Source organism: Pinus tabuliformis, chromosome 5_1, assembly GCF_031772625.1.
Source record: "Pinus tabuliformis cultivar Carrire ecotype Pingquan chromosome 5_1, CPIR1, whole genome shotgun sequence".
NCBI classification, from domain to species: domain Eukaryota; kingdom Viridiplantae; phylum Streptophyta; class Pinopsida; order Pinales; family Pinaceae; genus Pinus; species Pinus tabuliformis.
Window position 1 is genome coordinate 190,252,856 of NC_142305.1, and position 144,179 is coordinate 190,397,034.

A 144,179-nucleotide genomic window follows, 5' to 3' on the forward strand; every position below is an offset into this window, starting at 1 on the left:
CCAGTACCTTGAGGCTTGCATGCATCAATGGTAGGTTTTTCGCTTCTGGCGATAGGTTAACACTAATGGCCTTCGACCGAAAGACTTTGTATGGTGTTCAACATCAAATCATCCATTCACACCATGCAAAATGTACAATAGTACCTTGAGGATCATTATCATTATCAGTGATTTCTCTCACATCTGTTAACAGCTTACATCATTTGCGAGTAATCAGATGGTGTCTTCCCATGTTCGACTTCGGATCACATATTCACATGGTTAGACTTGTACTTGAGCAAATGATTGAATGAGATAGAAGACCCCCAATCTTGTTTCATCCATACGAGCTATGGTTTCAGGAGTACTAAATCATATGTACAATGGCTTTACATTGATAGTCATTCCAATCATGGGTCTATATCTATAGAAAAATGTTTATGTACATGTAATGAAGGTTTATAAGTAGAGCATGGGTATGCCTTCCCTCAGCGATTCATGTAAAAAATAAAAAATCATGATATATGTATTATAATTGATGCAAGTCACCTTCCACTTTGATACCTCTTCATCACATCGTAAAGCATTTCAGTCAACAATGGAATTTTTCCGACTTCAAGCTTTAGGGGGTAGTTGTTACAGACCCATTTGGGAACATTAATCCCATCATCCAAATCAGTGTTTTTAGGGCTCATCAAACCCTAATTTCAGTTGCTACATTCCCTGAACAAGTCACCCCTTTTAATGCCTCCTTCCCAGACAATTTCATGACTTGAAGACATCCAGGAATGGCCTCTAGAGGGACCAACGTAGGCAGGCCCATGTAAGGGTGCGCTGCAAAGCAGTTAAGTCCAAGCCAGGGTGCTCTGCAGAGCACTTAGGCTTCCTTTCACTTGCGCTGGGTGAATTTGAGTGAAATTCAAATAGGATTTGGGGAATATTCTTATCTTTTGGAGTCATCTGGAAGGTTCCCTCACTTGTCAACTCCCATGAGCTCGAAAATGGATGAGGAATGAGTTAAGATGTGTCCTATCCTCTCATCTCTTTCTCCATGGAACTAATTTTAAGTATTGAAGGCCATTCAATGCCACCATTTATGACAAAACCTCATTCATCTCCCTATAAATGGACCACTCATCTAAGTGATCAGGGGCTGGATTATGTTGAATTGTAAGGAGATCATGTTGTTATGAGATTTGGCTTTGAAGCAAGTATTATAATGCTACAAGTTTGTCATGCTTTTGATGCGATGTGGATGGGATCCAAGCTGGAGGAATGACTTTGAATCAGACACAATGGTTGTAATTCCTTCTTCTATTCAATAAAGTGTTTGAACCTTTCTCCCATATGTTTGTATTATTTTATAATGCTTATATGTGTGAAATGTATATGATTCCATTCACTTATATTCAATAGATCTTTTCCTTTGATTGATTCTTTGTTTGCTGTTGTGTTTACAAGTACTTCTCAAGTATATTAAGTACGGGAAGGAGCATCAGGATCGATACAAGGGAGATGAGAGGAAAGTGGAACTACAAGTAGGTCTTCTCGTCCTCTCATCTTATCTATTGCTTATAGGGAAAGAATAAAATACTTTAAACTGTTGTTCTAGATATGGCTACTTATCTAGGGAATTAATTTTTATTCGTAGATACCATATTCTCCAAAACACTCATGTAGCTCAAAATGATGGTCGTTGTGATGCCCTGGACCCACAAGGCTTGTAGCACTGCTCCTTGGAAAACTACAGAGGCCTAATCCAATCCTTGATGCAGCAGAATGAATTAATCAGGAAAAGCATAATGAGATGATGGCAACATTGGAACGCATGCATTACTTCTAGTGCTAGGTCAGGGAACGAGTGGTGGTAGTCTAGCAGGGACAAAACCATCTTGCAGAGAAAGTGGAACAACTGGAGAATTGGATGGCACACTTTGAATGGCATGTTCAGTGCAACTTCCGCCCTCTGCCTCCTCTAGGAACTACTCCAGACAGCCCTGTTTTAGTCATCTTAGACGATTAGTATGTCCTCTGGTTTTCTTTATGTTTTGTTTGTCTATTGGATCCTATGGCCCTCTCGATTGTGGACACCGTTACTAGCATCTTTTTTATTTTTATTTTTGCTACCTTCTACAGACTATGGTCAACAAACCCAGTCACGGTGAGACCACATGCTTTTTGAGTATCAGATGTATATCTTTTTTTCTGAATGAATGGAATGTTGACTTACAAAAAAGATAAAAAAAAATTAAGATGAGAATTATAAACTCTATCTCTGTTAATGTAATAAATTATATTTGTAAATAATTATGTAATTAGAATTTATAAATAATAAATAAATAAAATAAAATAAAGATAAATGACAAAGTATTCATGAACACCTATTTCAAACAATTTGACATATTTGTATAAATGTTAACCATACAATTACATTTTTTTTAAAAGGATATATATAAATTTAATAAAAATAGTTTATATTAGTATTTATTTATTTTTTTACATTACACTAGAAAAATGATATGGAAGACTTTTAATTTTAATTCAATTGCAATAGTATAAAGAAAAAATGTATTCATGCAAATTCATTTTATATTATTTAATGAAAAATAAATTCAGATGTGTGTGGAAAATTCTTGACAGCATCCACAACCAAACACAGATATTATGTTTTATTCGCTGATGAATTTTCTCTAAAATGATGGATATTTTTCATGTAGGAAAAGGATAAAACCTCCACAAAGTTTTGTGAGTTTAAATAATTGGTGGAGAAAGAGTCGAGAAAGAAGGTTAAAGCTCTATGGAGTGATAATGGTGGTGAGTATGTCTTAAATGAGTTTAAGAACTTCTATGTAGTAGAATGGATTACATGGGAGTTGATGGCACCCTATAACCCTCAACAAAATGGGGTGGATGAGAGGAAGAACATAATCATATTAGGGGCAGTAAGGGAAATGTTGCATGATCAGGGCGTAGCACTACACTTGTGGGTTGAGGCATGCAACACAATATTTTTATGTTCAAAACCATAGCGCACATTGGATACTTGAGATGAAGACACCAGAGGAGGCTTATTTTGGTAAGAGGCTAGATGTTAGTCACTTCAGGATTTTTGGGTCATCGGTATATTGCCATGTGACCAAAGATACACAGAAGAAGCTTGATCTAACAACAGAGTTGGGGATATTTGTGGGATACATTGATACACCTCACAATTATCGGGTGTACTTTTCAACCAGCAGGATGACAATGTTCTGCAGGGATGTCAAATTTGATGCGGAGAAAGCCATGTGAGTTTCCCTTAAGAGGGAGCTTGAGCTACATGCATATGAGGAGAATTTAGCTCCTAACATTGAGGAGCCTCATATTAATGTGGAGAAACCACATGTAGAGGATCCAGGAGTGGAGACATCCACTCAGGAAGAGTCTTTTAGAGAGGGAAGAAAGTGCACCAAAGAGGCTAACAAATTTTTGGATGATGCATGAGAGAATGTGGAATCACCTACTTCTCAGTACAGGAAGAGGAGGTCACCTTAGAGGTACACTGGATACATCGCTCTTATGGGAAAATGTGTTGTGACAAAGCTATCTTCCTTTAAGGAAGTAGTGCAACAGCCGATTTGGGTTGATCCCATGGTGGAGGAGTATGACTCCATAGTTCATAACAGTGTTTGGGATGTGGTCCCAAGACCGGAGGACAAGTCAGTGGTGAGCTCCCATTGGCTTTATAAGGTAAATAAAGCTGCAGATGGTAGTGTGGAGAACAATAAGGCTAAATTTGTGGGTTGCAGCTATTCATAGGTAGAGGGGATTGACTATGATGAGACCTTTGCTCATGTTGTAAGGTACTCATCAATCATATCTATATTGGCAGTATAAGCACAAATTGGTTGGAAGATACAATAGATGGATGTAAAACCAACCTTCCTTAACGGCATGATTGAGGAATAGGTGTACATAGAGAAGCCTGAAGGTTTTGAGACCTTTGACCGTAAGTCACATGTGTGTTGGCTCAAGAGAGCATTGTATGGCTTGAAGGCAGCACCCCATGCTTGGTACACTAGGATAGATAACTACTTCACTAGGTTGGGCTTCACGAAGAGTGAAGTGGATGTGAACTTATACCACATAGTGGTGGAAGGTAAATTGTTGATCATTGTACTTTATGTTGATGATCTCATACTGACATATGGTGATCAGTTGATCAAATTTTGCAAGGAGGACCTTGAAAAAGAGTTTGAGATGAAGGACATGGGGCTCATGCATTACTTTCTTGGAATGGAGGTATGACAGGGAGATGGGGATTTGTTTGTATCTCAAGGCAAGTATGCCAATGATATACTCAGGATATTTTGCATGGAGAGTAGAAAACCCATGGAGACTCTTCTAGCAAGTAACTGGAGGAATGTGGATGCTACTTCAAGGGAAGTAGTGGAATCTATTATTTACAGGCATCTTATGGGTTCACCAATGTACTTGGTGAAAACATGACCAGATATGTGATGTGGAGTTAACCAGCTTAGTCAAGTGATGGTTAGGCCTACCAAGTTGTATTAGAAGGCGACAAAGCATGTGTTGAGATACCTCAAGGGAACTTCTCAGTATGGATTATGCTATAGAAAGACAAATGGAGTGAATCTTCAAGGCTTCATTGATGTAGATTGGGCAGGGAGTCCATGCGACAGGAAGAGCACATCAGGAGGGATCTTCAGTATTGGGTCAACGGTAGTTTCTTGGTACATTAGGAAACAGGGATCGGTTGCACCCAATTCAGCAGAAGCAGAGTACATGGTTGCGAGTTAGGAAACATGTGAGGCCATATGGATGAGGAAGATCATGGTTGGTTTATTTGGTCAATAGATGGATCAAACTCTAGTTTACTGCGATAATCAGAGTTGTATCAAACTCTCTGAAAACCCAGTTTTTCAGGATCGGTCCAAGAATATTGATATTCGATATAGTCATCTCAGAGATTGTGTATTGAGGTGGATTTTGTTGTTAGAGTACATTCCCACGGAGGAGAAATATGCTGAAATTTTGACAAAGGCATTGTCAATATGTAAATTTGAGTTTCATAGAGACAGGATCAAGGTAGTAGATAATCGCTTTCTTGTTGAGAAGGAGTGTTGAAAAACGACAACAAGAAATTCTAGTTTAATTTGTCCTTGAATTAAACTGAGAATTAAAATCAAAGTATATTCCCATTGCAGCTTGTAAATAGTTAGTTAAGTTTAATTAACTTAATTATCTTAGGAATTTCGAGTTGGAAGTCTTTCTAAAGTCATGTATATGTTCTCTCTAAGTTTTAGGGGTCCAGTATGAGTTTAAAATGAGTTGGAAATTAGATCACTCAATTTACTGAGTTAAGTTCATTTAAATTAGTTCCAAACTGTTTGTGGAACTAATAGAGAGTTAACAGTCAGTTGGTGCACTAGTGCATCCACAAGTGTCACTCTAGTTAACTAAATATTCCCTCATTAGAAACTCATGCATGTCGATTCTGAGAAAGACCCAGTTGTGACTAGAGTGCACGGACAATGTACTATCAGTTGTATTATTTACTGGGGTGTAAATATCATGCATACATCAGATATTGATCCTATGTTTGGATTTGCGTAGTTTTGGAAGCATGAATTCCCTTTAAATAGATGTTATTCATCCTAGGAATTACGCAAGAGATTAGGGGTTTTTGCACTAAAAATTGTCACCTTGACATCCTGCTATCTGTGTGAGTTCATTACCACTCATACTTGCCTCCTCTATAAGTCTAAAGCCTCAGTTCCTCATATCAAGCCTTGAAAACAAGAGAAAGCCCTCAAAAGTCTTTAAAACTCTGGTTTTTCACTTTCTCTTTGTCTTACCTGCAGTCCCGCACCTAATGGTCAAGTCTCCTGCGCACCTGACCGCACTGTCTCTGTGTTATGGGTGCGGACCCCTGTAAAAGTTAAAAAGGCGCGAGTACATTCTAAAAAACTCACTTTCAAACATTTCCAGAAGCTTATGGAAGGAATATTGAGGTGGCAAGTTCACTCTTTTAAGGTTCATGCACTCCATACCTTAAGGAGCTAACCCCTTGATGTGAGGAGCTTATCCCTTTGAAGGAGGATTCTATCCCTTCATAGGTGGACCTGTAACCTCCTCCCCTGCACTATAAAATGAAGCATTGGGCTGGTTAGTTGGGAGGTTAGAAGCTGAATATTTTTGAGGTGAAATGTTGCTGGAACTTAGTCTTCTTTAGTTGGGTTTTTATGAGGAGAGATTACATACCTCTAAGATCTCATTTAGAAGAGTGCAAGGCTTGTCAAAGTAAAGGAAATTCCTGTTTCAGACCCCAAGAAGAGCTTGTTCAACATTAAGGCTGAAAAGGTTGTAAGGTTCTTCTACTTCAAATTTAATACAAATAAGTTTGTTTTTCTCAATAAGTTGTTGATTCATGGTTTATTTTATGGATTCCTTGATCACCATAATAGGCATGATTTATAATATTTGCTATGCAGGTGCTATTTAGTGTTTTCTTGTTTGTGATTGCAAGTCTTTAAAGATAACTCTTTCAAACGACTTGAGGGTAACTCTTTCGAACGATTGAAGGATGACTACAAAGAACAAGCGTTGGATCTAAGGTAGGATCTTAACACCTTTGTAGTATTTATTTGTAAACCGCATATGTCTAGAGGAATATAGGTTTGTTTGTCTGTTTGTTGCTAGGATATCTTTTGATACTAGGGAGATCAGTCTTGTCTGCAAGATCAATTTATCCAGCCAACAAATTAAAACTTAGAAAGTGTTGAAAAACCTATCTTTCTCTAGACATATGCGATTTACAGATAAATACTATAAAGCTGTTAAGATCCTACCTTAGATCTGACGCTTGTTCGTTGTAGTCATCCTTCAATTGTTCAAAATAGTTATCTTTAAAGACCTGCAATGACAAACAAGAAAACACTAAATAACACGTGCATAGAAAATATTATAAATCATGCCTATTATGGCGATCAAGGAATCCATAAAATAAACCATGAATCAACAGCTTATTGAGAAAAACAAACTTATTTGTATTAACTTTGAAGTAGAAGAACCTTACAACCTTTTCAGCCTTGATGTTGAACAAGCTCTTCTTGGGGTCCGAAACAAGAATTTCCTTTACTTTGACAAGCCTTGCACTCTTTGAAAAGCCTTGCCTATCATGGTGATCTAAGGTTTCTCAAGCTTCTGATCTTTGAGTCACTACAAAGACAAAGTGAAAACCACTCTAAGCATGAAAACTTCTAGAAAATCATCTAAAACAAAAATACTATTGGAACTCACTCACAAGAGGTTTTTGATAGGAAAAATACAGATCTGGGTAGACACTAAAACTTCTAAATCATACCTAAACCTAACTAGAAGAAGGTATTTTAGGTTTTTAAAAAATTTTACAGGGTCCACAGGCTCCAGAAGCAACGGGTGTGGGTCCGCCCTGTTTACTAAAGGAAAAGTGCAGAGATGCCCACACTGTCTGTAAAGAGAAAGTGCGGTCCCTTGAAAACTTCGAAAATAACAAAAGATACTCCCAAATTTAAAAACTACCCAAGATAGTATACATCAATCAAAAACCATAAACGAAAACAATTTTCTCAAGTCAAAACAAAGGAAAACCAAAAACAAAATTCACTCCCCAGCAGAGTCGCCAAGCCTTGCAACACTTCAACACTTTGAAGGAGGATTCTATCCCTTCAGGTTACTAGGGAGGTTAGAAGCTAAATATTTTTGAGGTGAAATGCTGCTGGAACTTAGTCTTCGTTAGTTGAGTTTTTATCATCCTTCAATCATTCGAAAGAGTTACCCTCAAATCGTTCGAAATAGTTATCTTTAAATACCTGCAATCACAAACAAGCAAACATTAAATAACACCTGCATAGCAAATATTATAAATCATGCCTATTATGGTGATCAAGGAATCCATAAAATAAACCATGAATCAACAGCTTATTGAGAAAAACAAAATTATTTGTATTAACTTTGAAGTAGAAGAACCTTACAACCTTTTCAACCTTGATGTTGAACAAGCTCTTCGTAGGGTTCAAAATAGGAGTTTCCTTTACTTTGACAAGCCTTGCACTCTTTGACAAGCCTTTCCTATCAGGGTGATCTAAAGTTTCTCAAGCTTCTGATCTTTGAGTCACTACAGAGACAAAGTGAAAACCACTCCAAGCATGCAAACTTCTAGAAAATCATCTAAAACAAAAATACTATCGGAACTCACTCACAAGAGGTTTTTGACAGGAAAAATACAGATCTGGGTAGACACTAAAACTTATAAATCAAACCTAAACCTAACTGGAAGAAGGTATTTTAGGTTTTTCAAAAATTTTACAGGGTCCATAGGCTCCAGAAGTAACAGGTGCGGGTCTATCCTGTTTACTAAAGGAAAATTGTGGAGATGCCCACACTGTCTTTAAAGAGAAAGTGTGGTCCCCTGAAAACTTCGAAAAAAACAAAAAATACTCCCAGATTTAAAAACTACCCAAGCCAGTATACATCAATCAAAAACCAAAAATGAAAACAATTTTCTCAAGTCAAAACAAAGGAAAACCAAAAACCGAATTCATTTGCAGCGGAGTCGCCAAGCCTTGCAACACTTCAACACTTTGAAGGAGGATTCTATTCCTTCTGATTGGTTATTAAGTGTTATAGAAATTTTTGGGCACTGCAACCCAAATCATAAATGTCCATAAACCAAGGGCTCTTAAGTCCCTAAAAGTGTTGTTCCAACCCCTAAAAGAACAAGGGCTACTGATTACATCATCTCCCAGAAGTTCTCCATGAAAAACTACTCAGAGTTGGTCAAAATTGGACCATCTCACCTGCTCCATGGTCAAAGTGCACTGCATCCCACCTAAATGCACACGGTAGGTGCGATGCATACTGAAAATCCCTTCTATTGGGTGCGATGGGCAAGAGTGGACAAATGGTAGGGTCAATCTGTGAGGTGGAGGATCATGGAATATTCCACGAACTTCTCCTGTGACACTTGCCTCTCTGCATTCGCCCAGGGATGAGTAAGAGATCATCAATCTCCAAGTGGAATCAAGAACTATCAGAGAGAGAACACTAATCAAATCTCAAAAGCTGACTCACACCCCTTGCAAACATCTATATATGGATCCCTCATCCCAGAGATCCAGAGGCTGGAATTTTGTATCTTATAAGGAAGTGTTGCTGGTTTCTTGGTGTAACGTCATAGTGTTGGGTGATCTAAGATTTTCATGAGGTGAAGAACGGATTTCTTGCTGAGAGGATGACGTTGGGTCAGAACAATTGGTTGTAATCCTCTTTGCTATTCTTGATTATTAATAAAGCTATTCAAGTATTCCTCCACATTCTTGTATGATTGATGATATATGCATTTGTGTGGTCAATATATATCTGGTCCTATATTGTTTATGATAGTAGATCTCTATTCTTGGATAGTGTTATGCTGATTTGATTCCACAGGTGCTCTTTGAAGCTGGGTAGGCGAGGAAGCGAGTGGCAAAGATCTATCAGAAGGGAGAGGAATCAAGCAAGGAACCAAGCGCAAGACAGAGGTTGGTCTCCTTTATTCCCCTCTTATCTACTTCCTATAAAGGAAAACAAAAGTGGTTTTAGTTTGTTTGTTCCTAAGGTAGCTACCAACCTTAGTGGGACTAGCAGCTCTGCATAGACACTAGATTTCCTGATAACATTAAGGTTATTGGAAGATGTTGGACAACTAGGTGAAAGTTTGTGTGAGTTTGTGGAATAGACTCACTAGCATGTTATTTTTTGAGTCACATTTTAAGCAAGTATAGGGTATTTTTTAGTGGTCTTTGTAAACTGTGTACCTGGTAACTCCAAAGTTAGAGTGTGAAATGTAAGCCTTGTAAGGCATGTGTATCCCCAGTACGGCCGCCAATTTGTTGGCCGGATAAATTGATCTTGCAGACAAGACCGATCTCCCTAGTATCAGAAGATAGTCTAGCAACAAAAGGACAAACAAACCTATATTTATCTAGAGATATGCGATTTACAAATAAATAATATAAAGGTGTTAAGATCCTACCTTAGATCCAACACTTGTTCGTTGTAGTCATCCTTCAATCGTTCGAAAGAGTTACGTCTTCTTTTGGATTAAAAAGTTCTTCAATAGAAATGAGGCCAGAAGGAAGATTTTGAGTAATAATATTGCTTACCCTAGGTGAACCAGGACCACTAGAAGTTGGAGAAGCAAATCCTGAAGTTGGAGTAATAGCAGGTTCAATGTCAGGCTTAGAAATTTCAGGTTCTTCAGCTAATTCACTGGAAGGAGAGATACTACCAGTAACTTCAGAAAATGAAATTGGCTCTTGAATATACTCTGTTGTTTGTACTTGATAATCAGGATGAACAAATAAAGATGATTCTCCGACTTCTGGTGATCCAATTCTACTATCACTAGGTGATACAAGAGCTCATAGCCCTTCAAGTTGGCTTGGTGTATACTCAGGAGGTTTCCCCTGAAGTCTATGAGATTGTCTTGGTAATTCAGCCACGATTAAATTAATTAATCACACGCAAACAAAGAAAATTTCAATAAAAACACCAAAAGTCTATAAAGAAACAAACAATTGAATCACACGCCTAAAAAATCTAAGAGTTCAAACCACACACAAACAGTAAATTCCCGTACTAAAAACACCAGTTGGTGATGAAATCCAACTTAGTAGAAGTTTAGTATGGAAAGGGAGGTTGGAACAGTTACCCCGACAACCTTCTTAATGAAACAGATTGGCACAAGTTTCTTCACAAAACCATCTTGAGTGAAGAGAACCCCCCAGAGAGTCCAAGTGAGCCTATTCGACATCTGCTCCAGGTACAGTGAGATCCTCCCTTCACCGTCACCTTAGGAAATAATCTTAAGTTTATGGACACTGAGGTTACCAACAACAACAAATACAACTGGGGGAACAGTCTACGATCCAATCTACGTGCAAGGGCGGAGTAACAAAGATCAATCCCCTTGAAGGCTCCTCAACATGGTCAATCCGAAGTTTACCAAAAAGTGACCCCAGGCTCCCCGACAATGGTTAATCTGAGGTTGACCATTTATAATATGCGTAAATATTCTATCGTTCCCAATGAAACATAATTGATTGTGTCAAAGGTTCGGACATGATCTCGTGATTGACTCCTTTAAGAGAAGCTTCCCAGAATGTATCAATTACAATTGGATTTATTTCCTACCGCAAGATGTATCTACTTGTTCGTTTTAACTATCTTGGAGAGTTAATTACTCCCTACTCCAAGGTACTAGCCTAAGCTATACTGGCGACTCCGCTGGGGAATGACTTTTATTTTTTGGTTTTCCTTTGTTTTGACTTGAGAAAATTGTTTTTGTTTCTAGCTTTTGATTGATGTATATTGGCTTGGGTAGTTTTTAAATCTAGGAGTATATTTTGTTTTTTTTGGAAGTTTACAGGGACCGCACTTTCTCTTTATAGACAGTGCAGGCATCTCCGCACTTTCCCTTTAGTAAATAGAGTGGACCCGCACCTGTTGCTTCTGGAGCCTGCAGACCCTGTAAATTTTTTGAAAAACCTAAAATACCTTCTTCCAGTTAGGTTTAGGTTTGATTTAGAAGTTTTAGTTTACCCAGATCTGTATTTTTCCTGTCAAAAACCTCTTGTGAGTGAGTTCCAATAGTATTTTTGTTTTAGATGATTTTCTAGAAGCTTGCATGCTTCAAGTGGTTTTCACTTTGTCTCTGTCGTGACTCAAAGATCAGAAGCTTGAGAAACCTTAGATCACCCTGGTGTCTTTTCTTTTTGATGAGTCTGACTTGGTTGTGAAATCTATCCTTTGTGAGAAATAGATTTAGTTTTCTCCTTGCAAATTTTTGAACAAACTTTGTTATAAGTTCTGAATTTCATTTTTACAAAGGAAAACATATATGGATGTTTTTTTATTGGTTTGTTATTCTGAACAAATGAATCCTTATTACAACTAAGTAAGACGTCCTCAAAAATAATTGAAGCTTTTATTTAATTAGATTTTTAAAGTTTTTAGATCTCAAAATTAGTTTTTGTAGTTTTGAGTGCTTTTCTAGAACTTATGAATCTCTTTTGAAGCAAATTGTTTTTTGTCGTTTTGAGTTTTGAAAAGGAAAAGGGATTTATTGTGAGCATTAATTATTAGTCTCGTTATGGGTTTTTATTGAAAAAGACGAAAATATTTTCGTTTCATTTCCATGTTGAAAGAAAGAATTGTTTCTTAAAGAATTGCATTCTCGAACTCTTTCTTTTAGCTAGAATTTCATTGAAAGAAAAACGAATTTCTTATCGTTTTAGGTGCATTTTTTAGTGTTTGGAGTCGAGTCTTCACACCATCAAAGTTTCATTTCCATACCTATTGACTTAAAGAACAACCCATAAAAGAAATGCTTAATTAAAATTGATCTAGTAATCTTATTTATTTCTAGGGCTCTTATCAACAATATAGCTTAGGTTAGTATCTTGGAGTAGGGAGTAATTAACTCTCCAAGATAGTTAAAACAAACAAGTAGATACATCTTTTGGTAGGAAATAAATCCAATTGTAATTGATACATTATGAGAAGCTTCTCTTAAAGGATTCAATCACGAGATCATGTCCAAACCTTTGAGACAATCAATTCTGTTTCATTGGGAACGATAGAAGATTTGCGTGTGTTATAAACAGTAAATCTCAGATTAACCATTGTCGAGGACCCTGGGGTCACTTGTTGGTAAACCTCTGATTGACCATGTTGAGTAGCCTTCAAGGGGATTCAGCTTTGTTACTCTACCCTTGTGCATAGATCGGATCGTAGACTGTTCCCCCAGTTGTATTTGTTGTTGTTGGTAACCTTAGTGTCCATAAACTTAAGATTATTTCCTAAGGTGATGGTGAAGGAAGGATCTCACTGTACCTGGAGCAGACGTCGACTAGACTCACTTGGACTCTCTAGGGGATTCTCTTCACTTGAGATGGTTTTGTGAAGAAACTTGTGCCAGTCTGTTTCATTGAGCAAGTTTTCGGGGTAACTGTTCCGACTGCCCTTTCTGTATTAAACTTCTACTAAGTTAGATTTCATCACCAACAAGTGTTTTTAGTACGGGAAGTTACTGTTTGTGTGTGGTTTGAACTCTTAGATTTTTTAGTGTTTGGAGTCGAGTATTCACACCATCAAAGTTTCATTTCCATACCTATTGACTTAAAGAACAACCGATAAAAGCAATGCTTAATTAAAATTGATCTAGTAATATTTTTTATTTCTAGGGCTCTTATCACCAATATAGCTTAGGCTAGTATCTTGGAGTAGGGAGTAATTAACTCTCAAAGATAGTTAAAACAAACAAGTAGATACATCCTGCAGTAGGAAATAAATCCAATTGTAATTGATACATTCTGGGAAGCTTCTCTTAAAGGAGTCAATCACGAGATCATGTCCGAACCTTTGAGACAATCAATTCTGTTTCATTGGGAAAGATAGAAGATTTGCGCGTATTATAAACGGTAAACCTCGGATTAACCATTGTCGAGGAGCCTGGGGTCACTTGTTGGTAAACCTTGGATTGACCATGTCGAGGAGCCTTCAAGGGGATTGAGCTTTGTTACTCTTCCCTTGCGCGTAGATCGGATCGTAGACTGTTCCCCCAGTTGTATTTGTTGTTGTTGGTAACCTTAGTGTCCATAAACTTAAGATTATTTCCTAAGGTGACGGTGAAGGAAGGATCTCACTGTACCTGGAGTAGACGTCGACTAGACTCACTTGGACTCTCTGGGGGGTTCTCTTCACTCGAGATGGTTTTGTGAAGAAACTTGTGCCAGTCTGTTTCATTAAGCAGGTTGTCGGGGTAACTGTTCCAACCACCCTTTCTGTATTAAACTTCTACTAAGTTGGATTTCATCACCAACTAGTGTTTTTAGTATGGGAAGTTACTGTTTGTGTGTGGTTTGAACTCTTATATTTTTTAGTGTTTGGAGTAGAGTCTTCACACCATCAAAGTTTCATTTCCATACCTATTGACTTAAAGAACAACCCATAAAAGTAATTGTTTGTGTGTGGTTTGAACTCTTATATTTTTTAGTGTTTGTATTAGAGTCTTCACACCATCAAAGTTTCATTTCCATACCTATTGACTTAAAGAACAACCCATAAAAGCAACACTTAATTAAAATTGATCTAGTAATGTTTTTTTATTTCTAGGGCTCCTATCACCAATATAGCTTAGGCTAGTATCTTGGAGTAGAGAGTAATTAACTCTCTAAGATATTTAAAACAAACAAGTAGATACATCTTGCAGTAGGAAGTAAATCCGGGAATTCATGAAAGAAAAATCAATCTTACGGACAAGACCAATCTCCCTAGTATCAGAAGATAGTCTAGCAACAAACAGACAAACAAACCTATCTTTCTCTAGACATATGTGATTGAAAAATAAATACTACAAAGGTGTTAAGATCCTACCTTAGATCAAACGCTTGTTCATTGTAGTCATCCTTCAATCGTTCAAAAGAGTTATCTTTAAAGGCCTGCAATCGCAAACAAGAAAACATTAAATAGCACCTACATAGCAAATATTATAAATCATGCTTATTATGGTGTTCAAGGAATCCATAAAATAAACCATGAATCAATAGCTTATTGAGAAAAACAAACTTATTTGTATTAACTTTGAAGTAGAAGAACCTTACAACCTTTTTAGCCTTGATGTTGAACAAGATCTTCCTGGGGTCTGAAACAGGAATTTCCTTTACTTTGACAAGCCTTGCACTCTTCCAAATGAGATATTAGAGGTATGTAATTTCTCCTCATAAAAACTCAACTAATGATACTAAGCTCTAGCAGCATTTCACCTCAAAAATATTCAGCTTCTAACCTCCCCAGTAACCAGCCCAATGCTTCATTTTATAGTGCAGAAGAGGAGGTTACAGGTCCACCTATGAAGGTATAGAATCCTCCTTCAAAGGGATAAGCTCCTCACATCAAGTGGTTAGCTTCTTAAGGTATGGGATGCATGAACCTTAAGAGAACGAACTTGCCACCTCAAGATTCCTTCCAAAAGCTTCTAGAAATGACTAAAGGTGAGTTTTTTAGAATGTACTCGCGCCTTTTTAAATTTTATATGGGTCCACACCCATAACACAGAGACAGTGTGGTCAGGTGTGTAGGAGACTTGACCATTAGGTGCGAGACCACAGGTAAGACAAAGAGAAGGTGCGGAACCAGAGTTTTAAATACTTTGAGGGCTTTTCTCTTGTTTTCAAGGCTTGATATGAGGAATTGATGCTTTAGACTTGCAGAGGAGGCAAGGTGAGTAGTAATGAACTCACACAGATGGCAGAATGTCAAGGTGACAATTTTTAGTGCAACAGATTGCCCCTAAAGTGCGAAGTCTGTAATAGATGAATATAGAGTCTGTCATTTATGAAGAGTGAAGTACTTTATCATTTCAAGGATCATCCTGTGGACACCCCAGTCAGAACTTGTAAAAACATTCAATGCAAAATATATATATGTAGACATATCATCATTGAGGTAGGCATTCCGATACTCAGATCAAAACTGACTAGAAAACTGACTAAACTGTTCTAATACAGGAATGATTTTGTAATACATCAAGGGTATAGACATTTGTAGACATAGTATGGATGTAGCCATCTGTTTATGAATAGTCCAATGTATAATGAATAACAAAATTCCTCGCAGCCTGGATGGCAGAAACTAGGTCCAGGGTCTTGATTTCCGCTTCCCGAACTAGTACGATTCTATACATGTGAATGAATGTGTCTAAGTCGAACATGGTAGAAACCACTTGATTACTAGTCAATGATATGAACTGTTAACAAGTGGGAGAGAAACCACTAGTATTGTGAATGGCTCTCAAAGTACTCAATATAATCCATGAAATGTGAATAAATGAGCTGAAGTCGAACATGTCATAGAATCATTCGATCGAAGGTCAATGATGCAACCTATCGTCGAAGGAGAGAAAATTGCCATTAGGGCTTGTAGTTTTCAAGGTACTGACGATTTCTAGATCAAATTCCTAGATAATGAGCTGAAGTCGATAGAAATGATCTGTGTAGGCAAGCCCACAACACGAAATCATAGATCAAGTTTTGAAGAAATATATTGGTGAGGATTGACTCAGGGATGGTCAAATGGATGACAAATATTTTATAGATAAATGGTTTGTTTGAACTGTTCTCTTGAACACATAACGACATTGCAGATGGCTTGGTGATAATTGACCCAAATCTAATACCCAGAAACCGGCTGAAGACTTTCAATGTGGTTTGGTCAACTGTTAGGCAAAGGATTTTCCCAACCTAGGTGAACAAAAAGTGTCATGTTCAAGAGTGGTTGACGGTGTTTTACAAAACAAAGTATAACAAACAGGTTCATTTTTCTCTCTTTTCCCCCACCATTTCTAGCAAGTACCTCTTTATTTTTTACCATTGAGTGCAAATTGATTTTGTTTGATCATTGAGTGCTTACATGAATTGGCATTCTGGTCATCATTCTAAAAATCTTGCTTGAATTAGTGATTAGACTTTACATCTTAGTTTTCTTCATTTTCAAAAATTAAGTGAATTGAAAAGAAAAATCTTTGCATTGGCATTTAGGGTTTTGTGTGTGCATCAAAATTGGAACAGTTGCATTGAAAGGGAAATTGCATTTTGCACATTGTTTGTTGCATATTGTTGTTGAGAAATGACAACAAAAAAAAATTCCAGTTTAATTTTTCCTTGAATTAAACTAAGAATAATCATAGCAACTTGTAAATAGTTAATTAATTTTAATTAACTTAATTAGCTTAGGAATTTCGAGTTGGTATTCTTTATGAAGTCATGTATATGTTCTCCCTAAGTTTTAGGGGTCCAATATGAGTTTAAAATGAGTTGGAAATTATATCACTGAGCTTACTAAGTTAAGTTCAGTTAAATTAGTTCCAAACTATTTGTGGAGCTAATAGAGAGTTAACAGTCAGTTGGTGCACTAGTGCATCCACAAGTTTCACTCTAGTTAAATGAAGATTCCGTCATCAGAAACTCATGCATGTCAATTTTGAGAAAGACCCAGTTGAGACTAGAGTGCAGGGACATTTTACTATCAGTTGTATTATTTACTGGAGTGTAAATATCATGCATGCATCATAGATTGATCCTATGTTGTGATTGTGTAGTTTTGGAAGCATGAATTCCCTTTAAATATGGGTTATTCATCCTAGGAATTATGCAAGAGATTAGGGGCTTGGAGAGCTACAGAATTATGAGCTGAGAGACTTGAGCATACTTGTGTGGAATTGTTCTAGTGAGAACAAGCTTTGTATCTTCACTCATATATATGATATATGTAATACAGATAGATGGGTTCTGAGCAATGGATTTCCCTAGAGACATCTTCTGTTATGTGCCATTGATTTATCTTCTTCTTGTTCATATTGTTTTCATTGATATATTGCTTCTGCTGGTTGAAAGTAGAAGTAGATTATTGTCCTGTGATTTAGTACATTGCATGAGCTTATGAATCTACATGATTTTCTACATGGTATCAGAGCTAATAAAAATATACTAAAGGAGATTTCGAAGTATTGAGTTTTGGGTTACAGGTGAAATTTGAATTTGCAATACATACTTCAAGGTCGGTAGATGGCATTCTATGGTTTGCAGCTCGAGTATGCCTTGGAAGTCAACTTGAATTTTATAGCCTGGAGGGATAGAATGGAGGCTATGTTAGAGGATAATGGCTTGAAGGAATTCATTGATCAAGAAATTCCTAAGCCAATAGCATAGGATGCACAAAATTTGGCCAAATGGAAGAAGTGTGTGGCGAAGGTGAGGCAGATAATGCTTGAGGGAGTTCGAGAGCACATTGTCTCGAGCCTCCGTGGCAAGGAAAATCAGTATGCTATGCGGAAAACATTGATAGACTTGTATCAGAACAACAGTGACCAAAGGAAATTAGCATTGAATGACAAACTTCAAAAAATCAAAATGGATAAAGGCGAGATGATTGTAGGAATTTACAGGGTAAGTTCCTCAGAAAGAATACCAAAAGGACACCGCTCACAACCAGATCACAGATCAATACACCAGTATTTTTGACGTGGTTAAAACCCTCAAAGAGGGAAACAGTCCACGGCCTGTCCCAATGTGGGTACTACAGGCAATTTATTAATCAAAGAATGAAAATTTACATAAGCTTCTCTCATGCACAGATTACCCGAACAATGACCCTCCATGCGCTTTAAATAGAACTCATGGACCAATCAGGTGTCAAGCCACAGATCAAGTGTCGGTAATACCGAGGAGAGAATGAACCGTCGGATCACTACATATCGTGACCGTCGGATTTTAAGTTACAAAATGTACAACGGTAAAGAAACACACTTTACCTAACTCTATACTAGACCAAGTTGAACTTAACTATTTCCTATGTGTCGGAATATCCTAACATCCCCCCTTAAGAAAAACTTGGGATAGGATTGAAGGATTTACAAATATGACACAATAGGAGAAGGAAGGAGGCACTAGAGCCTATCCCCCCTTAGCGACAACTTCCTGAACTCCAAGCATATATCGAAGTTTAGTGAACTTCGCCTCTGTGAGAGCCTTTGTGAAGATGTCTGCAACCTGATCATCTGTTGAACAATATTGCACTTCAAGAACATGGTCATGAATGAGCTTTCTGATGAAGTGCATGTGTAGTTCAATGTGTTTGTTGCGCTGATGCTGGACTGGATCTTTGCATAGCTGAATGGCACTTTGATTATCACACCAAAGTGTGGTTGGATGCTGTTGTTCAAAGCCAAACTTTGATAGGATCTGACGAAGCCACAAGGCTTCCTTACTAGCTTCCACGGCACCACGATACTCTGCTTCTGCTGACGAAAGAGAAATGGCAGCCTGTTTCTTACAAGCCCATGTAATAGGTCCTGAACCGAGAGTGAAGACATAACCGACAGTAGACTTCCGATCATCAGGGTCACCAGCCCAATCAGAATCAGTGAAACCAACTAACAGAGGAGCTGCTTTGGCACTGTAATGAATCCCAAATTGTACTGTACCTCGAACATAATGAAGTATTCTTTTAGCTGCTTTCCAATGACTTTCACGGGGGTTTTGCATAAAACGGGCAACAAGGCCAACAGCAAAGGAAAGATCAGGACGAGAATGGGTTAAATACAAGAGTTTTCCTACAAGTTGACGGTATAAGGTAGCATCAACTTCAGGAGAAGTACAAGAGACTGAAAGTTTGACTCCAGACTGAAAGGGAGAAGGGGCTGGCTTACAGTCTTCCATGTGAAAATGACGAAGAATATCACAAGCATACTTGGACTGGGAAAGGAAAATACCCTCCTTGGATTGCAAGACTTGAAGACCGAGAAAATAGTGTAAGTGTCCTAAGTCTGTCATTTCAAATTTCTTTTTAAGGCTGGACTTCACATGGTTTACAAGGTTGGGATCACTACCAGTAAGAATAAGATCATCAACATAAAGAACAAGGATGATAAGAGAGTTGCCCACTTTCTTGGTGTAGACAGTATTGTCAGAATGACACCTAGAAAAGCCAGATTCTAAAAGAAAGCTATCCATTTTGGCATACCAAGCCCGAGGAGCTTGCTTGAGGCCATAAAGGGATTTCTTAAGTCGACAAAAAAGGCTGGAGTCTGTTTGTATGAAGCCAATGGGTTGTTCCATATAGATTTCTTCCTGCAAGTCCCCATGCAAGAAGGCAGATTTGACATCCATCTGATGGATTTCCCATTTTAAAGAGGCAGCAAGGGAAAGAACAAGGCGGATAGAGTTCATTTTGGCAACAGGGGAGAAGGTTTCAGTGTAGTCAATGCCTTCAACCTGTGAAAAGCCCTTAGCAACGAGACGAGCTTTATGTTTATCAACTTTCCCATCTGGTCCATACTTGGTTCTGTAAACCCATTTACATCTAACAAGTTTGCGTCCCTTTGGTAGAGGAACAAGATCCCATGTATCATTTGTCATCAATGAATGATATTCTTCATTCATAGCTGCTTCCCAATGTGGATGGCCTGAAGCTTCTGCAAAAGTGTCAGGATCATGATTTACTGGAGCTTGAGCCAATAAAGAAGAGGCTCTTTCAAACTGAGAACGTGTACGTCGCTGATCTGTAGGATCACCGGCAAGATCACCTGTTGCATCCCGAGTAGCACAGGCCCATCTTGGAAGTTGAGGATCCTGAGAAGGTGGGGGAGGATTATCATCCTTGCTTTCATCATCTGAAGAAGAAATGTTTTCAAAAGTAGAAGAGATAGGAAGAGGTGGCACATCCGCCGGACTAGGCTCGCAGGCCGATTTATTTTCATCAAATTTTACATCTCTTCTAATGATAACATTTTTGGACTTAAATGGAATAAGTCTATAACCTTTTACATCTTCAGAATATCCAACAAAAGTACATTTCTCACTCTTAGGTTCTAAAGCTTTATGCTTTTCATCTGGAATATGGGCCCATGCTTCACTTCCAAACACACGAAAGTGACTTACATCTGGTTTAATGGAACTCCAAGCTTCTTCTGGAGTGATATTCTCTAGAACCTTAGTAGGAGTGCGATTGATTATATAATTTGCACAATTAATTACTTCGGCCAAAAAACTAAGACTGAGTCCTTTAGATTGCAGCATACAATTATCCATTTCCTTTAAGGTGCGATTTTTCCTTTCAGCTACACCATTTTGTTGTGGGGTGTATGGAACAGTATGTTGCATTTGAATTCCATTTTCGGTGCAAAAGTTGATGAATGTGTTTTTAACATATTCTCCACCATTATCAGTTCTTAGCTTAAGAATTTGATGTCCAGATTGTTTTTCAACAAAGGCTTTGAAGGCCAAAAATGTGTTAAATACTTCGCTCTTGAGTTTTAAGAAGTATACCCAAGTGCGTCTGGAGAAATCATCAATGAAAGTTAAGAAGTACTTGCAGCCAGAGAATGGAGCAACAGGAAGAGGACCACATAAATCACCGTGCACAAGCTGTAAAGGGGCTGAGGCGTGCCAAGAGGCACGTTTGTCAAAACTATCCCGATGATGTTTTCCGAGTACACATCCGGAACAAACACCATCTCTGCAAGATACCATAGGAAGACCTGTCACCATATTTTCTTTACAAAGATGCTGAAGGGAGCGATAGTTTAAGTGACCAAATCGCTCATGCCAAAGTTTGCTCACTTCATCATTATGAGCAACAAATACTGAGGGAAGATTTGATGACCCAAAGTTGTGAAACTTATACAACCTTGTGGAATCATCAGCAAGACCAGTAGCTAGAATCTGTTTAGGATCTTTTAGATCCTTGATTACAACATCATGAGGTGAAAATTCAACAATTTTACCTTCACCTGAATGAGTTATCTGATAGACAGATAGAAGGTTGCAGGATAAGGTTGGAACACATAATACATCATTAAACTGACCATTGTCTAGATGAACAGTTCCAGTCCCTACAACATTAAGAGATCTATCATCACCAACATATATATTTTTGGTGTTACAATCATTTAAAGAAGAAAACATGGCTTGGATTTTGGCCATGTGATAAGAGGCTCCAGAATCAATGAGCCACTCATGAGAATGAGAAGAAGAAGAAGATACATTTAATGCATAACCAGACTGATATGATTGACAACGACATGCAGAAAGTGCCATTCCGAAAGTTGAAGTTGAAGTAGGCTCCACATGGATGTTATGTTTCTTCATTGCGGCTTCCAAGGCTTCCATCTTCTTAAAGCATTTAGATTCTAAGTGGCCATCTCGATTACAAAAGTTACAATGTCTATCAGTCTTCTTCCATTTGTTTTTATTGGTCTTATCATTTTGCTGAAATGATCTTTCATTTTGAGGCTGAGTTGGTTTAGGACCATTCTTTTGAGGATATGACTTCTTAGGATTCTTTGAATTTGGCTGCTGCTGGGCGGCTAACGCTTTCGTGGAAGAGTTTCCAAGATTAAGAAGACCAAGGTGTAAGAGTTTTTCTTGTTCTCTTATTAAGGAATCACAAAAGGAGTCAAAGGAAGGGGCCTTGTAGTCTTTTCCTTGACAAATGAAAGCTTCCCTTGTAGAATGGAAAGTGGAAACAAATACAGAGTAGGCTGGTCCCAACTTAGTAAGGATGGAATAAATAAGGTTATCATCTTATTTCTTAACTTTAACACCTTCCAAGAGATATCTAAGGGTCTTGAATTTGGACAAGAAATCTTCAATGCAAGAAAAATTATTAGGATCCAAAGTAAGCAACTCATTTTCAAGTTGATGGGCTCTAATTTCACTTTTAATCCCAAAAACTTTAACGAGTTTTTCTAATGCTTCATGAGGAGTCTCAAGTTCTGCAATGTGGAATCTAAGATCAGGAGAAATAGACATCCCTATCAAACCACGTGCTTGATCTTGTCTATTTTCCCATTTTGCAGCCTTGTCTTCATCTTTTGGTTTCTTCTCTTGGTCTGTGGCTATTCTGAAGAGACCTTTACTTCTAAGTAAATCTTCCATGTAGGCTACCCATTGGAAGTAGTTAGTGCTGTCAAGAATGACTTGGCATGGACTTTCCATTTTTTTAAAAACTGAAGCTGAAGATGCTGAAAGTAAGTGTTCCAATGGATAGATCTCGAAAAAATAGGCGGTTTTAAAAAAAATGGCTCTGAAAAAGGATTCCGGATGAAGAAGTTATGGCTTTTTGAAAAAAAATTGTTGACGTTGCCGGCAAAGTGCGCGAATGCGCGGGAATGAAAAAATCCGCCCCCACAAAATGGAGACTTTAACCCTAAGACCTCTACTCTCTTAAAATAGCTTTGAACCAATTGATCTATACAAAAAATTTGAGAGAGAGAGAGAGAGAGAGGGGGGGGGGGGGCCTTGGTTTGCGTGCTTGCCTTGAGAAAGCTCTTTTTCCCTACAAAACACAAAACACAAAACCCAACACGAATATGCAAAGAAAAATGAACCTTGCGGCTCGAAGTTAGCTTTAGCCAAAAAACTAGAAATTTTAAAAAAAAATCTCAAAGTTAGCTTTAGCCGAAAAACTAAATATTTTTCTCAATGTTTCTGATTTTCCAAGATCACACTAAGGTGCAGGGAAAAGAGCATACGCATGAGAAAAATCCTTCCTTTCTGTTTCTGATTTGCCCAGATTGCACAGAGTCGCAGGGCAAAGAGCATACGCAGAAATGAAAGGTATAGATCTGGTTAAAAAAAAAGGCTAAATAAACCGAAACCGAAATAACTAGAGAGAAAATAACAGTAAACTGCAAAAAACACTGTATACCTCCCGATCTGAAAAATGACGCAGCTAGGGCTACCGGAAACCTTTTCGCGTGAAACGAAAGGGGTTCCTCACTGGAACAGATGCTCCGAATGCAACAGAGCAGTCCTCTCGGCTCGAAAGCAGTCAGAAACAACAGATCTAGGAAACGACAGCCGCATGCAGTTCTACCGGTTTCAGATTTGGATCACCAACGGACGCGGCCCTCAAATAGCTCTGATACCATGTAGGAATTTACAGGGTAAGTTCCTCAGAAAGAATACCAAAAGGACACCGCTCACAACCAGATCACAGATCAATACACCAGTATTTTTGACATGGTTAAAACCCTCAAAGAGGGAAACAGTCCACGGCCTGTCCCAACGTGGGTACTATAGGCAATTTATTAATCAAAGAATGAAAATTTACATAAGCTTCTCTCATGCACGGATTACCCGAACAATGACCCTCCATGCGCTTTAAATAGAACTCATGGACCAATCGAGTGTCAAGCCATGGATCAAGTGTCGGTAATACAGAGGAGAGAATGAACCGTCGGATCACTACATATCGTGACCGTCGGATTGTAAGTTACAAAATGTACGACGGTAAAGAAACACACTTTACCTAACTCTATACCTAACTCTATACTAGACCAAGTTGAACTTAACTATTTCCTATGTGTCGGAATATCCTAACAATGATTCAGAAATACTTGACCAAATTCACTCAGTGTCATGATGAACTTGGAAGTGTTGGAATCACGGTTGTCGAGGATGATATGGAGAGTCTTGCTCTTCTAGGACTCCCAAAGAGTTGGCATAGTTATCAAGAATTTGTCAATGGTCAGGGGAAGCTACCAGATTGAGAACGACTGTGGTCAGATTTGATGCAGGAGGAGATCAGGAGGAACACCAGGGATGGCTCTTCATCCAAGATTGATGATGAAGAGAACTGTGCCTTAGTGATTAAGGAAAAGAAAGGGAAAGGGAAATATTCCCATTCCAAATCGAATTATTATCATGGAGGTAAGAAGAAAGACATGACGAAAGTTAAGTGCTTTCATTGTCATGAGCTGGGCCATTTCGCTACAAATTTTCCACTCAAGAAGTCCAAGAAGAAGTCCTCAGGAGGAGCGGCGGGTGAGCCTTTGGCCTCTCAATTCAAATTGGACTTTTCCCTCATTGCATGCATTTTGTCATCAATGATGGGAAGTTTATGGTACTTAGATAATGGAGCTTCATTCCACATGACTGGCGACAAAGAGTTATTCAATGACTTGGAGGAGAAATATCTCCATATGCATATCGAGATGGGTGACGACGGGAAGTATAGTGTTACTAGATTGGGCCTGATTACTTTTTAGAGGGATCGTGGGGCTCAAATCACCTTGAAGAATGTTATGTATGTGTTTGGGCTGAAGAAGAACTTAGTATCTGTTGATATGATTGAGGATAGCTATGATTTGATCATCTCAAAAGGAAAGGAATTCCTTCGACACATCGCCACAGGTCAAGTAAAGAAGGTAGGGATTCGGGTGAAGAAACTCTATAAGTTGGAGCTAGAGGAGTGTGTTTCTTTGAGCATGAAAGCATAAAGGGTGCAAAGCTGAGACATTGGCGAGTTGTGGCATAGGCGATTGAGCCACTTGCATTATGGGGCTTTGAATATATTGCAGTAGATCTCTACCAGTCTTCCCAAAGGTATGCTTGAGCAAGTTGATACATGCAAGGGGTGTAATCTGGGAAAAATACACCAAGTCTTCCTTTCATGAAAGAGATAGTCAAGAAGAGGCTATTCTAGAGCGAGTCCATTCAAATGTGTGTGGAAAATTATTAACAGCATCCACAACCAAACACAGGTATTATGTTTTATTTGCTGATGAATTTTCTCTAAAATGATGGATATTTTTCATGTAGGAAAAGGATAAAACCTCCACACAGTTTTGTGAGTTTAAAGCATTGGTGGAGAAAGAGTCGAGAAAGAAGGTTAAAGCTCTATGGAGTGATAATGGTGGTGAGTATGTCTTAAATGAGTTTAAGAACTTCTATGTAGTAGAATGGATTACATGGGAGTTGATGGCACCCCATAACCCTAAAAAAAATGGGGTGGATGAGAGGAAGAACATAATCATATTAGGGACAGTAAGGGCGCTGTTGCATGATCAGGGCCTACCACTACACTTGTGGGTTGAGGCATGCAACACAATATTTTTATGTTCAAAACCATAGCACACATTGGATACTTGAGATGAAGACACCAGAGGAGGCTTATTTTGGTAAGAGGCTAGATGTTAGTCACTTCAGGATTTTTAGGTCATCGGTATATTGCCATGTGACCAAAGATGCACAGAAGAAGCTTGATCTAACAACAGAGTTGGGGATATTTTTGGGATACATTGATACACCTCACAACTATCGGGTGTACTTTTCAACCAGCAGGATGACAATGTTCTGTAGGGATGTCAAATTTGATGAGGAGAAGGCCATGTGAGTTTCCCTTAAGAGGGAGCTTGAGCTACATGTAGATGAGGAGCTTTTAGCTCCTAACATTGAGGAGCCTCATATTAATGTGGAGAAACCACATGTAGAGGATTCAGGAGTGGAGACATCCACTCAGGAAGAGTCTTCCAGAGAGGGAAGAAAGTGCACCAAAGAGGCTAACAAATTTTTGGATGATGCATGAGAGAATGTGGAAGCACCCACTTCTCAGCACAGGAAGAGGAGGTCACCTTAGAGGTACACTGGATACATCGCTCTTATGGGAAAATGTGTTGTGACAGAGCCATCTTCCTTTAAGGAAGTAGTGCAACAGCCGATTTGGGTTGATCCCATGGTGGAGGAGTATGACTCCATAGTTCATAACAATGTTTGGGATGTGGTCCCAAGACCGAAGGACAAGTCAGTGGTGAGCTCCCATTGGCTTTATAAGGTAAATAAAGCTGCAGATGGTAGTGTGGAGAACCATAAGGCTAAATTTGTGGGTTGCAACTATTCATAGGTAGAGGGGATTGACTATGATGAGACCTTTGCTCATGTTGTAAGGTACTCATCAATCATATCTATATTGGCACTATAAGCACAAATGGGTTGGAAGATACAATAGATGGATGTAAAACCAACCTTCCTTAATGGCATGATTGAGGAAGAGGTGTACATAGAGAAGCCTGAAGGTTTTGAGACCTTTGACCGTAAGTCACATGTGTGTTGGCTCAAGAGAGCATTGTATGGCTTGAAGGCAGCACCCCATGCTTGGTACACCAGGATAGATAACTACTTCACTGGGTTGGGCTTCACGAAGAGTGAAGTGGATGCGAACCTATACCACATAGTGGTGGAAGGTAAATTGTTGATCATTGTACTTTATGTTGATGATCTCATACTAACAGGTGATGATCAGTTGATCAAGTTTTGCAAGGAGGACCTTGCAAGAGAGTTTGAGATGAAGGACATGGGGCTCATGCATTACTTTCTTGGAATGGAGGTATGACAGGGAGATGGGAATTGTTTTGTATCTTAAGGCAAGTATGCCAATGATATACTCAGGATATTCTGCATGGAGAGTAGAAAAACCATGGAGAGTATAATAACTAGAGGAATGAGGATGCTACTTCAAGGGAAGTAGTGGAATCTATTGTTTACAGGAATCTTATGGGTTCACCAATGTACTTGGTGAAAACATGACCAGATATGTGATGTGGAGTTAACCAGCTTAGTCAAGTGATGGTTAGGCCTACCAAGTTGAATTAGAAGGCGACAAAGGATGTGTTGAGATACCTCAAGGGCATTTCTCAGTATGGATTATGCTATAGACAGACAGAGGGAGTGAAGATTCAAGGCTTCACTGATGCAGATTGGGCAGGGAGTCCATGCGATAGGAAGAGCACATCAGGAGGGATCTTCAGTATTGGGTCAGCGGTAGTTTCTTGGTACAGTAAGAAACAAAGATCGGTTGCACCCTATTCAACAAAAGCAGAGTACATGGTTGCAAGTTAGGCAACATGTGAGGCCATATGGATGAGGAAGATCATGGTTGGTTTTTTTGGTCAATAGATGGATCAAACTGTAGTTTACTGCGATAATCAGAGTTGTATCAAACTCTTTGAAAATCCAATTTTTCAGGATCGGTCCAAGAATATTGATATTCGATATAATCATCTCAGAGATTGTGTATTGAGGTGGATTATGTTGTTAGAGTACATTCCCACGGAGGAGCAAGATGCTGACATTTTGACAAAGGCATTGTCAAGATGTAAATTTGAGTTTCACAGAGACAGGATCAAGGTAGCAGATAATTGCTTTCTTGTTGAGAAGGAGTGTTGAGAAATGGAAACAAGAAATTATAGTTTAATTTTTCCTTGAATTAAACTGAGAATTAAAATCAAAGTATATTCCCATAGCAGCTTGTAAATAGTTAGTTAAGTTTAATTAACTTAATTATCTTAGGAATTTTGAGTTGGAAGTTTTTATAAAGTCGTGTATATGTTCTCTCTAAGTTTTAGGGGTCCAGTATGAGTTTAAAATGAGTTGGAAATTAGATCACTCAGTTTACTGAGTTAAGTTCATTTAAATTAGTTCCAAAATATTTGTGGAACTAATAGAGAGTTAACAGTCAGTTGGTGCACTAGTGCATCCACAAGTGTCACTCTAGTTAACTGAATATTCCCTCATTAGAAACTCATGCATGTCGATTCTGAGAAAGACCCAGTTGTGACTGGAGTGCACATACAATGTACTATCAGTTGTATTATTTATTGGGGCGTAAATATCATGCATACATTAGATATTGATCCTATGTTTGGATTGCGTAGTTTTGGAAGCATGAATTCCCTTTAAATAGATGTTATTCATCCTAGGAATTACGCAAGAGATTAGTGGTTGTTGCACTAAAAATTGTCACCTTGACATCCTGCTATCTGTGTGAGTTCATTACCATTCATACTTGCCTCCTCTATAATTCTAAAGCCTCAGTTCCTCATATCAAGCCTTGAAAACAAGATAAAGCCCTCAAAAGTCTTTAAAACTCTGGTTCTGCACTTTCTCTTTGTCTTACCTGCAGTCCCGCACCTAATGGTCAAGTCTCCTATGCACCTGACCGCACTGTCTCTGTGTTATGGGTGCGGACCCCTGTAAAAGTCAAAAAGGCACAAGTACATTCTAAAAAACACACTTTGAGTCATTTCTAGAAGCTTCTGGAAGGAATCTTGAGGTGGCAAGTTCACTCTTTTAAGGTTCATGCACTCCATGCCTTAAGGAGCTAACCCCTTGATGTGAGGAGCTTATCCCTTTGAAGGAGGATTCTATCCCTTCATAGGTGGAACTGTAACCTCCTCCCCTGCACTATAAAATGAAGCATTAGGCTGGTTAGTTGGGAGGTTAGAAGCTGAATATTTTTGAGGTGAAATGTTGTTGGAACTTAGTCTCCTTTTGTTGAGTTTTTATGAGGAGAGATTACATACCTCTAAGATCTCATTTGGAAGAGTTCAAGGCTCGTCAAGGTAAAGGAAATTCATGTTTCGGACCCCAGGAAGAGCTTGTTCAACATCAAGGCTGAAAAGGTTGTAAGGTTCTTCTACTTCAAAGTTAATACAAATAAGTTTGTTTTTCTCAATAAGTTGTTGATTCATGGTTTATTTTATGGATTCCTTGATCACCATAATAGGCATGATTTATAATATTTGCTATGCAGGTGTTTGTGATTGCAGGTCTTTAAAGATAACTCTTTTGAACGATTTGAGGTTAACTCTTTTGAACGATTGAAGGATGACTACAAAGAACAAGCATTGGATCTACGGTAGGATCTTAACACCTTTGTAGTATTTATTTGTAAATCGCATATGTCTAGAGAAAGATAGGTTTGTTTGTCTGTTTGTTACTAGGCTATCTTCTGATACTAGGGAGATCAGTCTTGTCTAAAAAATTGATTTATCCAGCCAACAAATTAAAACTTAGAAAGTGTTGAAAAACCTATCGTTCTCTAGACATATGCGATTTACAGATAAATAATATAAAGGTGTTAAGATCCTACCTTAGATCCAACGCTTGTTCATTGTAGTCATCCTTCAATCGTTCAAAAGAGTTATCTTTAAAGACCTGCAATCACAAACAAGCAAACATTAAATAACACCTGCATAGCAAATATTATAAATCATGCCTATTATGGTGATCAAGGAATCCATAAAATAAACCATGAATCAACAGCTTATTGAGAAAAGCAAACTTATTTGTGTTGGGTGTGGAGCCTGATTATCTTCTATAGTATCGGCATATTGGACCCCAGTTCAAACCGTAAAATAATCGCTGTCGTGGGGGGTCCAGGGTAAAATTGCCTTGTAAAAGTATAGTAATTTCTAGTCAAATCTGGGCCGTTCAGTAGGCGGATGATCTGACGGTAGAACTTATGTTTAGTTTAGGGTTTTTTTCCCTAGAAGGCAACCCCTCTCTTTATATGAGGGCATTGTATTTGAGGCTGTGAGATAGATGTGTATTTGGTGAGCGAGAAACATAGAGGTGAGACTGTGAGAGAAAACAGAGGATATTACAGCGGTTTTGCTGTAGGTTGTATCTCTTCATTTTGCTGGATAATAGAAAGGAAGGACTGGCTATTCGGGGTGGACGTAGCCCAAACTGGGTGAACCACGTATATCTGTGTCTCTCTTGTTTTGTGCGTTTTCTGTGTTTATATTTCTGCAATATTTTATGTGTTCCATTGCTCCGTAATATATAATTTTCTAACAACTGGTATCAGAGCCGAAGGTCTATTTGGCTGATAAACTCGCAGGAAAGAAGGGTTCCTGGTTCGAGTGGGAACAATGGCGGAAGATGGTAAGTTTAGGGTCGAGAATTTTAACGGCCAAAACTTCTCGCTGTGGAAGATGCAGATGGAAGATTATCTGTATCAGAAATATCTATACCTACCATTGGGCGGAAAAACAAAGATGCCGACGGGTATGAAAGACGAAGAATGGAACCTTCTCGATAGAAAGGCACTCGGAACAATACGGCTGTTGATGAGCCCCAATTTTTGGTACAATTTGGGCTCATATTGGCCTACTTACCTTGTTCAACCATTCATCTTTTACCACTTATGCATTCATTTCTTAGTATATTCGTGTTGTTTGTAGGAAGAAGGGCAGGCATTATATCTATGTGACTAATACATGGTGATTTCAGGTTCTTGGCATTAAAGAGAGCAAAAGACCACGCAAAAGGATACAATGAGACAACAAAGGTGGCATTGCATGTTTATAGGGAGGTTTTCTACGCCTTAAATGACTTCCCTCGTGATTGTCACCTTAACTCCGAGCTCCAACAGCTCTCCCCACCGAGCTTAAAGGCAGCCAACACGTTCTACAGGATCAGCAGTTTTACAGCAGTTTGACTTTCAGTTGGACAGCCAAGCTCCACGAATGGAGGAAGCCAGCTTGATCCTCATTTTGTATAAATATGAAGGCCGTAGCCTTTGTTAGAAGCTTTTTGACTTTTGGAATTACTATTGTAATCTCTGAGCACGAGTTACAGCTCGGTGTTTTGTTTGTTTTGTAAGCCAGTTTTGGCATGACATTAGACTTTTGATTATGAATAAAGGCAAGCAGATTTGGATCTAATTCTGAGCTTTTAAGGGAGCTATAGCTCTCAGGTTAGGGCCCAACCTGAGAGCAATAGATCTCCTCTTCTTGTAGTGTTATTTGCCTTTCGTTGCAGCACTTTATTCCCTCTGTTTAACATTCATGTAGAATTTACAGTTTGCTGATTTGATTTCGTTGATGAGAATTGAGTAGGATTAGTTTATGATTAAAACGCTTTTAGTAGCTGAGATTAGAGTAGGAGGTTTGCAATCCACTGGAGCTCCAAGAAAAAGGTTGTTAGTGCCTTCACTGCCATCTCTGTTTGGGGATTGGGGTTCAGTCCATATCAACCACCAAAAAGAACGCAGTCTTTTACTTCCATGCAAGCTGCAACATAGTCATTTTCATTGAAGATCCATCCATGCACTTTTGATCTTGAACCATACTGCTTCATTTTCACTCCATGCACGACTTCTTTTCTGGGTTTACATTTCTGTTCATAGGTTTAATAGCACAGGTAGCATAAGTTAATGGATTCTCGTTTTTGGTGCAAGACATAAGTAATTTGTTTTATTTACACTGCTCCATATCCTTCTACTTTCTTCTTCTTCTTCTTAACCTCTCCTCAAGCCACCTACTGGACCTCTGTTCAGCTCGTTCACCTTCCAACTCTTCCATTGCCCACGTAGCTTCATCTTTTTGACCTTTCGTTGATCCCATCCTTCTATCCACCAACCACTTCGTGCACTCTTTCTCCATCTTATTTCTCTGTCCTTGAGCCATCACAGCTCCATATCCACCTTACCTATCCACCCATACCACTCCATCACTTCACCATCAACTAAAACTCCCATGGTAGAGTATCCTGTAGAAGTTAGCAGACTTCCTGTAGAATTCCTGAGTTTCCTGTAGTCTCCCCTGCAGACATCATGTAGGAGCCTGCAAACTTGGTTGCCGAGCATCTGAACGTTGTAGACTTCTGTAGACTGATGCTAAGGATCCCCTGGGACCTCTCCTAGCCCCCCTGACCTTTCCCAATCTTTCCTTCCTTTCGCACCACCTCTGCACAACCAAACCCTAATAAGAAACAAAATCATAAGCACTCCAACCACTTAAGAAAAAACACAAAAACATGTTCTTTTCAATAGAAGCAGTCTAAGTTCATGCATTTCACATCATTAGAAGTAATGGCATCATTTCCAGACACTTGCACTCCACCCATTGCATCATAGAGGTTAAGCTAGTCAGATTAGGGTTTACTAGGGTTTCCATGTTTTGGTTGGCTTTCAGTTCATTTTTGCAAAGTAGATTAATTTCCTCTGAGATAGCCTTCGTCCATCATTTAGCAAGCTTCTTCTGAGAGCATATAGAAGTTGGCTTGAGCCCTAGCGGACTTGTGCCAGCTGACCAAGTGACAGTTGCGACAAGAGCTAGTACTTGTGCATACAGCACCGTCGCTTCCAAGTTTGTACGAACTACCGGGTTGATAAAATTAGAGATAGGGAGCCCCAGGAGTTGTAGCATTATTTCTACAATACTGGAGCCCACCATTTTTTTGGCGCCGTTTCCGGGGAGTCGTCAGAGTATTAGTAATTGTTGCTTTTCTTCTATTTTCTTACTCTTACCTTCTGCTAAGTAGTTTATTTCATTTCCATTCTGCAAAAGTAGCATAGACATTTCCTGCTTTCATAGATTATCATTTCCTGCTTTCATAGATTAGCATTTCCTGCTTTCATAGATTAGCATTTCCTGCTTTCATAGATTAGCATTTCCTTTCTGCAAGCGTAGACTAGCATTTCCATTCTTGCAATTTCATTTGAGCAAAGTAGATTAGTTCTTTCCTGCTTTCAGTTTAATTCTGCATCTTTTATAGTTAGTTGTAGATCAATCTGTTTCAGTTTTGCAGGTACCAAAGAAAAAAGCAAAAACAATCAAAAGAAAAAGAAAGCCTTTTCCATTTCATGCCTCGTAGGAACCGAGATAGATCAGGCAAATTCCTACCAAACACCCCCACCACATCACTGAATCACCCTTCTCTCTTCTTTGGTGACAGTGACCCAGAAGAACCTATAGGTGAACATCCTGAGATAGACAAAGATCCTATAGAAGAAGAAGAGTTAGAGACCACTCCATCTGAAGCTATGGCTGACAATAGAAGAGAAGATGAGAGAATAGAAGGTGCCTTCCCCATCCGAGAGACCAATGGAGAGATGAAAATGAAGAACATTAGCCCCTCTGCCTTACCTCACTTCCATGGACTGACTACTGAAGATCCTGATACCTTCCTGTTTGAGTTTGTTGTCCTTTGTAGAACCTATGACTATACTGAAGATGAGCAAAAGCTGAAACTCTTCCCTTCAACTCTTAAGGATGCAACATTGCGCTGGTTCATGGGATTACATGGGAATAGTATCACCACTTGGGCTCAGATCCAGCAAGCTTTCAATACCAAGTATAGGGATTACTGTAGGTCCAAGGAAACCAAGGGAGAAATCTTTCAGATGACCATGGGAAATGATGAGTCCCTAGAGGATTATGAGGAGAGGTTCCAACTTAGCTATAAGCGGGCCAGGTGCACACTTGACCCTGAATCCCTCAAGTTGGTCCTGCTCCGAGGAGTCCCTGAAGACCTCTTAGATACCCTTCACATGTTAGCTGGGGGGGACATTTACCAACTGCCTTATGAGGACATCAAACCTGTGTTTAGAAACCACTCCAGGGCAGCTCGGAAACGAGGTAGAGGAAACCTCCTCTCAACTAGTGTCCCTTTCTCCAAACATGAGATTGCAAATCAATTAGAAGATCTCAAGAGTGAGGTGAGACAGACCATTGCCATGCAGCTGGACACATTCAGGATCTAGCAAAAGAAAGAGGAAGCTGAGAGAGCCTTGGCTGTCTTCTGCCCTAGGTGCACAAGGAGACACCCTAAGAACGAATGCCCATTGCATTCGGTTGCAGTGTGTTTCGTTTGTGAGGAGGACCATCCCACAAATCAGTGTCCAACCTTACCGGGATTTAAAGCCATGTACCAAGGGACAGAAGCTCCCACTGAACCTCTCTATTACCTCAACCAAAGGAGGCCACAAGGATCTAGACCTTATCAGCAGGGAATGCAAGGGGCACCTCAAGCTTATTATAGCCCCAACCAATCGACTCCTATGCCTTCCTGGGGTCCCCCTGCTCATCCTTCCTGGTCCATGCCTCCGCCATGGTCTTATCCACCTCAGTACCCTACTCAACCTACTTCTCAGTCATATCATTCACATGCCCAGCCGCAGCCTCAATGGAATGCACCTCAGTTGGGGTGGAGGCCCCAATACAACACTCCTCCTGCCATTTTGCCTCCACCACCAGTTCAACCTCAGACATTACCTCCTGCTCCTCCAAGGCAACCTCAAATGCCTGCTCAACCGAACCCGAACCCCAACAATAGACAGGCCCAGCAGGTATACACTGGGGAAACCTCATGCCCTACCTATGCTGTGGAGATCTAGGAGATCAATCTTCGATCTGGAAAGACTCTACCAGATCGCCAACCTCCTCCCCCAGAGGATGAGGAAGATAAATAGCAAAGTGAGCCAAAGGCTATTCCACCCTTTCCTGAGAGACTAACAGCCACCACACAACCCAACCCAGAGGAGGATGAGCTTCTGGGCGAGCTCAAGCAGTTGTGTGTGAAAATACCACTTCTCCAAGCCATCAAGGATGTGACAATATACAATAAACTGGTTAAGGAAAGGTGCTTCAAACACCCAGGCAGGCGGAAGAAAGATGCTTCAACCATTAATGTCATAGGACAACTGTCTGACCTTATGCTAGGACAAGTCATCTGCCCAAAGTACCTAGATCCTGGAAGTCCTGTAGTAGATGTCCACATCAATGGCACCATCATACCTCACACCTTGATTGATCTGGGGGCTGCCATCAATGTGATGACCAGGGATACCATGCTCAAACTCAATCTTCAGGGTTCCTTGAGGAAGACCTCGACAATACTGCAACTAGCAGATCGCTCCACTGTGACTCCCGAAGGGATTGTGGAGGATGTCTTGGTCTCTATTGACTCTTGGGAATACCCTGCAGACTTCCTGGTTCTGCAACCAAAGGCAAAGCTTACTGGATATCCTCTCATTTTGGGAAGGCCTTGGTTAGCTACTGCAGATGCTTACATAAGTTGTCATGCAAAAAACATGACCATCAAAAATGGTCCCATGTCCAAGCAGCTAGTCCTATACCCTCCTGCCCAACCCTCCTTAGAGCATGACTTACCACTCTGGTTGGAGGAAGGAGAGGAAGACGAGGTGTACTCAGCACCTCTGTGCACCTTAGATACCACTAGAAGAGACCCCCCTACCGAGGATGACTTGATCGAGACCTTGATCCAGAATCCACCTTCCAGTGCACTACCCTTAGAAAAATTGGTGGAGGATGCCCAAGCTAGCACCTTAGTGGATCTTTGTACAACCAACCCTGTTACTCCCAGAGTCAAGAATGTGGAGTTCGGCCCTGAGAGAGCATTGAAGATCAGCTCCTCCCTATCTCCTTCCCAGGAAAAGGAGCTGTGTAGCCTATTGGCCAGCCACCTAGATGCTTTTGCTTGGAGCTATAAGGAGATGAAAGGAGTCCATCCTTCGGTCTGTACCCATCATATATACATCAAAGAGGATTGTAAACCGGTTAGGCAACCCCAAAGGAGAATGAATCCAGCTCTTAAGGACATTGTCAAGGAAGAATTGCAAAAACTGTTGGATGCAGGATTCATCTACCCCATCTCAGATAGTGAATGGGTGTCCCCTCTGGTGTTGGTTCCCAAGAAAAATGGGAAATGGAGAATCTGTGTGGACTACCGAGAACTGAACAAAGCTACCAAGAAAGACCATTTCCCTCTACCTTTCATAGATCAAGTGTTGGATGGACTGGCAGGAAAGAAGTTCTTCTCTTTCCTGGATGGGTTTAGCGGGTACAACCAAATCCAAATCAGCCCGGAAGACCAAGATAAGACCACCTTCACTTGTCCTTGGGGTACCTTTGCCTACCGAGTTCTTCCCTTTGGGCTATGCAATGCTCCTGCTACTTTCCAGAGAGCTGTCTTAAGCATCTTCTCGGAGCTGGTCCATGTGCAGTGGAAATCTATATGGATGACTTTACCCCTTATGGGGCCAACTTCCAGGAAGCATTGTCCAATCTGGGAAAAGTCCTAACCAAATGCATTGAGATGAACTTGTCCCTTAGTCCTGAAAAATGTGAATTCCTAATGACTGAAGGGACCGTGCTAGGCCATACCATTTCTTGCCAAGGGTTACAGGTGGATCCTAACAAAATTGCTCTCATCAAGAAGGTTCCACCTCCTCAAAAGGTAAGGGATGTCCGGAGTTTCTTGGGATTAGCAGGATATTACCGGAGATTCATTAAAGACTTCAGCAAGCTAGCCTCGCCATTGTTTGGCCTGTTGGCAAAAGATGTGGAGTTTAAATGGACTGACGATTGTTAGAGGGCTTTAAATGAATTGAAGGACAAGTTGGTGTCAGCCCCAATACTGAGAGGTCCAAACTGGGCCCTACCTTTCCACATGCACACTGATTTCTCTAACAAAGCCATAGGTGCAGCTTTAGGACAAGTTGAGAAAAAACTTCCATATGCCATCTACTTTGTTAGCAAAAACTTGTCCAAAGCTGAGCTAAATTACACTGTAACCGAGAAAGAATTCTTGGCTGTGGTCCATGCACTGAACAAGTTCCGACATTATATTACTGGTTACCAAACCTTTGTACATACAGACCATGCTGCAATTAGATATTTAATGAATAAACCAGATGTGAATGCTCGTATTATTAGATGGTTACTTTTATTGCAGCAGTTTGATTTGACCATTGTTGACAAACCAGGTAGAGAAAATGTTGTTGCTGACTTTTTATCTAGATTGGATTTGTCTGCAGATGAGGATGGAACGGTGGATGACCAGATGCCCGATGAACCTCTGTTTTCTATTTCAGTACTCTCTCCATGGTTTGCTGATATAGCAAACTACCTTGTGTCAGCACAGTTCCCTCCGCACCTATCTTCAAGAGAGAAGAGCATAATCATCAGAAAACGTGCCTCATTTACTTGGATCGGGGGCAATCTGTTCAAGCTTAGCCCCGATCAGATCTTAAGGCGTTGTGTAAGGGAGGAGGAAGTCTATGATATCCTCCTCACCTATCATGATGGGCCTTGTGGAGGACATTTTGCAGCAAAGAGAACTGCCTTCAAAATCCTGCAGGCAGGCTACTATTGGCCCACACTTCATCAAGACGTCAGAAGATATGTCAGTCAGTGTGACCAATGCCAAAGAATGGGGAAACCGACCCAAAGGGATGAGATGCCTCTCCAACCTCAAGTGACTCTTGAGCCATTTGAGAAGTGGGGCATGGACTTTGTGGGCCCAATCAACCCTCCTTCGAGGCAACGGTCTTACATCATTGTGTGTACTAACTACTTGACAAAGTGGGCAGAGACTAAAGCAATCAAAGCAGCAACAGAAGAAAAGGTGGCCGAGTTCCTAAGAGAAAACATCTTCTATAAGTTTGGCTATCCAAGAGAGCTGGTCACCGATCAAGGGAGCCAGTTCACATCCAACTTGGTTGAAGATCTACTAGCCCATCACAAGATCAAGCATAGGACTTCCACCCCCTATCACCCTCAAGAAAATGGGCAGGTGGAAGTCACCAATAGAGCATTAGAAGGGATCTTGACAAAGGTGGTGAGCAGCAGCAGAAAGGACTGGGCAGATTGCCTGGTTGAAGCCACATGGGCTTACAACACCACTTGGAAGACCACCACCGACTTCACACCTTATGATCTGGTCTATGGGAAGAAAGCTTTGTTGTCCATTGAGTTTGAATACAACACTTTGAGGATGGCAGCTCAGCTGGACCTAGATCTCAGCCATGCACAACAAGAGAGGTTATTGCAGCGGAATGGACTGGATGAGCACCGAATGCAGGCCCTCCTTCACTCGGAAGTGTTTCAACTTCAGAGAAAGGTGTGGCATGACCAACATCTCCATGACAAGCAATTTCAGCCGGGAGATTGGGCTTTGTTGTATGACTCCATATACAAAGATTTCAAGGGGAAGCTGAGAACCAGATGGCTAGGGCCATATTCAGTGGAAAAATGTCATGACAATGGATCTGTTCTTATTCAGACCATTGATGAGGAAGCCATCCCCATGCTTGTCAATGGGCATCGATTGAATATCTACAGGAAGCCTCTCTCAAGACAAGAGTTCATCAAAACTATGGAAAAGGCAGTGTTAGTCATAGAGAAGGGTTATGCCTCTGTTTTGGGCATACCCTGAAGAATCTAAAAAAAATAAAAATAAATAAATAATAAAGATCCTTGGGTGAAAACCTTTCTGAGGCGCCCAAGGCAGGTGGCAGGGGTGAAAACCTCATTGAGGCGCTCCTATTGTCTTTCAAAAAAAAAAAAGATAAAGATTTGAAAAGATCCTTGAGTGAAAACCTCTCCGAGGCGCTCAGGGCAGATGGAAAGGGTGAAAACCTCATTGAGGCGCCCCTGTTGTCTTTCAAAAAAAAAAGAGAGAGAAAAAAAAAGAAAAAGAAAAAAAAAGAAGAAAAAAAACAAGGAAAAAAAAACAAGGTCAGCAGATTCATTATGTAAAATTGCATGCAGGTGTTCCATGGAGGAGAGGAAGCCTCTCAATTCAAAGCCAAATGTCCTCATCATGTTGTCAAGACACCTCACCAGCCCCTCCTCCAGGAATACTCATTTTCTCCAAGGTATGTGCAATTTTATTACAGCTTGAGTCTTCTACAGGAAGACACAGATTTTCTACAGGAAGATGCAGAGTTTCTACAGGAAGATGCAGATTTTCTACAGGAAGCTCTGTATTTCTACAGGAAACTTCCTGTAGAAGCCCAGAACGGCCCAGAATTCATTTCATGAAGAGATCTAACGGCTAAGGATCGGTTTGGACGCATGCATGCCACTATTTTCAACCATGCACATTGTTGTTATCTTGATCCACCATCCTTGTCGACATGCAACAAAGTTACCTGCACCAGCAAAGCAGATCGATGAGTCTCGAGAAAAAGCAAATTGTAAATGGAAAAAGCGCTAGAGATCTCACACCATATTCATCACAGTCAACCAGAAGCTCCGAGAGCATGATCGTGAGGCCATCCATCGTCGTGCAGCATGCACCCAAGGAGGAAGAACTGTTCCAAGACATCCCACGGGAGTCCTGTAACAGTTAAGCCTGCTAAAGTGGATACCATTCACAGCACAGGCCATATTCAAGGAAACGTGGGTGCATGCAACTGAAGCATCCCATCCATCGACGGCAGCTCGTGAACATGGACCTCCGGGCCTGTGTAAGTTCGCCAGTAGCAGGTAAATCGACTCATCAGTGTCCAAAGAGCCGAAACATCGTGTGCAGCCGCGCAGGTAAGTGTCTCGACCCTTCCTTCCATCAGATTGCATGAATGTTACTTTGATTGATTGCTAAGTGTAAAGGTGAATGGGTTGAGCGGCTGTGTGGCCATTTGGACAGCCATGTCGGCCAGTTAATGGTCTAGTTGGATGTGTGGGTGGCGGCCATGACAAAAAGAATGAGCAGCATGCACGTGAGAGTGATCCCGTCGAGAGAACGAGTTTAATCAAAGAGGCGGCGGCAGATCTGCGGGAATTGGTGCGGTAGCAAGTGAACGCGCAGTTGAATGATGGGGTGACGTCACCCAATGGTCCGACGGGGACAGCTCACCCCCCCGCGCCACGAATTCCGCCGAATTCAAAATCTAATCGGCTAGATTGCACTCATGCATTTATCAACCACCATTTTGAACTCGAGCGGCGATCCTGATCCTTCTGCAGTGTGATACGCCGAGCCTTTGGCCATTAGAACGATTGAGAAGCACACCCAAGGCGCAGACCGACTGCAGCCTCTCCCGAAAATCGCGCGTTGCATTCTACAGGAACGCTATCATTCTACAGGAACGCTGTCATCCTACAGGAACGCTGTTTTCTACAGGAAAGCGGGTGCCTCACGTAAAAAGGTGGCCAATTAAAGAGGTAACCCTGAACTCTTCATGCAACTGGTTATTAAAGGTCGCATAATTGTCGTCCACAGTCTGGTCATAGAAAAACGGTGAAATTGTTGTCTGTTGTGCCTATACTGTCATTCTACAGGATGTCGAGTAATTAAACTGTGTTAAGCTCCTCAGGATAAGTTTGTGGGTTATGTGCATGACATTCTATGCTCTGTCTCAGTAAACCAAAATCTCTTCCACAATCACCACCTCTGGTTAAGAAAACTGTTTTATCATGCCGGGTGGGTTTATTAGACGAGAACCCACTGATTCAGCCAAATTAAGGGAAAACCAGGGGGTGGTAGAGCTCTTCACACGAGCACAATGGATATCCGTTTGTGATAAGCTGCAGGGTTACGGCGATGAAGTGGCTGAAGAATTCTTGCAGGCTCTGAGGCCGAAATCCAAGACACTGGCCACAGTGAATTTCAGGGGCCTAAGCCTCAAGCTCACCCCACAATATATCAGTCGAATCACTGAACTTCCAATGGCTCTGCCTTGGGATAAGGAAGAACGGAAGTTGAGCCAGCAGGCCAAGAAAGAATTCTTTCCACCTGAGGAGGAATTCTTGGAGGACAAAAATGGGGTGCGAAGAACAAGTCTGTTGCCACCATGGAACGAAGTTAGCCTGCAAATCATGAAATATATAACCTGTGAAGGCCGTTATAGCATCGTGTACGGGTATCACTTTCGGTTGCTCACTGAGTTAAGGCACCGAATTGATCTTCCTGTAGAAAAGAAACTGAGCATTCCTTATTTCCTGCTACAGTCTTTGATGGAGTGTGCTACGAAGCTAAAAGAAGGCATACCAGATCAGGTAGCCCACCATGGGTTGATCAAAATTCTTGTGGAGGATGCACTTCATTCATATAAGGTTCCCCTCTCATGGGAATCATTCAGGAATTTAACAAGAGATGGAGACATAAGGATGCTCACTGAAGAAAGTGGTTCCTCCAGCAGTGAGGAACAAGAAGCAGTGGCCGAGGGAAAGAGAGAAAAAGGCCAGAAGACCCCGACCACAGTGCAGAAGAAAGAACAAAAGAAGAAGCACGAGGAAAAGGATGACAAAGAAAAAGGTGGCACACCCATCTTATCAGCAAGAGAAAAGAGGTTGAAGAGCAGAACGGACAAAGCTGAGGTGGTCCACATTAGCCCAAGTACTTCGTCAGCACCTACAACCAAACCAAAAAGCAAAACTCAGGCAGCAAAGCAAGCCAAGGTGGAGACACCCTTGTCTACAGGAAAGCAGAAATAGGCTTTTACAGGAAGCCCGAAAACAGAGACAGGGGCTTCTACAGGAAGCCCGAAATTGGCAAAAGGGTCTTCTACATGAAGCCCGAAAATCATTAAAAAAGAGGCTTCTACAGGGAGCCCGAAAATTTCCAAAGCAGGGGCTTCTACAGGAAGCCCGAGAGTGGCTAAAACAGGGTCTTCTATAGGAAGCCCAAAATTGGTAAAGAAAGGATCTTCTACAGAAGGCCCGGAAGTGGGTAAAGCAGGGGCTTCTACAGGAAGCCCGAAATCTGAAAAGAAGGGGCCCTCTACAAGTTGCCCTGAGAAATCAAAACGCAAGAAAGAGAAGGCTGGTATTCTCGAAAAGGAGGCAGCAGCTGCGCTGGCCGCCCTCAGTACACCTCCAAAGCCGAAGGAGAAGAGAGAGAGGGAGATCCCTCTACCTTTTGAAGCCAGGAGAAGTAAGAGAATAAACACGGGCAAGCCGCAGCCTCCACCCAGCAGCCAAACTATTTTAGGGTGTGTCCCTACTTCACCCAGTGAAAGAACCCCCTCTAAAACATTGGCCACCCCCGAGAGGGGAAGCCCAAAAATAACTTCCTGGACACGAAAAATAGGCCAATCGGCTTCCAAAACCTGGCTCAAGGAAACGGAAAAGAGGGAAGAAGTGCCACCCTCATCACCACCAAGGGCAGAAAAGGCAGGGCCACCAAAAACAGGAAAGGAAGAGCATGCTCCGGGCTCTAGTTCTCGGCCAAGGACGAGGAGCCAGAGCAAAGTTGCTCAAGGATGAGCAAATATTTCAGCTGGGGGGTGATGATGAGCCCCAATTTTTGGTACAATTTGGGCTCATATTGGCCTACTTACCTTGTTCATCCATTCATCTTTTACCACTTATGCATTCATTTCTTAGTATATTCGTGTTGTTTGTAGGAAGAAGGGCAGTCATTATATCTATGTGACTAATACATGGTGATTTCAGGTTCTTGGCATTAAAGAGAGCAAAAGACCACGCAAAAGGAGACAAGGAGACAGCAAAGGTGGCATTGCATGTTTATAGGGAGGTTGTCTACGCCTTAAATGACTTCCCTCGTGATTGTCACCTTAACTCCGAGCTCCAACAGCTCTCCCCACCGAGCTTAAAGGCAGCGAACACGTTCTACAGGATCAGCAGTTTTACAGCAGTTTGACTTTCAGTTGGAAAACCAAGCTCCACGAATGGAGGAAGCCAGCTTGATCCTCATTTTGTATAAATATGAAGGCCGTAGCCTTTGTTAGAAGCTTTTTGACTTTGGGAATTACTATTGTAATCTCTGAGCACGAGTTACAGCTCGGTGTTTTGTTTGTTTTGTAAGCCAGTTTTGGCATGACATTAGACTTTTGATTATGAATAAAGGCAAGCAGATTTGGATCTAATTCTGAGCTTTTAAGGGAGCTATAGCTCTCAAGTTAGGGCCCAACCTGAGAGCAATAGATCTCCTCTTCTTGTAGTGTTATTTGCCTTTCGTTGCAGCACTTTATTCCCTCTGTTTAACATGCATGTAGAATTTACAGTTTGCTGATTTGATTTCGTTGATGAGAATTGAGTAGGATTAGTTTATGATTAAAACACTTTTAGTAGCTAAGATTAGAGTAGGAGGTTTGTAATCCACTGGAACTCCAAGAAAAAGGTTGTTAGTGCCTTCACTGCCATCTCTGTTTAGGGATTTGGGTGCAGTCCATATCAACCACCAAAAAGAACGCAGTCTTTTACTTCCATGCAAGCTGCAACATAGTCATTTTCATTGAAGATCCATCCATGCACTTTTGATCTTGAACCATACTGCTTCATTTTCACTCCATGCACGACTTCTTTTCTGGGTTTACATTGTTGTTCATAGGTTTAATAGCACAGGTAGCATAAGTTAATGGATTCTCGTTTTTGGTGCAAGACATAAGTAATTTGTTTTATTTACACTGCTCCATATCCTTCTACTTTCTTCTTCTTCTTCTTAACCTCTCCTCAAGCCACCTACTCGACCTCTGTTCAGCTCGTTCACCTTCCAACTCTTCCATTGCCCACGTAGCTTCATCTTTTTGACCTTTCGTTGATCCCATCCTTCTATCCAACAACCACTTCGTGCACTCTTTCTCCATCTTATTTCTCTGTCCCTGAGCCATCACAGCTCCATCTCCACCTTACCTATCCACCCATACCACTCCATCACTTCACCATCACCTAAAACTCCCATGGTAGAGTATCCTGTAGAAGTTAGCAGACTTCCTGTAGAATTCCTGAGTTTCCTGTAGGATCCCCTGCAGACATCCTGTAGGAGCTTGCAAACTTGGTTGCCGAGCATCCGAACATTGTAGACTTCTGTAGACTGATGCTAAGGATCCCCTGGGACCTCTCCTAGCCCCCCTGACCTTTCCCAAGCTTTCCTTCCTTTCGCACCACCTCTGCACAACCAAACCCTAATAAGAAACAAAATCATAAGCACTCCAACCACTTAAGAAAAAACACAAAAACATGTTCTTTTCAATAGAAGCAGTCTAAGTTCATGCATTTCACATCATTAGAAGTAATGGCATCATTTCCAGACACTTGCACTCCGCCCATTGCATCATAGAGGTTAAGCTAGTCAGATTAGGGTTTACTAGGGTTTCCATGTTTTGGTTGGCTTTCAGTTCATTTTTGCAAAGTAGATTAATTTCCTCTGAGATAGCCTTCGTCCATCATTTAGCAAGCTTCTTCTGAGAGCATATAGAAGTTGGCTTGAGCCCTAGCGGACTTGTGCCAGCTGACCAAGTGACAGCTGCGACAAGAGCTAGTACTTGTGCATACAACACCGTCGCTTCCAAGTTTGTACGAACTACCGGGTTGATAAAATTAGAGATAGGGAGCCCCAGGATTTGTAGCATTATTGCTACAATACTGGAGCCCACCAGCTGTGCCTTGCTGCGTCAGTCACTTTCAACATTTCGAAGGAAACCACGATAGCAGGTTTGATGGAGGCGTTGTCGAAACTATATGAAAAACCCTCGGCCTCGAACAAGGTATTTCTTATGAAACGGTTATTTAATATGAAGATGTCGGAAGGTGGATCTGTTGCAGACCATTTAAATGATTTTAATACAGTTACAAGTCAGTTAAGTTCTGTAGGGGTAAACTTTGATGATGAAATTAGAGCTCTGTTATTCTTGTGCTCGTTACCAGAAAGCTGGAATGGTTTGGTAATGGCCATTAGTAACTCTGTTTCTGGATCTAGTACTTTAAAGTTTTATGATGTTGTCGGTGCTATCCTTAGCGAGGAAATGCGACGGAAAAGCTCTGGTGAGACATCGGGAAATGCTTTGAGTGTAGAGTCTAGAGGAAGAAAAATGGAAAGAGGAAAGAGCTCAGGATATCACAGTAAATCAAGGAAAGGCAGATCCAAGTCCAGATCGGGGATAGTGTGCTGGAAATGTGGAAAGAAAGGACACCTAAAGAAAGACTGTAGATCTCGGAAGCGAAAAGAAGGAGATGAACAACAAGAAAACAATCATGAAGCAAATGTGACAGGTGATGTGTTACAATATGCTTTGATTCTTTCTTTCGAAAATATTACTGATTCCTGGGTGGTAGATTGAGGGGCCTCATTCCATGCCACACCTGAAAAGAAATACTTTTATGACTATGTTCAAGGAGATTTTGGACAAGTTCATCTGGGTGATGACAAACCCTGTAAAATTGTTGGAATGGGTAAGGTTCTTGTAAAACAGCAGAATGGAAACCAATGGCTACTAAAGGAGGTAAGGCATGTTCCAGATCTAAAGAAAAATCTGATTTCAACAGGGCAGTTAGGCAGTGAAGGTTGTGTGACAACTTTCACAGATAAAGCTTGGAAGGTCACAAAAGGAGCCCTGGTAATAGCAAAAGGTGAAAAGGTTGGTACATTGTATTTATGCAATGGTATTTCTAACTCTGTTAATTCTTTGACTTCCAAAGGAGCAGATGCAGCATTATGGCATCATAGGCTCGGACACATGAGTGAAAAAGGGATGAAGATTCTTCACTCAAGGAATTTGTTGCCAGGTTTGAAGAATGTTGATTTGGATTTCTGTGAGAAATGCATTTATGGAAAACATAAGAGAGTCAGATTTCTCAGAGTTGGGAAAGAAAAGAAGAACGAAAAATTAGAGCTTGTGCATACAGACGTATGGGGACCTGCTCAGGTATCATCTCTCGGTGGCTCTCGTTATTATGTTACCTTTATTGATGATGCAACTAGAAAAACTTGGATTTATTGTATTAAGAATAAATCTGATGTATTTGATACTTTCAAGAAATGGAAATCTTTGGTTGAGATTGAGACAGGAAATAAATTGAAGTGTCTTAGATCAGACAATGGAGGTGAATATTGCAGCAAAGAGTTTGATAGGTACTGTTCAGAGCATGGAATTCGCAGAGAGAAGACAGTTCCAAGAACACCACAAGAAAATGGTGTGTCAGAAAGGATGAACAGAACAATCATGGAGCGTGCAAGGTGCATGAGATTGCATGCAGGATTGCCTTTACAGTTTTGGGCAGATGTTGTAGATACTGTTGTTTATTTAATAAACAGAGGACCTTCAAGTTCCTTGGATGGTGGTGTTCCAGAGGAAGCATGGACAGGGAAAAAGGTAAACTACTCTATTTTAAAACCTTTTGGTTGTGAGGCCTTTGTCCATATTGATAAAGAAAATAGAACAAAGCTTGAGGCAAAGTCAAAGAAATGTACCTTTATTGGATATGGTGTTAATGATTTTGGTTATCGCTTATATGATTATGAAAATCACAAAATCATTAGGAGCAGAGATGTAATATTCAATGAAAAGGTCTTGTATAAGAATCAGTTGCAGGAAAAGAAACAAGAAAAAGAAAACAAGGAATACGCAGTTCTTGATGAAATTACTGAAAAAGTAAAGGTGCCTGAAAATAATAATAATCAACAACCACAACAACAACAACCATCACAACAACAACAGGCACCCCAAACACCTGAAAGTGGTGTTAGAAGATCTACCAGGACAAGTAGACCTCCTGAACGATACTCTCCTTCATTATATTATTTATTGTTGACTGATTCCAGTGAACCTGAATGTTATGAAGAAGCAATGCAGGTTGAAAGCAATAAGAAGTGGGAGGTATCCATGGAAGAAGAGATGGACTCCTTAATGCATAACCAGACTTGGGATTTAGTCAGGTTGCCTGCAGGAAAAACTACATTGAAGAATAAATGGGTTTACAGGCTGAAGGAAGAAGATGGAGGAAAGCAAAGGTACAAAGCTAGACTTGTGGTGAAGGGGTTTGCACAGAAGAAAGGTATTGATTTTGATGAAATATTTTCTCCTGTTGTTAAAATTACTTCAATCAGAACTATTTTAAGTCTTGTAGCAGCTGAAGATTTGCATCTTGAGCAGTTAGATGTAAAGACAACCTTTCTCCATGGGGATTTGGAGGAAGAGATATATATGCAACAGCCACAAGGATATGAGGTGAAAGGGAAGGAGAAACTTGTGTGTAGGTTGAAGAAGAGCTTGTATGGTTTAAAACATGCTCCAAGGCAGTGGTATCTAAAATTTGACAAGTTTATGTCTGAACAAGGTTATACTAGATGTCACTCTGATCATTGTGTTTATCTGAAAAAGCAAAATGATGGCAGCTATATTATATTGTTATTGTATGTAGATGACATGCTTGTTGCAGGATCTAACATGCAGGAAATAAATGTGCTCAAAAGAAAATTGGCAAATTCATTTGCAATGAAGGATTTGGGTGCTGCAAAACAAATCCTTGGTATGAGAATAACTAGAGACAGGAAAAATAGAAAATTAACATTGTCTCAGAATGAGTACATACAAAAGGTGTTGAAAAGATTTAACATGCAAAATGCAAAACCAGTTAGTACACCTTTTGATAGCCATTTCAAACTTAGCAAAGAAATGTGCCCAAAGACCCAAGAAGACATGGATTATATGTCTAAAGTTCCATATGCATCAACAGTTGGAAGTTTAATGTATGCAATGGTCTGCACAAGGCCTGATATTGCACATGCAGTGGAAGTTGTAAGTAGGTACATGAACAATCCAGGAAAGGAACATTGGATGGCAGTCAAATGGATTCTTAGATATTTGAGAGGTACCACAAATCAGGCATTATGCTTTGGTGGTTCAAACATATCCCTACAAGGATATGTTGATGTAGATATGGCAGGTGACAGAGATAATAGGAGGAGCACTACAGGATATGTATTTACTGTCGGAGGAACATCTGTCAGTTGGGTTTCAAAAATCCAAAGTGTTGTTGCACTTTCAACAACAGAAGCAGAGTATGTTGCTGCTACAGAGGTTAGTAAAGAAATGATTTGGTTACAAAGGTTTATGGGTGAATTGGGTAAGGAGCATGATATGGGCACGTTATACAGTGATATTCAAAGTGCCATTCATCTTGCAAAGAACTCAGCATTTCATTCCAGGACAAAACATATACAGCTCAAGTACCATTTCATACGATCAGTGTTGGAAGATGGAGAGTTGAAGCTGGAAAAGATACACACTAGCAAGAACCCTGCAGATATGCTAACAAAAGTTGTAACCAGGGAGAAACTGAGAATATGCTCAGTTTCAGTTGGTCTTCAAGGATGACGATGAAGATGAGAAACAGCCAGGTCCAAAGAGGAGTCATTGTCCAGCAAATGGAGTAGCGGTGGAGTTGCTACAATCAGTCTCCAAGTGGGAGATTGTTGGGTGTGGAGCCTGATTATCTTCTATAGCACCGACATATTGGACCCCAGTTCAAAATGGGGCGGCAACACCGCCCGTAAAATAATCGCTGCCGCCCCCCCGAAGCTAAAAACAGCTGTAAAATTGCCTTGTAAAAGTATAGTAATTTCTAGTCAAATCTGGGCCGTTCATTAGGCGGATGATCTGACGGTAGAACTTATGTTTAGTTTAGGGTTTTTTTCCCTAGAAGGCAACCCCTCTCTTTATATGAGGGCATTGTATTTGAGGCTGTGAGATAGATGTGTATTTGGTGAGCGAGAAACATAGAGGTGAGACTGTGAGAGAAAACAGAGGATATTATAGCGGTTTTGCTGTAGGTTGTATCTCTTCATTTTGCTGGATAATAGAAAGGAAGGACTGGCTATTCGGGGTGGACGTAGCCCAAATTGGGTGAACCACGTATATCTGTGTTTCTCTTGTTTTGTGCGTTTTCTGTGTTTATATTTCTGCAATATTTTATGTGTTCCATTGCTCCGTAATATATAATTTTCTAACAATTTGTATTAACTTTGAAGTAGAAGAACCTTACAACCTTTCCAACCTTGATGTTGAACAAGCTCTTCCTGGGGTCCGAAACAGGAATTTCCTTTACTTTGACAAGCCTTGCCTATCGGGGTGATCTAAGGTTTCTCAAGCTTTTGATCTTTGAGTCACTACAGAGACAAAGTGAAAACCACTCCAAGCATGCAAACTTCTAGAAAATAATCTAAAATAAAATACTATCGGAACTCACTCACAAGAGGTTTTTGATAGGAAAAATACAGATTTGGGTAGACACTAAAACTTCTAAATCAAACCTAAACCTAACTAGAAGAAGGTATTTTAGGTTTTTCAAAAATTTTACCAGGTCCGCAGGCTCCAGAAGCAACAGGTGTAGGTCCGCCCTATTTACTAAAGGAAAAGTGCGGAGATGCCCGCACTTTCTGTAAAGAGAAAGTGCAGTCCCCTGAAAACTTCGAAAAAAACAAAGGTACTCCCAGATTTAAAAACTACCCAAGCTAGTATACATCAATAAAAAACCATAAACGAAAACAATTTTCTCAAGTCAAAACAAAGGAAAACCAAAAACCAAATTCATTCCCCAGCAGAGTTGCCAAGCCTTGCAACACTTCAACACTTTGAAGGAGGATTCTATCCCTTCTGGTTAATGGGGAGGTTAAAAGCTGAATATTTTTGAGGTGAAATGCTGCTGGAACTTAGTCTTCTTTAGTTGAGTTTTTATCATCCTTCAATCATTCGAAAGAGTTACCCTCAAATCGTTCGAAAGAGTTATCTTTAAAGACCTGCAATCACAAACAAGCAAACATTAAATAGCACCTGCATAGCAAATATTATAAATCATGCCTATTATGGTGATCAAGGAATCCATAAAATAAACCATGAATCAACAACTTATCGAGAGAAACAAACTTATTTCTATTAACTTTGAAGTAGAAGAACCTTACAAACTTTTCAACCTTGATGTTAAACAAGCTCTTCCTGGGGTTCGAAACAGGAATTTCCTTCACTTTGACAAGCCTTGCACTCTTTGACAAGCCTTTCCTATTAGGGTGATCTAAGGTTTCTCAAGCTTCTGATCTTTGAGTCACTACAGAGACAAAGTGAAAACCACTCCAAGCATGCAAACTTCTAGAAAATCATCTAAAACAAAAATACTATCGTAACTCACTCCCAAGAGGTTTTTGACAGGAAAAATACAGATCTGGGTAGACACTAAAACTTCTAAATCAAACCTAAACCTAACTGGAAGAAGGTATTTTAGGTTTTTCAAAAAGTTTACAGGGTCCATAGACTCTAGAAGCAACAGGTGCGGGTCTGCCCTGTTTACTAAAGGAAAATTGCGGAGATGCCCACATTGTCTGTAAAGAGAAAGTGTGGTCCTCTGAAAACTTCGAAAAAAACAAAAAATACTCCCAGATTTAAAAAATACCCAAGCCAGTATACATCAATCAAAAACCAGAAACGAAAACAATGTTCTCAATTGAAAACAAAGGAAAACCAAAAACCGAATTCATTCCCCAGCGGAGTCGCCAAGCCTTGCAACACTTCAACACTTTGAAGGAGGATTCTATTCCTTCTGATTGGTTATTAAGGTAATTGGAAGATGCTGGACAACTAGGTGAAATTTTGTGTGAGTTTGTGGAATAGACTCACTAGCATGTTATTTTTTGAGTCACATTTTAAGCAAGTCCAGGGTCTTTTTTAGTGGTCTTTGTAAACTGTGTACCTGGTAACTCCAAAGTTGGAGTATGAAATGTAAGCCTTGTAAGGCATGTGTATCCCCAATACGGTCGCCAATTTGTTGGCCGGATAAATTGATCTTGCGGACAAGATCGATCTCCCTAGTATCAAAAGATAGTCTAGCAACAAAAGGGCAAACAAACCTATATTTCTCTAGACATATGTGATTTACAAATAAATAATATAAAGGTGTTAAGATCCTACCTTAGATCCAACGCTTGTTTGTTGTATTCATCCTTCAATCGTTCGAAAGAGTTACGTCTTCTTCTAGATTAAAAAGTTCTTCAATAGAAATGAGGCCAGAAGGAAGATTTTGAGTAATAATATTGCTTATCCTAGGTGAACCAGGACCACCAGAAGTTGGAGAAGCAAATCCTGAAGTTGGAGTAATAGCAGGTTCAATGTCAGGCTTGAAAACACCTAAAGTCTCTAAAGAAACAAACAATTGAATCACACGCCTAAAAAATCTAAGAGTTCAAACCACACACAAATAGTAAATTCCCGTACTAAAACCACTAGTTGGTGATGAAATCCAACTTAGTAGAAGTTTAGTATAGAAAGGGCAGTTGGAACAATTACCCCGACAACCTTCTTAATGAAACAAATTGGCACAAGTTTCTTCACAAAACCATCTCGAGTGAAGAGAACCCCCCAGAGAGTCCAAGTGAGTCTAGTCGACATCTTCTCTAAGTACGGTGAGATCCTTCCTTCACCATGACCTTAGGAAATTATCTTAAGTTTATGGACACTAAGGTTACCAACAACAAGAAATACAACTGGGGGAACAGTCTACGATCCAATATACGCGCAAGGGCGGAGTAACAAAGCTCAATCCCCTTGAAATCTCCTCGACATCGTCAATCCAAGGTTTACCAACAAGCGATCCCAGGCTCCTCGACAATGGTTAATCCGAGGTTTACCATTTATAATACGCGCAAATCTTCTATTGTTCCCAATGAAACATAATTGATTGTCTCAAAGGTTTGGACATGACCTCGTGATTGACTCCTTTAAGAGAAGCTTCCCATAATGTATCAATTATAATTGGATTTATTTCCTACCGAAAGATGTATCTGCTTGTTTAATTTAACTATCTTGGAGAGTTAATTACTCCCTACTCTAAGATACTAGCCTAAGCTATACTGGCGACTCCGCTGGGGAATGCCTTTGATTTTTTGGTTTTATTTTGTTTTGACTTGAGAAAATTGTTTTTGTTTCTAGCTTTTGATTGATGTATACTGGCTTGGGTAGTTTTTAAATCTGGGAGTATTTTTTTTTTCGAAGTTTATAGGGGACCGCACTTTCTCTTTACAGACAGTGCGGGCATCTCCGCACTTTTCCTTTAGTAAACAGAGTGGACCCGCACCTGTTGCTTCTGGAATCTGTAGACCCTGTAAAATTTTTGAAAAACCTAAAATACCTTCTTCCAGTTAGGTTTAGGTTTGATTTATAAGTTTTAGTGCTTACCCAGATCTGTATTTTTCTTGTCAAAAACCTCTTGTGAGTGAGTTCCAATAGTATTTTTGTTTTAGATGGTTTTCTAGAAGTTTGCATTCTTCGAGTGGTTTTCACTTTGTCTATGTCGTGACTTAAATATCAAAAGCTTGAGAAACCTTAGATCACCATGGTGTCTTTTAGTCTTCTTGATGAGTCTGACTTGGTTGTGAAATCTATCCTTTGTGAGAAATATATATAGTTTTTTCCTTGCAAATGTTTGAACAAACTTTGTTATAAGTTCTGAATTTCATTTTTACAAAAGAAAACATATCTGGATGTTTTTTTATTGGTTTGTTATTTTAAATAAATGAATCCTTATTTTACTGAACAACTACGTAAAATGTCGACAAAAATAATTGAAGCTTTTATTTAATTATATTTTTAAAGTTTTTAGATCTCAAAATTAGTTTTTGTAGTTTTGAGTGCTTTTCTAGAACTTATGAATCTCTTTTGAAGCAAATTGTTTTTTGTAGTTTCAAGTTTTGAAAAGGAAAAGGGATTTATTGTGAGCATTAATTATTAATCTCGTTATGAGTTTTTATTGAAAAAGACAAAAATATTTTCTTTTCATTTCCATGTTGAAAGAAAGAATTGTTTCTTAAAGAATTGCATTCTCGAACTCTTTCTTTTAGCTAGAATTTCATTGAAAGAAAAACGAACTGCTTATCATTTTAGGTGCATTTTTTAGTGTTTGCAATCAAGTCTTCACACCATCAAAGTTTCATTTCCATACCTATTGACTTAAAGAACAACCCATAAAAGCAACACTTAATTAAAATTGATCTAGTAATCTTTTTTATTTCTAGGGCTCTTATCACCAATATAGCTTAGGATAACATCTTGGAGTAGGGAGTAATTAACTCTCCAAGATAGTTGAAACAAAAAAGTAGATACATCTTGCAGTAGGAAATAAATCCAATTGTAATTGTTACATTATGGGAAGCTTCTCTTAAAGGATTCAATCACAATATCATGTCCAAACCTTTGAGACAATCAATTCTGTTTCATTGGGAACGATAGAAGATTTGCACGTATTATAAACGGTAAACCTCAGATTAACCATTGTCGAGGAGCCTGGGGTCACTTGTTGGTAAACCTCAGATTGACCATGTTGAGGAGCCTTCAAGGGGATTGAGCTTTGTTACTCTTCCCTTGCGCGTAGATCGGATCGTAGACTGTTCCCCCAGTTGTATTTGTTGCTGTTGGTAACCTTAGTGTCCATAAACTTAAGATTATTTCCTAAGGTGATGGTGAAGGAAGGATCTCACTGTACCTGGAGCAGACGTCGACTAGACTCACTTAGACTCTCTGGGGTGATCTCTTCACTTGAGATGGTTTTGTGAAGAAACTTGTGCCAGTCTGTTTCATGGAGCAGATTGTCGGGGTAACTGTTCCAACCGCACTTTTTGTATTAAACTTCTACTAAGTTGGATTTCATCACCAACTAATGTTTCTAGTATGGGAAGTTACTGTTTGTGTGTGGTTTGAACTCTTAGATTTTTTAGTGTTTGGAGTCGAGTCTTCACACCATCAAAGTTTCATTTCCATACCTATTGACTTAAAGAACAACCCATAAAAGCAACACTTAATTAAAATTGATCTAGTAATCTTTTTTATTTCTAGGGCTCTTATCACCAATATAGCTTAGGCTAGTATCTTAGAGTAGGGAGTAATTAACTCTCCAAGATAGTTAAAACAAACAAGTAGATACATCTTGCAGTAGGAAATAAATCCAATTGTAATTGATACATTCTAGGAAGCTTCTCTTAAAGGAGTCAATCACGAGATCATGTCCGAACCTTTGAGACAATCAATTATGTTTCATTGGGAATGATAGAAGATTTGCGCGTATTATAAACGGTAAGCCTCGTATTAACCATTGTCGAGGAGCCTGGGGTCACTTGTTGGTAAACCTCGGATTGACCATGTTGAGGAGCCTTCAAGGGAATTGAGCTTTGTTACTCTGCCCTTGCATGTAGATCGGATCGTAGACTATTCCCCTAGTTGTATTTGTTGTTTTTGGTAACCTTAGTGTCCATAAACTTAAGATTATTTCCTAAGGTAACGGTGAAGGAAGGATCTCACTGTACCTGGAGTAGACATCGAATAGACTCACTTGGACTCTCTGGGGGGTTCTCTTCACTCGAGATGGATTTGTGAAGAAACTTGTGCCAGTCTGTTTCATTAAGCAGGTTGTCGGGGTAACTGTTCCAACCACCCTTTCTGTATTAAACTTCCACTTAGTTGGATTTCATCACCAACTAGTGTTTTTAGTATGGGAAGTTACTGTTTGTGTGTGGTTTGAACTCTTATATTTTTTAGTGTTTGGAGTAGAGTCTTCACACCATCAAAGTTTCATTTCCATACCTATTGACTTAAAGAACAACCCATAAAAGCAACGCTTAATTAAAATTGATCTAGTAATCTTTTTTATTTCTAGGGCTCTTATCACCAATATAGCTTAGGCTAGTATCTTGGAGTAGAGAGTAATTAACTCTCCAAGATAGTTAAAACAAACAAGTAGATACTTCTTACAGTAGGAGATAAATCTGGGAATTCATGAAAGAAAAATCGATCTTACGGACAAGACCAATCTCCCTAGTATCAGAAGATAGTCTAGCAACAAACAGACAAACAAACCTATCTTTCTCTAGACATATGTGGTTTACAAATAAATACTACAAAGGTGTTAAGATCCTACCATAGATCCAATGCTTGTTCATTGTATTCATCCTTCAATCGTTCAAAAGAGTTATCTTTAAAGACCTGCAATCACAAACAAGTAAACATTAAATAGCACCTGCATAGCAAATATTATAAATCATGCTTATTATGGTGATCAAGGAATCCATAAAATAAACCATGAATCAACAACTTATTGAGAAAAAAAAACTTATTTGTATTAACTTTGAAGTAGAAGAACCTTACACCCTTTTCAGCCTTGATGTTGAACAAGCTTTTCCTGGGGTCTGAAACAGGAATTTCCTTTACTTTGACGAGCCTTGCACTCTTCCAAATGAGATCTTAGAGGTATGTAATCTCTCCTCATAAAAACTCAAGTAAAGAAGACTAAGCTCTAGCAACATTTCACCTCAAAAATATTCAGCTTCTAACCTCCCCAGTAACTAGCCCAATGCTTCATTTTATAGTGTAGAAGAGGAGTTTATAGGTCCACCTATGAAGGGATAGAATCCTCCTTCAAAGGGATAAGCTCCTCACATCAAGTGGTTAGCTTCTTAAGGTATGGGATGCATGAACCTTAAGATAGCAAACTTGCCACCTCAATATTCCTTCCAGAAGCTTCTAGAAATGACTAAAGGTGAGTTTTTCAGAATGTGCTTGCACCTTTTTAACTTTTACATGGGTCCGCACCCATAACATAGAGACAGTGTGGTCAGGTGCGCAAGAGACTTGACCATTAGGTGCGGGACCACAGGTAAGACAAAGAGAAGGTGCGGAACGAAAGTTTTAAAGACTTTGAGGGTTTTTATCTTGTTTTCAAGGCTTGATATGAGGAACTGATGCTTTAGACTTGCAGAGGAGGCAAGTATGAGTAGTAATGAACTCACACATATGGAAGAATGTCAAGGTGGTAATTTTTAGTGCAATAGATTGCCCCCTAAAGTGCAAAGTCTGTAATAGATGAAGATAGAGTCTGTCATTTATGAAGAGTGAAGTACTTTATCATTTCACGGATCATCCTGTGGACACCACGGTCGGAACCTGTAAAAACATTCAATGCAAAATATATATATGTAGACATATCATTGCTGAGGTAGGCATTCCCATACTCAAATCAAAACTGACTAGAAAACTGACTAAACTGTTCTGATACAGGAATGATTTTGTAATACATCAAGAGTATAGACATGTGTAGACACAGTATGGATGTATCCATATGTTTATGAATATTCCACTGTATAATGAATAACAAAATTCCTCGCAGCCTGGATGGAAGAGACTAGATCCAGGGTCTTGATTTCTGCTTCCCGAACTAGTACGATTCTATCCATGTGAATGAATGTGTCGAAGTCGAACATGGTAGAAACCACTTGATTATTAGTCAATGATATGAAATATTAACAAGTGTGAGAGAAACCACCAGTATTGTCAATGGCTCTCAAAGTACTTAGTACAATCCATGAAATGTGAATAAATGAGCTGAAGTCGAACATGTCATAGAATCATTCGATCGAAGTTCAATGATGCAACCTATCCTCGAAGGAGAGAAAATTGCCATTAGGGCATGCAATTTTCAAGGTACTAACGATTTCTAGATCAACTTCCTCGATAATAAGCTAAAGTCGATAGAAAATGATCTGTCGTAGGCAAGCCCACAACGAAAAATCATAGATCGATTTTTGAAGAAATATATTGGTGAGGACTGACTCAGGGATGGTCAAATGGATGACAAATATTTTGCAGATGAATGGTTTGTTTGAAATGTTCTCTTGAACACATAATGACATTGTAGATGGCTTGGTGATAATTGACCCAAATCTAATACCCGGAAACTGGTTGAAGACTTTCAATGTGGTTTCATCAACTGTTAGGCAAAGGATTTTCCCAACCTAGGTGAACAAAAAGTGTCATGTTCAAGAGTGGTTGACGGCTTTTACCAAAAAAAAGTATAACAAACAGGTTCATTTTTCTCTCTTTTCCCCCACCATTTCTAGCAAGTACCTCTTTATTTTTGACAAACTTGAGGAGGATAACATTCGCTTGTTTATAAGCTCATCCTTCGAATGAGTCCAACTTAGTTTAAAATTCAAACCCTAAGAAGGAGTGGGTCATTCTTGTTTAAAATTGAACAGGTCCTTTACTGTTAAATTTTAACGAGTCCAATATAGGAAAAACTCGTTGTTTTTCAATTGTAGGGAGTCAGAAGAAAAACTTAAGAAAACTCCATGGGGTAATTTTTCGTAAAATAATCCCTTAGGCCCGAAAAGAGGATAAAATAATACAAAAGGGATGACTTTTCAATACTTTAACGAGCTAAAAAAGACAAGCGCTCGACAATATTTTCATATTTAACGAGTCTGAAAAGGGTTTAAAGAGGACTCTATTCACCGTAATTAGTCAACATGTACCTTTTTCGTAAATAGTCCATTTCAGTCCGTAAAAAGGGTAAACTTATACTGAAGGGATGATTATTCATTTATTTTAACAAGTTCGAACAATCAAGTGCTCGGAAATATTTTCAATTTTTGAGAGTCTAAAAAGAGCTTAAAGAGGACTCCAATGTTCCGCTTTTTGTAAATTTTTGAAAGAGTCCGTAAAAGTGATAAAAGTATGCTCTTTGTTGAAAAATTATCAATTTTCCCCCAAAATCCAATATTCTGCACAAAAAACTCAAAACATTACACATACCTGTTTAAGATAACTAAAAATGATTTTAAAATATACCTTTCTAAAGTGAAAATAAATAAATTAAAAATTCATTTATTCGAAAAAACTTATAAAAAAGGATTTTTTAATTTCATTTTTACCATTTGAGTTCAAAGTGAGAAGTGAGAGCTTTTGGGTAAGAAAGTTCCTGTGAAGATTCTAGAAAATCTGTCCGTCGGAATCGAAAACCGTCAGCTCCAAGTAATCCACGTCCTCCTTAACTTGCATTTCATCCATTTACATTTCGTTTTTAGGCTTTAAATTTGATTTTTGAGGGAAAAATAGGTTTATAAATTCACTCGCGAGGGTCCGCAGGTGCAACATGTGGCCCCTGCGGACCCCGACTTTTTTCTACAAAGAAAAAAGTCGTGGGTCTGCACCTATTGCTCACAACCCATGCGGACCTACGCACTGTTTGTAAGCAATGGGTGCGAACCCCACGAAATGAATTTTAAAAACTTAAATTTCTCCATATTTGCCCAAAAGTTTTCGAACTAGCTTGTTCTAATATGTCTTTTTATGCATTGTAGGACATTCAAAATGCTTATTTGGCGAGAACGCGAGCACAAGGATGTAGATTTTGCCACACTAAATCATATGCCCACATTGCAGGCATTGAGAACATGCAGGTTGTTTAAGTTTTGGGGCATACATGGTATGAGGGCCCAAGTAGACCTCTTGCAATGGATGGTAGACAGATGGAACACACAAGACCAGTGTTTCATGATTGGTGGCCACCAGCTTGAAATCGAGCTGGAGGACATATACTTTTTGACTAGTTTTTCCAAGAGGGGCGAACAATTATCTCTTTTCGGGACTAGGCCAGGTGACCAGTCTGTCGCTAGTCTCTGATTAGAGTTTTGTGATGATCAAACAAAGGACAAATGGATTGATATTAAAACTATCAGCCATCCTGAGCTTAAGGTTATTGCATTCACTGTTACCAGACTATGCGGGAGTGCAGCATTGCATGTGGCTACTGGATCCCAGATGTAGATGGAAGTAGACTGTTTTCGAGGCACCATATTCAACTGGCGGGAGGCTATGTTGGCAAATGTGAAAGGCCAACTAACCAGAGGAAAGAATGGATAGCTGAAATATTTTGGATATGGATTTATTTTAGTCAGCTTTGCTCTAGAGATGATCCCCATGTTAGCCCCACAACATATTCCTGTTGATGTTGGTCTTCCTCAAGAGTCTAGGATAGTTTGCTAGGTTGCTTGATGGCCCGCCACCCTAAGGAGGGTACGAAGGTTGTTCCATTTCCACCTGAGTATTTTCATTGGTTGAACAACCAACTTTTTGTGATTCAGGATTTTCCATATGTCGGGATGGATTATTGTGGTGACCTAGACATGATTCTTCCACTAGGAGAACAATGGGATGATTCAGGTAAAATCATTTTCAACACTTCCTAAGTTTTACTTATTTTTATTTTTTTTAAATCATCCAAAACTGATAATGAAAAGATTAAATGCATATGTTGGTCCACGACGACCAGTTGCTCTCCAGCCTTTCGAGAGGAGACACCCAGCTGCAACAGCACCAGCCCCATAGGACCAATCAACAGAGATCCTGACTGATTTGGAGCATCATCTAGAGCGCTTGACACTAGATATTCCAGAGACTGATATAGATGATATTCCACTTAGGTTACAGAGATATGTGATTGGGGTCCCAGGACCTTTTAGGAGGTTCCTATGTAGGGTGGCCCAAGTAGTGGTTTCTTATCGTGATCATCGCCAGGGATAGGATGATCGATTTTGTAGACTCATGACATTTTTGACTTTTTGTATTATCATTTTTGTCGATCATAAGGTGTTTTTCAACCTATGATCGAAGACGATGTATATTTTGAAACACTACTTCTATGCTATGATATATCATTATTACCAGCTATCTTGTGTAACATGTTATCGAATGTTATTAAATTTATTGTTTTCATTATTGCAAATGTCTATTTATCATACTAGAAGCAACTGCATCTGCTAATGTATTTAAATTTCTTAGAATATGTTGATATTCAATATAGTCAAATTCCCGTTCCAAGAGACGAACTCTAAAAAATAACCTTAATAACACTAGATTTCTAATGGCATAAACCCTGTTAAGCTGTAATACAACGAGTTTAGAATCCAACCTAACAATCAAACTCTGAATCGCAAATGAGATGGATTCAGATAATAACTCAATCACTGCACTATACTCTACAATGTTATTCGTTGTTTGACCGAGGCTTACCCCATGCATAGATACTAACTCATCAGAGGGTGAATAGATAACCCAAGCTGCAGAAGAAATGTTCTGTGTATTACAACAAGCACCATCAACAAAACCAATGTATGTTTGAAGAGACATTGACCTTTGTAATATCAAGAGTAAAATCAAGATAAACAAGAATAATGATAAGAGCACTCTCTAAAATAAGCACACTTTTCTAATCTAAAACACACCAGCTGTAAAGAAACTAGTCTAGCAAAAAATCTCCACACCGAATGTAAGCATAATATCTCTTCAGATAAAGTCCATTTCTGGGTTTACCCAAAGAGACATCGTTAAAATATATCAATTCATAAGCCCCTTTTGCCAACTTTCGCTTAAAAATGTAAGGACCATGCCACATAGAGACAAATTATCCAGCCCTAGCTTATCGTTTGCTTGATCATATAGTAAAACTAGGTCTCCTTCTGAAAAGTTACGAGGTGTAACATTTCTATCGTATTGATATTTAATTCATTTCTCACGAGTCTCATTTTCTACTGCAGCAGTGCGTCGATTCTCATCTAGCTGGGCTAAGTACAAAAAACATTTATCTTCTTCAGAAGTAGTTGGGAGTAATTCTATGGCTAATTGTAATGACGAAACTTTGCATTCAATTGGTAACACTGCTTCCAAATCGTAGACTAGTTGAAAAGGAGTGAAACCAATTGATGTTTTTACTAAGGTCCGATATGCCCAAAGTGTTGAAGGTATGCCAATTCGACTTATGAATACCAATGATTCATTTGATCATAGTGACTAAAACTTTATTGATAGATTCAACCATACCATTAGCTTGCGGGTAATATGAAGTAGAACTATCGTGGTGCAAGCCAAGTTGATCTATCAGTTTAGTCATCATGATGTTTCGAAATTGACTTCCATGATATGTAATAATATCTTGAGGAACACCAAATCTAGCAATTATATGATTGAATACGAAAGTTGTAGCAGTTTTTCCATCTACAAAAAATGTGGGCATCGCTGCCCACTTAGTAAAATAATCTACTGCTAGGATAATATACGCATGCCCCCTAGCCGAGTGAGGGTTACATGTAATAAAGTCAATTCCCCACTTTGCGAAAGGACTGACAGTGATTATAGGGTGAAGAGGAGCAGGTGGAGCGCGTCTCTTACGATCAAAGATTTGACAATTCTGGCATTTCCGAACTGCATAGATACAATCTTTGAATAAGGATGGCCAGAAATAACCAGCGCGCAATATCTTTTGGGCTGTGGCATACCCAGACATATGACCGCCACATGCTCTAGAGTGAAATTCATTCAGAACCTTTTCAGCTTCTTCATGAGTTAAACAACGTCGGAAAACAGAATCCACTCCATGACGATAAAGTGTATCACCAATAATATTGTATTGGTGGGATTGGAAACGTATTTTCTGTCACTAAGATCGTGAGATTTCATGCCGAAAAGATTGGATTTGGAGATAAACAATAATATCTCCATACCATGGATCAAGAGTACTAATAAGAAACAAGGATTCATCCACAATGGGCTCTTCCACCACAGTTTCAGTATCGGTACACGGGAAATCACACATCAATTCGGCAAAAACCAAAGATTTCTTTGCCTTGGATTTTCCAAATTCCAAGTCAAATTCCTACAGGATAACTATCCATTTGGAATACTTGCCCCCTAGCAATTGCTTAGTCAAGATATACATCATAGGGTTACAGCCAAAAATTACCATGGTTTTGCGTAATAAGATGTAGTGACGAAATCTTTGGACAGCTTGAATAGCTGCCAAGGCCAATTTCTCCACATGCGAATATTTAAGCTCAGTCAGATGCAGAGTTCGACTAAGATAGTAAATCACATGTTCATTGTTGAATTCATCTTCCTAAACTAAAACAATCCCAATGGTGGAATGAGAAGCGGCGAGGTACAAAAAGTAATCATGGTTGTAATTGGGAGGATGCAGTAACGGTGCATGGGTCAACGCGTGTTTGAGTGCATCAAAAGATCGATCAGCGATGTCATCCCAAAAGAATGGAATATTCTGTTTTAACAACCTGGTAAAACCTTTTGTTATCTCGGCATAGTTAGGAATGAAATGACATAAAAAGCTTGCTTTCCCTTGCAAACTTTGGAGTTGGCGAAGAGTCGAAGGAGGTAGATTGACACTAGCTTCCACCTTCAAGGGGTCAACACGAATTCTTGCCTTTGATACGATAAATCCCAGTAAGTGACCTGTTTCTACACAGAATACACATTTGTGTGGATTCAGACAAATTCGATAATGCTTACATCTCAGAAAGATACCTCATATATGAGTGAGATGATCGGCTCTACACAATGAGTGGGCAGGTAAATCATCGAGATAAGGCTGCACAATGTGCTTGATGTCATGAAATACGTAAGACATAGCCCTTTGAAAAGTTGCTCCAGCGTTCTTCAATCCAAAGGGTAATTTGCAATAAGCAAATGTCTCCCATGGGAAAATGAACGCTATTTTAGCTTGATCAGTAGGGAGTATGTTGATTTGATTGTAACCGAAAAAACCATCCATAAAGGAGAACATTTCACTGCAGGCACAATCATCAATAATTTGATCAATATAGGGGGTTGGATAATTGTCTTTAGGACAAGATCGATTAATATCCCTATAGTCAATACATACTCTTATCGTTCCTTGTTTTTTATTGACAGGAACAATATTTGATACCCAATCGGTTAAAGGAATTGGATAAATGAAACCTGCGCGAAGTAATTTCTCAATTTCGGCTTTGACAGTAGGAGCTTTTCGCGGATGTATCTGATGTAAGCGTTGCCTAACAGGTTTAGCATCCAAGTATGTTTTAATTTCATGGACAACAATTGATGGATTGATTCTTGGCATTTCTTTATATGACCAGGCAAGCACTTCACGCAATTCTTGAAATAGGGCTTTATAAGTTTGGATTTCATCGTCTGTACAGGAAGCACCTATATGAATGTTTTCAATCATTCCAGGCTTAACTGAAATTTCAATAGGAACCATTCGAGAGATATTTTCCAAATTTAAATCAGAATCAAAATGTTGCAATGGATTATGTGGTTCTTTGACATAGTCAGTAGTAAAAATAGAAGAAAAATGATTTACAAAATGATCAAGCTCAGGTAAAAACGAATATTGGTGATCAAGATCTCCCCATGGTAAATCATCAACAGACAAAAGTTCACGAATTTGCTCATCAGTATGAGCAGGATTAGAAAGTGTTGATGTAGCTGAGGTTGATATTGAAAGTGATTCCCCATGGACCACATTCATTGGATCAGTTTCGGTTGAATAGGAATCAGAAAATGACTGTACAACCTGATATGCAATTTCAAAGGGACTCAAAGGCATCGTGTCACCAAATGAATCCACCTCAGAATGGGAAGGTACGATCCAAGGATCATCAAAAATAACAGTATTCGATGAAATCATATTAATAGTTGCAATAGAAGGTGATACTTTAGGAGGATGGAAGGAAAAGGTTCCCAATAAACCAAAATCTTTAATTAAACCTACGCCAACATCCTTGTAAGGGATAGTCGTTTTACTGATGTGCTGAATAATATCTGTAGAGGCTGGGTGGGATGAGAAATAAGTTAGCTGGTCTATCGTAACGATATTTCCGTTATGAGGAAACCTGATAAGCCAAAAGACCAATGAAACAATAGCAGTCATAACATAAGACCAACTGCGACCCAGGAGAAGGTTGTAATCTAGAGGGGCATCAACCACTTCCACATCTAGATATACAATTTTTCCTTTGACCCCTATAGGTAAATCCTACAAAATACCAAAAGGATTGAACCCTCAGCCATCAAAAGCCTTTAGAATTGTCAGAGACTGATTGAGTGTGGGAGAACCAAGCGATTTCCAACACTGGATTGACATAATACACATAGAATCCCCTTCACCAAAGCAAGGTCAGTTTTTGACTAAAACTGGAATCTAGAAAGCCATTTGATGAGGGAGGCAGTTTGTACTATTCTCTAAATCGAAGATTATTAGGTTCGAATCCTAAATATTGACATCTCCTATAGTAGACAATAGTAATTTACACTGTGTTGGGCATGATTGCAACACTTCCAAAGAGAATATTGTTGAAGGGGAAATAGCTAAGTCTTCAACAATGTTATAATTCTGAGCAGCTGTCGCATGTGGATTGAAAGCTGATTTCCGAAGTATACCTTTAGCAGGCGGTTTGATTACTAAGTCAGGGTTGGATTTCTCGATCTGTAGTGGACCAGAACCAAGAGGAGGTGTGTTTGAATTAGAAGATTCTGCTTCTTTACCACCAACAAGATTTTTACTACCATAATCTTGCGATCACGTCGCAATCCTGACATGAGACATCATCATAATGGGTTCTTCTGAGGCATTCGAGGAAGAACCAATCATCTTACTATCTTGAGTAGGAAAAGGATCCTTCAAGACAGTAGGCGTTTGAGAACCTTTAACGATTTTCGAAACCTCTGCTTGATGTGGGCAGTCTTTGGTAAAATGATCCTCGTCGAAAATGAAACAAGGATAACGAGGTTTCCATTTTTTGTCAGTAGATTCATTTTTATCTATTTTATCTTTTGAATTTTGTTTGTTTTTCTTCTTCCCCTTCTTTTTACTACCAGATTTTGATTTGGCCGTAGATGATTCTACGACATGGATGTCGGCAAAAATTTCAACAGAATAATCTCCTATCGGGGAATCATGTAAAGTTATTATAGGAGAAGAATTCTTTGAAGATTTCTTCTTACTTTCAGTGCTAACTGAACCAATCATACCATCAGCGGCATGAGACCCTGAAGGAGCTACAGTTATTTGACTGTGTTTTGGAAGATCAAGGATTTTTTCATGTAAAGTACCTGACTGTGTATAGACGAGGTCAAGGTACTGAGCTTGAGCAATGACTTGCTCTTCAGTAACAACTCCTCCCTTAGCTACATCTTCAGTGATTTTGGGTAACAATGATTTAATGAACCATTCCGCTAAAATTTGATCTGGAATGAAGAATTTCACTAAACGCCTTCTATGTCGCAATTCATGAATATGATCAGAAATATATGTGGGCATGGATTGTTTCAGTGAAGTTAACAGTTTTGTGCCATTTTCATATCTGACAGGCAACTGAAAATGAGTTAAGAAAGCAGTGGCTAACTGATTGAAATTATAAAAAGAGGCTCGTGGTAACTGAATGTACCATTTGGCGGAAAGACCAATAAGAGTTCATTGGAAAAGAAAGAATCAAATTGAATCATCAATTATGGAATTAGATGCACACCAGAGGTGGTAAGTCATAACATGATTTGACGGATCTTCTCCTGACTTACCCTCGAATTTCAAGATATCGCTAGGCAACTTACTAGTCATTGGCAGCTAATACGGAAGATAGTAAATCAGATCGTTCATAAGGCACGACAAATCAAGTAAATCTAAAGTAGAAATAAATGGTAACTGACAGTTAAGGTCGTGAAAACCTTAAGTAGTGAGACCAGTTCCAGGAGGAGGATATCCAAGTTAACCTGGGATTGGATTTGCATTAGGAATGTTGTAACCTCCTAGAAAACCAGGATTAACCGGACCAAACTAGGGTTGCCGAGGCTATTGATAAGTATAGCCAGGATATGGTTGATACTGATAAACTGGATTTTGTACAGTAGGCCCAAATTGATATTGTCCCTGGTACGGTTGATATGTGAATTGTGGTTGACTTGTGGTAATTGTAGCAATCATACTAGCTTGTCTTGCAGGCATCTGGACCGAAGTCTGAACCGTAGGTCCTGACTATGGCACAGAGACTTGAGTAATTTGCACTGATGCAGGGATAGTAGAAACCAAATCTACAGATACTCCAAAAATAGGTGTTGTAGGTTTAACAGAAGTTGCAGTAGTTGCAGCAGTTTGAGGCGGAGTACGTGGTGAGCTAGGCCCATGCTGCTGAACTGTACCAGATGTAGGGATTTGAACAGTAGGTTAGATAGGTTGTTGGGTTGGACCAGAAACCAAAGGTTGTCCAGGTTGATTAAGTAACTGCACATTAGGTTGCATAGTCTGTTGAGTTTGAGACAGATCCCACACCATGTTCATTCCGGAGTATGGACCCATAAAAGGTTGTGCATATGGAGGACCATAACCTGGTTGAATTTAGAGCTGATAATTAAGTGGCACATTTCCAACTCCTTGAAAAAATGGTTGACCAGAAGGCGGTTGGAAACCTTGAGTTGGGTATTGACCTTGAGGTTGATAACCCTAAGGCATGTACTGAAACTGGGGTTGACCTTGGAGAATGCACTGAGTCTGGGGTTGACCTTGGGGTATGTACTGTCCTGAAGGTTGAAAAACTTGAGGAAGCCCTTTAGGCGATAACTGACGACCTTGGGGTTGCTCCCCAGGCGGTAACTGACTACCTTGAGGTTGAGGATTTGGAATACTACCAGACATCATAAGTAATTTTTCTGCGTTCAACGTTTGAGTTCCATTACTTCCAGATGATAACACTTGTTCAATCAGTCAAGGAGATGCTCCTAAAAAAGTACCAGAGAGTGACTGGTACCCCGAAGGAACAGAAGGACCACCAGATAAAAATTTTTCTGGTGTTTGGGAAAACATAGATGATTGCCTTGACATAATCAATGAAGGATAATAACCTCTTGGTGTAGGATGAAAAGGAATTCGAGGTGGTGAAAAACTAAGACCCGGGTTTTCTAAAAATTTTGTCTATGATACATACCAAGCATCACTCCTAAAAGTATTATAGAATATTGATTCATGCTCCCTAAGATTTAAAATCTGTTGGCTTTCGGGAAGAGTTACGTCTTCTTTTGGATTAACAAGTTCTTCAATAGAAAGGAGTCCAGAAGGAAGATTTTGAGTAATAATATTGCTTACCCTAGGTGAACCAAGACCACTAGAAGTTGGAGAAGAAAATCCAGAAGTTGGAGTAACAGCGGTTCAGTGTCAGGCTTAGAAATTTCAGATTCTTTAGCTAATTCACTAGAAGGAGAGATACTACCAGTAACTTTGGAAAATGAAATTGGCTCTTGAATATACTCTATTGTTTGTATTGGATAATCAAGATGAACAACTAAAGATGATTCTCTGGCTTCTGGTGATTCAATTCTACTGTCACTAGGTGATACATGAACTCCTAGCCCTTCAAGCTGGCTTGGTGTATACTCAGGATGTTTCCCCTGAAGTCTACGAGATTGTCTCGGTAATTCAGCCACGATTAAATTAATTAATCACATGAAAACAAAGAAAATGTCAATAAAAACACCTAAAGTCTCTAAAGAAACAAACAATTGAATCACACGCCTAAAAAATCTAAGAGTTCAAACCACACACAAACAATAACTTTTCATACTAAAAACACTAGTTGGCTAGGAAATCCAACTTATTAGAAGTTTAATACAGAAATGGCGGTTGGAATAGTTACCCAGACAATCTGTTTAATGAAACAGACTAGCACAATTTTCTTCACAAAACCATCTCGAGTGAAGATAACCCCTCAGAGAGTCCAAGTGAGTCTAGTCGACATCTGCTCCAGGTACAGTGAGATCCTTCCTTCACCATCACCTTAAGAAATAATCTTACGTTTATGGACACTAAGGTTACCAACAATGACAAATACAACTGGGGGAACAGTCTATGATCTAATCTACGCGCAAGGGCAGAGTAACAAAGCTCAATCCCCTTGAAGGATACTCGACATGGTCAATCCAAGGTTTACCAACAAGTTACCCCAGGATCCTCTACAATAGTTAATCTGAGGTTTACCGTTTATAATACGCACAAATCTTCTATCGTTCCCAATGAAACAGAATTAATTATCTCAAAGGTTCGGACATGATCTCGTGATTGACTCCTTTAAGAGAAGCTTCCCAGACTGTATCAATTACAATTGGATTTATTTCCTACCACAAGATGTATCTACTTGTTTGTTTTAACTATCTTGGAGAGTTAAGTACTCCCTACTCCAAGATACTAGCCTAAGCTATATTGGTGATAAGAGCCCTATAAATAAAAAAGATTACCAGATCAATTTTAATTAAGCGTTGCTTTTATGGGTTGTTCTTTAAGTCAATAGGTATGGAAATGAAACTTTGATTGTGTGAAGACTTGACTCCAAACACTAAAAAATGCACCTAAAATGATAAGCAATTCGCTTTTCTTTCAATGAAATTCTAGCTAAAAGAAAGAGTTCGAGAATGAAATTCTTTAAGAAACAATTCTTTCTTTCAACATGGAAATGAAAAGAAAATATTTTTGTCTTTTTCAATAAAAACTCATAACGAGACTAATAATTAATGCTCACAATAAATCCCTTTTCCTTTTCAAAACTTGAAACTACAAAAACAATTTGCTTCAAAAGAGATCTACAAGTTATAGAAAAACACTCAAAACTACAAAAACTAATTTTGAGATCTAAAAACTTTAAAAATATAATTGAATAAAAGCTTCAATTCTTTTTGAGGACGTTTTACTTAGTTTTTCAGTAAACTAAGGATTCATTTGTTCATAATAGAAAATCAATCAAAAAACATCCAGATATGTTTTCTTTTGTAAAAATGAAATTCAGAACTTATAACAAAGTTTGTTCAAAGATTTGCAAGGAGAAAACTAAATCTATTTCTCACAAAAGATAGATTTCACAACCAAGTCAGACTCATCAAGAATACTAAAATACACTAGGGTGATCTAAGGTTTCTCAAGCTTCTGATCTTTGAGTCACTACAGAGACAAAGTGAAAACCACTCCAAGCATGCAAAACTTCTTGAAAATCATCTAAAACAAAAATACTATCGGAACTCACTCACAAGAGGTTTTTGACAGGAAAAATACAGATCTGGGTAGACCCTAAAACTTCTAAATAAAACCTAAACCTAACTAGAAGAAGGTATTTTAGGGTTTTCAAAAATTTTACAGGGTCCACAGGCTCCATAAGCAACATGTGCGGGTCCGCCCTATTTACTAAAGGAAAAGTGCGGAGATGCTTGCATTGTTTGTAAAGAGAAAGTGCAATCCCCTGAAAACTTCGAAAAAAACAAAAAATGCTCCCAGATTTAGAAACTACCCAAGCCAGTATACATCAATCAAAAACCAGAAACGTAAACAATTTTTTCAAGTCAAAACAAAGGAAAACCAAAAGCCAAATTCATTCCCTAGTGGAGTCGCCAATTTGTTGGCCGGATAAATCGATCTTGTGGACAAGACCGATCTCCTTAGTATCAGAAGATAGTCTAGCAACAAACAGAAAAACAAACCTATCTTTCTCTAGACATATGGGATTTACAAATAAATACTACAAAGGTGTTAAGATCCTACCTTAGATCCAACGCTTGTTCGTTGTAGTCATCCTTCAATCGTTTGAATGAGTTGCCCTCAAATCATTTGAAAGAGTTATCTTTAAAGACCCGCAATCACAAACAAGCAAACAAAAATAGCACCTACATATCAAATATTATAAATCATGCCTATTATGGTGATCAAGGAATCCATAAAATAAACCATGAATCAACAACTTATTGAGAAAAACAAACTTATTTGTATTAACTTTGAAGTAGAAGAACCTTACAACCTTTTTAGCCTTGATGTTGAACAAGCTCTTCCTGGGGTCCAAAATAGGAATTTCCTTTACTCTCACAAGCCTTGCACTCTTCCAAATGAGATCTTAGAGGTATGTAATCTCTCCTCATAAAAACTCAACTAAACAAGACTAAGTTCCAATAGCATTTCACCTCAAAAATATTCAGCTTCTAACCTCCCCAGTAACCAGCCCAATGCTTCATTTTATAGTGTGGAAGAGGAGGTTACAGGTCCACCTATGAAGGGACAGAATCCTCCTTCAAAGGGATAAGCTCCTCACATCAAGGGGTTAGCTCCTTAAGGTATGGGATGCATGAACCTTAAGAGAGCGAACTTGCCACCTCAAGATTCCTTCCAGAAGCTTCTAGAAATTACTCAAAGTGAGTTTTCACAATGTACTCGTGCCTTTTTAACTTTTACAGGGGTCCGCACCCATAACACAGAGACAGTGCGGTCAGGTGCGCAAGAGACTTGACCATTAGGTGTGGGACCGCAGGTAAGACAAAGAGAAGGTGTGAAACGAGAGTTTTAAAGACTTTGAGGGCTTTTCTCTTGTTTTCAAGGCTTGATATGAGGAACTGATGCTTTAGACTTACAGAGGAGGCAAGTATTAATAGTAATGAACTCACACAGATGGTAGAATGTCAAGGTGACAACTTTTAGTGCAAGATAGTTAAAACAAACAAGTAGATACATCTTGCGGTAGGAAATAAATCCAATTGTAATTGATACATTCTGGGAAGCTTCTCTTAAAGATGTCAATCACGAGATCATGTCCGAACCTTTGAGACAATCAATTCTGTTTCATTGGGAACGATAGAATATTTGCACGTATTATAAATGGTAAACCTTGGATTAACCATTGTCGAGGAGCCTGGGGTCACTTGTTGGTAAACCTCGGATTGACCATTAATGAAAACCTCAGATTAACCATTGTTCAACATCAAGGCTGAAAAGGTTGTAAGGTTCTTCTACTTAAAATTATTACAAATAAGTTTGTTTTTCTCAATAAGATGTTGATTCATGGTTTATTTTATGGATTCCTTGATCACCGCAAGATGTATCTACTTGTTTGTTTTAACTATGTTGGAGAGTTAATTACTCCCTACTCCAAGATACTAGCCTAAGCTATATTGGTGATAAGAGCCCTAGAAATTAAAAATATTACGAGATCAATTTTAATTAAGCATTGCTTTTATGGGTTGTTCTTTAAGTCAATAGGTATGGAAATGAAACTTTGATGGTGTGAAACTTTGACTATCGGGCGATGAACAAGATCATTGTCTGGAATAGATACCCAATCCCACAGATTGATGACCTATTGGACCAAATGAATGGGGCAAAATATTTTAGTAAGATCGATTTGAAGTCAGGATATCACCAGGTACTAATCGAACCCTCCGATGTGTGGAAGACTACCTTCAAAGCCAAGTAGGGCCTTTTCAAATGGTTGGTTATGCCTTTCGAGTTGACGAATGCTCCTGCAACCTTCATGAGGCTAATGGATGACATCTTGCAGCCATTCACCAACTCATTTGTGTAGGTTTTAATCCCGTATAAAAATTACCTACATACGAATTCTAAGAATAGAAAATAAACAATACGAGAGCATAACACATAAAACACATATACACAGATATTTCCCCTGGATCCCAAAACCAGGACTACCAACTTGATTTTTCATTATGTTCCTTTCAATGTTACAATATATTTATACATGTTGAAGCATCCAATACCATGGAGCAAAAACCATCGCGTCCAAAACCATGTGCGAAAACCATGCACAAAACCATAGGTAGGTCTGCCCAACCTAAATTAGGGTCCCAAAAAAATTCCTCCTGGGTGTTGCCTCAGACCCCATAGAGGGGGGATAACTGCCCCCCCTCAATCCCCCCATACAAGGGGGGATGCCACCCCCCACTGTGTAGTCGGCGCAATGAAGGGGGGGATGCCGCCCCCCGCTGCGCAGTCGACACAACGAACGGGGGGATGTCACCCCCCGCTGTGCAATCGGCACAACGAAGGGGGGGATGCCATCCCCCCGCTGCGCAGTCAGCACAATGAATGGGGGGCTCCACCCCAACCCCCCCCCTCAAACCCCCCAGTTAACTATGTGGGCTAGTCGTGGAAAGAATCTAACACAACCCAACATTATCCCACTTGTTGTTTTCTTTCCACAGGGGCCACAGGAGAGCTTAGTCATTTATCCAACCCTAAAACACCCATTGTTTCTCTACACCAAGAGAACTTCTCAGAGCTCATAGATTTTTTCAATGCATCTGCAGTGTTCTTCAAAGTGTCCACCTTTACCAGAAACACCTTTTTGTCTTCTATCATATCCCTCACAAAGTGATATTGAACATCAATGTGCTTTGTCTTTGAATGGTAAGCAGGGTTCTTTGCCAAGAACATTGCACTTTGGTTGTCACTGTCTATCATTATAGCTCCCTTTACTAACCCCATACTTGAACATAATCTCTACAACCAAACTTCTTCTTTGCTTGCATGAGTGGCTGCCATGTATTCTGCCACTGTAGTTGATAGTGCCACTACAGATTGTTTCTTACTCATCCAACTGACTACACCTCCAAATAGGTTAAACGCATACCCACTTGTAATTCTTCTTTGATATAGATCTCCAACCCATTCTACATCAACAAGGCCACGAATATCCAACACTCTATCCAATCCTGGTCTTCCTTGGTAGCACAAACCATAACCACTAGTGCCACGCAAATACTTGAAAAGCCACTTCATTGTTTTCCAGTGCTCCTTCCCTGGTTTTGACATAAACCTGCTCAATACTCCCACTGCGTGTGCAATGTCTGGTCTAGTACATACCATTTCATACATCAGGCTACCGACTGCACTTGGATATGTAACATGGGACATGTCCTCTTCCTCTTCTTGTGTCTTGGGACATTGTTCAGTAGATAACTTTACACCTACAAGAATAGGAACCTTCATCGGTTTATTATCCTACATATTAAACCTCTGTAGTATTGTCTTGACATACTTCCTCTAGTTTAACCAAAGCTTCCTCTTTGCTCTATCTCTTTTAATTTCCATGCCCAAAATATAGTTTGCAACACCAAGATATTTCATGTCAAATTTGGAGGATAATTGGGTCTTCAAATCCTAGATAATTTCTTTGTCATTTCCAACTAGCAACATATCATCCACATACAAGACCAGATAAATAACATGGTCACCAATTAATTTAAAATACACAGAGTGGTCTGCTTTGGTTATGGTGAAGCCAAGTCCCCGTATAAATGTATCAAATTTCTGATACCACATTCTTGGTGACTGCTTTAACCCATATAGAGACTTCTTTAACTTGCATACCAGTTCTTTCTTACCTTTCACCGCAAAGCCTTCAGGTTTCTTCATGTAGATCTCTTCTTCCAAATCCCTGTGAAGAAATGTTGTCTTCACATCCATATTTCCTACCTCAAAATAAAAAGCAGTAGGAACAGACAAAAGTAATATAATAGAAGCTACCTTGGCAACAGGAGAAAAAATATCACCAAAATCAATTCCTGGCACCTCGGAATAACCTTTTCCTACCGACCGAGCTTTGTATTTCTCCACCTTTCCTTCTACATTTGTCTTCTTCTTGAACACCCATTTGTTGCCAATTGGTTTCCTTCCAGCCGGCAACTCCACCAGATCCCAAGCCTCATTTTTGTGCAAAGATGTTATTTCATCAACCATGGCCTCTTTCCAGAGTTTTCCATCCTCTGACTCTACTGCTTCCTTCACAGTTCTAGGATCATCATCAGTAACAAATAACGCAAAATTTGAACAGAAAGTATATGGACTATACATTTATGGCTACCCAATTTCTCGAATTGATCTTCTCACAACCAAAGTTTGTGGCTCTTCATCTTTTGATTCCTCTTCTGTTGTAGAGTCTGATTCTTCCTCCTTTAGCTCAAACTCTATCTTCTTAGGTTACTTTGGTGGGACTCCAGATTTAATAGCATATTTCACCTCTCTGAACACCACATCTCGGCTGTACACAACCTTCCTTGTTACTAGGTTCCAAATCATATAACCCTTTAAACCATCCTTATACCCAATAAATATGCACTTTTTAGATTTACTATCCAACTTGGTTCTTTTCTCCTTTGGAACATGTACATATGCATCACATCCAAATACCCTCAGATGTGAAAGAGAGGGTTTCTTACTAGTCCATACCTCTTGTGGAGTCTTATCCTCCAACATTGATGAAGGTGATCTGTTGACTAGGTAACATGTTTTCTCCACCGCCTTTGCCCAGAATTCATGTCCTGACTCGACACCATTGAGCATGTTTCTTGCCCTTTCCATCAATGTTTTGTTCATTCTTTCTGCAACTCCATTTTGCTCAGGTGTATATGGAGTAGTCTTCTACCGTGTTATACCACACTTCTTACAGAATTATTCAAATTCCTTACTGCAAAACTCTCCATCGTTACTTGTCCTCAGCACCTTTATCTTCTTCCCTGTCTGGTTTTCCACCAGAGCCTTAAATTCTTTAAACTTGTCAAAAACTTCAGATTTCTTCTTTAAGGAAATATATCCATGTATTCCTTTAGAATTCATCTATAAATGATACATAGTACATAGACTTATCCAGTGATGGAACCTTCACAGGTCCAAACACATCATTGTGCACAAGCTCTAATATATGTTTCACCCTCTTACCACCACAGGGGAAACTCACCCGATTCTGCTTCCCATATACACAATTTTCACAGAAATCAAAATCCAGAGAAATATTACTTATACCTTTACCATGAAGTATTCTAAGGCCCTTCTGTCCAATATGTCCAAGCCTTTGATGCCACATCATGGTCTTATCTCTAGAGACCACTAGATTTTCCGCTCCACTTTCAGGAACCATAGAACTTTTCCACCCATCAATAATAGTGCTACCTTGTAGCTTGTACAAAGTTCCAATCCGAACTCCCCACATCAATACCAGTGCTTCCTGAACCATATTGCAGGTATCTTTCTCGAACACGGTTTTTACACCTGCATCATCCAACTTGCTTACAAAAATTATATTTCTAGCCAATGCAGGAATATGCAGAACAACCAAAAATGTTCTAACCTTTCCACCTTGCAACTTCAAATTTACTTTTCCACGACCAAAGATTCTAGCCTTCCTATCATCCCCTAAGAAGACATCACCACCATCATATTTCTCATACTCGTAAAACCACTCTCTATGGGGAGTGAAGTGAAAGGATGCATCTGAGTCAATCAACCATGCCTCATGATCTACATGTGTACTTGAAGAAGCCAAGTACACATCGCCACCTTCATCTAAGGTGGTTTTTGCCTCTGTAGAAGGAGCATCATTAGATCCCTTTCCTTTGTCAAGAGCTTTAGATTTATAGTCCCTTTTGTAGTGCCCTTCCTTTTCGCATTTCCAGCACACCACATTTACAGGTTTTCCTCGAGATTTATATCTCCCTCTAGATTTAGATCTCCCACTCAATGAATTATTTTCGTTTCTGTTCTGGGACCGTCCTCATATAGACAAGGCATCACCATTCTGGCTCTCCATATGTTTCTGTCTCATCTCCTCTGTCAGCAAGGATGAGACTATTTCATCAAACTACAAGGCAGTTGCATTGCTACCTATTGCAATAACCAGACTATCCCATGAATCTAGTAGAGAACACAACAAACTAATGCACTTATCTTCATCTAAAACTTTAATATCAACATACAATAATTGATTTACCACAATATTAAATGCATTCAGATGCTCTGTCACCGAGTCTCCATCTTTCATCCTCGAGTTATACAACTTTTTCCATAGGAATAGTTTATTCACCAGAGACTTAGATTGGTACAAAGTCCCTAACTTGTCCCACAAATCCTTCGCTTTAGCTTCCCCTGATACATTCAACAATACTGAATCTGAGACACGCAATCGTATTGTGCTCTTTACCTTCTTATCCAACTTCTTCCATTCTTCATCGGACACTCCCGTTGGTTTAGTACCTGGATCTACCACGATCCACTGATCTTTATCCACCAACAGATCCTCCATCTTGAGTTTCCATAACTCAAAACTCTAACCATTAAATTTCTCAATCTCTATCTTTCCACAGCGCGCCATCTTCTTTCACCACCAGAATTGATCCTGTAGATCTCCCACTGAACAAGGTCTACCACAGGCCCGAGCAAAACCCCTCAGCAACAAAGGCGTCCCCTTGAAGCTAAAACAACTCTGATACCAAATGTAGGTTTTAACCCCATACAAAAATTACCTGTATACAAATTCTAAGGATAGAAAATAAACAATGCAAGAGCATAACAAATAAAACACATATACACAGAGAATTTCCCCTGGATCCCAAAACCGGGACTACCAACTTGATTTTTCATTATGTTCCTTTCAATGTTACAATATATTTATACATGTTGAAGCATCCAATACCATGGACCGAAAACCATCGCGCCCAAAACCATGTGTGAAAACCATGCACAAAACCATAGGTAGGTCCACCCAACCTAACATAGGGTCCCAAAAAAAAAATTCCCCGTGGCGTTGCCCCAGACCTTGTAGAGGAGGGCTAACCTCCCCCCTATGACCCCCCCATTGCGTAGTCGATGCAACGAGGAGGGGTTCTTCCCCCCCTCTAACCCCCCAGTTAACTACATGGGCTATTCATGGAAAGAATATAAGACAACCCAACAATTTGTAGTGGTATACTTGGATGACATCCTGATCTTTAGCTAGAGTTGGGGAGATCCTCCCATATGTTCAACATAGTTATAACTAGGTACTCCACAACTCGACTAGCCACAACCATTTTCAGGTGGGCTTGGGATTCCAACCACTATGTCCCATTGATGTGGCCATGCCATTTGCAGCTACTCAGGAAGATTCAGCTCATGTCCAGTCTGAAAAAGATAAGGCAAACAACTTCAATGAGAACATCCAACATATCCACTAATAGGTCCAAGAAATTATGGAGAAATCAAATGCCAAGTACAAGCAACGACATGATCAAAACCGAGTGCCACACAAGTTTTAGGTGGGCAACAAAGTCTAGTTGCATTTGCAGAAGGAACACCTTACCAGAACCTATATGAAACTCAGACCACTTCGATATGGTACTTACACCATTACCAAGGTTGTGGGAGACAATGCATTTAACCTCAACATTCCCCCACTCCTTGGCCTGCACCCAATGTTCAATGTGGACCTCCTTCAGCCATAGTTTCCACCATTAGTAGACACATCTGACATTGCATAGCAGTTCACACCAACAGAGTTAAATCCATATTGCATGGAACAAGCTGCAACTGATTGGATCATGGACACACAGATCAAGCACACTCGCCAGCAGAAGATCCCACTATATCGAGTTGTCAAAGAAGGCCAACTCCTTCACCAGGGCAAGTGGTTCACTAGGGACCAAGTTCAATAGAAGTTTCCTCATATCATAGAGGAACTCAACGTAATGGGGACCATTACTTCCTAAGGGGGAGGAATGATCCAGGTGGATATTGGTGGCCACCCGCCAATTCCACTTGGACCCCCACTATTGTTTCTTTCAGTTTTTTAGTTTCCTTAATTGTAGCACAATTTACTATTTTTAGCAGTTTTTCAGGTCCTGAACTTCTAGAGCTGTTTTGAGGCCCTAAACGACTTATTTTTGGGAAAACTAGGAGAAACATGGGTCCATAGATTAATGTTTCTCTTCCCAAAGCTGTATTCCTCGGATAGATCTTTCTAACAAGGTATTGTGCACGTCAAACGAAGATCATATGCCAAAATTACGACCCCGAGAAGTTGATGTACCAATTTACCTAAAACAGGGTGCATAGTTTGGCACTTCATCTCCTAGGGTTAGATTTTTGGATGTTTAGGGTTTTCCATTGTTTCTCAAGAATAAATAGGCCTTCGATCCTCATTGCAAGACAGTTCATAGGCATGTAGCCACCACATCTCTTCTTAGAGATAAGTTACCATCGCCCTAGCTAGTTTATTTCCATTTCTGTTTGTAAGCATATTTTAATGTTTTATAGTAATGAAATAAAGTATTATTTCTGCTACATCTCTGTATGTATGATTATATCTGTAATTTTTTGCATTCCTGTTTAAATCCAGACCACTTGGAGAGTTGCAGAATTGGCTAAGTGTTGGCCAAGAGCTAGCTTGCGAGCTGAGAGAGTTGAGCATACTTGTGCGGAATTGTTATAGTGAGAACAAGCTTTGTATCTTCACTCATATTTCAAATATATGCAATACAGATAGTGGGGTTTTGATTAGTGGCTTTCCCTAGACACATCTTGTGTTATGTGCCATTGATTTATCTTCTTCTTGTTCATATTATTTTCATCGATCTATTGGCTTCCGTTGGTTGAAAGTAGAAGTAGATTCTTGTCATGTACTTTAGTACATTGCATGAGCTTGTGAATCTACATGATTTTCTTTGTTGCATACTATTTGTCTCTTCCTTTCCTTAGATATATTTTTGTTGAATGAGAAAGATTCCATTTCCTCATGCTACTTTGCATTTTTTGATATTCAGGTGACATTTGCGGTAAGCCCCAAAACTGAAACTTAATTGAAGTTAAACAGTGAATTTTATTGAATCAACCTAAGGAGAATTTGTAATATTAACGCAAACATTTTGAGGTCTAGGCTAGAGATGTGTTTTGGCATAGTTAAACGTAGGAGTTGTCTTTGTTTTCCAATGTTGTATCCTAGAGGTGGAATCTCATTCCACATATGTGAGTGTATAGGATCATTCTCCGCATACCTTTGGGTATATTGGACAGTTCTCCACACACATAAAGTATATGGGAATGCTCTCATTGAACAATTATGCATTAGATAACACTACTATGGACTGCACTTCCACATATCGTCGAGTATATTTTGGAATTCCCCTATACGTTACTATCCTCGCCATAGGTAACCAAGTCGGCAACCTTGTGTATTGTGATACACCGAACACAACATTCGGGAAGATTTCATGCATGTACATTAATTCTTTGGTTTGCCAAGGTGTATATTGCAGTTCATGGTTGCTTGGTAATCCTTTATGCCTAGATTACCCTCTTTTTGATTTTTTTTTTTGTTAATTTCTAAAATTTATTATCCAACATGGAAGAACAAAATCCCCCACTCCGTTGTTGGCATAGAATTCAAAATAGGCCTCCTCTTCCATCAGAGGCTACTCTTGGCCGTTGTCAGAAGCATAAGAAGATTCAAACTACTGAATCAAGAAATTCAGGAACTACTTATGGTCCTCCCCCTGAATCTGATCAACCAAAATCGTCCTTCCCTTTGAGTACCAAACCCAAGATTACCTCTACTCTTGCTAGTGAATCTGACATAATTGAAACAAAATCCCTTGAAACCTTCTTGCTTGAGGTTATTGAACCTAACTTTCCTAAGTCAGATACTTTACTTCTTGAGGTTGTTGAACCTAAGGAACCTCATCCATCTTCACCTATTACATCATTTCCTTCCCCTTCTCTTCCTTTTTCTCAGTCAGAACCTCCAACTATATATCTTGGACCCAACTGTGAACCTCTTCCATATGGACTTGTGAGTATTGAAGAGATCTTGCAAGAGGAGCCTCTTCCCTCTACTCCTATTCATTGGAGTGGACTCCATTTTTATCATATTGATCCTCTTACTTCTATTTAGACACCAGCACAAACTCCTTTACCTGATTCTTTGGACTCACCCATTGATTTCTCATGGCATTCTTCGTTGGGATTCTTAACCATGACTGGATCCAATTTTACCTCCCAACTCATGTCCACCACTATGGTTGAGACATAAAATGTTGCCTCCCCATCTATGTTTGTAATGTCACCAGAGGCACATTTTTATGGTGGCTCATCAGTCCCACCTGGTTATCATCCTTTATCTAGTACCTTCTTTGGTGCATCTTCCAGTCCTTGGACCTCTCCCATGTCATCCATTTCAAGAATTCCATCTGGTACTTCTCTTATGAACACCACTCATCCAACTCCTTCTCCTCCTCCTACACCTATAATTGAATAGTAGGCTAGCCCTTATGTTAGTGGGTAAGGTTATCTTCAACAACCTAACTCTCCTTATGTTAGGTGCCCTCCAGCTAGATTGCAGTTTCCTCCATCATCCCCTCCTCCTATGGCAGGGGGGGAACTTGTTGTTAGTATACCTCAAATTGGTAATCAACCTTATTATCATCCTCCTTATCTTGTGATGGCTTCCAGTGTTTGGCAACCTATTGTTCTCGTCCAACCTAGTTCATTTTGGGACCGATTTTTGAATCCTCAACCTATGTCATCTTCATCTCAAATTCCTACCCATCCATCTATACCTCAACAAGTTCAAACACATGTAAGTCAACCTTTACATGATTTTGTTGCATCTAAACCTATTCTGTCGGTATCTGATACCCCTTAGGTTCCACTTACCCAGACTTTACAAGGTACCTTATAGTCTCAACCGCTTGGGCAAGGTACTCCTCAAATTCTGATAGGACAAAATGTGTATACTATGGCACAACCCCAATCAAACACACCTTATACCAAGATGATGCAAAATCCCGTAGGGAAAGAATATAGACCTTATGAGGGTGTTCCTCAAGTGACTTTTCAAGGCCAACATATCCAAACCCAACCATTCTAGCCTTTGCAGGGTTATCCTAGAGTTGGTTAACAAGGTTACATGTATGTTGGTTAGTAGAATCCTCCTTATTCTGGTTCCTAGGTTCCTCTTGATCAAAAACCTCCTTATCTAGGAATGCACATACCTGTTTCTTAGGCTATTCCTTCTTATTGAGGCTATCCTCCACCATATTTTAATTGACAGTTACCTTTTTGTGTCAACTCTCGAATTGCTAGATTTGACTCGGCTTACCAATGATCCCATTGCTCATTCACCTTGGTGGCTGATAATTCCAAAAAAATTGCCTTCTGATATCCCAAATTTCAATGGGAATCCTAGAGAACACCCATCAACCCATGTCATGAAGTATTAGTTGTGGTATTCTTTGAACTCAAATATTATTCCATACGATTACATCTTTTCCAATATACTCTTACATGTATTTAAGCTAAATGGTACATTGAGTTACCTAGAGCTTTGTTTCATGATTTTAGTTCCTTGGCTACCACCTTCCTTATGCATTTCTAGCTACCCATCTGGTATGAAATGGGAACGAAAATTTTGACCAACTTTAAACAAACTAAAGCCACTCACATTTCATATCACATTCATGAGTGGCAGTGTCATCTTCGGTTGGTTAAGACCTATGTTCCATATCAATTGGTAGTGGAATGGTTTATTCTATCCATGTTTCCATCTATCACAGGGGATGTAGACAAAGGTGGGGTCGTGAATGAAAAGCAAGTAATTTCCCATACTTAGTATTTGGACCTCATCTATACCTAAGCTGGCACGCTCTACGAAAAGATACCAAATGCTCTGAGACCTTCAAACTTTGTTCCTCCCACTCCTGGTAAAGAATCTCATGTTGTTGATGGCATCATTGGTTCTACCAGTTTTTAGATAATGAGCAAACCATATAGTGTTTCTCTCGCTGCTTCTGCCCAAAAATATTCATCTAATATTCCTGTGACTTCTTCTTCCAAGATAAATTTCATTTCATCTAATAAAGGCAAATCTCAATAGAAACTAGGAAGAAAGAAAAAAGGAAAAGGAAAAAGAAGAAAGATTCTTCACCGTAGGATAAACAAAAAAATCAGTCCTCTGATGAGAAACGAAAGCCTCACTATCCATGTTTGTTTTGTAACGAGAAGGACTTTACTCGTGATTTTCCTCGCCACATAGAAGTGAATCAGTTTCTGAAATCCTCCACTTCTCCAATTGTGTTGACTGACCTATTTCCTAATCAAGACACCCATATGGTTTCTCAGGACCCACCTTCCTCTAACACAGTTTTAATGCTTTCCTCGATAAATCATAAATTTCATGTTACGGTGGCTACTTGAAACAAGGACTATGCTAATGTGAATCCTCTGAACGGTCAAGATACTAATCAACCTACTAGTTCGGCATCACCTCCATCTGATCCTCCTTCGCCTGCGATTCCTACGAAGTTAACTATTAAGCCTCCAAATGGTGTTATTCATAAATATACTTTCAATCCTTGTGCTAGGGTTGCTCAAAATTATAATGTATTTGAGGACTTGGCTCAGTCTCCATTAGCTATGTCGACCCTTGAGGTGTTGCAAAACTTCCCTGCCCAGAAAAAGACTTTGATTTTATCTATCAGATGTGTGGATCCTTTAGATTCAAACCTAGTTGTTTTCAGTCATGAAAATTATACCCCTCGCCTTCCAGCTCAATTGGCCTTTATCATTCAAGTCATCATCTATGGTAAGAACATTCATCGTTCTATTGTGGACGAGGGAGAATCAACCTACATCATGTCTATGTCTTGTTGGAAAGAGTTTGGTTCACATCAACTGAGTCAATCACCTACCACATTGAAATATTTTGATGGGATAACATATAAGCCTTGTGGTATTCTAAATTCCTTACAAGTAGAATTAGGGGGAAAATTTGTATCCATATAAGTGTAAGTTATTGACGAACCTCTTTATTATAATCTTCTATTGGGTCGCATGTGGGTTTACGCCATGGTCACAGTCGTTTCGACTTATTTTTATATGATCGCATTTCCTCATAAGGGTGAGATTGTGGCCATTGACCAACTCACCTTTTTCGCCTTCGATTCTCATGTTGCTGGAAGTGTCCTGCTTGTAGGGGAAACTTTGTATTCTTATCAACATGTCGGGGTTGGACTATTGAAGGATTCCTTACTCATGGGAACATTTTCACTTCCTCCTCCTCCTCTTCCCAGCAACTCATCTCTGGTTTCTTATATCAATATGATATCATCTTCTACTATCCAGACAGATTCGTGGATTGTATGAGATGAAACTAACATCCAAAAGTTTGGGGATTGAATACCACTCAACCCAATTGAACTTGATTACGAAGATATCTATTCAACTTACGCAACTTATACCTTCTCTTTGATCAATTGGGTCAATCGATTATTGGATTATGGCACATATTTTGATCCATTCTCTTGCGTATTCTCTATCGATGAGAGCATCACTATTCTGAACGATGCATTGTGGGACGATCACCACCATCATTCCACCTGCCCATATTCTATTGAGGATAACATTAGTGATGTGTATCTACCTAATGTTTTCGAGTCTTTTATGAGTTCCATTTCTATCCATGAAGTTGATTCTGTGAAGAAACTCTCAAATATTGAAGAGACCATACCTCTTGATATCTCTGTTAAACTGGGTATTGTCGAAAATATACACATTGGTGCATCTTGGTCTCCATTCGAGATTGAGACCTATAAAGCCCCTTTTCAGGAGTTTTGTGATGTATTTTCCTGGACCTATGAGGAAATTATAGGTATCGACCCAAATATAGTAGTGCATGAGATTAAAACGTATCCTGATGCTAAACTAGTCTGGTAGTTCCTTCATCCAGTACATCCAAAGACGATTGTCATGATAAAGAGTGAAGTTGAAAAACTCTTTCATATTGGTTTCATCTACCCTATTCCTATCACCGATTGGGTGTTAAATATTGTCCCTGTCATGAAGAAACAGGGGAAAATCCGTGTATGTGTCGATTATTGGGATGTGAATCACATTTTTCCAAAGGAAAATTACCTAACCCCATTCATTGACCAGATTATTGATTATTGTGATAGTTCTGAAATCTATTTGTTCATGGATCGTTTCTCCAGATATAATCAAATAAACATTCTTCTAGAGAATCAACCTAAGACTTCATTTATTTGTCCCTGGAGTACATTTTCCTACCAAAAACTCCCATTTGGTTTCAAGAATGTTGGGGTCACATTTCAACGGGCACTAGATTACACTTTTCATGATATTAAAAACATAGTACAACCTTATTGGGATGATCTTTCTACTCATTCTAAGTATCGAGTTGCTCACCTAATGCATCTTAGGGTAATTTTCTTACGATGTAGACACTATAATATTCTACTAAATCCACACAAATGTGGTTTTTGCACTAGTTATGGTTGAGTTCTTGTTTTTTTATTCTAAAACATGGAATTTGTATCGATCCCCTGAAAGTACAGGAAATCATAGATTTTCCTACACCTTATTCTCGTTTAGATTCAACAAATTTAAGGGAAAGCTAAATTCCTATGACATTTCATCCCTAATTACATTGAGTTGACCAAAGGATTCACTCGCATGCTTAAGAAAGGGGTTCCCTTCCATTAGGATAATGCAACTCAAAAAGTGTTTAATGCCTTGAAAGATGTATTGATTCAGGAATATCTATTATACCCCCTTGATTACCAGCACAATTATTTCTTGTATCTTATTAATTTCATTTCTACTATAGCAATGGTATTGGTCCAATAAGACGATGTAGGGATAGAACACCACCTATATTATCCTAGTTAGAATCTCAACCATAACAAGATTAGGTATACCCGTGGAAATTTTACCTTTGGTGGTCGTTCAAGCCATCAAAAGGTTTCGCCATTACATATTACTTCAGAAAACTACAGTTTTTTCAGATTGCAACCCTATGGCATACATTTTGTCACGTCAATTGTGGGGGGGTACTCTAGATGGATCATCATCCTGAAAGAGTTTGACCTAGAATTCATCAAATCAAAGTGAAAGAAATCCTTGGTTTTCGTTGAGCTTATGTGCAACCTTCCTTCCCTTGATTCTAAATCGACATCTGACGATTCTATCCTTGACGAGTTGTTGTTTCTAATTTCTTCATTTGACCTGTGGTATGGAGACATTCTCATTTATCTCTAGACCCAAACTTTCAGTTCTATTACCTCTCACTCCGAGTAGTGTTGTATTCAATACCAAGCCAAGAAATACATCATCATTGGTGACACTCTTTATCGATGTGGTATTGATACAATTTTACGAAGATTCTTCACGCATGAGGAGACCGAGAAAGTCCTTAATGAATTCCACTTAGGAGCATGTGGCAGTCATTTATCTAGCTATGCTATCGTGCAAAAGATCTTACGCATTGGTTACTTTTTTCCTACCAATTTTTTGAGATTGTATTCTCGTCGTCTACAAGTTTCATGCATGCCAAATCTATGATCATAAGACTCGTGCTCTGCCTACTCCATTGCATCATGTTATTGTCGTCAGACCTTTTGTGAAATGGGGTATCAACTTCATGACATGTAACCATCACTCGGGAGGGGGGGATATGGTTATATCATTGTCGCAATAGATTATTTTACTAAATGAGCCAAGGTGATGCCTACATATAACAACACTGGTGAAATGGCTGCATATTTATTTTTCAATCACGTTATTGCAAGGTTTTTTGTTCCACAAGCCATAGTTACAGATCATGGAAATAATTTCTAGAATCATATGATGACCGAACTAACTACTAAGCTGGGACTTTCCCATGAAAGTTCCACTCCCTACTATCCTCAAGCTAATGGACAAGTTGAGGCTATCAATAAAGTTCTCAAAACTATGCTTCAACATATGGTAGGGGTCCATAAATCGGACTGGAATTTTCTCCTTTATGTTGCCTTGTGGGCATACTAAACCTCAGTGAGGACTGCTACTAGATTTACACCCTTTCAGTTGGTTTATGGTCTGGAAGCAATCCTTCCAATCAAATGTGAGATTCCATCACTAAAACTAGTTGTTGAAATTCTTCTTATCACTTATGTAGAAAAGGAATTCCTTTTACATCTGACTTGATTAGATGAGACACAGTGCAATGCCGCTATATCTAAGGAGCTCATAAAAGATGTATCAAGGCACAATACAACAAAAGTGTCAAGCCTTGTGTCTTATCAAAATGAGACCTTATTTTTAATATGACCAAGAATATGATAAGTTAGGATCAGGAAAGTTCCAACCTATGTGGTCAATGTTGAGCCTCAAAATTACTCTTTCCATAGCAACCCTTTTCATTATTTTTCCTTGATTTTCCCTGAGAAAAGTTGCATTCTCATCACCAATGACCAATATATACTATCTTAAGGAGGACATTTAGTGATTTACATGTTAAGCTTTTATTTTTTGCTGTTTCAATAAGTTTTTGCATACTAGCTATGGAATGTAGCCTATTCTACAACTAAGCAGTTGTTCCGCAGCTACCTTCATGCTTTAACAAGTTCCAGGTGCCAGAAGGAGAAACTAACTACATGGGTAGCTTGGAAATAAATGTGACATGGACCCTGTCCTATTCACCTAGCCCAGGCTGACAAGGAAGATGGTTCAAGACTACGGTCAATGGAGAAATCAAACGCAGAGACCGAAGATAACAGGACTCTGTTTCGTGGATAACCAACATATTTCGCAGTGATGGGAAGAATTATCCGAAACAACTACCTAAACCTATAGACTCCAACAACCATATGTGCAACTGAATCCAACAACCACCATCTTGGATTTATGTCTCCAGCAGCCTAGGAAGAAATTTTGTGTACCTATCTTCTACGTGTTTTTGGCTGTAGCATATTTTTCTCCACAAACAATTGTATGGTTTTCTTATAAATACCTGTGTAAAGAACTGAGAAAGTGAGTAATGAAAGTGATAATTTTATTGTGAAATCAAATTCTGAACTTTGTAATTTCTAGGCATTTTGTGTCCCTGTTGTTAATATGAAGACCGCATATTTTATGAGAATCTGAAGGAGTTTCTTTGGAGTTGATTGAGCAAGCATAGCCTAATCAGTTGCAGAGGGCCCCTACACTGAAAAGGTTCCATTTCATGTTATTTTTATTCTTTCTGCTAACTGTAAATTCCTCATTTCCTTTCACAAGTGTTTATAATCATTTTCTTGCTAACAATGTCTGTAATGCAGTTTCCATCATTCTCTTACTAACAGTGTTCATAATTTAGAGTAGCTTTCATTTGCTTAATCTCTTTCTAGTTTTTATCAGTAGTTAGAAGATGAAGTTCAGTAATATAACCTAGTTTTCTTCATTCACTATTTTATTAGTCTTTAAGTTCCCAATTAGATTTATCAGTTCCATTTACCATCTTTCGCCATTTTTGTTAAGTTTACTAACTCATGGTGTGAATGAATATCTCTAAAAAATCCTTCAAGTTGATAATTCATCCTAAACTAAGTGGTTGAGCTTTTCATTTATGCAATGAGTCTTTTCTGCATCTCTATATTTGCTTTTTGTTAGATTAATGAAGTACAAAATTTCTCAAATGTCATCCCAAGGAGACTTTCTCCCCAAATTGAGAGGCAGAGTGACTAAGTATTTCATTTAGTTTTATTTCTGTAATTAGTTAGGCATCAGTAAAAAATTCCACTTTCAATTCTTAAATCATGATTTGGAAATAGTAGTAACATAGTAATAGAAACTCTGTTTTTATTTCTTGTCTAAGCTTTGCTTCCAAGTCTATCTCAATTTTGTTTTCATCTCTTTCTTAAAAAGCGTTGTTTTCATTTCTTAGATCTTGAGTAGTCCTTACAAAAGTTAGATTTAAGTTTTTGGATAATTACATTGTCAATCGTTAGGTGTTAAAAGACCAAAAACCCCCCAAAACAACATAAAACATAAAAAAAAAAAAAAGTAAGAAGGGTTATGTAGCACAAATAGTGCACTACACTTCATCAGTTTACGATACCCGGATTGATAATTTATGTATAGCAATTTAGGACACTAAATTGACCAAACATTTTGGTGTCGTTGCTGAGGAAGTGTAACTAGGTAGCCTTATCGCTTACATTCAAAAAAAAAAGACATGCATAGAGAAAGAGACTCTAGGGGTAGATTTATAGCTAGGGGTAGAAGTTCAATTCCTAAAATGCCACCTACTCCACCAAGAACAAGAAAAGGCACACCTCCATCCTAAACCCATACTCCCTGCCATAGGACTCCTAGAATTCCAAGGGAAGAAATCCAATTAATAGAATCTCCTACGTCATCTACCAAGGCAGTCTTAGGAGAGAAAAAATTCGAATCTCCAACAGCAGGAAGAGCCTTTTTCACCTCCATAGGAGAGCACATTGTAGTTGAAGAGTTAGGAACACTTGGTGAGGAAGAAGAAGTAGAACCTCTCTCCCATATTCCATTAATAGAAGAACCAGAGGAGGAGGAAGTAACCTTACAAGTTGAACCCTATACTGATTTTGAAGAAACTATAATGGCAGAAGAAGAAAAAGATGGAGAATTCTCATTGTTTGGGGGAAGGGGTGGACGGAGAGGCAGAGAAAAAAATGGAGGTAGAGGAAATAGTGGAGGAGGCAGAGGAAATAGGGAAATAGATAATTCTTTTGGATTCCCTATAGTGGATGAGGAAACAAATGCCACAATGAATAACATCTCACCTCCTGTCCTCCCTAACTTCCATGGGTTGAAAAGTGAGGATCCTGAAACATTCTTATTTGAGTTTGAAGTATTGTGCAAAACCTATGACTATCTAGAAGACTCCCAAAAACTCAAAATTGTTTCCTTCAACACTAAAAGGAGCTGCTTTGAAATGGTTTATGGGGTTAGTTACTCAGTCCATTGGAACTTGGAATGACATGAAAAAAACGTTTTTGGATAGGTACTTGGATTATTGCATGCCTACCAATCAGAAAGATGAAGTGTTCAACATGATGCAAAGAGAGGATGAAAACTTAGAAGATCTGATTGAAAGGTTCAACTATAATTTGAAAAGAGCAAAGATGAATGATTTAGATGAAGAAACCTTGAAAGTTCTTTTATTAAAAGTCATTAGAGATGAGTGGATAGATATCCTTAACATGATGGGGAAGGGAGATATCTCTCAACTTCCATTAAATGATATAGGAGAATTGTGTGTTAATCTCTCAAGAGGGAAATCTAAAACAGGGAAAGGGCCAAGAGATCCTTCTCTTGTTAGAGTAAACAAATCTGCAACAGGATCTGTAAGTAGGGTAGAAATTGGTAATATGCTTGATGAATTTAAAACTGACATTCTAGGGAGCCTTAGTGAGTAATTAGACACCCTTAAAATACAAAAAAAGCAGAAAAACAAGGCTGATGCTTTAGCCATTTTTTGTCCAAAATGCAAAAAAAAAACATGCTCTAAGGGAATGCCCTTTGGATGTGAAAATTGTAGAAACTTGTATGATTTGCTCAAAAAGCCATGAGACCAAGGTTTGTCCTTCAATTCAAGGTCTTAAGGCTATCTTTCAAGAGGAAGCAGTTCCAAATTCTACAAAACCTCTTTGTTTTGTTGCTAAAAGACCTTGGCAGGGGCCACAAAATCATGGATTTAACAATCAAATGTATCTTCAGCCCCCACCAAACTGGAATCCTTGGCAGCAACCTTGGCCTCAACCTCAATCTCAGTTTCAATCTCAACCATGGGCACAAGGAGTACAAAATCCTTATGGGATATTTTCTCAATATTATCAATATCCTCCATCTTATCAGAATTATCCTCCCCCACACATTCAGCAACAAAATCAGCAACCACAACTTCAAAATCAAAACCCTCATCTTTTATTGTCATTTCCACAACAACCTCCACAACAAAGCCAAAATCCTCAACCCTTGCTGCCATTTTAGCAAAAACCAAGTTATCTACCTGCCCCACCATTACCAAACCCCAACAATAAAAACCCTCAGAATGCTTACATGGTAGAAGGACAATAATTTGCAATTTACATGATTACTTCTCTAGATCTTAATGATGTTCAACTAAGATCTGGAAGGATATTAGAAAAGGAAAGACCTTTTGTAGTTATTCAGGAACATGACAGTTCTAAGGAAGATTCTCTAAAGGTCAATAAAAGTTTTGAGGGAACATATCCCCAAAACCAAAACATCGAAAAAGAAAAAGAAAAAGAACCAGTGAACACAACTCCTCTCATTGAGCAGCCAACATCTAGTTCTACACCTCCTTTTCCTAAAATACTACAAATTGATAGGGGGTAGAAAAACAGATCTTGTTACCCAATTATGATTTCCTAGATAAATTGAAGAATGTTTGTATCAAAATTCCTTTGCTACAAGCCATTAGAGAAATTCAAATTCTAGCCAAAACAATAAAGGAGTTGAGCATAAAAAAACCAGGAAGAAAAGCGAAAGAAACAAAATGAATTCACCTGGTAGGAAAAATAGTAGACATAATGATGGGAAAAATTTCCATACAGAAATATGTGGATCGAGGGAGTCCAATTGTGAAAACACATATCAATGGAGTTGAAATTCCAAATACATTGATAGACTTAGGGGCAGCAATAAACATCATGAACAAACAAACTACGGAACAACTTAAACTTCCTAATCTTCTATACACACCTACCTTACTGCAACTAGTCGATAGATCAGTAATCAAACCAGATGGTGTGCTAGAAGATATTTTAGTATCCTTAGATTCTTGGTAATATCATGTTGATTTCATGATCTTAACTCCCAAGAACAATCTAGGAGGACATCCACTCATATTAGGAAGACCTTGGCTGGCCACAGTTGATGCTTTTATTAGCTGTAGATCTAGTGACATGTACATTTCTGATGGTAATTCAACAAATAAATTTACTCTATATCCTTCAGCAAAAGCAATCACAGAAATAGATGAAAAAGAATGGATTGATGATGAAGATGATATTCAGCCTCTCTTTACTATTTCAGAAATTAGTGAAGATAGTCAAATTTTAAACACATTGGAAAATTTTGAATCATCTTCAGAATATGACCATGAGCAATTTCAAGAAAAATCTAATGTTGAATATTTGTCATCTAGGCAGATGTCTCTCTATTCCATGGAAGATTTTGGTAGCTCTACAATTGAAATTTTTCCAGGTAGGACATTGAACATAAACAAAAACTTGGAGAAACTACAACAAGAAGAGCTAATCAAAACATTACAAAAACATTCTGCTGCATTTGCATGGGAATACACCGACATGAAAGGCATTGATCCTAAGACTTGTATCCATCACATCTACATTGAGGAAAATAGTAGACCTATCAGACAACCTCAAAGAAGGATGAATCCAAATCTTAGGGAGATTGTGAAAGAAGAGCTCCAAAAATTACTAAATGTAAACTTCATTTACCCAATTTCAGATAGCCAATGGGTTTCTCCTTTGGTAATTGTGCCTAAAAAGAATGGTAAATGGAGGGTGTGCATTGATTACCGAGAATTGAATAAAGAAACCCTTAAAGATCATTTTCCTTTACCTTTTATAGATCAAGTGTTAGATACATTAGCAGGTAAAAAGTATTTCTCATTTTTGGATGGTTTTAGTGGTTATAATCAAATTCAGGTAGCACCTGAAGATCAGGATAAGACCACATTTACTTGTCCATGGGGAACTTATGGCTACTGAGTACTTCCTTTTGGGTTGTGTAATGCACCTGAAATATTCCAAAGAGCAGTACTAGGCATTATTTCTGATCTAATACATGATTTTGTAGAGGTATATATGGATGATTTTACAGACTATGGGAATACATTTGAAGAAGCTTTGGAAAATTTGGAAAAAGTTCTTAAAAGATGTAAGGAAACAAACCTTTCACTAAGCCATGAAAAATGTTTTATGATGTTTACAGAAGGTATTGTTTTAGGACATTGTTGGAAATAATACTAAGAGGGGGGGTGAATCAGTATTATCACATTAATAAAAAATTTTCATTTCCATAATCAGATTCATATATGCTACTTCCACAACTTCTTATGATTAAGTTAATTGATCTTCAATGAGTGCATTAGAACATTATCAACCATATTATCAGATAACAGATGCCGTAATAGAGAATAGATCATCACACATAAGGCACACACATGAACACCATGATATAAGGTGGAAACCCAATGCGGGAGAAAAACCACCTGCTGCAAGTCATCTCAATCTTCTTCTTAATAAGAAAATCCTTTTACACTATTTGTACTGGTGCAGTCTTATACCAGTACGGGAGCTACAACCCCCTTTGCTCTTGTACTAGCCGATCCATTTACTAGTACGCAGGCTGCTACCTACTACAATGCTCCAAATATCTCCCTTAGCTTTCGTACTAGCTTAGATACTAGTACATAGGCACTAGCCTACAATCTTCTCTCCTCCAGGTACCACGTTTCATCAATTTTCAGACTAGATACACTGAAGCACAACACATAATCTGAAAGGCCACTTTTCATCCAATTTTCATACTGGACCCAACAACAACATTGAAGCTCATAATCAAACAACCTTCTGAATCACCCAATCACCAGATCCATACATATACAATGATATTATGAGAGTTATCAACCAGATCTAGTACATAAAGATAAGTCATTAATCATGCTATTATCTGAACTCAATACCAGTAACCAAACATCAGTTATGCACCCAAAACCCTACAGAATAGTCAAAGACAGTTAAAACAAGTTTTAAGCAGGGATCACAACTTCACTGGTATAGATCTACGGATATATGTACTACCTCCGCACCTGTGCCTTCTGTGGCGCTACGACCACCGCACCTGCACCTTCTGTGGCGCCTCCGCACTGCGCCTTCTATGGCGTCTCCACACTGCGCCTTTTGTGGCGCCTCCGCACTGCGCCTTCTGTGGCGCCTCCACACTGCGCCTTCTGTGGCGCCTCTGTGGCGTCTCCGCACTGCGCCTTCTGTGGCGCCTCTGCACTGCGCCTTCTGTGGCGCCTCCGCACTGCGCCTTCTGTGGCGCCTCTGCACTGCGCCTTCTGTGGCGCCTCCGCACTGCGCCTTCTATGGCGCCTCTGCACTGCACCTTCTGTGGCGCCTTCGCACTGCGCCTTCTGTGGCGCCTCCACACTGCACCTTCTGTGGCTCCTCTATGGCGTCTCTGCACTGCGCCTTCTTTGGCGCCTCCGCACTACGCCTTCTGTGGCGCCTCTGTGGCGTCTCCGCACTGCGCCTTCTGTGGCGTCTCCGCACTGCACCTTCTGTGGCACCTCCGCACTGCGCCTTCTGTGGCGCCTCCGCACTTCCGCAGTTGCAGTGCTCGAGAGATCACCCTTCACAGATTCGCTCTCAACTTCCCTTTCATAGATCAAACTTTTAAAACAATGACCCAATATTTCAGATCTTAAGATATTCGATTTGCAAGAATGAATTAGCCAAGTGATCTCCTTTGCTTTATATAGGCTTAGGCCTTTCACAATACCACGGGCCAAAACCATAGGATCAAAAAACTGTTGGACTAATACCATGGTCCAAAACCATAGGTTCAAATACCAAGGACTAACTACCATGGACCAAAGGTAAGTTCTCCAACATATACGCGCTTTTCCTCATAGGTTCAAATACCAAGGTCTAACTACCATGGACCAAAGGTAAGTTCTCCAACATATACGCGCTTTTCCTCATAGGTTCAAATACCAAGGACTAACTACCATGGACCAAAGGTAAGTTCTCCAACATATACGCGCTTTTCCTCATAGGTTCAAATACCAAGGACTAACTACCATGGACCAAAGGTAAGTTCTCCAACATATATGCACTTTTCCTTGCATGAAAGTACGTGAACTTTTTCTCTACATGAAATAAACTTTTCTCTGCATATAAGTGCGTGAACTTTTCTCTACACTATAATTTATTATCTGAGATGAGTGGGTTTCCATCAAGTACAACATATGTATCATAATGCCAACAATATCCCCCTTTGGACTTGATGGCAACAACAACCAATCACTCTCCCCCTTTGACATCAAGGGCAAAGGGTTATGCTCCCCCTAAGAACATGCTCCCCCTGACTATAAACCAGATCTGCAAAGAAGAACCATAATCCATGACCATGAAAGAGATAGATTGCAGCAATAATCAGACCAACATCCAAGATCTCCTTCTGTACGTCCTCCATAATGCCAACAATGCATTATAAGCTCCCCCTGAGTACCTGTTGAAATCTCTGAATGAGCTCCCCCTTTGTATATGTCATGGTGCACCAATCTGATCATGCTCTTTCTGAGAACAAGCTGAAATGTCTGCTCTGCTATATAGTGTTGTTCATGCTCAGGCTCCCCCTGATTGTAAGCAAGGTCTGCAAAAGGATGTTCTACATCACAAATGACCTTCCTAAAAGATTCAATACATACATCCATCACCCAACCAAGTGGGGATATATCAAAAAAATGAAAACCAAATACATTACATCTTCATCCCAGGCATAGTGGGGAAACCAACATAGGTCGTTACATGACCTGAAGAGATGAAACTATTACATCATGAGTCTTGATATGACATCACCTAAATAAGATGAACATCAACAACAACACTTTATGATCTGCTCCATAGTATTTGTCAACAATAACTAGACCAGCAACTTGTATTAGTGCATGAATCATCAAGGTATGTCCGCATCAACAGAATTTCACATTCTATGTGAGAAACATCATATCCATCCAGATCTACATGAATCAAGTATCATCAATTGGGAATATCTGCATTAATCAACATATGTATGAAACAATCCTATCATCATATAGATAAGAGCTCATTATCATCATGTCCCCAACAATGCAACTTTGAATAATCATCCTTGTATCCAACCAACAATCCTCATCCATTTGTGCCAAGAATGAAAGGAATCATAACTGTAATATATGATATTTATGCATATGACGACAGCAGCATATGAGTGACTCAACATCAAGAAGATGTGAATTCAAGCTAAGTGCTTCCCATGCAAGCATCATTAGAGAATCAACCATAAATCTGATCCAAGAACCATGTGAACAACTCATAACCATAGCAAGATGAATCATTTATCCATATAAGTATCATCACCAAGGACTATTAACCATAATGCCAATAATGCATTAAGTCCATATGCTCCCTCTAAACCTGTGCCATCTGTCTGATCATGCATATCAATAAGAAGTATCAAGACATCATCAATGTCAAGTTAGAACCAAAACACTTCTAACCATCATATCCACACATCATTATTATTAACTAGAGCAAAACTGATCCTTCTCTTGAATCTGTCCCTACTGCCTTTCTTCAAACAATCATATACGCGACTGTGCAGTAACTAACTCGCGTATATATGCAACTTTCCTTTATGGAGTTTGCATATGAGATTCAGGACACTGAAGTTTTGTACTTTCAGCTCCCTCTGATTCTGGTATGTCTGTACGTTGTGCAGTGCCGCCTTTTGCTGACTGTACTTCCTTTTTCCTCCACATCTTCAAGCGTGATGATGACATTTTCTCCTTTTGATATGGTGCCCACACTTCGTTCCTGCATTCCTTAGCTATATGTCCAAGCTTGTTACATGCATAACATCTTACATGTTTCATATTCCTCCTGTAACAATCAGCAGCTTTGTGACCAAACATATTGCAAGCAAAGCAATATCCATAAAAGTACCTTGAATGTGATGATCTTTTTGCATAATGGTCTTGAACCCTTCTTCTTCTACATCTAGCTGCAACATGTCCAAGATTATGACATACATAACATTCAACATTATTCATAGGAAGAGTAAAGGATTTTCTTTGAGGAATCTCTTTTCTTGGTTGATGATGAGATTGATCTTTCATTTCTTCGTTGATCACTTTAGATTTCTCTTTAGAGTTCCTTGCCTCACCTTGTGAACTAGATTCACCTTCAACAGATTCATGGAAACCAAGACCAGTCTTTATAGCAGGAGACCTTTGACTACTAAGAATATCATCCAAGACTTTAGAACTATCTTGAAATCGTAAAAGCTTATCCTTTTCTTCTAGTTTACCTTTCAAGATATTTACCTCAACCTGAAGTTGTTCTTCCTTTTCAAGAGATTGCTTTTTCAAATCTTCTTCAGCTTTCCTTCCTTCTTCCATTTGTTCCCTTAGTTTGAGAATCTCCTTTTCTTGTTCTTCATTCAGATCCTGCTGCATTTGACGAACTCAGAAGGCACATTCTAGTTGAGATTTTAAGCTGGTGACTTCGTTTTCTTGTTTTGCAATAGCTTGGAGTAGATCTGTATTCTGCTTCTTTGATTCTTCAAGATCTCCTTTTAGTGAGAGGATTGTAGCTTCAAGATTTTCATAGTAGTTGGATCTATCTTTGAGTTTCTTGATGGTTGTGCTTCTTTCGTTGACTTCTTTTCTTAATGATGTCACTTCATGCTGCAATTTTTGACATTGGTCTTCCTTGTCCTTGAGTATCTTTCTTACCTTGTTTCCTTCTTCTAGTTGGGCCTTTAGTTTGGTAGCTTCTTCTTTGAAATCACATTCCCTTTTGTTCAATAGATCTTGTTGATCTCTAATTTTGTCTGTCAGCCTTTTAAATTCTGCCTCTATTTGATATCTTTCTTGTTCACCCATAAGAGCAAATTCAGTAGTTTCACTATCACTTTCATCTCTTCCAAAAGGAAAGATAGCTGGAACATCAGAGGATAATATATTCATACCTGATAATGATTCTGAATCTGATTCTGAATCTGAAGAGCTTCTTATACCTAATCCCCAATCGATTCTCCCACTGTCATAGTTCTTCTGAGATGACTTCTTTTTCTTAGGTGCTTTCTTCTTAAGCTTCTTTCCCATTGTTCCACGGATCTCCTTCAAGCGATCAAGCTTCTATCAAAGGACCTGCTCTGATACCAATTGTTGGAAATAATACTGAGAGGGGGGGGTGAATCAGTATTATCACATTAATAAAACTTTTTCATTTCCATAATCAGATTCATATATGCTACTTCCACAACTTCTTATGATTAAGTTAATTGATCTTCAATGAGTGCATTAGAACATTATCAACCATATTATCAGATAACAGATGTCGTAATAGAGAATAGATCATCACACATAAGGCACACACATGAACACCATGATATAAGGTGGAAACCCAATGCAGGAGAAAAACCACCTGCTGCAAGTCATCTCAATCTTCTTCTTAATAAGAAAATCCTTTTACAATATTTGTACTGGTGCAGTCTTATACCAGTACGGGAGCTACAACCCCCTTTGCTCTTGTACTAGTCGATCCATTTACTAGTACGCAGGCTACTACCTGCTACAATGCTCCAAAGATCTCCCTTAGCTTTTGTACTAGCTTAGATACTAGTACATAGGCACTGGCCTACAATCTTCTCTCCTCCAGGTACCACGTTTCATCAATTTTCAGACTAGATACACTGAAGCACAACACATAATCTGAATGGCCACTTTTCATCCAATTTTCATACTGGACCCAACAACAACATTGAAGCTCATAATCAAACAACCTTCTGAATCACCCAATCACCAGATCCATACATATACAATGATCTTATGAGAGTTATCAACCAGATCTAGTACATAAAGATAAGTCATTAATCATGTTGTTATCTGAACTCAATACCAGTAACCAAACATCAGTTATGCACCCAAAACCTTGCAGAATAGTCAAAGACAGTTAAAACAAATTTTAAGCAGGGATTGCAACTTCACTGGTATAGATCTGCGGATATCTGTACTACCTCCGCACCTGCGCCTTCTGTGGCGCCGCGACCACCGCACCTGCACCTTCTGTGGTGCCTCCGCACTGCGCCTTCTGTGGCGTCTCCGCACTGCGCCTTCTGTGGCGCCTCCGCACTGCGCCTTCTATGGCGCCTCCGCACTGCGCCTTCTGTGGCGCCTCCGCACTGCGCCTTCTGTGGCGCCTTTGTGGCGTCTCCGCACTGCGCCTTCTATGGCGCCTCTGCACTGCGCCTTCTGTGGTGCCTCTGCACTGCGCCTTCTGTGGCGCCTCCGCACTGCGCCTTCTATGGCGCCTCCGCACTGCGCCTTCTGTGGAGCCTCTGCACTGCGCCTTATGTGGCGCCTCCGCTCTGCGCCTTCCGTGGCGCCTCCGCACTGCGCCTTCTGTGGCGTCTCCGCACTGCGCCTTCTGTGGCGCCTCCACACTGCGCCTTCTGTGGCGTCTCCGCACTGTGCCTTCTGTGGCATCTCCGCACTGCGCCTTTTGTGGCGCCTCCACACTTCCGCAGCTGCAGCGCTCGAGAGATCACCCTTCACAAATTCGCTCTCAACTTCCCTTTCATAGATCAAACTTTTAAAACAATGACCCAATATTTCAGATCTTAAGATATTTGATTTGCAAGAATGAATTAGCCAAGTGATCTCTTTTGCTTTATATAGGCTTAGGCCTTTCACAATACCACGGGCCAAAACCATAGGATCAAAAAACTGTTGGACTAATACCATGGTCCAAAACCATAGGTTCAAATACCAAGGACTAACTACCATGGACCAAAGGTAAGTTCTCCAACATATACGCGCTTTTCCTCATAGGTTCAAATACCAAGGACTAACTACCATGGACCAAAGGTAAGTTCTCCAACATATACGCGCTTTTCCTTGCATGAAAGTACGTGAACTTTTTCTCTACATGAAATAAACTTTTCTCTGCATAAAAGTGCGTGAACTTTTCTCTACATGAAATAAACTTTTCTCTGCATATAAGTGCGTGAACTTTTCTCTACATGAAATAAACTTTTCTCTGCATATAAGTGCGTGAATTTTTCTCTACACTATAATTTATTATCTGAGATGAGTGGGTTGCCATCAAGTACAACATATGTATCATAATGCCAACAGACATCACATTTCAAGAGATGGGATTAAAGTTGACAAATCTAAAGTGAAGTCATCTCTAAATTATCAACTCCAAATTTCCAAAAGGATGTTAGAAGTTTTCTTGGATTTACAGGGTACTCTAGAAGGTTTATAGAAAACTTCACTAAAATAGCATCTCTGCTCTTCAAATTGCTTACTAAATATTGTGAATTTAATTTGAATTATGATTGTTAGTTGGTAATTGAAACCTTGAAAGCAAAAATTTCTGAAGCACCCATTTAAAGAGGTCCAAATTGGAAACTTCCTTTCCATATTTCCATAGATGCTTCAGATACAGCTCTAGGAGCTGTATTGGGACAAAAAGATTTGATTCCTTATGCCATTTACTATACAAGTAAGAATTTGACTCACAATGAGTTGAATTATATTGTGACTGAAAAGGAATTTTTAGCTGTTGTTCATGCAATTAACAAGTTCATACATTATATGACAGGCTATGAAACCTTTATTCATACAAATAACTCTACAATTAGATATTTGATGAATAAACCTATTACTAATGGAAAAGTTACAAGATGGCTTTTACTTTTGCAAGAATTCAACATTATTGTGCTAGATAGACCTGGAAAACAAAACACAATTGTTGATTTCTTGTCTAGGATTCAGAATATCAAAGAGGATTCTCCAGTTGAAGATAAGTTTTCCGATGAATATATTTTTGCAGTAACTACTCAAACTCCTTGGTTTGTAGATGTTGCTAATTACTTGGTTACAGGGAAGTTAAATTCACATTTGTTTCCTAGAGAGAAAAGAAAAATTATTCAAGAAAGTGCAAGATATTCATGGATCACTAACAAATTGTATAAAACAGTGCCAGATCTTATGATCAAAAGATGTGTCAGGGAAGATGAAATGCCTAAGATTCTTAAAGAATGTCATGATGAGCCATGTGGTGTACACTTTGCTGATAAAAGCATAGCCTATAAAATCCTTTCTTTAGGATATTACTGGCCATCCATCTTAAAAGATGCTAAAGAATATGTCAAGAGGTGTGATAGCTGCCAAAGGGTAGGGAAACCTGCTTCCTCAAATGAAATGACATTAAAAATTCAGGTACTCATCGAATCATTTGAAAAGTGGGCCTTGGATTTAATTGGACCAATTAATCCTCCATCTAAGTAGAAAAAGTACATATCGGTATGCACTGATTATGTCACTAAATGGGTGGAGGCCAAAGCCTTACCTTTTGCTAATGAAAAATCTGTAATTAATTTTCTTTTTGAGGACATCTTTACTCGTTTTGGTGTTCCAAGAGAAATTGTGACAGATCAGGGATCTCAATTCACATCTAACATGGTGGAAGGACTTGTGGAAGAATACAAGATCAAGCATAGGAAATCTACTTCCTATCATCCACAAGCAAATGGTCAAGTGGAATCTACAAATAAAGTGATTGAAGGAATCCTCACCAAGAATGTGATCTACATAGAAGAGATTGGGCAGAAAGGCTTCCTAAAGCCTTATGAGCCTATAGAGCTACATGGAGGAACACAACGGGACATACACCCTATGAACTTGTTTATGGGAAACAAGTTTTGTTCTCTATAGAGTTCCAAATCATAACTTTTAAGATGGTAGTCCAATTGGGACTAGATTTATCAGAGGCACAAAAGCATAGGCTGGAGCAATTAAATGAACTTGATTAAATTAGGCAAGATGCAATTCAAAGGACTGGTATAGTCCAACAACAAAGGGCTAATTGGCATGACAAATACATCAAGGACAAGAGGTTTCAAGTAGGAGATTGGGTGTTGTTATTTGATTCAAAGTTTAAAGACTTTCAAGCGAAGTTTCAAACTCATTGGATTGGGCCATATGATATTGAAAAAGTCTTTAGTAATGGAGCAGTGAGGATTAGAACAATAGATGAAAGTAAAACTCCTCTTCTAGTGAATGGTCATAGATTAAAGATATATCAAAAACCAATCTCAAAAGAGGAGTTCATCAAGATTTTCCAAGAAAATTCTGAAATGAAGTTAGTGAAGAAGAATCCTTCTTCTCCACTAACTTAGTCTTTATTTTTCTTATATATAAAAAAGTAATAAATTGTATAAGGTTGAAAACCAATCATTGATTGGCATACTTATACAGAAAATACAGAGTGAAAATCAGAGGTTTCTGACACTCTATATTTTCCATTTTCTTTCCAAATAAGTAGTGACAAGAAGCCACAGTCACTCTGTAGTTCAGATTCTGAAAATTCATCATCTCATCTCACCCCACTCCATTTTATTTTTACAGTTTCACTCCATCTCATTATCATATGCCATCAATAAATTTCTCCTTTTCAATATTCATTCCATTTCCATTTCATTTATCATCTTGTCTTACATCTCATTTCATTTCACTTACATAACCATTTCCATTTCATTCATGATCCATAAAACATATTTTACTTTCTGGTTCACGTTCTGCAACTGACTCTGTTCTGCAACTAACTCTGTTCTGCAGCTAATCTAATTCTACAACAACAATTTGTTCATCAGTTCAAGCACAAGTGTACAGTTCATAATAAAATCATGCATGCAGAGAATTGAAGAAAAATCAATTTTGAAGACCAATCATGCCTAAATTACCTGTGGATCAACATAAAAAAAATTAGCAAGCGAAAGGTAAGGGTTCCAAAGGTAAATGCAATTTTTTTTTTCAAAAAGCAATTTGAAAACATAAGCTTGTATAATATGTATGATCACATGTCTCCTTAATTAACCATCATTTGATTTGACTGCCACAATGTCTCTGCCATATCTTCCACCTTCATTGACAAACGGTCCTAATGATTCTCTCATAAACTGATCTCTGCTTCAAACTCTATAAATTGTACTCAAACGGTCCTCCACAACTACACCTATTAACGGTCAAGATGACGATGTGACCTACCTTTCTACGACCCTCTAAACCCTTACTATCTATTTATTACATGCCAAATCTTAAGTTTTTCTCTCATATCCACACAGTGATTTCATATACATACAATATTTTCATCCTCATATTTACACAATCATTCCATTTTCATATACACAACACTCATTTTATAGATAGTGAGAGTAATTTTGAAGTATAATTGGGAACAGGGGATATGGGTTTATTTTCAAAACAGAGCCCGTAGGGGTAAAGTATATGGAGGGGTATCCACAGCTTAAAGGGATGCTACAGAAGGCCGGATGGTCAAATTTTATTGAAAAAATTAACGGTTACCACAAGGAAATTACCAAGTCTTTTGCAAGGTCATTTGATGGCACAAAAGTGGAGATAGGAGATATCAAATTTGTAGTCACGGAATCTTTCATAGCAGAAGCAACTGAGCTACCGAGACAAGGAGAAAGATGGTTTAAAAACAAGGAATTTCATGGAGAATCTTGGAAGGTGATTCTTAGAAACCCAGGTATGGATGTTATAATATTTAGAAAGGGAATTCCTATTTCATCACTCAATAACAAATGGAGTAATATGTTATTAATATTTCAAAAATTCATTACATGTGAAGGAATATTTGGGTCTATGTATGTTTACCATATACACTTGTTAATGAATTTTTTAGAAAATGGAACCATCAACCTTCCATTCTTCCTTCTAAACAATCTGAGAAGGATGGCTACAAATGTTCAAAAGAAAATGGAATCCATAGAAAAAACTATGTATCCTCATGGATTAGTGAAAATACTAGTTGAATTCCATTTGAGAAGTATAGGGGATACATGGGAAGATTTCTTGGTAAGAAATTTTTTCCAGGATGCTCCAGAGTCATCTGAGAAGAATCATGGTAAGAAAAGTAGGAGGAGAAAGATCAGCATTAATATTCAAACCTCCTCACAAAAGAATGATACAAAGACAAATTCTAAACTAGAGGATAGGAAGCAGAAAGGAAAAATGAAAGAAAGAGCTGAAGAAATTGATGAAGACATTCCTGAACCTTCATCCCCACAAGAGGATGAATAGTTACTCTCCAAAAGATTGACCAAGATTAAGGAACAAATCAAGAAAAATAAGGGGATAGAAAAGAGGAAGAAGGACACAAGGGAAGAAACCATAAGCTTCCAAAACCTGAGAAGGAGCTCTAGACTCTGAGGTAAGGTTAAGAAGGTAACATCAAAAGAAGCCCAATTTATAAACTTAGAGGAAGAAACCCCAGTTTAGTCTCCTGACAGTATTCCATCTTAACGCAGTCCACAAGACTCCCCTCAACAGAATTTTGAAGGCAGCCCAAGCAAATCTTCTCCTAGCATAAATCCAGTATAGCAGAAAATATATGACTACATAGAGTCATTAGAGAAAATGAATACTTCAATGGATCCAAGTTCCTCAATCAATCCATAACAATCTGTCAATCAACAAGAACCTCTGACTAATTCACTCAAACAAGAAATCTATGAGTTGGAGATATTGAACATGCATATTAAGAAAGAAAATGAAGCCCTAAAGAAACAAATAAAATTGGATAAGGCCATACATGACAATACCATACTGCACTTGGGCCTATGGTACAAGAAAAATAGGAATTTGAAGAGGAAGAACAGGAACTTGAACAAAACAGTGATCAACCTCAAATACAGACTTCCCATGAAGAGACCAAGGATGGTTGTTACTTCAAAGGAAAATAAGAGAAGGAAGTTATATATATTGGCAGAGGTATCTGAGTAGATGCAATAAAGGAAAAAGTTCACAGTTTTGGAAATATTGTATGGGGACAGGCAATGATTTTACAGTGGGGGTATGTTGAGCCTCAAAATTACTCTTTCCATAGCAACCATTTTCATTATTTTTCCTTGTTTTTCCCTGAGAAAATTTGCATTCTCATCGCCAATGACCAGTATATACTATCTTAAGGAGGAAATTTAGTGATTTACATGTTATGCTTTTATGTTTTTTTGTTTGAATAAGTTTTTGCATACTAGCTACGGAACGCGGCCTATTCTACAGCTAATCAGTTGTTCCGCAGCTACCTTCATGTTTTAACAGGTTCCACGTGTTAGAAGGAGAAACTAACTACATGGAAAGCTTGGAAATCATCGTGACATGGACCCTGTCTTATTCACCTAGCCCAGGTCGACAAGGAAGATGGTACAAGACTATGGTCAATGGAGAAGTCAAACGCAAAGACCGAAGGTAACAGGACTCTGTTTCATGGATAACCAACACATTTCGTAGTGATGGGAAGCGTTATTCGAAACAACTACCTGAACCTACAGACTCCAACAACCATCTGTGCAACTGAATCCAACAACCACCATCTTGGATTTATGTCTCCAGTAGCCTAAGAAGAAATTATGTGTACCTGTCTTCTATGTGTTTTTGGTTCTAGCATATTTTTCTCCACAAATAGTTGTATGGTTTTTTTATAAATACCTATGTAAAGAACCGAGAAAGTGAGTAGTGATAGTGATAATTTTATTATGAAATCAAATTCTAAACTCTGTAATTTCTGGGCATTTGTGTCCCTGTTGTTAATATGAAGACTGCATGTTTATGAGAATCTGAAGGAGTTTCTTTTGAGTTTATTGAACAAGCATAGCCTAATCAATTGCAAAGGGCCCCTGCACTAAAAAGGTTCCATTTCTTGTTATTTTTCTTCTTTCTGTTAACTGTAAATTCCTCATTTCCTTTCACAAGTGTTTATAATCATTTTCTTGCTAACAATTTCTGTAACGCGGTTTCCATCATTCTCTTATTAACATTGTTCATAATTTAGAGTAGATTTCATTTGCTTAATCTCTTTCTAGTTTTTATCAGTAGTTAGAAGATGAAGTTCAGTAATATAATCTAGTTTTCTCATTCATTGTTTTATTAGTCTTTAAGTTCCTAATTATACTGATCAGTGCCATTTACCGTCTTTTTCCATTTTTGTTAACTTTACTAATTCATGGTGTGAATGAATGTCTCTAAAAAACCCTTCAAGTTGATAATTCATCCTAAACTAAGTGGTTGAGATTTTCATTTATGCAATGAGTCTTTGTTGCATCTCTGTATTTGCTTTTTGTTAGATTAATGAAGTACATAATTTCTCAAATGTCATCCCAAGGAGACTTTCTCCAAAAATTGAGAGGCAGAGTAACTAAGTATTTCATTTAGTTTTATTTCTGTAATTAGTTAGGCATCAATTATAAATTCCACTTTTAGTTCTTAAATCATGATTTGGAAATAGTAGTAACACAGGAATAGAAACTCTGTTTTCATTTCTTGTCTAAGCTTTGCTTCCAAGTCTGTCTCAATTCTGTTTTCATCTCTTTCTTAAAAAGCTCTGTTTTCATTTCTTAGATCTTGAGTAGTCCTTACAAAAGTTAGATTTAAATTTTTGGATAATTACATTGTAAATCATTAGGTGTTAAAAGACAAAAAACCCCCAAAACAACATAAAACATAAAAACAACGAAGTAAGAAGGGTTATCTAGCACAAATAGTGCACTGCACTTCATCAGTTTACGATACCCGGATTGATAATTTATGTAGAGAAATTTAGGACACTAAATTGACCAAACAGTCAGGTCCATATATTGTCAAGAAAATCCTTGCAAAAGGGGCCTATGAGTTAGTCGATTTTGATGGAATTCCACTAGCATAGCCTAGGAATGGGTTGTACCTAAAGAAATACTATGCTTGATCTCATGCATAGTAACATTGTGTACATACTGTCTATAAGTGTGTTGAGTGTGTTTCTGGTGTGTCTCTTTAGAGTTTCCTAAGGTTTTTGTCGATTCCTTTTAAATTTGGTTTGCAAATGTTGGCATCCTTTGAATCGTATTTTGGTTATGCTGGTGGTGTTGGTCATTATACTCGTAACCTATACTCTATGGCATGGGATACCTTTTCTCCAAATGGAGAGTTAATGAGTCTAGAAGGAATTGGTATTCGTATCTCTACCAATAACATCATTGACTATAGTGCAGTGGTCGAGTTATTATATGATGTTATTTCACATGTTATCCACCATTTAGTCATCAAACTTGACTCACAGCTCGTGGTACTACAACTTGCTAATTTTTATTTGGTAAGAAGTCCTACCATCTTATGTATGTTTTTAAGTTTTCGCCTTCTAGAAAGACATTTTGATTTCATATGATATGAACACATTTCTAGAAATCTAAATATATTGACAAATGTGTTTGCTAATCATGTTTTAGATAGAAATTTGCAACGTATGTAAATAAATTTCAATACTCATCGCATCATTGAAAGCACAATAGGAACACACAAACACTGAAGATATATATATATATATATATATATATATATGCCGTATACAAAACTACATGCAAATATCTAAGTATACTAATTAAAGTGCTCATGATAACAAGCCAATGCATGAGCTATCTTGCACAGTAGCCAACCAATACAGTTAGGCACTCCGATGGTGTGTTGTTGAAGTCAAATCAGAATTTGGTTGATGGCGATCTCATCTATATCATGTGTCAAACCCTTCATGTGGCACTCAACCACTATTAGGATCTAAGCTAAATTTAGATTGCATAGTGCATCCCATCCTACTGTAGCAACTTGTGTTGGTTCTACTACTGCTTGTGGTTGTTCTCCTATATGATGGAAATGTGAAGCACCTATCGGTCGAACAGGGCCAATATTTGCATGAACAAATCAATAGTTTAAGTCTCAGAAACATCAAAAACAAAAAAAAAATTGTAAAACTTTCAAAAATTCAAATGGTCGAAATATCTTACCTATAACATCTCATCATTAACCCTTAGGAAGCATGAGCTCAAGGTCATTGTGGAAGTCCATCCCTACGTACGGATAACCATTGACCATAATGAACTACCTATGTAGCCATCTAAAGAAGTTTGGTGCCGAAGGACCTGCATGTCAGGACATATGATCTGTCCACCTCCTCATTTGTGGTACCCTTGGATTTGTTGTCACTCACTGCATTATAAGTTTTAGTTGATCAAAGTTTCCAAAGAGCAGTTAATTTTGAAGCCATATTCCAAGCCACAAAAGCACTCAAATCCAAATCAGATCCTCTCCATTACATAGTTCTTAGAATGATATTTCCAATGGTAGGTGTAAGTCCAAAAACAGACTCCTGGATTAGAAGTTACAGCAGATTGAAGATACCCTTTCAAAGCTAGAAAACAAAGAAAAATGGCTAAGGTTCAGGCTCATCCCAAATCGCAATCAGGGATTTTTTTGGAATAGTAGCAGTCGAAGGCAGTGAAACCTGCGATCTGCTGATCATCGATATCGCAAATCACAAATTGGTGGTTAGAGGCCCATGGCATGTAGCGATCGACGGTTCACGATGGAGAGTGTCAATATTGCATATTCACGATCATAGATGCAAAAGGGTGCTCCCAAGAACTTGGCCATGAAAATTGACGAAAATTGGGCTTTAGTGTTAAAGCGTTGGGTGGGGCCGATTTTATCTAACAAAGGAATTCAAGGAAAAACCAAGGGTGGGTGGGCCCTTTTCTCTCTCCTCCAGGGGGGCCTCGTGGAAGAATCCTATTGGTCCTAAGAATCCACAAGATAGCGGACATCAACATGACATGGTAGTACAGAGGACACGTGCCACACAATTTCGACATTTTCAGGGGTCCTATGGGAGCATATCCGGTTGACACGTGTCACCACATAGGAAGTTCCATGTGGAACGGATGACATCATCATTCCCACAGATTGGCAATCGCACAAAACAAAGGTTCCTCCTCCGCCGAAGTCCCTCTTGTCTTGCGATTACGATATGCGGGAAGCCCCCAGATGCGATATTTTATGAAATGGATTTAAAGGGTTTTCGGGCCTGTCCATTTCATGCTCATTCAACACCCCCCATCTCTAGACAACCCAGATTGACTCTGCCCAGATCAATGGCTCCCAAGCCTTTTCATCGCCCCTGTCATGTTTCCCTTTATTAGTGGGGGGGGGTCTAAAAAGCACTTTTCCCCATAGGGACCCTCCACTACGTGTCCCTATCGTATCATTTCACACCCCCCCTCACTTACCACTTACCACTCATGCCCCCCTCCGAAAACCACTCATGCTCACACTCTCTCCCACTAAAAGCCCTAGCGCCCGGGGACTAAGCACCCTATAACAACCCCCTTGTCTTATGAGAAGAAATGTAAGCATAGGCTAAACCAAAGGGAGCCAAGGAGCATTGGAGATCATCATTCTGTGGCACCTTCCAGAGTAAAATTCCCATTGACGTTAAGACCCGATAGTATGGTACGAGGCTATGAAGGTGGATGTGTCAGAAGCTATGGAATTTAATAAGGAAGATGGAGCATTCAAACCTGGCATGGGCTGATCCATAAATTCCCTCTCTGACATGGAACCAGGGTCGATGCTGAAAGAAGTAAATGATAACTTGGTAGCTCGAAAAGAATTGATTATCCAGCATGGTGTCCCCATATAGAGAGAAAACAAAGTACCACCCAGGGGTCCTCTTCTTTAGTACTGTGACATGAAACTGATAGTGCCCACTCCTAGCTTTGAAGGATGAATGGTTCAAGCAGTAAAGGAAGAAATGAAAGGAGTTGGCTAAGCAGCACAAGAGGCCATACCATGAGAAAACTACAACCTGAAGCAGAAGCGATCACAGGGATGGGCATGAAGATGTTTTGTTAACATTTTTCGTCTGATTGATTGATTGATTTGTATCATGTAATGTACCATACTGTAATGAGGCATATAATATTTTGCAATGCTTTTGGGCCACAGAGACTTCCATGATCGAGACAGCTAGTCAACCTAACAGTTGATACCTGACTAAAGATATTTTGATGTAATGAATGTTTAATGCTCCCCCTCTCTAGATAAATAGGGGGAAGTAACACTTCACAAAGGTTCAGAGATCCTAAAGAAAACTCTACATGTTATTTTCAGATTGTGTAACTTTATAATAAAGATCTTTCATAATATCAGGAAAATGGTGGTGATTCCCCCTTCAAGTATTAAAATATGTTATCCCTCTGTTAAAACCCATTATGTTCATGTTTCTTCTCTGAATTCATGTAATCATAACTACTAGAAATATTTCAAACTCCCTCACATATTCATTTATATTGATATGTTAATGTATGTGCGTGTAACTTCCTCACATATTCATTTGTATCAACAATGTTAATGCATGTGCCTATATGGATCATTGAAATTATATATTTAAAAGTTGTGCTCCATGAATCATAGCTCCCAGCCTCTCTTATGGACATTATATCTACATGTAACTCAAATAAGTGTAGAACTTCTTGATGCTTTAAGCTCTATGTGATGAGTCACTCTCTCTCCTTATCCTCTCTCATTTTCTCTACAAAATTATTTTAAATTGTAAGTCTTTGAACTACTCAGCCTCCACTATTTTATGCATATAATTTTGCAATTTGTACATGGGAATAAATACCAGAAATTCATGTCTTACTCCTTTATATGAATGAACCAACCCATTATATTTCATATATACATATAGAATATATGTGAGGCCTCCATTTTACTGAGAATCATTCGAGACACTCAAAATCTAGATGTGCCTAGGCACTGGTCTTGTAAGCAATCCACAGTTGTCTCTGGGAGCTACAACATCTTCTGGCGTCATTTCTGGGGAACATATAATTTGAATGATTTTTCCATTGGGATACGACGAATTGAGAACTCTTTGTGTAGGTGAGCAAAGACGTTCTGATTACATCCACATCACCTTGGCGACTCCATGAAGACCCCACCATCATTTATCATCATGTCTTTTAAAAAGCCTCACACTCACTCAAATACCTCTCAACAGAAAGCCCCATTTGAATCTGGCCCAGAGAAGTTAGTTTTCAGGAAAGTCTAGAAGGAGAAAACTCCTACCTCCCGCACTACCATCCCATTAGTCTTTGAAGCTTCCTCCTTCATCTCTCAACCCGTTGTTACTCACTACTAAGGAATTACTCCTAAAACCCTCATGTACCCTGCTTTCAGTCTAGCCACTCCTACCACTGTGTTTCTGGCCCAAGTTCCTCAAGAAAGTTTCAATGCCTCTCCATTAATCCAGATGGCTCTGCTGGGTTTTTTCTAAATAAATATGCCCCACTTAATTTACCTCAACCCCTAATTTATATGACCTAGGACTACCTAAAGCTTCTCCCTAGGTTCAATGGGGAAGATGATAACATGACACAGCGACATATGGAAACCTTTTGTGCCTTTGCTGAGAATTTAAACGTGGAACAACTGGATGTGTTCATGAGACTTTTTGTATAGTCCCTTGATGGAGAAGCCAAAAAATGGTTTAAAGCCCTACCCAATGCCTCCATCACTACCTGGGAGGAACTTGAAAACTCTTTCACACATAAATGGGTTGAAAAGAGGAATCATGAGTACCTCCTTACAGAATTTAATGCTATAAGGAAGAAGCCAAAAGAGGATATCTCAAAATTTATAAAAAGGTTCAATAAATAGTATAATAACCTTCTGGGTGATATAAATCCTCCTCCAGCTGCTGCTTGAGTATATTTTTTGCTAGCCTTTGAATAAGACTTTGACTTTCCTCTAAGGGAAAAGGAAGTCTCTCACTCTAGATCGACTCCAAATCGATGCACTTGAGGTGGAAGAAAATTCACCTCAGCGGGGAAGTCAAGAGGAAAGCAAGAACCTACTAAGAATAAAAGAGGGAAAGAAGCATCCTCCTATGGTCAAGCTAGAGAATCAACATACCTAAAGTGGGATGAACTGGACAAACTCATCAGGAGTTTATCACATAAGGTTGGAAAGCTTGAACTTGAGAACAAGAATCTCTCCGAACAGAATGCTCAAAAGTCAACAACCAGGGTTATAACCCACGATATAGAAGGCCTCCATTGCAAATACTTCCAAGGGAAAGAAAGGAAAAACTCAATCAGATCCCGCATCCCCTATATTTAGAAGATGATCTCAATGAACAATCATCAAATACACATGAGATGCAGGGAAACTTGTATTCTGCATTACCTAAAGAAGAACATGAAAACATGGCTCACCAAGAGACTAGTCATGATAGAGAAGCAGCGAAAAATGAGGAGGATATGGATTATTATTATAAACATCTTGCATATTTCATGCAAGCACAGACACACCGTAAGTATGATCTAATATCTTCAAAGAAGAGGTCAAGAGAACCAGAACAACAACAGGGAACTGCTCCCCTAGTTATTCCCCCAGTACTAGATAAAGGGAAAGGAAAGCTAAATCCTGACCCTTCCAAGATAAAAGTATCCTCTAATAAGGAAAGCAATAGTTTCGAGGGACACACAAAAAAGGAGGCACCTGTTCTGCTAAAAACTTCTAGTGGTAAGGAAGAAGGAGTAGAACCTAGAGGTATAGAAAAATTCCAACCTGCATTCAATCTTCAGAAGGAGCTTGAAAAGGTAAAAATTCTTGTTCCTCTGATTGAGATTCTAAAGTAGCCTAATTATAAATCTCAAGTCTCTCAATTCATGCATCCATCCATCTCAGCACCAACCCATGATAGTTTAAACCTCCAAGAGGAGAGGCCAATGGTTTTTTTTGGGCCGCACATGGAAGAACTTGATCCTTCTACTACACCCTTCTACGTGACCCTGGTAATCCATGACCTCTTACTACATAATTGCATGTTGGATTTCGAAGCCTCACACAACCTCATGCCATTAGTAGTGATGGAAGAATTGGGCTTGAAACTCACCAAGTCCTACAAGGACCTATACTGCTTTGACTCTAAGAGGGTCAAATGATTGGGAATGATAAAGGATCTAGTGGTAAACCTAGCTCACAAACCTATGAAGAGTGTGGTAATGGACATAGTAGTCGTAGACATTCCCCCTTGGTTCGGCATGCTTCTATGTAGATCTTGGGGTTCCAAGGTGGGGTGCTCTATCAAGTTTGATATGACTTATGCCACTATTCCCACTTTTGGAGGTGAGCAAAGGAGGTTGTATAGAGAGTCCAATTTTGTAAAAACTGTGACCCCATCTAAAGGCTTAGAAAACTCCCCAGTGCATGGGAAAGAAAGAGACCTCTCCTTCCTGTTACTAGAAAAATATGAGACCATCTTAGAGGAAACATTAGTACACCTAACAAGGCTGTTAGAACACCAGCATGCAAATGAAAACAAAGTATGGAAATTATAATTTGACAGAGCAACCTCAAAAGAAGGAAATGGAGCTAGAGTATTGTTGGTATCTCCGTAGCGCAGCCTGATACCCCTCTCATTCAAGCTAGAGTTTGAGGAAACCAACAATGTGGCAGAGTATGAAGCATTGCTTCTTGGGTTACAAATGGCAAAGAATATGAATATTGAATTCTTAATGGTCTATGGAGAATCTGAGTTGGTCGTAAGGCAAATAAAAAATCAGTGCTAGGCCAAACACCCCAGACTAAGGACTTACCAGAATGAAGTGTGGGATCTAATTGATAACTTATTCCTGGACTTTAACATCAATTTTTTTCCCAGAGAAGGAAATAGAATGGTTGACCCCCTTGTTGTAGCTACAAGCATTTTCACTCCCCCTCAAAATCCGCTCCTCAGGTATGAGGTAGAAGTCAGATATAGACCCTCAATGCTTGATAATGTTAAGCACTAGTAGGTATTCGAGGACAACGAGCAAGTGAAACAATTCATAGAAGTTGTTGGGGAGTTCGCCAACTCCACCATAGATCAAGAAGAAGAAGAAGTAAATCAAGAAGCCACTTCATGGAACACAGTGGTTGGGCACAAAATTATGAAACTGAAAGGGAATACCATCCCTCACGGACTAGTCCCACTAGAAAGGATTTTTAATAAGGATGAAATAGCCTCCAAACCAATGGCTACATAGATAGACGATCAAGTAGAATACTCCAATATCGACTTGGAGGAGGAACCCCAGATGATTGCTATCAAAAGGAATCTCCTTGCAATACAGACAAAGGTATTTAAATCTATTCAAAAACTACAAGGATTTTTTTTCTCGGTCTTATGAGGATTTGAAAGCATTTGATACTAACATCATTCAACATAAGATTTCCTTTGAAGAGTGGAATTAAGCCATGCAAGCAGAAACTCGGGTAGATACATCCACTCTTACTCCCCTCCATTGAAAAAGAAGTGAGGAAGCAACTACAAGCAAAGATTTTAGTTCCTTTAAGGTACTCTGAGTGGGTGGCCAACTTAGTCCCTATCCGGAAAAAGAACAGAGAAATAAGGCTATGTGTAGATTTTCAGAATCTAAATAGGGCGTCGCTAAAAGACAACTACCCGCTACCTAAGATGGATCATATGTTGCAGAAGGTCGTTGGCTCAACCAGAATGTCCATGATGGATGGGTTCTCTAGTTACAACCAAGTAGCAGCCCACCTTGATGAAGACCGCTTTCACCACCCCATGGGGGAAATTCATGTATGCATGTGTTATCACCAAAATAGGACCCTGATAGGCTATTGATCAGACTATCTTGGTGTAACTATTTCAAACCAATCTTTTGGCTGAGGCTTAGCCTCCTCAGCCTGAGAGGGCTCTCTCAAGGGTTAATGATATTGATTAATGATAATATAGATGGCTAACTCTATCTTGGTTTTTTTTGTTTGTAGGTTGAAAAGATGAAGGCTTGCTACCATTGGGCTATGGAGTCAACAAGTCAATAAATTTAGTGGCAAGGTTTCTTGACATGAAATCTGAGACAAATAAGGTTCTTGAACAAAGACAATTCACTCAATAACATAGGTCAAAAGGTCATTCGATTACTAAAGGAAGTCAGAGCATAGGATTATGAATTCTAAGTAATAGTAATGAAATCTACTGCTGATGGTTCAAAGCTGTGGTTCCTCACAAGATTATGGAAAGACACAGTCATCTCATTACTAAAGGAAGTTAGAGCATAAGATTATGAATTCTAAGTAAGAGAAATGAGATCTACTACTCAACACAATCATTCCATTACTAAAAGAAAATAGAGCACATGGTTGTGAATTCTAAATAATAGCAATGTAATCTAGTGCTGGTGGTTCAAATATAAAACACAGTCATCTTATTGTTAAAGGAAGTCAGAGCATTAGATTATGAATTCTGAGTATTAACAATAAGATCTACTGCAAGTAATTAAATAACATATAGATCAAGAAAGGATTAACCCCATGAGAACTCAGATCTGTTCAGGAAAACCTCTCTGCATTACTGATTATAGTTCATAGCATAAAGCAGCAGCTGGGCCAAAAAGTCTTCAACCCTTTGCTAATTCAACCTCTTGCTTCATATATAGCATTTAAAATTAGGATTCCATCATCCCTCATCAAGATAATTCGAATTTTCCATCAGTGACACCTATTCTAACCATAAAACAAACCTTTAAATGCATTTGACAGCTAACTAGCAGTCCTAGAGACCTAATACAACTAGGAGTGTAACTCCTTATTATGATTACAACAACCTTATCTAAGCATTTAAATGCATTCTTTGACAGCTGAAACCTCATGGATTCGAATTTGATGAAGCCTCCCACGTTGTCACCTGACTGCTGATGACAAACCCTAAAAATTAGGGAACATGTTTCCCTGTTTTTAGGCTTAGGATCCTTGAAAATTGCACGTGGTACAGAGCCCTTATCTTCTCACTCATAACATATTTTATGAAACTAAAGGAGGTTTTTGTATTGCATGCCATCTAGAACAGAAAACTCTCTTGGTTTTTTAAAACACTTCTCCAGCTTTCTAGAATATGTCCTTGAAAAACATGTGTCAAACAAGAAAAATCCGTTCTCTGAAATTAGAGTCTCAAAGAAATATTATTATCTCCCAATTGAAAAAACTTATGAAGAAATTGAGATAGGTTATTTTATCATGAGCATTGATGAAGATAAACCTCATTCATAATCCCAAAATACCTTTTCATGTGACCAGAAACTGATCTTGAAAAAGATTGCTAAAACCAGAACACCAAGCTTGACTTTCAGCAGTTTCGTAGTGCAAGTTTAACCATAAATTCCTCCCACCTCAGAACGAATTTGAAGAAAATGAAAGAGGTTTTTTTTATTTTGGCATGTTAGGAATCAAATCCTCTTTCATTTTTAAAAATTGAGTTATCAACTCCTCAGGAACCCTTCTGGAAGTTGACTAGTAAACGCAAAAAACATATTTTTTTATGCTGAAACAGGCTTTTTCAGGGGTTTCGTAGCACGCTACGAAAGCTTCTAGTTTAGTGATTTCGTAGTGAAAAACTTGTTTTTTACACTGTTTGCGCTACGAAAACGTGGATTCTTAGCAAGTTTCAAAAATTTTCCAAAATCGCTAAACACATGACTTTCAAAACATGATATGAGATCCATAAAGTGTAAAACAAGGTTGTTGAGCTTTATTTAATGATGGAAATGAGAATCTAACCCTATGACTTAGACTCTAAAAACCATAACAGTGACTTAACCACCATCTAAAATTATGACTTAGGAACAAATGTAAAATGTAAACCTTGACACAAGCTTGACACATGGAAATAATGTGTGATGTGGAACTAGTGATGGGCAAGAATGGAGTTTTGACCCTATTTGACCATACCAACAAGACTCTTTTCTAGATCTTAGACACTAAAGCAACCATGGAAAGACTAGACCAAGATTTACACCAATCCTTTGAAATAGAACTAATGCTCCGAATTTAGAAATCATTTCTTAAGTGATAACAGTGGCTCCACTTGGGATAGTGTGCCCCTGTGGTACACTAAGAACTTATAGCTCTAGTGTTGCTATCCATTCTCTAAAATAAAACTCTGAACTTCTGCCTAATCTGCTCCTCAAGCCTTTAATGATTTTTTTTGCAAGAAGAATTCAAACGGCACCTACTGAAATAGATGCTCAGTCAACCTACCTTGAGCTTATTTGCATCTACCTACCCTATCAGCTGCAATCTCCACTTGTAGCTCAAGGAACATGAAACTTCCAATGAAGCCAGTCATCGATCTGATCTGACACTTGCATCTCTTGACTATGCTTGAAGCAAAAATAAACCAGTTACTGAAATAACCAAGGAATCATGAGGTGTAATTGTTCTTCAAGATGAAAATATAACCGGAAGCCTGAACAGTAAATCTTTTCCATGTAGTTAGCTATAGGGTCAAAAAACACATGGTTAGTTTGATGTTTCTTGTGATATTCTGCAACTTTAGACAACTCACCAATACTTTGATCATCTGCATAAGGCTTCAGCTGTGTTCTCTCAAACTGCTCCTCAAATTGATTTTCAAAAATAATGTGTTCTTCCTCAATCTCAAAAGATAAAGGAAGAAACACCCTCTCTTTGTATTCTGCCATAGAAAGCTTTTGAAAAGTATGATCATGATCATGAAGACTATATGATTGAATTTGACCTTGTAAACCTTCAATGTCTTTCTCAATGTTCTTAGCAACTTCATCCAAAAATTTCATCTTATCTTCTGTCTTGCACTCAAATGATTTTAGATAAGAAGACAAGAACAAAGAAAAAATTTCATCTATTTCTTCATTAATATGATCATCATTCCATTGTTTGAAACCTTAACAATGTAAACTTTGAAACGGGAACTATAAACTCAAAACAGGAACTCTGGCCAAAAAACCCCAAAAAAACATCAAAAACAGTGCTCAAAACGAAAAGTGTGTATACTGGAACGATGCTTTTATTTTTTAGGCGTCAATTTTGAACATGTTTTAAAATTGGCAGTGACTACAAAATTTACTATGAAATTTTCGTGCAAAATATAGATTCAAAATGAAACTGATGACACTGGAACAATGATTTTTTTTTAGGGTCAATTTTCAGTATTTAAAAAAAATGCTAATAAAACCAAATTTCTATGTGTCAAACAAAGTTGTTTATGCGGGAAAAAACACACTAATGTTTTTGGTAGAATATCATTTTTCTTTCCTAAGTATAAATTTAACATGTTTTCAACCATAACATGCTAGATGCAAAAAAAATTGAAATTTTTTCAACTATAAAATAAAAAAAACCATGACATTATGAACAAATTACATCACTAAATGCATTCAAAAGTCATTATTTGTATATTGAATAAAACATATTTTATATCTCTAATTTAATATTGCATTGTAGATATTTTAAACAATAAAATTTATCATAACTAAGACATAATCCAACAACATAAAAATGCCTCATAACTTCTCATTTAACACCATATGGAAAACATTAATTTTATTTGAAGATACGATGCATACATCAGTTATATAAACTGTCTTAAACAACTATTCAAAATCACTCATGTTTTCTGGCACACCATCAGAATTCACATCTTCAGATGAGTGACTGGATGCTGACGAAGATGTTCTGTATTCTTCTCTTTCATCAACTAGTGCCCCATCTGAGTCCACATGCATGCCCAACATTTCAGGTTTCAAAATTCTTCTAGATCTACGACTGGTTTCAGGTGACTCCCATTTCAACATTGTTCCTTCTGGTAACAACCTTTTCAGAATCTCTATCATCTTGAAGCGAAGAGTTCCTCTCTTTGTTAAATTGAAGTCATAAACAAGTATGTCTACATCCTCCAATTTTAATATGTCTGTGCGGCGGCGATTTACATTTGTACCCTTTCTTTTTCTTTTTCCACCATTTTTTTTGTCAACTACCATCTCTGGCTTATACACACCATTGAATGGGTGTGTATTTGTGGCATACCAATGTACTTCAACACTTGTAACATCCTCATTTTCTGTAAAGACCTTTATAACTTTAGCAACCCAAAATGGATAGCCATTGGGATCTCCATTTGCTAGCACTGCAATCATGCAACGCTCCTTAATATCCTGTACTGAACCCCTATAAAGGTCTTCCATGGCTTCACGTTGTGCACGAGATCTTCTGGAACCAATATACATCTCTCTTTCCTCTACCTACGAAGAATTAATAATACCTTGAGATTGTTGCTGTTCAACAATGTTTACTTCCTCATGTTCATTCGACACATTATGTGGCCAAATAAATGGATTTTTCAAAGGTATATCTTCATTTATTGTTGTCGAAATGATATCACTTTGATTATTTAAAAACGACTCCCGCCAAACTGAATCAGCAATGTCAAAGTACTCATATGTATATCTAATACATTTTTTAATTTCTTCCAGGCAATCAGAATAATTTATAGCCCTGTTCTGTCTACGTGCATTCTGAACTTCACCAACTGATTGTAATAACAATATTTTTGATGCAAATATTGGATGATCTGGAATGAACTTCAAAAATTGCAATCCTGATGACGGTGCCCATTCTGTAGTAGTTGAATACTTCTTGCCCCATATTAGTGTTTTCCCATCAAATTTTTTGATACGAAATTGATGTTGGAAGCTAATGTCATTAAGTTGTTCAATGCATCTCCCCTCACCATATGATCCCAGAATAAACCTTCGCATGTCAATAGTTTCTTCCAACACATCAAAAGTAGGCTCTGGCATGTATGATTTCTTAATACATTCAATTAGTGATGGCAAGCTACCAACTTCCTTCCTCCTCAATGTGACTGAAAAACGGCTGAACATATGATCAATATGGTCATGAGTGTGCCCAACAAGAAGGAAACCAACCTTTACCTTCTGAAAATTTCCCAATTCAACAAGCATGTTTAGATATCCAAAAACAACCTGATTTTTGTTTTCACGGCAAGTGTTGTCCAATTGTAGATACAAAACTTCAGGAAGATTACCAGACCAATGATAAATCACATCATGAATTATAGTTATGGTCAGATTTGCATCATTGTGAATATTTGGAGCTATGAAGTACACCCTTGGCAACATTTTCCCATTGAAGACCATACAACAGACCAAGTGAAATTGAATAAAGTTTTCCTCCTGTAAATTTTTGGGTGTGCGAACAAAATGTGGTAAAAGTGTTTTCTTCTGGTCCATACCATCAATTATCAAACCCAAATATTTATTCGGATTATCATAGCACTTTTTTCGATGCTTGTACAACTTCTTCCTTTCGTTTTTTTGTTGTTCGCGATGCTCCTGAAGTTGTTTGACAATTAAATCTACACAACATAAAAGAGATTCATTAAGAAATATGTTTTCATAGTTGATGACTATACAATTTTAAAAGTTAAAGTTATAAACGCTTACCTCTTTCTGAGCCTTCACTTTTGTCCCTTTTTGATTTAAGAGAAGCACATGTACTACAAATCCCCATCCTTGTCTTCTTAGGAATACGGACATTGTTGAATTCTTTCTTCCATACCTTCACAAAATATTGATATTTAATAAACTGGCCATGTCCCTCAGCACCTTCTGCATATTCTTTGTATAAGTTGTAGATTTCTCGTCTTGAAAAATTATCTGGAATATGTATTGTCTCTCTATTTGGCATACACTCTCCATGCTTTGAAAAGAAATCTTTCATCCATGACATTGCAGTATTTGATAATGGACCAAACTGTCTTTATGACGTACTTCTGAATAAAATGTGGGATCCTTTTCCAAATTTTCTTGAATTCTCGAGAGACGAAAATTCCCAATCGAATGAAACATTTTGAAACCTTTTCTACAGATAAAAAAAGTCCCAATATGATAATCATAACCTGACAATGTAGATTGCATGCACCCAACTAAATATGAATTTTGCATGCTTTTATTCATTGACAAATATCTCTTCCTGCTTTCTAATGCAAATTTGAAATCCATATGTTTCAAGCAATCTTTTTGGCAACATTCACTTGAAATGAGAGCACTGATAGAACTTCTTCTCGTCAGATATTCTACTCTACCCCTTGTATAACTAGAACAACTTGCATTGATACGAAAAGGTCTACTCCTACTCCTTGATACAATGTTTCTTGGCAACATCTCCATCATTTGATCATCATTTGTATAAGGCTTTTCATCATCATTAAGAGGAATGTTATCCACACTATGATCATCCTTGCTTTTCAAATATTGACTTGGAGGATATTCTTCATCTTCTGCTTCTTCAGTGCTACTGTCGTAGTCCTTAGAATTCGGACTAAATGGAAAATCTGACTCGATGTTTAATGGATATTCTTCCTCATATGCATTGCCAGTGCTACTCTCATAGTCCATAGAATTAGGACTACGTTGAAAATGTGACTTACTTATTCAAGATGCTACATCCCGTCCTTTGTCACTGCTACCTTTATACTCATTAGAATTAGGACTAAGTGCATCATCCTGTCCTTCATCACTACTGCTCTCATAGTCCACAGAATTAGGACTAAGAGGACACAGTGACACTCTATTATTTTGAAATTCATCATCACGCTCTTCATAACTATTGCTCTCATAGTCCGCAGAATTAGGACTAAGTGGACATTGTGGTACTCCAATCTTTTGAATTTCATCATCCCACTCTTCATCACTGCTGCTCTCATAGTCCTTAGAATTTGGACTAACTGGACACCGTGACACTCCATACTTTTGAAAATCAACATAATGCTTTTCATCACTACTGCTCTCATAGTCTTTAGAATTAGGACTAAGTGGACACTTTGACACTCCATACTTTTGAAAATCAACATCATGCTTTTCATCACTGCTGCTCTCATAGTATTCAGAATTAGGACTAAGTGGACACCGTGACACTCCATTCTTTTGAAATTTTCCATCATGCGCTTCAAAACTGCTGCTCTCATAGTCCTCAGAATTAGGACTAAGTGGACACCGTGACACTCCCTTCAATTGAACTTCACCATTATGCTTTTCAAAACTGCTACTCTCATAGTCCTCAGAATTAGGACTAAGTGGACACCGTGACACTCCCTTCTTTTGAACTTCACCATTATGCTCTTCAAAATTGCTGCTCTCATAGTCCTCGAAATTAGGACTAAGTGGACACCGTGACACTCCCTTCTTTTGAACTTCACCATTATGCTCTTCAAAACTGCTGCTCTCATAGTCCTCGGAATTAGGACTAAGTGGACACCGTGACACTCCCTTCTTTTGAACTTCACCATTATGCTCTTCAAAACTGCTGCTCTCATAGTCCTCGGAATTAGGACTAAGTGGACACCGTGACACTCCATTCTTTTGAACTTCACCATCATGCTCGTCAAAACTGTTGCTCTCATAGTCCTCAGAATTAGGACTAAGTGGACATCGTGACCCTCCATTCTTTTGAACTTCACCATCATGCTCTTCAAAACTGCTGCTCTCATAGTCCTTAGAATTAGGACTAAGTGGACATCGTGACACTCTGTTCTTTTGAACTTCACCATCATGCTCTTCATCACTTCGGCTTTCATAGTCCTTAGAAGTAGGACTAAGTGGAAACTGTGACTCTTTATTTATTTGAAATTCTCCATCCCCTCTTTCATCAATGCTGCTCTCATAGTCCTTAGAATCAGGACTAAGTGGAAGAAGTGACTTTCTATTCATAGTGGAAGAATTCCCGCTATGTTCATCAATATGAATAGAGTTGTTACGCGATGCAAAAGTTGATGGTGTATAAATCGAAACTTCACTATCAAAACAATCCATCCCTTTCAAATAGAAGATGTTGAATGATACAAATGGAGAGTCTCCTAAAGATATTATATAGCTTAAAGAATGGAATTTTCCCTCCAAAAATTTTCCCTCCAAAAATTTTCGCGGAAATATTTCCCTTCAAAAAGTTTCGCGAAAATATTTCCCTCCAAAAAATCTGTTAAATTTATTTACCTTTATTACTTTGTTCTACAATTTATTGGAAAATGTAAACTAAATTTTTTTATGAAATCATAATTAAAATTGTACACTACAACTTCTACAATTATTATAATAGTTAAACCATATAATATTCGCTTTCCAATACTACAATATTCACTTTAAAATATTTTAAAACAAATTATCCCACATTCAACCTGTTGTAAAACAAATCAATAATATTCACTTTATAATATTGTAAAACAAATTATCCCATATTAATTGTACAGTAAAACATCCTTGTAACTTCACTTACATATTAAAATTTCATTATCACTATTACTAACATCACATCCAGGTTTTCTGAAAATCGTTGAAAGAGGTCGTGAATTTGTGGAGCAGCTAAATCGCTATCAACAACATAATCAACGAAGAATTCTCGCAATTAAAAGGTAAGTTAAATTTTTTTCTTGAAAACTTTCATATTAAATTAGTTTCATGAAAAATCGTGAGCATGGTGGGCCCGATCAACCTCATTTTCTTAACACCAGTGGGTGCTCCACACCCCCCCTCGCCCGCCCGCTCGGCCCCTCCAGGCGCCTTAACAACGCCCCCCCTCACCCGCCTGCCCGGCCCCTCCGGGCGCCCTGACAGCCCCCCTCACCCGCCTGCCCGGCCCGGGCCCCCTCACCCGCCCGGCCCACACACACCGTCCCCCCTCACCCGCCTGCCTGGCTCAGCCCGGGCGCCCTAACCCGCTCGGCCCAGGTGCCCTAACCCACTCGCCCCACCCCTCCGATTGAACCACCCACGCCACCATCACCCGCTCGCCCGGCCCGGGCGCCCTCACCCCCCCGCCCAACCCCTCCCGGCGCCCTCACCCGGGCACCTCACCCCTTCGGGTGGGCCACCCACCCCCAGGCGCCCTCACCCACACGCCCCACCCACCCCCGGGTGCCCTGACCCGCCCGCCCGCACGGCACGGGCGCCCTGACCCGCCCGCCCCACCCACCCGCGGGCGCCCTGACCCGCCCGCCCCACCCGCCCCCGCCCGCCCCACTCGCCCGCGCCCGCCCAGACCCGCCCGCCCGTTCGCCCCACCGGCCCACGGGCGCCCTCACCCGCCCACCACACCTGCCCGCCCGCCCCACCCACCCACGGGCGCCCTCACCCGCCCGCTCGCCCACCCCACCCACCCGCGGGCGCCCTCACCCGCCCGCCCAACCCACCCCCGGGCGCCCTCACCCGCCCACCCGCCCGCCTCACCCGCCCGATGCCCGACCGCCTCACCCACCCTCCGCCCTCGGCCTCACCCACCCTCTGCCCGCCCGCCTCACCCACCCTCCGCCCTCGGCCTCACCCGCCCTCCGCCCGCCCGCCTCACCCACCCTCTGCCCTCGACCTCACCCTCCCTCAGCTTGCCCGCTTCACCCACCCTCCGCCCTCAACCGCCCGCCCGACCCACCCGCGGGCGCCCTCACCCGCCCACCCGCCCGCCTCACCCGCCCACCCGCCCGCCTCACCCACCCTCCGCCCTCAGCCTCACCTGCCCTCCGCCCGCCCGCCTCACCCACCCTCCGCCCTCGGCCTCACCTGCCCTCCCGCCTCACCCACCCTCCGCCCTCAACCACCCGCCCGACCCAGCCCCGGGCGCCCTCACCCACCCACCCGCCCACCTCACCCGCCCTCCGCCCACCCGCCTCACCCACCCTCCGCCCTCGGCCTCACCCGTCCTCCCCCCGCCCGCCTCACCCACCCTCTGCCCTCGGCCTCACCTGCCCTCCGCCTACACGCCTCACCCACCCTCCGCCCTTGGCCTCACCTACCCTCCCTCAGCCCCATGAGCAGGGCTCGTGCAGGCGCACCCGGGCCGCCCGCGCCCTCGCCCGGCAGGCAGGGCGATTCCCGGAATCGCCCTGCCTGCCGGGCAAGGGCGCGGGCGGCCCGGGTGGCGCCTGCACGAGGGGGGGCGCCCTCGTGCAGGCACCACCCGGGCCGCCCGCGCCCTCGCCCGGAAGGTAGGGCGATTCCGAGAATCGCCCTGCCTGCCGGGCGAGGGCGCAGGCGGCCCGGGTGGCGCCTGCACGAGGGGAGTTGTAAGGCCCTCGCGACTTGGCCAAGTGCGCGACGAGCGGGCGTCCCTTCACATGACAGACAAGCGGTGGGCACGACCCAGGTAGGCGTGCACGAGCGGGCGCAGTCACCCGGCGAGCTGGAATGGGCGCGGGTCTGCACGGGCGGGCGCGGTCACCCGACGAGCGGGCGCGGTCATCTGGCGAGCTGGAGCGGGCGCGGTGTTGCACGAACGGGGTGGGTCACCCGACGAGCGGGCGCGGTCACCCGGCAAGCTGGAACAGGCGCGGGTTTGCACGGGCAGGCACGGTCACCCGGCGAGCTGGAGCGAACGCAGTGCTGCACGAACGGGCGCGGTCACCCGACGAGCAGGTGCGGTCACCCGGCGAGCTGACAATGCGGGCGCAGGCGCGGTCACCCGGCGAGCTGGCAATGCGGGCGCCGGCGTGGTCACCCGACGAGTGGGTGCGGTCACCCGACGAGCTGACAGAGTGGGCGCGGGTGCGGTCACCCGGCGAGCGGGCGCGGGTGTGGTCACCCGGCGAGCGGGTATGATGCGACGAACAATGCGACGAAAGGTTGTGGCAATGCGACATAAGCGGACAGCTTTAAAAATAAACCAAGTATGGAACCCGCTTTATATGGGGTGTAAACCATGTCTAAGCCGACTTGTTTTATGAGCATTTGGGGTGTTGAACATGGAGTTATGGGGTCGACCTAGGGGCTGGACACCCCCTCCAAACAGCACGAAGAATGGGTATAAATACAAGGGAGTTTAGTCTCATTTGGCATCAACGAAGATCACAACTTCGCACTTCTCTACATTGGAGCTAAGGGTAAAAGGGAAGGCGCAGAAGTGCGCATATCTCATGCGCTAAAGGGAAGAGTGCACATTTTACCGGGAGCTGATTGTAGGATGACGGTACATGGTGTTAAGGCAGTTTTGTGCAGAACTGAGAGGAGGATTTCTTGGTGTCTCGGGTGAGCACCCTCCTACCGTAAGAGGTTGGCACACATTGTAAAAGGCTGTCTTTGCCTTGTTTGTAAATATTGCTAAGTGTTGGCTTGGATTTTGCCAAGCACACTTGTTGATGTAATATTGAAGATTATCATAATATATTGTTATCGGGCAGACTTGTTCGAGAGTTGCCCCTCCCCTTTATACTTGTGTGCAATTGTTATTGTTCTGGTTAATTGCATATTGGATAATGAATGTGTATGGGCTTCATTAAGTATAAAGGTTAATGCATTTTACTTGGTTGCGAAACACAAACTAAGTATGTTAATGTGGAAAGGCGTAGTCCATGTGTACAAGTATTGTTAAAAAGAAAGTACACGGTGGTGCCGCACCTCGCCGGACACGGTTGGAAGACTACCGTAGGCCTGGGGGCGTGACAGGTGGTATCAGAGCAGGGTTGCTCGTAAAGGTTTGGATAAGGTTCAGGTGTTGAAGCATATCAGAGCTCGGTCTAGAGCTGGTGAGCAGGGTTGCTCACACACTTGGAATTTGGCAGTTGACAAGGTTCTTGCAGGTGAAGGAAACCGTTTCACACGAAGTGAAACAAGGGTTGGTTCTATTGCAGGGAACTTGGTGAAGATGTCTATCTTGGAGAAATTGGGTTATGCTACCATTGAAGAATTTGAAGAAGAAATACTTGAAGAGTCAAGGAAGTTAAGACAAGGATTTGCAGATTGTGGCAAAAGGTTGTCTGAAACAAGAAGTGCTCTTCGTGCCTTGATAGAAAAAGGGGCCTCAGACCTGAATGAGGAAGAAGCCCTTCAACTTGCAAAGGAAGGAATCTTACTTGAAGCAGAACTCAAGGGACTAGGGATAAGACATGCTTTGAATCGAAAAAAGAAGGATTGCTTAGCCCTTGAAAGACAACTCAAGGTCTTGAAGGGGGAAATCGAATCTAAAGAAAAGCAAAAAGAAGGAAGTGGGGAAGGAACCTCACGAACACAAGAACACTTAGTGGTAGAAGTCTCTTCTACTGATGATCTTCACGATGAAGCTGCAAGTGAAGGGAGCCCGAGTGCTACTTCAAAGACAGTGGTTGATGAGGATTGTGAGAGAAGAGATCCGGAAAGAAACAGGTTGGAGTATGTTCAGATGAAGGTTGGAGGTGCTGATGTACTCACTATGGTGGATAGTGGGGCTTCACACAACTTCATGAGTGAAGATACTGCGAGAAGGATTGGGCTGAAATTTGTACCGGTGAAGGCACAAATGAAGACAGTGAATTCTCCTCCTATGGGAATTCTTGGTATAGCTGAAAAGGTGGACACTACACTTGGTGAATGGACCGGGAAGGTGGACTTCACTATAGTGCGGATTGATGACTATGACGCTGTATTGGGGATGGAATTCATGAAACAATTTGAGGCTATGGTTGTACCACACTTGAGGAAGCTCTTCATTTATGATGGAAGGGAAGATGTACCCATTGGTGTTCCAACCATTGGTGTGACAAAACCTGATCATAAGTTAGGAGGAATGCAAATGGAGGATATGGAAAAGGTGAACAAGCGGTTGTCCACTGTTGAGGCAAAGCTTGTGGAGCAGTCATTGGTCATTAGATCACTTTCAGATGGCATCTTGGACTTATCAAGAAGGCTAGAGTTAGTGGAGGATGATGATGATGATGTTGATGAGGTATATGTGAGGCCGAATATCCAGAAGGAAGATCGGGAGGCATATCTACAAAGGATGGAGGTTGAGGATCCTGATAGATGGATTGAGCTGATTAGTGAGGGAGAGCCTTCAGGCTCTTCTCCCTCTACATCTTCTTAGATGACATAGAAGATGGGGCTCATTGTTAGCTGCTCATGGCAGTGAGCCCTTAAACATGTTGAGCAGGTATGATTGATGGTGCAGGGATGGCTTGGCATCAAGCATCATGACATGTTGCAGATGGATGGAGTTTCCATGGACCTGAACATGGGATTATGGATTCTTGATGAGGCAAGGATGTGGCTGATGTTTGAGAAACAGTTGATGGAGACATGAGGATGTTCACTCTCATGGATTGGGCGTGATGGTTGGATTAGCTACCCAACTAGTTCAGACATGGGGTCGCGAAGTGTACAGAGATGTGTTGACATTATGCTGGAATATCATGACATGAGTTCACATGATGATCATTGAGATGACTATTGATATAGTGTGGAGATGAGTTGTTGACACATGGTTGAGATGTGTTAGCACTTGTTGACATATCATGGGCAGTTTTGCACATGGAGATGATGACATGATGGAGATGGAGCTTTATATATGTTGCAGAGATGTTTGCCTTATATGGAGGAATCTACATCATGGTTGATGATGATCTTGGTGGAGAGCTACCGGGATGGTGTGTTGTCGAGGACGACAACGATTTCAGGTGGAGGAGGATGTAAGGCCCTCGCGACTTGGGCAGGTGCGCGACGGGCGGGCGCCCCTTCACACGACAGACAAGCGGTGGGCATGACCCGGGTAGGCGTGCACGATGAGTGGGCGCAGTCACCCGGCGAGCTGGAACGGGCGCGGGTCTGCACGGGCGGGCGCGGTCACCCAACGAGCGGGCGTGGTCACCCGGCGAGCTAGAGCGGGCGCAGTGCTGCACGAACGGGCGCGGTCACCCGGCGAGCTGGAACGAGCACGGGTCTGCACGGGCGGGCGCAGTCACCCGATGAGCTGGAGCGGGCGCGGCGCTGCACGAACGAGCGCGGTCACCCGACGAGCGGGTGCGGTCACCCGGCGAGCTGACAGTGCGGGCGCGGGCACGGTCACCCGGCGAGCTGGCGATGCGGGCGTGGGCACGGTCACCCGACGAGCGGGTGCGGTCACCCGACGAGCTGACAGAGCGGGCACGGGCGCGGTCACCCGGCGAGCGGGCGCGGGTGCGGTCAGCCGGCGAGCGGGTATGATGCGATGAACAATGCGATGAAAGGTCATGGCAATGTGACATAAACGGACAACTTTAAAAATAAACCAAGTATGGAACCCGATTTATATTGGGTGTAAACCATGTCTAAGCCGACTTGTTTTATGAGCATTTGGGGTGTTGAACATGGAGTTATGGGGTCGGCCTAGGGGCTGGACACCCCCTCCAAACAGCATGAAGAATGGGTATAAATACAAGGGAGTTTAGGCTCATTTGGCATCAACGAAGATCACAACTTCGCACTTCTCTACATTGGAGCTAAGGGTAAAAGGGAAGGCATAGAAGTGCGCATATCTCATGCGCTAAAGGGAAGAGTGCACATTTTACCGGGAGCTGATTGTAGGATGACGGTACACGGTGTTAAGGCAGTTTTGTGCAGAACTGAGAGGAGGAGTTCTTGGTGTCTCGGGTGAGCACCCTCCTACCGTAAGAGGTTGGCACACGTTGTAAAAGGCTGTCTTTGCCTTGTTTGTAAATATTGCTAAGTGTTGGCTTGGATTTTGCCAAGCACACTTGTTGATGTAATATTGAAGATTATCATAATATATTGTTATCGAGCAGACTTGTTCGGGAGTTGCCCCTCCCCTTTATACTTGTGTGCAATTGTTATTGTTCTGGTTAATTGCATATTGGATAATGAATGTGTATGGGCTTCATTAAGTATAAAGGTTAATGTATTTTACTTGGTTGCGAAACACAAACTAAGTATGTTAATGTGGAAAGGCGTAGTCCATGTGTACAAGTATTGTTAAAAAGAAAGTACACAGTGGTGCCGCACCTCGCCGGACACGGTTGGAAGAATACCGTAGGCCTGGGGGTGTGACAGGCGCCCTCATGCAGGCACCACCCGGGCCGCCCGCGCCCTCGCCCGGCAGGCAGGGTGATTCTCGGAATCGCCCTGCCTGTCGGGCGAGGGTGCGGGCAGCCCGGGTGGCGCCTACATGAGGGGGGCCGCCCTCGTGTAGGCGCCACCCGGGCCGCCGGCGCCCTTGCCCGATAGGCAGGGCGATTCCGGGAATCGCCTTGCCTACCGAGCGAGGGCGCGGGCGGCTCGGGTGGCGCCTGCACGAGGGGGGGAGCCCTCGTGCAAGCGCCACCCGGGCCGGCCGCGCCCTCGCCCGGCATGTAGGGCGATTCCCGGAATCGCCCTGCCTGCCAGACGAGGGCGCGGGCGGCCTGGGTGGCGCTTGCACGAGGGGGGTGCCCTCGTGCAGGCACCACCCGGGTCACCTGCGCCCTCGCCCGGCATGCAGGGCGGTTCCCGGAATCGCCCTGCCTGCCAGACGAGGGCGCGGGCGGCCTGGGGTGCCCTCGTGCAGGCGCCACCCGGGTCGCCCGCGCCCTCACCCGGCAGGTAGTGTAACGACCTCGCAATCCGAGCAGGGGCACGGCGGACGAACTCCCCTTCACACGGCGGTTGAGGGTGGGCACGACCCGGGTAGGCTCACACGACAGCGGGCGGGCGCCCCTGCACGGCGGGCAGGCGCCCCCGTGCACGACGGGCGCGGATCTACACTGGCGGGTCACCGACGAGTTAACACATGGATAAGTCACCCGGCGGCATGACGAGTTGATGGACGTAGGCCTGCACGCGTGAGTCACCCAATAGGGCGATGAGTTGAGGAGCGCGGGTCTGCCCGGGCGAGTCACCGGCGAGGCGACGAGTTGGTGGGCGAGGGTCTGCACAGGCGAGTCGCCCGGCGGAACGGCGAGCTGGGTGCGGGCGAGCACAGTTATGGCAGCGACGAGCTGGGCACGGGCGAGCATGGAACGGCGAAAAGCTGGGCACGGGCAAGTGCGGACATAGCAGCAGCGAGCTCGGCGCGGGCGAGCCAACCGACGGAGCGGCGAGCTGGATGTGGACGAGTGCGGTGGTAACAGCATGACAGAACAGTAAGCGGGCACCCGGCGGGCGCCCCGGGTGAGTGACCCGTGCACGACGGGCGAGCGCCCCGGCGGGCGACCCGTGCACGACGGGCGGGCGACCCGACCCTGCGACAAAACAGCGAGCTGGTTGCGACGAAACGGCGGACTGTGATTTTTACACTTGGTGCGAAATAAGAAAAGAGGTCGAAGCCTTATATCATTTGCAAAGGAGGCTTTGCCAAAGGCAAAGGCCGACTTGCAAATATGTTAAGGCAGGGGCTTTCGTATGAGTTTTGTGGGGTCGGCCCAAGGGCTTGACACCCCTTCACCAAAGGTAAGCAAGCGTATATATTTGAGGACGCTAGGATTCATTTGGCAAGCAACAAACACTTCGCTCTCTCTCTACATTCGAGCTAAGGGTAAAAGGACGCAGTGAGAAGTGCGCACATCTCATGCGCATGAGATAAGTGCGCAGTTTTACTAAGTGGCTGTTTGTGGGACGAAGGCACACGGTTAAGACAGTTTTATGTGCAGGCCGAGTTGGTGGAGTTCTGTGGCTCGGGTGAGCTCGCTCCAACCAAGGGAGGTTGACACATGTATGTAAAGGCGGTCTTGCCTATATTGTAAAAGATTCTAAGTGTTGGCCGTGGACTTTGCCCGGCACACTTGTATGTATTATTGAAAGGTTCATAATATATTATTTTGGGCGGACTCGTTCGGGAGTTGCCCCTCCCTCTATAATTGTGTGCAATTGTTATGTTCATGGTTTAATTGCATATTGATTATGAACGTGTATGAAGATTAATGCATTTTACTTAATTGAGAAAGATGAATTAAGTATGTTTATGTGAAAGGCGTAGTCCATGTGTACAAGTATTAATAAAAAGAAAGTACACGGTGGTGCCGCACCTCGCCAGACACGGTTGGAAGACTACCGTAGGCTTGGGGGCGTGACAGGTGGTATCAGAGCAGGGTTGCTCGTGGAACTTGGACAAGGTTGTCTTGGTTGGAAATTGAAGGTGAATCTGCCTGATCTAAGGCTAGAATATTGACAATTGACGAAGTCCTTGCAGGAATTCGGTAAATATGTCTCTCTTGGAAAAATTGGGTTATGCTACTATGGAAGAATTTGAAGAAGAAATACTTGAGGAATCAAGGAAATTAAAACAGGCATTTACAGATTGTGGTAAGAGGTTGTCTGAAATAAGAGGTACTCTTCGTGCCTTGATAGAAAAGGGGACCTCGAACCTGGATGAGGATGAAGCCCTTCATCTTGCAAAGGAAGGAATCTTACTCGAAGCGGAATTTAAGGAGCTTGGAATAATACATGCCTTAAATCGAAAGAAGAAGGATTTCTTAATCCTTGAAAAACATCTTAAGGTCTTAAAGGAGGAAATCAAATTTAGAGAAGAACAAAAAGAAAAAAATGGGGAAGGAACCTCACAAAAACAAGAACACTTGGTGATAGAAGTCTCTTCCGATGATCTTCATGAAGCTACAGATGAAGCAAGCCCGAGTGCTACTTCAAAGACAGAGATTGATGAAGGTTGTGAGAAAGAAGATCCAAGAAGAAATGAATTAGAGTATGTTCAGATGAAGATTGGAGGTGCCGATGTACTCACTATGGTGGATAGTGGGGCTTCACACAACTTCATGAGTGAGGATACTGCAAGAAGAATTGGGCTGAAATTTGTACCGGTGAAGGCACAAATGAAGACAGTGAATTCTCCTCCTATGGGAATTCTTGGTATGGCTGAAAAAGTGGACACTACACTTGGTGAATGGACCGGAAAGGTGGACTTCACTATAGTGAGGATTGATGACTATGAAGCTGTAATGGGGATGGAATTCATGAAACAATTCGAAGCCATGATCGTGCCACATTTGAGGAAACTCTTCATTTATGATGGGAATGAAGATGTACCCATTGGTGTTCCAACCATTGGTGTGACAAAACCTGATCATAAGTTAGGAGGAATGCAAATGGAGGACATGGAAAAGATGAGCAAGCGGTTGTCTACTGTTGAGGCAAAGCTTGGAGAACAGTCATTGGTCATCAGATCACTTTCAGATGGCATCTTGGACTTATCAAGAAGGCTAGAGTTAGTGGAGGACGATGATGATGATGTTGATGAGGTATATGTGAGGCCGAATATCCAGAAGGAAGATCGGGAAGCATATCTACAAAGGATGGAAGTTGAGGATCCAGATAGATGGATTGAGTTGATTAGTGAGGGAGGGCCTTCGGGCTCTTCTCCCTCTACATCTTCTTAGATGACAAAGAAGATGGGCTCATTGTTAAGCTGCTCATGGCAGTGAGCCCTTAAACATGTATGAGCAGGTATGATGGTGCAGGGATGGCTTGTCATCAAGCATCATGACATGCGGCAGAAAGATGGGGTTTCCATGGATCTGAGCATGGAATTATAGTGATGAGTGTTAACACATGGTTGAGGTGTGTAGCACTTGTCGATATACATGGGCAGTTTGGCACATGGAGTTGATGACCTGATGGAGACAAACCTTATATATGTTGCAGTGGTATATTTGCCTTATATGGGGTGAATCTACATTATGGTTGATTACAACCTTGGTAGGGAGCTACTAAGGTGAAGTGTTGTCGAGGTCGACAACGTTTTCGAGTGGAGGAGGATGTAACGACCTCACAATCTGGGCAGGGGTGCAGCGGATGAACTCCCCTTCACACGGCGGTTGAGGGTTGGCACGACCCGGGTAGGCTCACACGACAGCGGGTGGGCGCCCCTGCACGGCGGGAGGGCGCCCCCGTGCACGACCGGTGCGGGTCTACACGGGCGGGTCACCGATGACTTAACACATGGACGAGTCACCCGGCGGCATGACGAGGTGATGGGCGCGGGTCTGCACGGGCGAGTCACCCAATAGGGCGACGAGTTGAGGAGCGCGGGTCTGCCCGGGTGAGTCATCGGCGGGGCGACGAGTTGGTGGGCGCGGATCTGCATGGGCGAGTCGCCCAGCGGAACGGCGAGCTAGGCGCGGGCGAGCACAGTTATGGCAGCGACGAGCTGGGCACGGGCGAGCACAGAACGGAGGTGAGCTGGGCACGGGCAAGCGCAGACATAGCAGCAGCGAGCTGGGCGCGGGCGAGCCAACCGACGGATCGGCGAGCTGGATGCGGACGAGCGCGGTGGTAACAGCACGTCAGAACAGTAAGCGGGCACCCGGCGGGCGACCCGTGAACGATGGGCGGGCGCCCCGGGCGGGCGACCCGTGCACGATGGGCGGGGGCGCCCTGTGCACGACGGGCGGGCGACCCGACCCTGCGACAAAATAGCAAGCTGGTTGCGACGAAACGACGGACTGTGATTTTTACACTTGGTGCGAAATATTAAAAGAGGCCGAAGCCTTATACATTTGCAAAGGAGGCTTTGCCAAAGGCAAAGGCCGACTTGCAAATATGTTAAGGCAGGGGCTTGTACATGAGTTTTGTGGGGTCGGCCCAAGGGCTTGACACCCCTTCACCAAAGGCAAGCAAGCGTATATATTTGAGGACGCAAGGCTTCATTTGGCACGCAACAAACACTTCGCTCTCTCTCTACATACGAGCTAAGGGTAAAAGGACGCAGTGAGAAGTGCGCACATCTCATGCGCATGAGATAAGTGCACAGTTTTACCAAGTGGCTGTTTGTAGGACGAAGGCACACGGTTAAGACGGTTTTATGTGCAGGCCGAGTTGGTGGAGTTCTGAGGCTCGGGTGAGCTCGCTCCTACCAAGGGAGGTTGACACATGTATGTAAAGGCGGTCTTGCCTATATTGTAAAAAGATTCTAAGTGTTGGCCGTGGACTTTGCCCGGCACACTTGTATGTATTATTGAAGGTTTCATAATATATTATTTTGGGCGGACTCGTTCGGGAGTTGCCCCTCCCATTATAATTGTGTGCAATTGTTATGTTCATGGTTTAATTGCATATTGGTTATAAACGTGTATGAAGTTTTATGCATTGTACTTAATTGAGAAAGACTGAATTAAGTATGTTTATGTGAAAGGCGTAGTCCATATGTACAAGTATTAACGAAAAGAAAGTACACGGTGGTGCCGCACCTCGCCGGACATGGTTGAAAAACTACCGTAGACCTGGGGGCGTGACAGGCAGGGTCGCCCTGCCTGCCGGGCGAGGGCGCGGGCGGCCCGGGTGGCGCTTGCACGAGGTTGGGCGCCCTCGTGCAGGCACCACCCGGGCCGCCCGTGCCCTCGCCCAGCAGGCCGGGCGACCCTCCCTGCCAGACGGCCCGGGTGGCGCCTGTACGAGGGAGGGTGCCCTCGTGCAGGTGCCACCCGGGCCGCCTGCGCCCTCGCCCGGCAGGCAGGGTGACCCTGCCTGCACGAGGGCACCCAACCTCGTGCAAGCGCCACCCGGGCCGCCCACGCCCTCGCCCGGCAGGTAGGGCGACCCTGCCTGCACGAGGCCGCCCAACCTCGTGCAAGCGCCACCCGGGCCGCCCGCGCCCTCGCCCGGCAGGCAGGGCGATTCCAAGAATCGCCGTGCCTGCCGGGCGAGGGCGCGGGCGGCCCGGGTGGCGCCTGCACAAGGGAGGGTGTCACGCCCCCAGGCCTACGACAGTCTTCCAACCGTGTCCGGCGAGGTGCGGCACCACCGTACACTTTCTTTTTAACAATGCTCGTGCACATGGACTACGCCTTTCCACATTAACATACTTAGTTTGTGTTTCACAACCAAGTAAAATGCATTAACCTTTATACTTAATGAAGCCCATACACATTCATTATCCAATATGCAATTAACCAGAACAATAACAATTGCACACAAGTATAAGGGAGGGGCAACTCCCGAACAAGTCTGCCCGATAACAATATATTATGATAATCTTCAATATTACATCATACAAGTGTGCTTGGCAAAGTCCAAGCCAACACTTAGCAATATTTACAAACAAGGCAAAGACAGCCTTTTACAACCATGTGCCAACCTCTTACGGTAGGAGGGTGCTCACCCGAGACACCAAGAACTCCTCCTCTCAGTGCTGCACAAAACTGCCTTAAAACCGTGTACCATCGTCCTACAATCAACTTCCGGTAAAATTGCGCACTTTACTCTTCAGCGCATGAGATATGCGCACTTCTGCGACTTCCTTTTAGCCTTAGCTCGAATGTAGAGAGAAGTGAGAAGTTCCTTGTTCGAACTGTGCTCCAAATGAGCTCCAACCTTGTTGTATTTATACCCATTCTTGAGCGTAGTTTAGGCGGGGTGTCCAGCCTTAAGGCCGACCCCCGTACCCTTCACTCAACGCCCAAACATTACTTCAATACAAGTCAGCTTGCTTCTATTTGGCAGCGCATATAAATATGGCTCCAACACTTAGTCTAATTTTAAGTGTCGCTTTGTTGTCATTCTTTCGTCGCATATAAGGCTCGGCTGTTCGTCGCACCGCGCCCGCTCGTGCAGAACCGCGCCCGCTCCAGCTCGTCGGGTGACCGTGCCCGCTCGCCGGGTGACCGCGCCCGCTCGTCGAGTGACCGCGCCCACTCACCGGGTGACTGCGCCCGCTCGTGCAGAACCGCGCCCGCTCCTGCTCGCCGGGTGACCGCGCCCGCTCTGTCGCATCGTCAGCTCGTCGGGTGACTGCACCCGCTCGTCGGGTGACCACACCCGCTCGCTGGGTGTGCCTACCCGGGTCATGTTCGCTGCCCGACCGTCGTGTGAAGGGGCTCCCGCCCGTCGCGCACCTGCCCAAGTCGCGAGGGCCTTACATCCTCCTCCACTTGAAATCCTTGTCATCCTCGACAACACATCATCCCGGTAACTCTCCACCAACATCATCATCAACCATGATGTGGACTTCTTCATATAAGGAAAACATCTCTGCAACATAGACAAAGCTCCATCTCCATCATGTCATCATCTCCATGTGCAAAACTGCCCATGATATGTCAACAAGTGTTGACACATCTCAACCATGTGTCAACAACTCATATCCACACTATATCAATAGTCATCTCAATGATCATCATGTGAACTCATGTCATGATACTCCAGCATAATGTCAACACATCTCTGTACACTTCGCGACCCCATGTCTGAACTATTTGGGTGATTAATCCAACTGTCATGCTCAAACTATGAGAATGCACATCCTCATGTCGCCATCAGCCTGCCCTCAAAACATACTGCCACATCCTTGACTCATCAAGAATCTACAATCCATGTTCAGGTCCATGGGAACCCCATCCATCTGCAACATGTTTCGTATAGTGACCCTGATGTCCATGACTCTAGTTGTCCATGATGTCCAACTCATGTAGACTCCATCCCAACCTTTGATCATCTACATCCGGGTCCTCATCTATCATAAAGAAGCCTCCCCAAGGCTCCTTGTAAAGTTGATGTGGTTCCTCCCTATCGAGGCCTCCACATCAACCTCCCTCGAAGGTTATCTATAGAGAAAGGAGGGCTAGGAATTTTCCTCCCTGACTCTCATCCACCCATGTGTCAGATTGATGTTGTGTCCTCAAGTAGCTATGCACAGCTTCAATCTCTTCACATGTACATCCAAGCTCACCTAGCTTGTCCTTTGTCAACTGAAAGTCATATATGCCCATAGCATATCTGCAAAAGTCCACTATCCCAGTAGGATCTCTACCCTCATAACCTTCATCAACCACTGCTTTTGAAGTAGCACTCGGGCTTGCTTCATTTGCAACTCCATTGTGAAGATCATCAGTAGAAGATGCTCCCAGCAAGTGTCTCCATGTTCGTGAGTTCCTCTTCTCACCTTCTTCATTTTTCTTCCCAGCTCTTGCAACGAAGTCAAAAAGCTTCCTTTCCTTCATTTTTTGAACCACACTCCCAAGTCCCCTTTGCTCCACATCCTCATGCTTCACATTTGGATCTTTGGGATACAAAGTCATAGAAGCCATCCTTGGTCTATACCCCAAGCAACTTCTTTTATTCATCGGTACCATCATGTTCTTCCCTTCAGCCGTGATCAAGAGAAGATCCCGGGACATCATCGGTATGGCTTGTGCAAGCCTCATAAAGTCCAGCCCCAACACCATAGAATGATCATCCATATCCACAACTCTCAGATCCAACTTTCCGAACCATGATCCTACCTTCACCTGAGTGTCTTTCAATACACCATCAACATCTCTAATGGAAGAGTTAACTCCTTTAAAAGCACTACATTCCCTCTCCATCTTTTCCTTCTTTCCAAAAGATTTTGCTGCCTTCCTGCTTACGAAGCTATGGGTAGCCCCTGTATCAATCAAAGCTGCAAATCTCTTTCCCTTCACGGTCACCTACACAAAACTTAACTTCAAGGAACCATCTTCCTCTATCGACTTTGTCTTGCGCCTTACCTCAGCAACCTTCTTCAAGAATTCGGCCTCAGAAGTTTCAATAGGCTTATGTTCCTTCTTGACATTCCTATTAAGATACCTTACTTCCTTGCTTGGCTCTTCTAGGGAACTCGGCCCTGGTCTAGCTTGACTTGCCTCAAGCTTTCCTTCCACCGTGTTCTGCTCAAGTGTACCAACCAAGTGTCCATTGACCAAGTCCATGGAACTAAACTTCCGAATGTCCTTTGGATGCTCTCGGTAGTGAGTCTCCAACTTGTCAATGTAGTCGAGTTCTTCCTACTCAATCACAACAACCTTCTTACCAAGAAGCTTCTTCTTTATTTCTTCCTCAATTTGCTTGATTTCGATTTCCACTTTAGCACTTTCTTTCCTCAACCGGGCTCTTTCATCAAAGAGCTCTTGAAGACCAAGTCTACTTCATTGGATTTCCTCATCAAACTCATTGAGTTCAATATCTGTCATACTTTCGCATTGGTTTCTGAGTTCTTCAAGTTCCCTCCTTAGTTCCAAACAGCTCTCTCGAATCTTCATGTTCTCAGCTTGCATCGCAACCCAGTTAGAACTCCATCGACTCATGTGTTCCAATACTTCGTACCGGAGAGCCTTAACTACATTATGGCTGGATTCCCCATCATCCACCATCACTGCCTTGTCAGCCTTCTCCATATTTACCAAGTTACCTGCAAATAGAACCAATCCTTGTCTCACTTGTGTGAAACAATTTCCTTCTCCTGCAAGTAACTGTCACGAGCAACCCTGCTCAAACCGAGTCTTGAAACCACCTTCAAATGCTTCAACACCTAAACCTTATCCAAGTCTCTACGGGCAACCCTGCTCTGATACCACCTGTCACGCCCCCAGGCCTACGACAGTCTTCCAACCGTGTCCGGCGAGGTGTGGCACCACCGTACACTTTCTTTTTAACAATACTCGTGCACATGAACTACGCCTTTCCACATTAACATACTTAGTTTGTGTTTCGCAACCAAGTAAAATGCATTAACCTTTATACTTAATGAAGCCCATACACATTCATTATCCAATATGCAATTAACCAGAACAATAACAATTGCACACAAGTATAAAGGGAGGGGCAACTCCCGAACAAGTCTGCCCGATAACAATATATTATGATAATCTTCAATATTACATCATACAAGTGTGCTTGGCAAAGTCCAAGCCAACACTTAGCAATATTAACAAACAAGGAAAAGACAACCATGTGCCAACCTCTTACGATAGGAGGGTGCTCACCCGAGACACCAATAACTCCTCCTCTCAGTTCTGCACAAAACTGCCTTAAAGCCGTGTACCGTCGTCCTACAATCAGCTTCCGGTAAACCTGCACTTCTGCACCTTCCTTTTACCCTTAGCTCGATGTAGAGAGAAGTGTGAAGTTCCTTGTTTGAACTGTGCTCCAAATGAGCTCTAACCTTGTTGTATTTATACCCATTCTTGTGCGTAGTTTAGGAGGGGTGTCCAGCCTTAAGGCCGACCCCCATACCCTTCACTCAACGCCCAAACAGCACTCTAATACAAGTCGGCTTGCTTCTATTTGGCTGCGCATATAAACATGGCTCCAACACTTAGTCTAATTTTAAGTGTCGCTTTGTTGTCATTCTTTCGTCGCATATATGGCTCGGCTGTTCGTCGCACCGCGCCCGCTCGTGCAGAACCACGCCCGCTCCAGCTCGCTGGGTGACCGCACCCGCTCGTCGGGTGACCGCGCCCGCTCGCCGGGTGACTGCGCCCGTTCGTGCAGAACCGCGCCCGCTCGTGCAGAACCGCGCCCGCTCCAGCTCGCCGGGTGACCGCGCCCACTCGTCGGGTGACCGCGCCCGCTCGCCGGGTGACCGCGCCCGCTCGCCGGGTGACTGCGCCCGCTCGTGCAGAACCGCGCCCGCTCGTCCAGAACCATGCCCGCTCGTCCAGAACCACGCTCGCTCGTGCAGAACCACGCCCGCTCCAGCTCGCCGAGTGACCGCACCCTCTCGTCGGGTGACCACGCCCGCTCTGTCGCATCGTCAGCTCGTCGGGTGACCGCACCCGCTCGCCGAGTGTGCCTACCCGGGTCATGTTCGCTGCCCGACCGTCGTGTGAAGGGGCGCCCGCCCGTCGCGCACCTGCCCAAGTCGCGAGGGCCTTACAGAGGGCGCCCTCGTGCAGGCGCCACCCGGGCCGCCAGCGCCCTCGCCCGGCAGGCAGGGCGATTCCCGGAATCGCCCTGCCTGCAGGGCGAGGGCACGGGTGGCCTGGGTGGCACCTGCACGAGGACGCCCGGGCGGAGGGCGGTTCGGGTGAAGCGGCCGAGTGGGTGAGGGCGCCGGGCGGGGGGGCGGGTGAGGGCGACGGGTGAAGGCGCCCGGAGGTGTGGGGCGGGCAGGCGGGCGAGGGCGCCTAAAGGGGCGGGGCGGGCGGGTTGGAGCGGGCGGGTGAGGGGGTGCGCAGTGTGCGGGTGAAGGGGTGCGGGGTGAGGGGGTGCGGGGTGAGTGGGTGCGGTAGGGAGCCCGGGCGGAGGGGGGTTCGGGTGAGGCAGGCGGGTGGGTGAGAGCGCCGGGCGGGGGGGCGGGCGAGGGCGCCGGGAGGGGTTGAGCGGGTGGGTAAGGGGTGCATGATGGGGTGCGGGGTGGGCGGGTTGGGGGAGAGGTAGGGAGCTCGGGCGGAGGGGGGTTCAGTTGAGGCGGGTGGGTGGGTGATGGCGCTGGGTGGACGGGCGGGCGAGGGCGCCCGAAGGGGTGAGGGCACCGGGAGGGTTGGAGTGGGCGGGTGAGGTGGTGCGGGGTGGGCGGGTGTGGGAAGAGGTAGGGAGCCCGGGCGGAGGGGGGTTCGGGTGAGGCGGGCGGGTGGGTGAGGTTGCCGAGCGGGGGGCGATTGTTGATTAAAATTTATGATATGTTTTCGTTGTTACTTTAAGTCAATATGTTTTTATTATTTACTGATTTATGTGTTTCTATTTTTCAGGAAAATGGCATCAAAGAGAATTTCAGTGAATCTTTCTGGACCAAAGACTCATAAAGGTGCATCTAAAAGAAACATTGGTGAACGAACTCCACCTGAGCTCATGGCTACAAATCTATCAAGTGCGTCAAGTGATAAGAAGATGATTTCAGACTGGAAGAATTCGAAAGAGGTGAAATTTCCATCAAGAATGTGGTATGTGAAAGAAAGAGAAAGCGCAAATGTGAATATATATCTATATATCGATATACCGAATGATAGTGGAATTTTTGAGGTGATGGGAAGAGTCGTAGATATGTGTTCGGTACCGAACACTGAAGTTGTTTACGTACTTACAAAAGCTCCCAAGTCACATGAAAGGGTTAAATACCAACTATCATATTCATTGTATGACACGAGCGAGGTATCTACAAAGTTGTGTAGTCAAATCGTAAATGAGATGACAGAAAACATCGTAAGTATTATTATTTATATTTGTATTTTGCGTTTTTTAAAGTGTCTCACTATATTTTTTAACTTTGTTTTTTATTGACATATGATATTTTGTTTGGCAGAATTTCGTTGAAAGTTGTTCAATTAGGTTGGGAGGCATTCATTTCATTGAGAATGATATCATGAAAGTTGTCAGTAGTTTTTACTCAGTGTCAGAAGAAAATATGGAAAAAAGGCAAAATGAAGTAATTGATAATGCTACAAAACTACATCCAAAGAATCAGAAAAAAAAGTTCTCTGGTGCATAAATCTAGCAAGGGTAAACAAGTTACTTTTGAGAACGATGAAGTTGAAATTGACGATGAAACATATGTTGTCATTACTGAAGATGACATTGGAACTGAGAAGAGCCATAAAAATCCAAAGTAACAATGCCCAAGAATAACTCTAGTGGGAATGTTATGACCAAGAAAAGTAGAGTTGATGATTTTGAAGCAGTCATTACCAGCAGTCAAGAACCTAGTGAAACTTCAAAAGAAAGCAGAGAAATAATTACACCAGGAGTTGATTTAGAAGATGGCATTATCAAAACAAAACAAAATGTCATTCAAGAGAATTTGACAAAGAGAAACTTAATTGATGGTGGTCGCACATTTCAGCTTAATGTCAGGCAAACCTATAAAGCAAGTGAAGGACAATGTCAATATCAAGTTAGAAAGCCACATCATCTGCATGTTCACAACTTGAAGACATTGATGAGGTACAATCCATATGCTCATGTCGTCAGTTATGTGCTTCTTTTTTATCCACTTCAAGTTCCCAACAAAGAAGCATTTGATAAGTCAAAATGTTTTGAATACAAATATTATGTGCTTGGGGGGAACCATTCTGTAGAAGCTCAAAGACAATTGATGGAGGAATATCCTAATAACCCACGTTTTGAAACAATGAAATGTATCATTTACGCTGGTTTATCTGATACAGAAGCAAAGTTAGTGGCATGGGATCATAATTCAGATAATGAATATAGGATGTCTATGACTTTCATCCAAAGGGTTAGATTTATTCATAGTGAATTTGAAGAAAAATGTGGTGGGGATAGGACAAAAGTTACTGCAGAGTTCCGAAAGGAATGTTGTATAGAAATAGGATATCAAATTGAAGAGAAAACCAATTCAAAAGGTGGAAAGGGCAACAAACATAGTGATTTATTCAAAGGTGTTGATAACATTTTCCAATTGGCATTTAGAACTGGAGATGTTTGGAGGTTGATTGATGAGATTTTTGGCATGTGGGAAGACATTTCCATTAAAAACCAGAAGGTCAAAAAGTCTAAGCCATTCATATGTGGCAACAGTAAATTAGCTCCTGAAATGAAGCATCTTCCAGACGATATGACTATCACACCTTAGAGGGCGATGCAAGGAGTGAAAGATGAGAAAATTGTCAAAACAATATTATCTCGTGTGAGGTCAGGGGAATTATCATTGGAGGAAATGTCTGAAGAATTTCAAAAGTAAGTTTCTTGAAATATTCTTATTTATTTCTAGATTATAATTCTATTTTAAATAAAACATGCTATTCTTGGTAGTATTTGTTATACATATCATTATATTAACTTTTTGTTACTTTATCTATGCAGTCACAAAGTTTACATGAAAATTCAAGAACAAATGGTTAGATTGTTGAATGAAGATAGTTGGGATGATGTCGTACGCAACTATCCAGATTCAAGTTCTACATCAACATTAAAATCTTTTTATCTTGCATTTAAAAAGGTATCTTGATTTATACATTCATTTTTATTCACCTGTGTACTATTTTTAATTTATAACTTACACATATATTTGTTTATTTTATAAAAGATGAGGAAGGATGATAATGGAGTGCCAGATAGTTTCAAAACCTTTATCGAAAAGATAAAGATCGAAAGACTGAGGAAGCAACGTATTAAGGATATTCAACTTGATCCAAATCTTAATCATTTCATTTGGAATGGGCTAGACACTATTCAATATCAAGTAATACAAGGCGACTGTGAAGACATTGCTAAACTCATACCTAAAAGGGATTATGCCCTAGTCATTGCAGATATTCCCCATGGCTTCAATATTCCAAACATTGACTATGATAGTGACCCTTATACTTATCAAGCTTTTAGTAAAGTGGTTGCGGGATTTGTAGAAGTCACGTCACCATCATTATGGAGATTTGTGACATTTCATTCAGACACACAATTGGCAATGATATTGTCAAGCTTCAAGGGGAAAACAAATTCAAGGATGCAGCTTACATGGTAAGACGTTTAAAATGTATATTTGATTAATGTTGAAAAATTTATTTATGTACAAGTTAATTTAACTTCTACTATTTCATGTTACAGGGAAAAGCCAAATCTTCTTCACAACGAAGATCAACAATTTATAAATGATTTTGAGTTCATTCATATTGATAGTTGGGCAAAAGATGATAGCCATATGTCTATGATTTTTAATCGGGTAGACAGAAAGAGTCATAGCCAAATACTGAGTTATGATGCTGTTGTGAGAAAACTAACATATGAAGACAAAGAAGCAAAAGGAGAGATAGTTAACATTTATCAAAAACCACAGTTATTGATTAACTATCTTATAGACTTTTGTTCAAATGAAGGAGATTGGGTTTTGGATTTATTTTCTGGCTCAGGTAAGTTTTATTATATGGAATTGAATTTCAATATGTTATTTTTTTAATTAATATGTCATTGTACTAATTTAGTTCATTATTTCTTTTGTGCTTGAAATTTAGGTACAACACTAGCATGTTGCCTTCAAAAAGGAAGAAATTGCATTGCAATTGAAAAAGATCCAGTACAGTGCAATTTCATTCAGCAAAGAATTAATGCTCTTCAATTTCTTCCAGATGCAATGCAAGAAATTGGGTTGAAGAAAGGGGACTTTAGTGAATCACGTGTGGCAAAAAAGGCAAAGGAACCCCAACCACCATTACATGGAATGTTTGGAAAGACATACATTGGGAGTTTCGCAGGCATCAAAGACCCATTAGAAGAGGAAAATGAGCAAAATGAAACAGAAAATATTGTGGAAGAGGACAATGATGAAACTCTAGAGGACGAAGAGTTTGGATTACGTGACATTGTTGATTAAATTTAAGTTATGCTTGTAAATCAAGCTTTGCAATGTTTTGACTTTGACATTTTATGAGAATAATAAACACTCAATTATGGTTGTTATACGTTCAATATTGGTAATATGTGATTTTTGCATTGATTTTTAAGTTAATCATTATTTTTTGAAAAAAAAGTGATTTTTATTATTTTTTTGACATGAAATTCATAGAAAAAGCTATTATTTAACCATTTTTAGTTAAAATTATCATATAAAAATTGTGATTTTGACATGTCAATTCTAAAAAAAAAATTATCAAAATGTGTAGTTTTTTAGTTATATTTATGTTAAAAATGGTTATTTTTATGTCCATTGTTAAAAAATATTGTTTTTTAGAAACAATTATTTCATGTCGATTGAAAAATTAATTAAGGATGTATAAATATGTAGAATATCGAAAAGTCTAAATATCGACCTTCTAATTTAAAAATGCAAAACAATAAAAACCTCACGAAAAAAAATTTTAAAATTATAATAAAAAACAAGAAAATGTGAAGAAAACGACCACTTCAAAAATTATCAAATTTACTAAATAATTATTTACATTTTATACATTAAAAAATTTAAAGCCAAAAACAGGGCTTTTAAAAAAGGAGTGTGATGCAGAATGCTCACTTTTTAAATCAGCATGAAAATCACTACCATTCTAAAACGTGATGTACATAAAAAAAACTAAAGTGCCAAAAACTATGCTCTAGAAAAAACATGTGCGTTCTGCATCACCCATTTTCAAAATCAGGTCAATTTTTAGCTATCTCTACGAAACGGGTAACAGTATCAGTTCCCGTTTCAAAGTTTACATTGTTCCTTGAATTGAACGAGAGTTTGCCACCAAATTTGATCTATCTATCCATTCCTCCATAAACATAAGCCAAAAGTCTGCAAATGACTTAAAAGATTTGGCAGGAAAGCTTTCAATCCACTGTTTACATTTCCCTTGAAATGAATCATAGAACAACATAATGCAAACATCCTCGTGTTTGACTCTAATAAGCTCGGTAAAATCAGAGAAATATGATATATGCTTCAAAGTTAAACTCAAATCTTCTCCATTGAATTTTGGACCATTCCTTAGAAAATATGTATCCTTGGGAAAATGATTTGGGAAACCATGAATGCCTGAAAAATTTATGCATGCATACCTTGAAATAAGAATGGTAGCATCTGAGTTCTTCATAACTCCAGTGGAATCACCATGAATCTATGAATTTAGAATTCTTCAACAATGGAGTTTCCAAGGTAGTTTTGCAACCTCGAAAGATTTATGAGCTCCTGCTACCTTCAAAAGTTCAGCTTCTTGATTTCGGGAATGATTAATCTTTAGACTCCCGACAGATGCACCAAAATAGGATCCTGATAGGCTGTTGATCAGACTATCTCGGTGTAACTATTTCAAACCAATCTTTGGCTAAGTCTTAGCCTCCTCAACCTGAGAGGGCTCTCTCAAGGGTTAATGATATTGATTAATGATAATATAGATGGCTAACTCTATCTTGGTTTTGTGTGTTTGTAGGTTGAAAAGATGAAGGCTTGCTACCATTGGGCTATGGAGTCAACAAGTTAATAAATTTAGTGGCAAGGTTTCTTGACATGAAATCTAAGACAAATAAGGTTCTTAAACAAAGACAATTCACTCAATAACATAGGTCAAAAGAGTCATTCCATTACTAAAGGAAGTCAGAGCATAGGATTATGAATTCTAAGTAATAGTAATGAAATCTACTGTTGATGGTTCAAAGGTGTGGTTCCTCACAAGATTATGAAAAGACACAGTCATCTCATTACTAAAGGAATTCAGAGCATAAGATTATTAATTTTTAGTAAGAGGAATGAGATCTACTTCTCAACACAATCATTCCATTACTAAAAGAAAATAGAGCACGTGCTTGTGAATTCTAAATAATAGCAATGTAATCTAGTGCTGGTGGTTCAAATATAAAACACAGTCATCTTATTGTTAAAGGAAGTCAGAGCATTAGATTATGAATTCTAAGAATTAACAATAAGATCTACTGCAAGTAATTAAATAACATATAGATCAAGAAAGGATTAACCCCATGAGAACTCAGATCTGTTCAGGAAAACCTCTCTGCATTACTGATTATAGTTCATAGCATAAAGCAGCACCTGGGCCAAAAAGTCTTCAACCCTTTTCTAATTCATCCTCTTGCTTCATATATAGAATTTACAATTAGGATTCCATCAACCCTCATCAAGGGAATTCGAATTTTCCATCAGTGACACCTATTCTAACCATAAAACAAACCTTTAAATGCATTTGACAGCTAACTAGCAGTCCTAGAGACCTAATACCACTAGGAGTGTAACTATTTATTATGATTAAAACAACCTTATCTAATCATTTAAATGCATTCTTTGACAGATGCAACCTCATGAAGTAGAATTTGATGAAGCCTCCCACGT